We start from the raw sequence: 125,252 nt of genomic DNA, 5'->3' as shown, positions 1-125,252 counted from the left end.
TTCTGAAAAATATGTACCAACATGCCCAACTCACTGCATTAACCATGAGATGGTTATTTCAAAATTGCACACATCTCGGACAGTTTCTCCAGGATCGTGAAAAGTGGGAGCTTACTGATTTCTCCTACAAAGTCCAAAAAGAAACAAAAGTGCAGCTTTATGACCACCATACTTTATTTCGCTAGAAAAAACTCCGTGAGCTTTGCTTGCCTCTTCTTCTGCTTGTTGATGGTATCCAAATGAGAAAGTCTAGTGCATTCCATTGCTCCACAACAGCGACGAATGACGCTGAATGTCGATGCAAGTTCAGCCGCAGTGCATGGTGGCTGGGTCTGTTTGCCCGAATCTTTGCCACTGCTCGGGTCTGCTTCCTTGGTGTGTATGATGTCAGCCACAATATCAGCACAAGCACAATCTGCAATGGCTTGCACGTCGTCGTCAGCACTGACAAAATCTTGTGCTGTTATGCCGTCTTGGGCGGTGCCTGCAATCGCTGAGAACTCACGAAACTTGCTGACCAGCCATCCAGCGCCATCGTCTTTTGTGTCTAGGCATGTGTCGTCTCAAGCCACCACAAACTCTGCTTTGCGGAAGCAGTTCACAATTGTGCTCAGCTTCGTCATTTCAGGCACCAGCCAGCATCCGTATGGCTCCGAGGAGGTCCACCTTGAATTCGATTCTAACCCGAAGGTTGATTAGGAGCCTTTGCACCAGTCGGTGTCTATAACCAACCTTAAACGCTTTCACTATGCCCTGATTGAGAGGTTGAAGCTTCACCGTTCTATTTGGCGGCAGAAATTTGATGATCTCCTTCAACTGGCAGGCGACATGATGGGCAGAACAATGGTCGAGGAAAAGACAAGCCTTGCGGCCTGACTTCTCCAGTTCAGCATCCCACATTCGGAGCCACTCGGTAAAAAGATAGTGCGTCATCCAAGCCCTCTTATTAAATCCATATATACCCTGGAGGCGTTTCATGTTTTTGAAACAGCTTGGAGACCTGCTTTTGCTGATAACCAGTGGCAGCAGTTTGCATGGCCCATCCATATTTGCAGCGAGAAAAATCGAGATGCGCACTTTGCTGTTCTTTCCAGCATGGCATGCGCTGCCTTTCATGTGCAGAGTCTTAGTTGGCAGAATTTGCCAGAACAATGCTGTCTCGTCTGCGGTGAATATTTGAGACTGTGAAAAGCTATCGCAAATCTCTGGCCGCTCTTCCGACAGCCACTTCTTTGTATCAGTGCTGCTGGTTTTCACCTGTGAGGGTCTTTCCGACGATGCTGCCAACCAGTGCCATCAGTGAAGCTGTCTTCTCTGATGGCTACAGCAAACCATCTCAATTTCTCCATGAGCATTGGTCCACCGACAGCAATGTTTCTGGCAGGTGTCTTTAAAACCGAGGCGTACAAAGCTTGTTTGGCCTTGTCGTACTTCGGAGCACGCATACGACATGCTCCAGGGCGACTGGATGGCTCTGCCTTCAGCTTCACATCAGTTTTGTTCTTCAGGATTGTACTCAGTGTGTTGCGAGAGCTCCGAACGCATCGGCGACTTTTTCTCACTGGCCTCCACCAATCGAATGATGTCCGCCTTTGTTGCCAAGTCTAAATTCTTGCGTTTTTTTTGCATTCATGGCTCTCGAAATATAAAACGTATGGCACCGCACAAGTCTTAAACAAACTCACATTGGCCTCGCAAAAAGGAAATGAAAAGAACGACCACTGTACCGTATCAGTCCAGTCATAATCCCGAACAGCACCGACAGGAGTGATAGCCATATGGCTGAACTGTTGGTGACAGCTAGCTGACATCGCTTGTTTTGGCTACTCCAGCGGAGTCAGCCAACCAGCATGCAGAAACCTGGCGCCTACGGGCCTGCGGCCAGCATGGTTTCCCTCTTTCCAGCCCCTTGCATACCCCTATGGCCATTCCAGCCTCCGTTCACACCCCACAAATTTCTCATCATGCGACTCTTGTGCAGCTCCGCATGAAGGCGTCCAAGGCCAACGCCGCGCACAAGATGAGATTTCGGGAAGACCGCGAACTCTATTAGAAAAAGCCCATGTGCATGGGTGTGCAGTGATAGAAGTCCACTTCCAGGGTGGGGTATGTTATGAGAAGCGCACTTGCGGGGGCGTGGCGTGGCACGGAGTTCGGTACATCAAATTTGGAGCGCACGGCAGTTCGATAAACGCAAACATATTTGCAATACTTTTACATCGGATTCCCAATGAGATTTTACAGCTGTTCAATATAGGCAGTAATTCGATATATCTGGGTTAGATATGTCTCGAATCGACAGTATATGGGGATGCACCGGTTGAAGTTTCAAATTTCTGGTGAGCGGGAGGCCTTCATGCCATAGTTGCACGAGTACATAGCATTATTTTTTTCATTTCATTAATTTCAGAACACAACTCGCGTTATATTTGTATGCAAGGTATGAATGTAGCATGTTTTTTTCCAATGTGAGTTTGTTTAAGATTTGTGCGGTGCCATACGTTTTATTTTTCGAGAGCCATGAACGCAAAAAAAACACAAAGAGAGAGAGAAAAACTTAATTTGGTCCATTAAGGGTTTAGCGTTCGATCTTCGCCTTCATCGCTGCGACTCTTGACCTTCAAAGCAGGGGGTTGGGCCTCTAGTCCAGGCCTCAACTGAGTCGCGCTGCTATGAATGTACAAAGAAGCTGGTGCGGGCTGTTGAAAGATTGGGCGCTAAAAAAATTGAGTGGAGTAGGGAAAGGAAAGGAGGGCTAAAGGCCATAGATCTGCATGGGAGGCTGTGTCTGTTATGCGTTGGAGGCTTTGCTGCACTCAATGGTTGCTGAAGTGTTACCTCGGATAACATTGATGTATCTTCTGTTGCTTCTGCACTTTTGCGTGCCGTCCACTTGGCTGTGGTTGCCTTTAACAGGCCGAGATTGCATTGAAATCGTAGTGTGTGTTTTAATGTGAATACAGTGTTTCTATAACTGGTACTAAGTGTTTCTGTGGCAGGAATTCAATGATTTTTACACTGTCATATGATATTCATGGTTGTCACGATTCTTTCTGGACCAAAGCAAAAGCCTGCATTCTACTCTTCATTGCGGCACCTTTATTTACAGAAGTGGTAGCATTGTAAGGTTTTTGCATGAGATACCATTTGCTTCACATGTGGTTGAGGAAGGCTGTACCTTCTGCTGGAACTACAGATGTTTTCGTCAATAAGAACTCCTTGCTTCCTGCGTCATCTTTATTGGCACTGTGACAAAAGATGCCTGCTGGGTTGTTGGTGTTGTGAAAGCATTTTAAGCAAAGGATGTACGCTCTTTTCTGTACCCAGAAAAGATTCCAAATTGTCAGTCAAGGAAATTACTGGGAAGCTTAGCAGTCTAATGTGTAGAAGTTGCTTTGTATATATTAGATAGTGAAATGAATATCAGAGAAGTTATGAAAAGGAAACCCATTTAATGACATGTCTGTTTTCATCAGTATCCATCTTGTACAGGCTACAGCAGACAGGCGGGGTTGCACTCTTTTGCTGGGGCTTGCACAGGGAGATTGGTGCTTCATTTTGTCCTGCTGGGATGTGCATTTTTCTGGGAGACAGAGCTCAAGTTGGAAGTGGATTTTAAGAATGCTGTTCATTTCTGGTCTGGTGCCTTTGTGATTATGCAGCAGACGCAAGCTCAAAAGCCCCCCTACTACCCTGGAGACACAATCTACTATAACACACAAAGCCAACAGCACAAGCAGCGGCCCACACCTCTTCGGAGGCCTAAAGCAGCCATTCCCATTGTGCCTCCTCCAGAGTGTCATGGCACAGTGCAGGTTGGTGCAGCACCCAGCTGTAACCATACTTGCACATTGCACACTTTATTGTAGCACTCTGCTTTGCTGGTGGAAGTTTGTGTGCATGGCTGCTTTCTTGGGTGTAGTGGGCTATTCCCACCTTCGTGGTTACAAAGGGTGGTTTGTTTTAGCACTTATGCCATTTATGCTGCAGCTATGCATGTGTCCTGCTATGATCTCTGGCCACTTCCATTTTCTTTATTTTCGTTTGCACGATGGTGTGTCAGGGTCTGACTTGGAAGCATGAAGCTCATGATGGCTGGCGGGTTTTGCTTGGATGTGGCTTGCAAGTACTTTCTGATCTTCAGGTCTTCTGCTTTTTTATTGTTTGCTTTATATGCCACCTTTGCGTTGCTTGAGCCTGACTGGAAAATTGCATTGCTTGTAACAGCTTAAAAGTAATGCTTCATTTAAGTGGAAGGAGGACACCCAAGCGCTGGCGTTTAAGGGTACTGTAGAACCTGAGTGAAAAAGCTGTTCTGATATAAATAGTAGTCATTTGCTTGAGCATCAGAAAGGGCTAGAAGGAACATCAAATTTTGCAGCATGATTTTACTGAAATTTATCTGTTTAAATGTTCGAAGTGCATGAAGCAGATAACCATTCAAATGGCAAAACACAGATTGTGATTCATACTTTGTCAGTTATATTTCTGTACATTGCCTTTTAATCTTTTTGGCAGTGCTGTCATAGCTTGTACCCTTATATAGTGTGCTGCTGTGTTCCCGCCTTGTGAACTGGCACGGTGGCTGCATTCCTATGGAATTGAAATGCTAGAGGCCCGTGTACTGTGCGATGTCAGCGCACGGTGAAGAACCCCAGGCAGCCGTAATTTTCTGAAGCGCTTCAGTATGGCATCCCTCATAACTTGAGTCATACGGGAAATTAAATCCTAAAACCTAAACCTCACATGTGAAGCAATGCGAGGCCAGCAATACTGGCAAGTTATGCGTTCATCTGCCAGTCAAATGAGTTGATACACTCATCTTTGGTACTGTGCATCAGTGCACATTATTTGCCATAAATCACAAACAACAGTATAGTCTTGGCTGATATGTTGGTGGACATTTTGAGCGAAACTACCATTTGAGGCACAATAAGTGACCACACATATGCAGTAGAGCCTTGTCAATTCGAAGCCCATTGTACAGCCTAAAATATTCGAATTAGGCAGAGTTTTGAATTATCCAAAATCAAAACAAAACGGAAAAGTCAAGTGCAAAATGTTGTTCAATCAATTGCAGCACTTTACAGTCATCACCATTGTACTCTACAAAGTTTTGGTAGATGTTTAAATTTCCTCTCATGGCGGTAGCTCGTTTTGACTCATCATAGTCGCCGCGCCACTGCCAGTTGGCTGAAATTCTGTCACTCTGGTCTCAACGTCCACAAAATATAATTGCGCATCTCTCTTTGATGCAACTCGGTCATTGTCAAAGCTTTGCTGTTTGCTGGCGCGTTCATACTCATACGATGTTCTCAGTGCACAAGCGTGAGTGGCAGCCAGTGTTGGATACGTAAAGGTTAGTGGCATAGCTCAGCTCTAAGGTGCATGTGCCGAAGAGCGGCTGCTTTGAGTTGAAAAGGAGCTACGAAAAGAGAGCACGTGCAGTCCTTCCGGCTAATCAGGGTCTGGACATGGCACGGCGTTGTTTGTATCGACATATTTGGCGCTCGTGCTCGCGAAACAAAAACTACGCTCTTTGTTGGAGCTGGCACTGCCAAGCATGTCGACGCCACCATATGGTGGTCCGGTGTCAGTGAACTGCAGACGGTCGCTTTGGCCGGCATGACGTTGCAGTGCTGCGTGCAAAGTCATCAGTGCCGCCACTTTCTGCGCTATAATACGTGAAGCATCGAAGGGTCTGATTAAGAGTCGCTCTGCTTAATGCACGTTGCACTTATCATGAGCAGCGTTCCGCTGCATTACCAGTGGAACTCTAATGCTACCGATTTTGTGGTGAAATTGGCCATTTCCGCTTTAGCACCTTAGGTCTTTGTGTTAACACATGTGCAAGCTGCCAATTCAAATAAATTGCTAAAATTTATATTACAATTTAAAGCACCATATAAATTCTACCAATTAGGATTTTGAATTACCAGAGTTCAAAGTATCAAGGTTTTACTGTAGTATATGTGCTGCAAAAGTCTCAAAGTCTTCTGCCCACATTAGTGAGTGCTAGAAGAAAAGCTTGGGTGAGCTGGTATGCCGTTGATACAAACAGTGTGAACTGGCACAGGGACGAAAGGAACACACACACAGATGAGCGCTGACTTCAAACTAAGATTTTATTGCTTGCACTGTGGAAATAAACAAGTCTGCACCTAAATGACAGAAAGCATGACGAATAATGACTGGCTCAAAGTTCAACAGTCTGCTACAACTAATTACAATATGATTAGTCCAAGAATAAATTGGATGATGGAAAGGTGACAGTTGAAGGATGCATGGATTTTGTTATTTGAGGAACCCAAAAGGCATTCCACAAAACATTTTTTTCCCCTGCTGTCAGTTATCAGGTCTGGGCAAACATTGACGTTGTATAAGCCAAATGTTTTAGACAGACTGCTTGAGTAGAGTTCAGAATTACTTAGAGCCTGGTAAATATTGGATGTAACATTAAATTTGGCTTTAGTAAAGCAGCCAAAGAATGAATTTTTTGGCCTGAGAGCTGTTGCTGCTCAAGCTTTCATATACCTGTCAAGGCTCCAAAATTTTCTGGGAGGTACCTGAATTTCGACCAAACGTCATGATCGTACTGAAATGACCTTATTTTCACCAAAAATTACCCCCTGCTGTTTGGGATATATTTTCTTCAAAAATACGTGAATATATATGCAAACCATACTTATTTATTGCACTATTACAATGCACTGCCAGCATCACTATGGGGCTATTTCATGTTTTTGACAAATTTTTCTAAAGCAGTGAAGTCTAAAAGTTGAGTTTAGTGCGGGAGCTGCTTTGTAAAATTTTTCGTAGGTTAAGCGCATTTCTGTTGAGCTATTATGGCAAGTTTTTAGCTTGTTCACCATTTGTCCCGAGATAGTTGGCAGATATTGTAATGAAGTGAATGGCAGGCAAAAAGGGTTGGGATTCGAGAGCATGGTGTCCACCTGAAAGCATCGGTGCCTGTGTCAAATGTGCACAGAGCTCATAGATAAGAAGAACACTGCAGTGTACTGCCTGCAATACCATCTGCACTGCTAAATATATGCATCATTGCAAGGAATGAGTTTACATGCATGCACTCTCCAAACCAGGCTCCTGTTTCAAGCCCTGTTTGTTTTGGGAATACAACGCCTGGTTCTGTTGTGCAAGTTAGAATGCAGACCAAGGATGGCAGTGCTCGCAAGCTAAAATAAATGTGCAGTAGGTAGGAGTGCTTTAGAATATCCTTAATGGAATTCTCTGATAAATCTTTTATTGCAGTTATTTGTTCCCCCCACTTTAATGCCGTACTAGCATGCGGGTACACTGATAAATAAATGTGTGCTGCTTGAAGGATATGAAGTACATTTCATTCAGTTTAGAGTAAGTTTTATGTTAAGAAATAACTCAAGAAAAATATTCAGCTTTTTTTTTAGCTGCAAAGAAAGTCTTGGACTGTGCATACTTGTATGTAGATTGCATGCAGCACCTTTTGCATTTTGTTGTGTGCGAGTGTGAGTCTCAGAAACTTGTGTGCATGGTCATGCTTTTGTCCGATTTTGTGACTTTCTTTACATCCTCTTTCTTAATTATAGGAGGGTACCTGTGAAGCGGATGGTTCTGCAACCCACGTGAGCAAGTCAGATGACGACCCTGATGACAGTGGAGCCGTTGTCACGGAATCGGCTTTGCAGGAAGGGCTGGCAGGACAGCAAGCTGTTGAACGATTGTAGCAATGCCCATGTCATTATTGCCCCAAAGTGCCACATTGCTCCTGCAGTGTATTCTTTGCACACCACTTCCTGAGAAGTTGTCAACGGCTCTTCCTCATCCCTATGTGACGTAACCTCAGGCGTACCACAGGGAAGCGTACTTGGACCCTTACTTTTTCTAATCTACATTAACGACCTTCCCACTAACATTTCATCCCGTTTACGCCTTTTCGCAGATGACTGTGTTGTTTACCGTAAGATCGCTTCTGAGACTGACCACCTGACCCTTCAAAATGACCTTGACACTATTGTTGATTGGTGTCAAAACTGGCAAAGGATTCTTAACCCTAATAAATGTAAATCAATGACTTTTAGCCGCAAGCATGTTGTTTCTAACTTCATATACTCTATAAATAATACCTCTCTATCAAGGGTTACGTCGTACAAATACCTTGGAATTCAGTTCACACCAAATCTTTCATGGTCTTCTCATATTTCTGCAGTCTGCAACAAAGCATCGAGGACATTAGGTTTCATACGCCGGAACCTTCGAAACTCACCTAGCTCCGTTCGAAAACTTGCATGTTTTACATTTGTTCGCCCACAGCTGGAATTTATCTCACCTATATGGTCTCCCCATCAAAAATATCTCATAGATATGCTTGAGTCCATTCAAAGCAGAGCTGCCCGGTACATTTTTAGCAATTATAGTCCCCTCGCAAGTGTATCCCAGCTTAAATACCTTAATGACATACAGATACTTGAAATTCGTCACTCCATTTCACTTCTGTGTTTATTCCATAAATATGTTCACACCCGTCCTTCGTTGTTACCTCTGGCATCACCTTTCCGCTCTTCACAACGCTTACACAATCAACTCAGCTTCAACCGGATATATGGGAAGACCCTGTCGTTTAATTCCTCTGCATTACCTAGAGCAATAAAACTCTGGAATGATCTTCCTGACAACATAATCTCTTTCATTGATCCTGGTGAGTTTAAAAAACATCTATGTATACATTTATTGCCATAGTGATGTTCGAAATGTACAACAGTTTCATTTGTTCTTAACGTTGTTTCGTGTCTGATGTTATTTTAACTCGGTTTTGTATAAATTTCGTGTTCCTTTCTTGTATTTGACTTGTACCACGTTTTTGCACCGATATTATGAGGGTTTTTTTTTCTTTTTTTTTCCATCTGTATGTACATCTGTATTTGCCCCCCTCACCCAATGCTCTTCGGGGCCTGTGAGGTACTAATAAATAATAAATAATAAGTGCTTTCCTTCTGTGTCATTAGACACTGTATCACGTCCCTGCCTCAGTTATTTGAGGTCCTTTCAAGCAAAAGAGGTGTGTCAATGATGGCATTAAAGAAACGAGATCTATTTTCAATATAAGAGGTATACTATACAAAGCAAAGGGGTCAAGGTTGTCTGTTTCTCGTTCAAAAATTATCTATTTGTCGCTTGTTTGTGATGGCAGCTTCATGAGTATGGTAATGATTTTTTACCTATTAGAATGCTGACATAATCTATGAAGGCATTATTTAGATATTGCACTGTAAATGACTCCTGAAAAGGTGGCACTTGACTGCACTCTTGGTTGAGTTCAAAGTGTCAAATATTGAATGCAATGGAAGCATAATGAAGATGACATTGTGGTATACTTAACTGCTCATGGACTTTTTGAAAGCTTAAGTTATTATGCAATCTTCCTTTCGCTTTCCTTTTTTTCCTTTTGTGTGCTTGGTGCCTCTTAATTTCTTAACTTTTTGTGGAATCAGCTAGCACAGAAAAATCTTGTTAATTTGACCTTTAATTCATTAATTCTGAAATCCAAATAATTCAAATAGCTCTCATGGCTCTAGCCAATGCCAGTGCTAGTATATGGCATCGAACACTCGTTAATAAGTATGCTGCTGGGACTGCACAGATTAATTCAGATGGGCACCTGAAGGTGGGCAGTGTTGAGGTATGACTGGCACAGCAAACGATTGTCCAGATATTCCTACTCAAGGCAGGCGTACATGAGTATGTGCCTCTCAGTGTAGTTACCAACATGTATTCCCTAAGGCAAGTCTTAGTTTTAAGATTAATAGTAACTAACATTAAAGTAGCCAAAATTACATAAGAAAAATATGATAGAGAAGACAAAATTATATGAATGTTGCTCTTCACTACAAAGAGGGTCATGAAAAGACCTGAATGAAAATTGAGAACACCACAGTGAGCCATCAAGAGAAAAACTACAGCTATATTGTTAAGAGATTGAAGTTTCTAAGGAACAGAAGTTTATGATACCCTAGCTAAAATGAAAAAACAAACATGGGCAAGATGTGCAATTCAAAGAGAAGCTAAATACTGGTCCCTTACAGAAGCAAGGTGGATTCCAAAATATGGCAAACATGGCAAAGGGTCAGGTGGGCAGATGAGATTGAAAATTTGCTGTGGCAATGTGGCTGACACAGTATAGGAATTAATTGAGATATCATAGAGACCCATTTACAGTAGTGGATATCGTCAAGCTGATGATTGTGAACAAATGCTGTGCAACGTTCACCAAAGAATACATGCATATTTCCTTGAGGTGCTACATTCACACTAGTACATGCATACTAAATGCTGTCAAGTTTCTGTACAAAACATGCATGCAATGGGCCGATGTATTGCAAGTGCTGAAGTCTGAAAAATCCTGCACATAATTTCAAGTAAAGCTTGCGAAATAATCACAATACATTGTTTTAAAGATAAATGCCTCTGTATTTTTAAGCCTGGTGTTTCATGCCTCTGGTCAATGCAACATTTGTTTCACTTATTTTTCAACAATTAATGCTTTAACTACTTCAAGTGCACAGCTTTCTCTTCATATCAGGCCCTGATGACAGGACAGAACTAAAAGTAGCTTAAGTGAGACTGTCAAATCAGTGTTGAGACAAAATGTGGAGATTTTAGGCACCAACAAGAAATGCATTATAAGCCAATAAAACAATTTTTTTTTCTGGGTAATCCTGGCAACCTTCAAAATGAAACCTCAGTGCTTCACCATTTGCATTCCTTGAGAAAATAATCGCCTGAGGGGGACCTACATGTGCCACTCCAATGCCACTAGCAAGTTACTGAAAAAAACTTTTCGCACTACTTTTGCAAAGTACAATTTGTCACCTAGGTCCATAAGGATACATGGAGCAACGTCTGGTGTAATTTCAACCAGTATTTTTTGAAGGTGAAGCTGTCCTTTTACAATGTTATCGCTCATGAGCGCTAGCGAGGTAGAAAATTTTTTTTGGCAACTGCAAAAACCATCTTATTTGCTGTGTCCATATAAGACACTATGTTCTCAATTTTGATGGCCAATCCTGTTGATGACATCAGAGCTGTTGAGTCTGTTTTGTTAGGCCTGCAGTGCTCTTCACTATGAAATATATGACCAAACACTGAAGCTCTGGAATGTTTTAAAACTGGCCCATTCACAACGCTGCCAATGTTAGATTTGACAAACGTCAGTACTGGTTCACATAGTTCTTGTGGCTTATCCTGGAGCAGCACTGCATTCCTGCTAGACAACTTTGGAGGTTTTGACAAAAAGCTCAGTCTGCGCAGAGGCCAATCCCATCAGGCTTTTACTGTTGCTGACCATCAGTAAGCGATCCACAATTTGCTGTGGAACACCTTTGGCTGACGTTACACACTCTTTAAATGGCCTATGTTTGCCTCAAAAGCAAAGCAATGCACCCATAATGGCCTCTGAAGCATTGCGCTCTTTGGCAAGTGCATAATCTGATGTACGTTAAGTGTCATCTGCCTCTTGCTATAAAGAAACTGTGTGTCCGCAACAAATTTCATGAGGAAATGAGTGCTCTCAGTCACATCTGTCACAGCCACGGTGCCTTTCAGCAAGAGATAGATGCCTTGAACAAGAAGAGCGAAATGCTTTAAGTACCGTGAGGGCAAAATGCCTTCAAGACATGGCAATGCAACGTACAGCAGCCATTGCTGCCACTCTGTGGCCTTCCAAAATTTTTTCTCTGACAACGAATGCTGAAGTCGTCTGATACACTGTGGTGGCTTCAGCATTAAGAGGAGAGCATCTGAAAGCTGAAAAATTTGGGGTGAGCCAATATAGTATGGTTCATGCACATCAGTTAGCCAGAGCTGTGCGCGCGTGTAAATGGCCCCAAAAAGTCAAATGAAAGTGAACCCATCTGCACAAAAAAGCATGAGGTAAAATTTGTGAAGTGCGCAGAGAATCTGGTTTATTCGATCCCTTTGAGTTGTGGTGGTGCATATGTTGGACAAACTGGTCGTTTGAACGATAGGCTGAGGGAGCACAAAAATGATGTCAAAAACGCTGCCCGCCACATTGGTGTTCACTGTCGTGATTGTTCGTGCCAGCCTCTGTATGACAAAAGCAGGATTGTTGATAGACACAAAGATCAGCTGACTAGAGAACTTATCGAAGCGTCTGAGATCTTGAAGATGGGTCAGAAGTGCGTAAGCACCCCTTCTGTCGCTATCTTGCAGAAAGAACATGAATATTTGCACACGTGTTAGCCTTGTGTTATCATATACGTGCCTGGTTGGAGGGATATCCGTCACGGTTCTGTGTGTTTTTTTCTGTTTTTTCAGTGTCCCTAGCGCCTTTATAAGCATGGCTCACTGAATAAAACATTCTGTTGTTAGTCAGCGCTGTGTATCGTCCTTTCTTGTCCTCTGGCCTTGTGCCGTTGCGCTGTTTCACTGGAAATCATGTCAGACCAACGTGCCCATCAGTTATTGTTGTCAGTAAGCTGCAGTGTCAATCCAAGCAATACACAATGCATGTAATCTGGGGTAGGTCCCCAGATCACATCAAACTGCTTTAAGTTCATGAGAGGAGATGGCCCCTTCACTCCAGCAATGACTGTTTCCAATACTGCGGCATCAGTCATTTGCACTCTGGTCACAGAATTGCTCCTTTCTTGCACAGTGGTGCCAACCAGGTACTTTATGGTTCCTGCCCGTGCAAGAAGTGAAAGGAATAAAGTTCAAGGAATCGGATTATGACAGGTGTAAAACTACAATTGACATTTTTTGAGCAAACCAAGCATCTATATAACACAAAAATGAAATAAACATCAACGCAGATATAAAAACAATTTTCCTACTGTCAATGGTTTATCCTGGGTGAAGGCACCAACCACAGCCGTAGCGGCCATTGAACTGAACCACGTTTTGCAAGAGTGCCCATGCCAGAGAATCGGCGCAACAGGTGAGGCAGTACACCTGCAGTAATAAAATGAACTCGAATACAAAAGTAGCGCTAAATCTTTTCTTCATATCGCTTGCATGCCTAATGCACTTGCAGGCAAAGAGCAAAATGTTAAACATTAATCGTCTAGTAAATTACCTTGGAGTGCAAGGTTTGCAGCCCAGCTTTCCAGGCAATTCCAGTTTGCTCAAGCTGATGCATCTGCTCGACGAATGCTTGCATGAAGAGGGTCATATCTGCATGTGAATGGCCATACGACAAAGCTGGTACAAGAATATTTCTGGAGTGCAGGTGTGCAGGCAGTTCTTTATTCATGACTTCAATTGGCCATATTGAATATTTAGATGAACATTGGTACACCATCCATGTTGAGCGACAGAGTGAGATCGTGTTGAGAAAGATTGGTCCGAACTTCTTTATACAAGCAACCATCTGTCAGGTCGCTCATTCCTTCATCAATGTTTTCAAGCCGGCCTAGAAATACATTTGACACGGCTTGGTCAGTGAGTAATGAGTAACTGCAATTCAAAAGGCAAAGTAAAAAAAAGTGACCGTCTTGCAACATTTTTTTTGCCACTGTAGGAATTACCATACTGGACAGCATCCTTTAATACTGTTCCTTTCATTCAGTTTTCCAGATGTTTCCTGTACAGTAGTCATACAGCTTGCACAATAAAAATGATCAGCCTCAACCCCTGCACCATGTTTCTTGAACAAGTAGTTTGCTCTTGGCACAGCCTGTCTCTCAAGGATGTGTGCTATGAGATTTTGGAGTGCCTCAACACCTTTCCAAGGTAGCCCAAACTCAATCGCAAAGTTCAGCGTCAGGGCCAGTAAATCGTGGCGAAAGTGCTTTTGCGCAAGTATCAGTTTCTTCATTGGGAGGTGGTTGTGAAGTGTCACCAGGCTGAACAGACTCTGTCACAGAAGTGCCACTGCACACTGTTACAGAGCCTTGTGCAGCAGGAGACGCAAGGAGCGGCGCGGCGGCACCTGGTGATTCTTGAAGCCGGCTGTCAACTGGGCTTACTGCTGTTTCCGGTGCTTTGTCAGTGTTGGACGTGCTACGTCAATGCACGGTGGCGCCTGGCGACTCTTGGCTGTGATAGCTGATCGGGTTCCTGCTGTTTCCAGTGCTGCATTGTTCGGCGCACCAATTACCCGAGGCACAGGGGCACCTGTTGACTGTTGAAGCTGAATGTCAAATGGTCTTTCTGCTGTTTGCGATGCTATGTTAGTGTTCGGCGTATCTCTCACCTGAGGCATGGAGGCACCAGATGGTTCTTGAAATCCACTGTACACTTTGCATGCTGAGTCAGTGTTCGGTGCACCTGTAGGTTGAGGTCCACATGGTGAGTCGGTGTTTGGTGCTCCTGTAACTTAAGGTCCACATCGCGGACCATTCATAATTCGATGTTTAGTGGTCTTTGGAATGTCTTCTATGTCACCGCCGCATTCCAAGTAACACTTCCACTGCTTCATCGTTCTCACAATGAGCTGAGAGCACGCTAACAAAAAATCTAAATCAATGAGCTTCGAACGCTCTAGTACGGTGAACTAAAACTAGTTAGTAGTAAGCCACACTAGTGCAAACAGAGCCGCAGAGTCTCCATGCTGTTTACCCTGCAAAAGATTGGATTGAACTGAAGATAGAACACTGGGTATGTCCAAGTGTTCTAAACTTGATGTTGAGCTTAATACTCATATCAAAGAATAAAATCATGACAGAGATAAGTTTTATACTCAATTTATTAGTACCCTTGCAATGTCATTAATTTTACCTTCCTCCATGAGTTTACAGATTTCTCCAGTGACCCTATGGATTTTGAAAGCGCAGCACCATGAACATCACCAATGTGAGTTTCTAGCGTTTGGTGTTGCTGCTGGCACATGAATCGAAATTCCTCCCTGTGTGTGTGTCTTTTACCTTTCCTTCAAGCAATTTATTTTTGGGTTCACTTTCTGCGGTTTACGGCAGTTGACATTCTTATTAAGTGAAAATAGAGCAAAAGATGAGGACAACAAGGAAAGAAAACAGGACCAGCGCTAACTCACAACTGAAGGTTTATTCACAGGAAGCAAGGAATATAAAGAGCGCAAACAAATGAGATAGCAAAGCAAACAGACGTGTAGCTACGTGAAATCGAGGAAACGAACCTCACTGTCATGCAGGCAAACCGACGGGCTGCTAATGCACAATCTAGTTTTTTTCTTTATGTGAAAAGCCTCCGTAATCTCCTTAGTTAACTGCGTTGGGTGACTGCCCGATACATCACTGTGATGAAAAGTAGGGAATCAAGATTTGCAGTCTCTACAATAATTGACTAGATTAGTAGGTTTATTAGCCTTCAATGTACTACCATTCCGATGCAAGAATTTTGCACATACGGCGGGGTATTCAAGCAAACTTGGCTGGGATAACGTCGCGGATTCGCTGTTACGTTGACGACTTCTTAATTTTTGTCGATAAAACTAACTTTACTGATGTTCTGAAAGTGTTTAAAGAAAATGCTCAAGGTCTGAAATTCACCACACAGGTCACAGCTGATAACAAGCTGCAGTTTTTAGATCTGAGCCTGCAAGTTCAACGGGACATATTTGTTGGGAATACTTGCCAAGGGCTGGCAAGCCGTTGTTGAACTACAAGTCACATCATTCTAAAACAGTTAAAACCGAAATTGTTGTTTCATCATTGTTTTCTGCTTTGTACAAATCTTGTGACCATTTGATTAATGAGAGTTTCAACGAACAGGCTAAAAGATTAAGAGAAGCAGGTTACCCGAATGATGCCATCTTGTTGGGCTGCAACAAGATAGCCAGAAAACTTAAGGCTTCAGCTGCTGTGCCTGGGTCAGACAGAGTGAAGGAAAGGAATAAGGTTGCAGTTCTCCTGTATGTACAGCGCCTTTCGCATAACCTGAAAAAAGTGGCAAACAGGTGTAAAATAGAGGTTGTCGTTTCAGCTCCTAAAATACTTAAAAGGATGTGTACTATGGTGGAAAGACAGGCTGAAAAACAAATGAATCCCAAAGTACCTGCGGAATTAAACATAAAACTAAGTATGTTCCATGCTGTGAAGGAGTTGTTTATAAAATTCCTTTTTCCTGCGAACAAGTATACATTGGCCAGACGAGTCGTATTAACATGCGCCTAACTCAGCATACTAGTACATTGGAGGCTAATAGACCTACTTATCTAGTCCATCATGGCAGAGGCTCCAAATCTTGCCTACTTTCATCACAGTGATGTATTATAGAGTCACCCAATGCAGTTAACTAGAAAGATTATGGAGGCTTTTCACATAAAGAAAAAAGTAGATTGTGCGTTAGCAGCCCGTCGGTTTGCCTGCATGACAGTGAGGTTCGTTTCCTTGATTCCACGTAGCTACACGTCTGTTTGCTTTGCTATCTTGTTTGTTTGCACTCTTTATATTCCCTGCTTCCTGTGAATAAACCTTCAGTTGTGAGTTAGCGCTGGTCCTGTCGTTTTCTTTCCTTTAGCGCTATTTTCGCTTAAGTATGCATCACCAACTCGCCCGTCTTGCCATCGTGTTGAACGGCATTCTTTTTGTTTTTGAAGTTCTAGATGACGACGAAGAGAATTATGTTTGCGCTTTGTGCACGAAGAGGGTAACCGCCTCCACGTGGTGCCAGTTGATGATATTGATGAATTTAGGCCCCAAAGCACCATGGACTTCGACAATAGGATATTGTATTCAGTGATGTGGCGGAACTCCACGAATGAAGAGAACACGGGCACGTACAGTGCTCAAGTTCTTATGCTGGAAGCGCTAAAAGCATGAAATGCTTTTAGCGCTTCCCTTGACAGCAACCTTGGGATGAGTTTGTGCCAAAGTTACCCCCTTAGTCAATTCTTCACGGTTTCTTAGTGCTCATGGTATCTGAATTAAGCTATGCAAAAACTCCTGTTTCCTCCGTGACAAGTTTCTGCAATAGTTCTGCTCTACGATGTTTCTGAAGACTGTAATAACAAACATTAAGGAATTGGACTTGCAATCTAATATGGTTCAAATTGAAGGCACAGCGCACAAAGGACAGGACTAACAAGAGGCAAACACGTTGCTGTGTTTGCAATGCAGATCTAATATGTCTTATAGGAGCAGGTGCAAATTAATCGATAATGCTTTCATTCATACAAGCATGCTAGCAAGAGATGGCATTTGTGGCAGTTGACATTTGAAAAGACTGCACTTACATCAGATCTTTCTACTACACCTGGCTTGTGCAGTTGTGGTGAGGTTTGAAATTAGTGTCCAACAGTCAGTTACTGTGTGCTTTACCTTTTTTTCTCAGTTCCACTTGACTGGTGGCATCATCATTTACGAAGGCCAAGTCGAGAAAATATTGACCAAGAAGAAGCCGACATTGGTTTGCAAAGATACTGCTCAAGCTGTGTGGAGTAATGAAGTGCTTGCCACCAAAAGCTTCAGTGGCGCAGTTGCTCCTAAGCAGTGGGCATTGGGGGAAAAACAAAAGCAACCTTTGACGCCACAGAAGGTTGAATTCATGATAGGTAAGCAGTGCGTTCCTGCATGTTGATTGTGCTCATAAAGAGACTACATGTGACTTTGTTATTTGTAGCAACAATGAAACACAGGGGCACTATAAAAGGAGTAGACATTTCTGAGGCTGTGCGGAATGTGCCTCAGATGTTGACAGAAAAAATACAGGACGTTAAGAAGGCACTGCGGAAATTTGATGTGTTGAATGCTTTCAAGAAATAAAGAAAAAGTAAAGTGTTCTGACTGAATGATGCTCTCTACACCTGCTTTTCGTACCAGTACAAGCCGAAACCAGCTACTGTGGGGATCAATGAGGACTATCTGCAGCGGGGACCAACTGAAACCAGTTGCAATGGGGAACAACTGGGAATTGTTCCATAAATCATTTTAACTGGAACCAGTTAGAGTTGGATTCCCGGTTAGATTCCCAGCTGGAAATTTTTACCAGGGTGTGTTCGAAGATCAATAAAATATAATCCGGATGGTCCATGAAACGAGAAGGCACCCCTGCAAAAAATAAAAACGTAAGGGAAATGCACGCTAACCTGACCTTTTTCAGAACTGTGCACTCTCGTCAAGCTATAGTCACTGCAGTTTCAGCAATAACAAACAGGAAGCAAATGAATTGAAAGCCCAGTCGGGATACCTAATCGAGCGTGCTCGTTGTTTGATAACAAGCCTGTGCCAGGGTTGTTAATGCGCAAACGATCTCGCAGCGTGACACAGCACTGTGGAGGCACTGAGGCGCTTACTGACTTGCTTATTCAGCTGGCTGGCAAGCGCACGAGAGTTCCGCTGAAGAAGCCATCAACTGGCATTCGCATAGTCCACTCCACTGTAGTTGTCTAAAATGGGCACAGTCCACTGCAGCAAAATATGTCGAGGCGACTGCTTTCGCAGGTGAATTGCTGTTGTCCACATAGTATGGCACATGCCCACATAGGCGGATTGGCCAAGAATTAGGGGGCACAGGGGGTTTTTGAGGTAAATAATTCCTGGAAGAAATAAAATGAATGGTAAGGATGGAAGAAGTAAACAAAAAGGAACAACGAAATGAAACGGGAAATTCATAACGCACGCAGGAGATCGAGACTGATGTTTATAGCCGAGTGAAATTATAATTGTAAGAATAAAAATAATATTGGAAAAAATTTTTAAAATTTACTGATGTTTATAGCCGAGTGAAATTATAATTGTAAGAATAAAAATAATATTAGAAAAAATTTTTAAAATTTAACAACGTGAGTTGCTCCTCAGCGGAAGGTATCCGGCATTCTCGAGCCATCGTCGTCGTTTCGGCGAACACTGTGGTCCCGCGCTACCCCAGAGAGCGGCCGTGCCACGGTGCGCACGCGTTCCCGCAGGCATACTACATTGCTTTTTACCTTTCACCCTATCTTTTAGGCTCCCTTCAACTCGCACGTGGCACTGATCTTATAGTTGCAATGAAAGAACTGCGCGATCGAGTCACGGACGGCGTAGAGCCAAAGACGCAGTCAAACGCTGACTTTGCCTCGTTCGCGCAGATCTTTGCATCTATATAAACCAACCAGCCCGACAAGTTCTACTGAAGTAATTATAATGTCCGGGGTGCTAGCAATCAGACCCGCGCAATTTCCGCTCATTTATTCATGCAGCCACTTCTGCTACGCAAGCAAATGGACAACACAGGCGTCGCACCTTGAGCTTGGCGCTACAGTTCTTTAATATATAGAGTGCAAGAACGTAGAAAATTAAAGGAGTTTTTACCTGACACAAAGTGGTCGCTGCAGACGCACGAGTTGGCTGTCACGGAGACCAATCAACATTCACATAGCACATTGCCTGCGCCCACTCTGCTATTTTGGCTTCATGCGTGAATGCCGCAGGGAATCTAAAAAAATCTTACTTTTCGTGGCTTTTTTGCTAGAATTAAAGCATCCCACTGAGGCGCATTGTTGCGGAAACCCGCCAGCGATTCCAGAAGCACGCAAAACGCAGAGTTGGCGAAAGCTTCACCGCAGCAAGCGATGCACCGATCGCGCGATGCAACCAGCCGCACCGCTCAACTGACCGACGAACCACCAAAAAAACATGGCGGTCGCGCGTTTCCCGCCAAGACCTACTGAACTAGAGACCTGCACATTTGGCACTGCTTCAGCGCGCACGTTCTAGTTCATGCTTTTTGCCGCTAGGGAAGGGCAGCTGCGGGCGGTGTGGCGCTACAACTGACATGCGAAGCAAGACAGAGTTGATTATTTTACTTTAAGGATGTAAAAGTTTTTTTCATTTGGTTACGTGTTAAGTATTTATCATTCATCCACTGTCTTAGCAAAGACTCCAGAAAGTCTCACGCATGCGTGCGCGCAAACAAATTATTCACCGCTAGGGTTTTAAGAATTAAAATGTCATATTTGCATTTTTCATTACTAGGCTTCAAAATAATAAGATAGGACAAATGAACAGAGAAGTAATAAGAGGAGAGTAATCATTTGTCGAAAGCAGAGAGTGATTATTATGATGATTACCCATATGAACAGGTCAATCGAGCGCCCTCACCGGCCAAAAAGTTAACGAAAGTTGGTGCACACAGTCTCATAGCACCCCGCCAAATGTGCAGGGCTCTAGTTGGTTAGGTCTTGCCTCCCGCAATGCACTGCGCGCGCATGCGCAGAGTGCCACAGTGAGATAGTCCTACGTGATCGACGAGACATGGTATGAGTGTTTTCCGTTTTTTCTTACTATCCTCCTGATTTATAGACTTAAGCAGGTAGGCGCGAGTCATCTATTGACACACTTTGGGTAAGCGTCCCCCGCCGCACTTGATATGTTTAAGCGGTGACTAAATTTAGGATGCTGGAGAACTGACCGCGTCATCTCGCTTCAGGCTGATGCGTCGTGGAACACGTGTTCATCCCTTTTTGTGTGTAAAAACGGGGCAGCAACCCTTAAAGGAGACGCTTCAACTAATGTTGTCACCTGACTGTCATGACGCGCCATGGGTGTGCAAACTAGTGAAACTCTCTCATTTTCTCTGGTTTCCGGGAAAGGCTCAGTATGCGCCTTGATTTGCCATGTTTTGTTCTTTTTGCATCGCTATATATTTATAGCATCCCTTCCAAGAGCTTTTCTGATTGGCATATGCCACTTTTGGCAGCGTGGTGCAAGAAGTGCGACGCATACCGACGCGGCTCTAACGGGAGGAGCATGTGAAACCGGTTCAGAAGCGAAGCTGGGTGATTTTGCCCGTCAGGTCGAGCCCCTTTCGCATCACGTTGTTTACACCACGGAGAGGTCTTTTCTGGAGTGTGAGAGCTCAGAAACCCGGGAGCTGCTAAGCAACGCTTCCTTGCAACATATAATTTGCGAAAATTTGCATTTCTGCATTCGTAGTCATGTTTTAGGGCCAAGCCAAGTATTTCATGCTCTCTTTCCGACGTTCCCACGGTGGATTTAGTGCCCTTTAAAAAACTCGCATAGACAGTGGCGCCAGCTTTCTCTCTAGTTACCTAATATTTAGAAACTCTATGGCTGGATTCGTTGATTGCGTCAAGTACGGGGTCATGTACCGGACTTTTTTGTGTGTCCTAAATCGAGGGTTGTAGGCGTGCGCATTCCAGCAGTGTGCTTGATCGTTTTCTCGGGCCCTCTGCAAAGTTTTCATGTCATGCTCGTAGCCTCCATGTACGTACTTGTCCCGAATAAGACTGGTACGCAGCACACCACTCCTAGACTCGCACAGCTGTCCGCTGCCCCTGGAGTTGTCATATAGGGGCTCATTTTCTACCGTTTTTTTCTCTTGTTGGTAAACTACTAGGGCTGGCTTCTTGCGGGCCATTCGCTGCCAACTCCACTGCTCCATACGCTGTATATGTTCGTGAATGTTCTGCCACTTTTTTGTTTGTTTGCAGTGTCCATTTGGTACTAATACAACTCAAATAGACGTGCTTAAAGACTTCACGTGCCCAGAACCCCTCCTGCATTTCGCTGAGGCAGCGTTCATAGGACAGCTTGGCCACAGCCTCCCGTGCTTCAGAGGAGGAGCAGCCCAATTCACCCTGTACTGCCTTATTCAGGACACTGCTCTGGGTGCCTAGGGCCGATTGTCTTGCCTCCCTTTGCTGTGTCTCTAGGGCCATGCGTGCCATTGCTGACAAACAGATGACGGCATTTCCAAAAGTCAAGTCCGGTACCGCCACTGCCTTCTACAGGGTTCAGGCCACTTCAAAATGGTTATATGACCACAATGCCCGTGAGCTCAAAAACGCCGGCACCTGTTCGTCTTTGTCCGAAGCCTTTTCTCGAAAACTTGTCTGTAATTTTGGTCTGTTGACAATTCTATGCCCAGGTATTTGTAGGATGACCTCCACAGGGTGTTGTCGTGTAACTGCAGGGGAGGTTTCTCTTCTGTGCTCTGGATTGAAGCGAGGGCATCTACATCCATGTAGCAAACATCTAGTAGCATTTGGACGTCAGTTACGTTGTCCACGAATAGCACAATGTCACCCATGTATGACAAAGCGGAGTTTTCATTCTGACAAAAAAATGAGTGTCGTCTGGGTTCGAGCCTTTTGGTCGGAAAACAGGCCTTGCAGAGAAGCTGACTTACAGATTTCCGCAAGTGGTCAATTGGCTTCGACCTGTTCTCATGACGTCGCAGTTGCAGTGCGCAGCAAGGGCTAGGCAGGGAAAGGAAGGAGGCAGTCCCCTTGCCTTGGGGAATGGCACTGCTATAGGTACTTTTTCCCGATCACAGGTTAGAAAAGAACGCCAGCAAAAAAAAAACACGACTTTTCAGAACCTACTCTGTTCCTTCTTCAGGTGTGGTTGCACGTGAGTTGCAGCTTGCCTTTTAAGCCCTCGTTTGGCTTCTTGCATCCCATTTCTTTTTGCTGGCACGCTTGGCAAGCATATGAAATCCCACACAAGGTCGAGCAAAAAAGAAGAGAAAAAAGCCCAAGGAAAGAGAAATGTGACCAGGCTCTATGAAAAACCTGTGCGCACGAAAACAGACAAGCAAAAGATTGGTAGCAGCATACCTGCCAACTCTTCCGAATGTTCCGTAAAATTACAAATTTGGACCTGTGTTATGAATCTTGCGTCATAGTTTATGGAAAATAAATTTTTTGCGTGAAAAACATCTCAACTTTTATACAAAAAAGAAAACCACACCGTTGCTGGGGTACTTTGTTCCTCCACAAGAGATTATCTACCATCTGTGAAATTAGCAGCAATAGCAGCTGCAGCATTGTTCAGTGAAACATCATTAATTTGACCGAGTTAAATGTTTATTCCTAGTCCTCAACCTTCCGACATTCGGATAATCCAGACTACTGCCAGAGTCCTGCCAAACGTGCAAGTAAGAGACTATGGCCTTGGGAGCTCGTTTATTCGGATGCCCAGGGGCTGGCATCAGTCAATCTGCCTCTGTCACAAGATGTGGTATCCTCTAGGGAGTGGTGAAAATTAATTTGCTACCGATTGAACACAAATGCACGTGGGAGACGCAGGCGTGATCTGGTTCTTAGAGGAGCAAGCTGTGCCTGCAAAGTAGCAAGGTGTGTGCTTGTGTGTTGCATGCGCCTGTCACTAACATGAACTGCGGCAGTAGGAGGAGGCGGTTTCATTTTCAATGAGGGTAGCTGGAGAAGAGGCTTGCATGTGCAGAGCATCCTTGTGAAAAAGGCTGATTCAGACGGGCTCCCGAAGTGGTGCCGTGTCGTGGTATCACCTGCCGGACAAAACCGATTGCCCACATATTTGTCCCCAGGCCTGAACTGCATATTACATTGCTTCCGGCGCCCCACTGACATGCGCGCAACTGCAGGTGTTTTGACGATCGGCAGGCCCCCGGCAATAAGCCCATAGTCTGAACCCATAGTTTAGTTTTCAGAGCTTCGTCGCTAGCCCGGAGTGGTGTCAGCTATTAGCTGCGCTTATCAATAAGTCAGCCAGCCGAAACTATTGGCTCTGAAACCAATGTGTGCTTCCGTTGATTCCGTCCGCGCGATATTTTCAATTGTCCAGTGCGCCAAAATTCCGCGCTCGTTAAGTGCTGTTCACTGTTTGTGCGTTTCATAGAGGGTATGCTTGCTTACATGCGATGCCATGTGTGAAGCTCCAGTGCAAACATGTCGTACACTGAAAGATGAGGCACAATGTGGCATTTTTTTTTTTAATATGCTGGCTCCCCCAGCACACTTTGTGGCAGATATGTGGTAGTGTATTGTATAGTCAAAATAGTCTGATGCCAGATGGAGCCACCTCACACTGGTTAAGTTTGGTGCGAATATCAAGTCCTTGCAGAAAATACACAACTTTCACAGCCTGTAAAATGCAAACAATAGTTTTGATGTGGATAAGAATTGAGGCTTAATGATCAGGAAAGAGAAAGGGAGGAAATGTTTTTTAGTTTTTTCAGGATTTGACAAGAAAGACTGGCATATCTAAAAGCACAATTTTTCTGGATATTTAGCTCTGGTTTGTAAGAAAATAAGAAGTATAAAATCTGGCCACAACATTTTCTCTATTTCCTGAAGAAGAAAACTCTGCCACAAACCTTATGTAAATTGAACCACGTTTAGATGTGCTATACCTTCTGAAAGTTCCTATAGACACTGGCACTGGTGAACCCTCCTGAGGATGTGACACGCTGACAGTCAGTAGGTTAGATATTTTGCACCGTAGGCATCAAACGTGACCTGTTTGCAAGAGACTTACTAGAGCTTGCTTCTTCCTCCAAAATCTAATGATTGAGGCAATTTGCATAGTGTGCTGTGCTTCTTATCACCAGCTGCTGCGGTGGCTGAGTGGTTATGGCACTCGGCTGCTGGCCCGAAAGACATGGGTTCGAGCCCGGCCGTGGCTGTAGAATTTCGATGGAGGCGAAATTCTAGAGGCCCGTATACCATGTGATGTCAGTGCAGGTTAAAGAACCCCAGGTGGCCGAAATTTCTAGAGCCCTTCACTATGGCGTCTCTCATAGCCTCAGTGTTTTTGGGACGTTAAACCCCCTAAACCCAACCTTCTAGTCACTGACAAAGGTGCTATCTTCGCATTACTTTCGGGAAGCATCATTTAAAGGTATATCTTTTAATTAGTGTGTAATATTTGGTCGGTACATATTTACTGAGAATGCGTTTGTACTAGTCTTACTTTGACAGTTACAGTTTACTGTTATTATTTTTTTTCATATCTTATTCATTGTGGTATGGTAGATATCACTGGGTGGAGAAAAGCGAGTTGGTTGCCATTTTCAAACTGTTAACTTTCTTACGATAGTTAGCAGGCTTCTACTTTTCTCAAAAACATGCATGGTTATCTAAGAATGCCTTTTGTTTCTCATGCACTGAAGTTTTCATGCAGCATAGACATGGAGGTGTGCTGCTTTGCCCAAATTATGAAATGATGATGGATAAGGTTGATTTTATAATGCAGTTTAAATGTGAGCTATATGACGAGTTCATATTACTTGGTACAAAGTTGAAGAGGGTGCGTGAGGAATTTTTGTTGTGCTGTAATATAAATAGTTGGCAAGTCTGCATTAGGATGGCAGCATTTGCAACAGATAAAACAGGGCAGAAGTGTGTCTTTCTTTTTTAATCATTTTAGCTTGTGCATCATGTTGTCAGCTTTTTTTTTTTTGCATTGTGACCAAGCAGTAGATCTTAGTTTTTACCTTTTGGGAAGTGTGCTAGAGCCACTGCTCTTCACTTCTTTACACTCAGCAATAATGCTGCAAGGCCCTTACAGAATGGTCCTCGCCAAGAGCGTGGGGAAAAATGCACCAGGTTTAACTTTCTGGTGTGAGGTGTAGAATTTATTTTTACTGTAACAATCATTCCTGTATTTTATCAGCCCTACCTGAATTTTCTGTGTAATGGCCTGGGAAAATGGAGGTGATTAAGTGACTATAGCAAGGTGGCAAATGTTTGATGAAGGCAAGGTGGAAGTGGTGTGTTATCTGTTGTTTGTGTCTTACTGCTATGTCCCTGTTGAAGGCAAAAAGAAAAGCCCAGTAGAAATTGAAACTGCAGGGGGAGGGGAGGTTGCTTTAACTGGGAATGCAGCTGAGCTTTAGGTAGAAAATGTTATTGAAGAGAGTATTTGATGTTCGCCTACATTTCAGGTAGGTTTTTGAGAAGGAAGTTTTCAGGTAGATTTTCTTAACACCTGCTTCTGTTTCTGCAATTTTCTGCGTTTTCCAGTGATCAGATTTTCTAAGCTTACCTGACTTGCGCTTTCCATTTCACCATAGGAAAAGGAAGGGGAGGCTTCTGTTAGCCACGGTGCTGCTGGGGCCGTTCAGGAGGGTAGCCATGAGGCTGCCTCTGACTCCTTGAAAAGTCCTGGCAACCTCGATTCTGATCAGGAGGAGCCACAAGAAGAACTTGAATTGCACCCTGATGCGAGTAAAGGTGACCGCAATGAAAATAGTGCAATAAATGATGACATACGATGTCTTGATAAGCTGGAGGATGATTTGGATGAAAAAGAAGAGTATTGTCTCAAAGGGGAACGGCAACAGGGCGATGGAGAGGTGAGCATTAAGACGGCATGCTTGCATGTGCTGTGTTGCACATTCTGGGCTAGAGCTGTGTGCGGGAATGTGCACTTGTCATCAGCCTAGCATATATGCAGAAGTACTAGGGCACAGAGGCAGGTGTGCCTTGTAACAGTGTCGGGTGCCCATCAAGACCTTTGGATGCAGATGAGAAGCACATTGTGAGGCTTTTAGCCGCCTATCTCTGGTTACCTATGTCAATGTGCATCAAAAGAGCAACTGTAATAGCTTTATAATATCAGTTGCATCAGTTTTTTTCATATTTTGCCTCATTTGGGTGAAACTGGAGTTCAGTTTAAAACGTCATAGAGAGAAAATTGAATGTGTGCTACAGTGGAACAGTAGTCCTTTCATGCTTGAAAAAAAAAGTTGGTACTTCCTGCTTAACATGAAGGTAGTGCCACTTTAACCTTAGAGTGTGTTGGATGAATACTCAATCATAATATGATCCATAGCACTGTATTCAACATTACAGCTTTCAGCTTAGAATGTGCTAAGGTGAAAAGACAGCCACTTGCCTGTTTGGAAGGAACTTGAGAGACTTTCATTCTCTTTGTGTTGGTGCTTTAAGACACTGTAATATGAAATTGGCACCAGTGGAAAAGGTGCCAGGCGCAAATTTTGTTTTGCCATATGTAGTTCTACTGTCCAGCAAGAAATTGCGTACTGAACATATCCTTAAAAATAATTGTAGATGGGTCAGCCGCACAAAACTGTTTGCGCCCGTCCACTGTTGTTGTTCTTGTGGAAGTCTACATATGAATATTATGTCATGTGTCATACTCCCACATTTGTGCTTAAACACTTCGTTTGAAGGAAGAAAACCAATTTCACCGAAGGCAAAGTTTGTTACCTTCAGAGTTTTGTTTGGCACATCCAATGATGCATGGCAAGGTGTGGTTGATGGCAATAGGAATTTGATATTGTACCGTCTGTGATGTCACTCTGAGCTTCTCCATGCTCTTTCGATGATGTTAGGAGAAGAAATTTAATCGTTCATTACATCTGTTTTCAGTAGGGGTGTGCGAATATTGAAATTTTCTTATAAGAATCGAACTCGAATATAAAGAAAAAATGGCTTCGATTATCAAATATCTGTTCAGTAAAAAAAAAAAATTTCAGAAAATGATGAGCAAGCAAACGTGGTTGCCCTTATTTTTTCCAAAATAGTGTATGATCTTTGCAACTAAAATAAACAAAAATAGACTGCCTCAGTACCATATAAAAACATGATGTGCACAGAAATGTATACTACTTGATTAGATGGCATAACAGTACCCAAACTATAATGATGTCATGCAAAACAAAATTCATAAAACGACAAGACTGGCAACAAAAAATAACGACTATTAAACTTCATTCTATTGGAGTTCAAAGGACTGGAAGAAGTGTCTGGTTCATCCGAAGGCCTCTGTTAATAAAATTGCCCGCCCCCCCCCCCCCCCCCCCAGAAAAAGAAATGCTGCCGAAAATTCTGAAGATGCAATGAGGCCTAATGAGGTGGCTCCATCGCGCTAACACCTGTAAGCCCGTGACGAGCCACCCATTTTGGAGTGCTGGAAGAACAACACAAATGCAAGCAAGGGACCGGGGAACACACAATGGCGTCGGAGTTGCGAGGCGGTTTCTAAAAAATAAAAAAAAAATAAGCCGCGCGGAGCTGGGATTAGACTATCGGCGAATGCGCGGGCCGATATTTGAAGTTGCCGCGGGGCAGCGGGGAAGCTCAGAAACCGAAACTACGCAGCCAGGCTATTTTTTTGCCCTAGCTACAGAGGCCTTCCATTTGTTGCCACGAATGCCATTACGCCCGCTAAAGAGGTGTGCGGGTTACAATGCACCATGCAATAGGCGAGATTTTGACAGGATCGCTTGCCCTATTGTGATTACTCGACGCGCCCCTTCAGGAGGCTCCCGCGGCATTCCGCAAGTAGGCTTTCTCGCATAGCGTAGTTTACAAAATGGGATGGCGGAAGTCACGCTCGGAGAGTTATGAAGGTGACAGGACGCATTTTTCGGATCTGGGAATTAAATATGTAACTTATTACCGAAGGATTAAAAAGATCGAAAGCGATTTCGCGTTGCGATTATTCGAAGCGGGCCGTCTGCCATCTTGTTCGCAGCACGGGCGAAATGTGGGAAAGCCCACTTGGGGAAATTATCACGAGGTGAAGCCTTGCGGCGTCGGGATGCGGTCGGTCCGCATGATAAACGGCGGAGAAGGAGCGGATAGGACCTCTGTATTGTTTTCCTGGAATTTTTAACTCGATTATCGGCTAATTTGCCGAGATATTGTGGTTTTGCCACGGTCGAATTTATGAAAGTGTGCGCAGTATACGATCGCTGGCGAGCATTCGGGAATTTTCGAATATTCGGAAATTCATGAATATCAGTTTTCGAATACGAATCGAATATCAAACATTCGATTTGTATTCGAAATTTCGAATATTCGCACAATCCTAGTTTTCAGATGCTAACTCTAAAAAACTTGGCATGCTTTACCTGCAGCCTGTATATATTTGAATTCTTAAATATCGCTGTATTCTCAAAAAGTGGGGAAGTTGCCCTTTGATGCCATTTTCACTTATCTGATTCTTAAAGTTTTTTTGATTACTGTTGTGCATTGTATACACTTGATTCTTTTCAGGAAACTTCCGATCCTTCTGGCCTCCAGGTCAAAGTGTTGGACTGCGATGAAGACAAGCGTAACCCTCAATACATCCCCAAAAAAGGGGAATTTTACCAGCATGATGACAGGCTAGCAAGTGATGGGGATAAGCCTGAAATCCCAGAAGAAAAAAATGAAGATGCCAGGTGAGTATTGTATTCCAGTTAGCTTTGGCACAGCTATCTCATCTTGTATAATTGTGTTATTGGCATGTGGTACATTAGAATTTTTTCAAGGCTGAATTGAAGTGTTGGAAGTACTTTTGTCATCCTTAACTAGTTTAGGTGGTTCAGTGCCTTTTGAGTGTTAATTTTGCATATTTCCGCTCGAGCATAAAGTAGGACATTCATGTGCTCTTGTATGTCACAAAGCTGCAATCCCTTATTGTGATATCTTTGCAAGGACTATACCATCTGCTCCAAGCTAGTGTAAGCCGGTGCAGCTGCAGCTACAGCTGGCCTGATTGCACATGGAGGCTTATCGCTTGCTGCTGATGCAGTCGCATCAGATTTACAATAAAACCTCTATAATTAGAGCTTAGTTGGTTTGAAATCTAGGATAATTTGAGAAATTTGTACAATCCCATAAATTCTGATAATTCAAACCGGTGGCCTCCATTAGGCCACTTAATTTGAATATCTTGTGTGTTCTCTGGGAATGCCCGATCCCGTATTGGTCGCAAACTTGGTGAAGCGATGGTTCTTAAGAGCCGCAAGGGGGTGCCACATAGTGATGCAGATGTGCAATAGGTGAAGTGCCCCAGATCAAGTATTCCGAGCACAAAAACCGGCCCATGATCTGGTTTGCAGACTGCTGAGGTGCACATCCTTGCAAAAGAAAAGACGTGCTTCACTGCAGTCATGCAGGGGATACCACTTTCAGTGTCATATGCTCTCTGCTTTGTCAAGGCATGACCGGACTGGAGGAGCGATGCACTCGCTCATCGCTTCTCTCCAGCCTGGCTGTGGTCAAGGCAGTGTCTAGTAAGAGTGCTGGCATCAAAGCAGTGTCAGTGTATGTCCCATGACGCGACCATTCTTGCTGTATGCCCACGATGGATTCACTGCGTGAATACTGACCTGTGCCGTTTCTTTGTGTGATGTGCCTTGGTTAGAGGTCTGATTGAAGGTATCTCGCTCCTGCAACAAAATTTTTTGCCTGAGTTCTATTTTATATTTGTGCTATTCTAATTCAAATATTTTTCATGGCTCCAATGACTTGGAATTATGAGGTTTTATTGTACTTTCTTTTAGTAGAAGGTACCCCGTTTTTTTAGCCTCTATAATGCAAGAAAAGTACAAAACTGGTAGTTGGGTGCACATGTTGACAGGCTTAAAATACTTGGAATTTGGCATTTATCCTCAATGAGCGATTGGGTGCTTCATGTTTCAAAATGTTGCGTGAAAGTAGTAATATTGAAGGGGAGTGCAGCTTAAGTGTGTGGTAAACCAACTCGGGATGTGAGAGTTTTGCTGTAGGGAATGCTCTGTTGTACATTTCTCACAGAACTACTGGTGGGCATTGTGTAGAAGATTAAGTGCCTTTCTTTTCTCTGGTAGGGGCTCACGATGGCAGAAGAAACTATGGCGTGATGACAGTGTTTGGGTACACGACAAGTACCATGAAGAAGAACAAGGACCTAAAACAAGTGAGGAACTAGTGAGCACCTATGGTTATGATATTCGAACCGAACCTATGCCTCCTCGAGGTCGGAGACGCGAACGTTATGGCCGTGGCCCCAACAAGTATCAACGAAACTGGGAGGATGAAGAGGCTTATACCCCACGGTCAGGCTCAGGACGTGGTAGAGGCATGCGTGGTGGCCGCAGACCAAGAGGTGGTGGCCAGGATGGGAACCCTCCTTTCCATGTCAAAGATTTTCCTGAATTAAACGTCAAGCGTTCAGTGTCTGAGAGTTCAACCACTCTACATCAAGACCAGGCAGTGGTCAAGGTGCCGACCAAACCTGCGTGTTTCAACCGCCCTGACCGTGGAACACGAGACAACCACAGTCCTCAGCACAGAGAATGGGAACACGTAGCCAAGAGCTCGGGAACGGCCCGCCGTGGTTGGGGAAAGTGCCCTCCTCAGCCACCCGGGAGGCTGACAGATACTTCATCGAAACAGCATGAAGATGAAGTAAAGGAAAACAAGTCTTCAGATCGTCATGCCAGCAAGCCTGCGCCACAGTCGCCATTGAAGACTGCTGAATCTTCCCACCGTCCACCTTCTGTTGGCAGATCTCGGGCTGCACGACATATGCTTATGGAACAAGAACGAAGCAGGAGCAATGCAAACTTGCACGAGAAAACTGCTCCGAAAGTTGAGCTTCCGGATGGGGGTGAGGAGCATGCCTGTTTGTCTTTGTTGTGTGAAGTTACCCAGAAGGTGTAGTCAACAAGTTCTTGAATCTAAACTGACGACATTTTTTGCTGAATGCATGTATATTTGAAGGGTGACCCATAGCAAAAAGGTTGAACAAGTTTCTTACTTGAGATAAACGTTACCAAACACTATGCAATTTAAAGACAGACAGCTGTGTGCATTTTTGGTTTGTAGTGAAAATCTGGTGTTTTGCTCTTTTTGGCTATGTTGATATATGTTTGGTAGCTAAAGACTTAGGATTTGAGCAGATTAAAACTAGACTTAGAAGGACGCTATAATCACCGGCCGTTTGAAAGTGAATGAAGGTGTAGCCTTGCCTTAGAGATGACCGTATGAAAACTGGGCTTTTCTTCACTGCTGTTTGGTTGTGAAAACAGGTAGTGGTGGTGGTGCCTCTGTTATTCTTTTTTTTCTTTTCTAGCTTATAAAAGCTCCGTTTTCGGAGCAAGTAGCCCCTTTTTCATTAGATTGCGGTACTCTGTCGACACTGGCCAACTTCAATTTGTCCTGTGTCCCCTGTGGGAAGCTAGAAATGCATGTACTAGTTACCATACATTGTACAGTAGAACCCCTGTATAGCAAAGTAGCTCGGTTCAGCAAAAATCTTTACTATGTCGGGGTCTTTATTATATCAATTTTTGGTCAAGCCGTGGCTCTGACTATGCTCTCTGGCTACTTACTAAGCACGAAGTTTATAAAAGAAACACTTAGGAATACCTTACGTCTTGCTCTTATTGTCCCTTTATGCGGTAATTATTTATTTTCAGTTATCGTATGTTATCCCATTTTCTACTTTGTTTGCTTGTTGTGAAAGTACTGCATTTGCACGAATACAGGGTGGCTACAGATATAATTCCAGTTTGATTCCAAAGCTTTGCATGATCAAGGCATCGTCCTCCGTGGCCTCAGTGTCATTTAAGAGATAGTAAAGAAACCCGCGCGACACATTGAAGCGCGGCAAAACCGCCTACACAGTGCCACCGCTTCCCTGTGCTTGGCGCTACCGTGCTACGAATGCACGCCCTTTTCTAGACTTCCCTGAACTTTTACTGGCTTACCTTTCTTAGCGACTCGCGTCGCCTTCTTTCTACGTTCTTAGCCAGCTTTACTTTTTCCATGTGCGCCGCGCGCTTTGCCTCACGTCCCCAAGGTTTTAGAAAAGTTGGCTTCTTCTCACGAGTTTTCAGCTCAATGGTGAAGCCACCTCAAAGAGCGCAGTTATATTGTATTTTGGTTACCTATAGCCCTCCTTCACATCGAGACGTCACGAAGATGCGGTGGCGCTGATGTCAGCCGCGACTTTCGCATGGTAGGCAAAACAGGTTCCGCCTGCCCGTGCCTACCGCAGCTGATGCAGCTACCGGCGGCTGCATCATGCCTGAGCACTGCAGAAGCAGCATGCATTGATAGCTACATCACTGTTCGATCCACATAGTAGCATAAAAGGAAATTTCAAATTAGCTCCGATAGACTTCTCGCGATAAAAACCGCATTAGTAAACTGGCTAACGGGTAATGGGCCGAGGTACTAAAGCCCGAAGTCTGGGATTCGATCGGCACTGCCACTCAATGTACTTAATAGCAAGTAAGTTACAGCGTTCATTCACCTGAACATCAGCATAGTACGCTTATAACTGCGCAAGGAAAAAAAGCACGTATGTAGCTGCACACGCATTTATCACCTTGAGCCGGTGTTCATGGGGCCCCCGCCGGCAGGTTTACTCGCCCCCAAGGAATGCGTTCTTTTGTTAATAGCACAGCATGTTTTAATGGCACGTTTTATGGCATTTGATATTTAATAGTAAGTGTTTCTTAATATGACAGACGTAATTATTTGACTCGAGCAGAAAGAAGTCTGGTAAGTTCATGCGCGGTCACGGTGGCTTGCTTAGAATAGCGTACCTTAAGTGTGCTAAAAGCCACATGCTTTTTCATTGCATCATGCATGTGTCATGTTTCATGATGCAGTTCATGACCGCGAAGCTTGTTTGGAAAGAAGCAGATGCAGGCGTGCTACTAACAGACGTGTCGAGATTGAGAGGGGGCGCGGCATGAAAAGTATTTTCGTTATTTATGCACGCGATATGAGACTAAATTTGGTGCAAATATGAAATTGCTACACTAGTTTCGGTAATGCCTTTTATTTTTAGCTATACCTGGTGCAGTCCTTGGGTAATTATAATTAACACCCTCGTCAAGTCACCCCAAGATCTTAAATAATTGAGTAGAAAGTGTGCAAATTTTTTTATGCCAGCATGTTCACAAAGCCCTGTTCTATATGATGATGCTGTTAGTTCTTTCTTTAGATGATCATGTACTTATGCATGTCATGTTACATGAAAACATTTCTTAAAAAAATAGCTAACATAATACCGCACGTATAGGAAAAAAATTAGAGAGATTTATTACAATCCTCAATGTCTTAGCAATCGTTTGCAATACGATCACTCTATTTTCATACGTTACAAAATTACGAAGGTGTGAGGGATGCCAATCGCAGCAAATATGAAAGGTCAGAACATGAACCTTAAAGTTTATTTCCTCGTTTTTGGCCTCTTCGCTTGCACTTTGGTCAAAGAAATGCGACACTGAACTCAAAGAAAGCCTCAAAGAAATCAATGAAATTAACCTGACATTTTTCGATGACCACACATCTAAAAAGCGTAGTTTATAACATTCTACTGAATATTTTGCTATAATTTTTCGCCATGAAACAGAAAACTTCAGAGCTAGCAAAGAAAACACTTCCAGAAATAAAAAATTTTCACCAAATCGACCAGTTTAACAAGGGGAGAAGTCGACCTGGCTGGCCGCGTGATCTTGCGGCTAAAAACAGCGCTTACGCAAGACAGGAGATCGGGGAAACAACGTCGTCCCCACTTTATGCATGGCGCGACAGGTGTGTCAGCAGACGGTGAGCGCATGTTGGCTGCACTGAAAGAATGCCAACGCTTCCCCTCACTACTGTCCGGAGGTAAAATCATTCTGGCAAGTGCAGAGTGTCAACAACATATTTTATTCAATCCCTAGCCTAGAAATCAATGGCTGAAACGCTTTCTGTTTACTACTAACCATATGTACAATACACGGTGACGAACTATTTCTCTAAATACGCCACACGTGACAAACGCGAGCTGTGTACTTCGAAAAATTACTATGTTAAAAGCATCAACCATTGCTGTGATTCACAGAAACTGAAAACGTGCCTACAAGCCTTGAAAACCTGCACTCAACACCTCTCCGCAATGCCACTCCCTAACTTTTGCCTACCACGAGCCCGTTAGTGACTGCAGCGCCACCTCGTTTGTTTGCAAACATGAAGGAGCTCTATAGACCTCACGATCCTAGACTTCGCTCGTGCCACGACGTCATCATTCCGCGTGAAATACATCGCCACGGCCAGAAGCTCTTTACTATAGTTGTTTCTTTGAAAAAAAATCTTTACTATGACCGAAAAAAATGTGCAGTCATATATGGAACGCGAAATGGGACCACCGCTTCACTGTACTGTAAGTTTTTTCTGTAACTGAGTTTACTATAGCGGGGTTCTGCTGTATATGTATTATTCATATTCGTCTATTCTGTTGAGCAGGGTTTGTCTAACTGAAGAATTTGAAATTGAATTGCTAATTTTGACAACTAGGATCATTTTTTACCTATAAAAGCAGAAAGCACAGCAGTTTTTTTTTTGTGCTCAGCTTTATTGGTAGTTCAAGCGATATTAAGGGGCAACATCCGAAGTTTTTGAATATATTGAGTGGATAGTCCCCTCCCTCTGCCACAACAAATCGTTTTTTAATATACAGAGAGGAACGATTTTAAAACGGGAAACCGAAACGTGGTCTGTGGCCAGAGACAATGCTCGGCGTGACACAGTGATTTCGTCAGAGACATTATTAGAAAAATACTCTTATGCACATTGAATTGCTGAAGTAGACACTGAAAATGATGCTTCCCTTCATAAATAGCCCGAGACGATCTTACAGAAGCCTTGAAATATTGTTAGTGAAACAGGGAGCGGGCATTAACGTGCAGGGAATGTTTGTGATGTAAAAATGCAGTGTTGCCCATAAATATCTCTTAACTGAGGCCATGGAAATGGCAGACTTCAAAATATATCTGTGCTGGCAAGAAATGTTGCATGGTTGCCAAACGTGGTAGAAGTAATCAGGAACAGGAGGGGAAAACCTGCAGTATAAGTTTCATAAGAATATGTTAACCTCGGAAAACTCCTGGAGCTGCTGATGGTGTCATTACGTACATATGTTTTCTTGATTGTTATAAACCTTGTCAGTGCAGCACTCTTTTGCACAACTTGCAAAGTTGTGTTCTTATCAGGTTTTAATGCCACGTTTAAGGTGGTGCAGCAGGCTTGACCAGGAACTCTGCAGCTACGGTAGCCCCAAGAGGAGGTCTGATTGGAGGTACTGAAGTGGCAGGAAAGCCAAGGCGCTACTCTTCACTGCGTCATCAGCCACTTTCAGAGGTATGGTCTTAGTAGGTAGAAAATGGGCAGAATTTTTTTGTTGTTGCTTCTTACTCTGCTGCAACTAAGTTCACAGAAAGGAACAGTTTTTAACAGGCAGCCAAAATATTGTGGGCACATTATTATTGCTGCCACCTGTTCTTTTTTATGTTCACTTTCTGCATTCCTTGGGTTTTTACTGAATCGTTTGTCTTGTTTGCTTATGCCAATGATTTGTGAACCGAAATTGTATTCTGTAGCTCATTGCTCCTGACGTAGAGGTTTGCGTGCCTTTTTCAAGTTCTTGAAGCTGTTTTTTCAATTTTTTTTACTTTTCATGTCTGAATTCAATATGCCAAGAAACATGTGCTTTGAGTCAAGCTCAGTTGACTCCCTTCAAGATGAACCTGATGCAAAGCCTGCTGAGCTTATGAAATCTGTTTAATGACCAAAATGTAAGGTCATATAAGAGTAAATAAGCACTGTTTGTAAACTAGGAATTAGACAAAACTTTTGATCAGATGGCTTTAACATGCAATCTATTTATTGAGCAGCCTGAAAGAAAAATATTTTAAACCCGACGTAGCAATTGCAGTCAACCTTTTAGCTGTCAGAGCTTTAGCTGTTTGGTGGCATTTTCTGTTTTGGCACTCAGAACATTTCTACATGTGCACACCGAAATCAAGAAAAACATATCATTGCAGCCTGTGTGCTGTCAGCCATGGGGGAAACATTGTACAGGTTGCGCTGGAGAGAGCAAAGCACACTGTTCAGTTCATGGCTGCATGCTTAGAATGCCGAGCAATTAAGATTTGTTGGCATTTTTGCGTTCTGAAAATGTTTTGTGGACAACTATACATTCTTTGTTCAGGATTTCAAGAGAACAATGTGGCTAATTACATGTCACGTGGTATCAGATGGAAGGGCATTCGTAATTATGCTGTCAGTCTTTTTTTTAATGTCGTGGCTGTCTGTTGCATTGCCGTTCCTTACACTCACTTCGGCACAATGACTCCACCTAATCAACCACTTGGAGTTGTGGAGCACTGGCAGAGGAATGCAAGGTTGCATTAGACTTCGCTGAATTTAAGTTGCAAGGAAGGCTTTTTTTTACATTGGGTCTTTGGGAAATCCAGCTATGGTCCCAAACTGCTTAGCTTAACTCTTTCGGGACGTGAACAGGCCATTCTCAGCGGCCTTGAAAAAATTCATTTATTAAAAACTGTTGTCAAAACCCTAGTATGACATATACCAAAATATAGGTCTATAAATTCTCTTTCATACAAAAAAAACTATTTTACTTTTAGATGTTCGAGTGTGAACTTCTAGAGCAAAAAAATGAAGCAAGTTGAAAAAGAAGGAATATAAAAATAAGAAACGATAATAAAAACATTAAACCGTACAAAATTGTGGCACAATGCCTATTTTCAAGCGAAAGTGAAGGCATTTCCAGGCGTATTCCATCAACTATCGGCACTCCCATTAGCACTGAGTGCACAGTTAAATCTAAAAAGAAAAATCCTTCTAATCAAGCGTGGAGAATTGCAAACATGCTGTAGCATCCCTGATATCTATTTGGTCTTGCCTATGCCCAAGCAACCACAGATATCCACTGGACAGCCAACAGAGGTCCGTTTCGGATGTTCCGGACTTCTGCTGAACATCCGCAAACAGCCGGTGGACGTCCGTCGGCCGTCCGATGGGAGTCCAAAGGTATACGTTTGTCTCACCGTCAGGCGTCCGCTGCCGGATCTTTCTCGGATATTTGCTTATATGGTGCATTCATGCTTTCTTCACTCCAGTGAGGAAATAAAATGGAAAACAGTTTAAAGTACATCAGGTATATTTTATTGCCGTTGATGTACATAAGCAGAGGAATGGCTTATATTCGCAAAATATCTGACTTCAGGTATGATGAGCTTGGAAAGCACATCCATAATCTCCCCACCCACAGATTTTCTGAAAAGACAAAGCAAAAAACATCAGTCTTGTCAAACCCGTGCAAAAATGCAGTAGCCTAATGAAACATCAACCAATTAACAGAATTGTTTACAGAGCACTCCTATTACCAATCAAGTCTCAAGCAAGCATTCTACATAAAAATTTATAGCCTTTAAATGAATGTAGAAAGAATAAGTATACTGGCAATAAAATTTAGATGTGTAGTATACCTTTTATATCATGCATGTTTTCTTACTGATACTGCTATCACTAGACAATGACACCGTTTTACCAGACACTCTTTTACCAAAGGAAGCTGAATGGCACTTCATGTACTGAATGTCAATTGTTTCAAATCCAATGTGACAGGAGTACAAATGTATTTATGTATTCAACAAGTCTCTGGGCACAGCCAGTGCCAACAATGTGATCTTCACGTCGCCGTGGAAAAGCAGGTCACACAGGAAATAGTGAAATAGCACTCATTTTTCAACACATAAAGCATGACATGAAAAGTAGTAGATGAATGAGGTATAAAAAACTGTGAAACTGACTATGATGAAAAGATTTTGAGCAAAAAGTGCACCTAAATCAGATTATCTATGGCGATGGTAGAAAGTGAACTGGCACAGTATATCACACATTTTGTGCGGAAAGAATAGGTGGTGTTTGCGGCTAACAAAGAAGCCATCGCCTCGTGCTTTCAACCCGTCTCTTACGAACGAATGCTGTATGCTATATGATCCTGCTGCATTGCCAAAAAATAATTTTCAAGCAGTGTTCTACTCACCTTCATTGGCAACCACCTATGGCATTCACACTAAGCCTTTTTTCATCCAAAGTCGGTGCAATACGGCATTCCAGCGTTCCAAAAGAGCTTCAGGCACTTCCTGCGTCTTTCGAATTGCTCAAGTGCCACACCACTTTTGTCCGCAGACCAAACAAAACCACACTTTGGTAATAACAAAGATCTAAAGCAGCACCACACTTCCAAACAAAATGACAACGGCGCCGCAATGTTGACTGTTGGATTGGATTGAGCTGACTGCAAACTGACATACATGATGATGACAGGAGTATTCGGCGGGAGTTTTGAAGTTCCAAATGCTCTCAATTGCAAGTTTAATGAACAAAGTGGACATGATGTTGTACAATTTCGATAATTTGTAGAGGTATTATAAACCTATAATTAGTAACTGAGATCCTTCAAAATTGAGCAACACCTGCTTCCACCCTTAAATTATTTTGGGTCATTGGCGGCTCTTGCACTACAGGAAGGATTGTGGAATTGGTCCAATTTACAAACGTATTCGCATCAAACCCTGTAGCTGATGAAAAAATTTTTATGGAAACAGATATGCAGTTTGAATTAATGCGATTTCGAGCCTACTTGCCCATAAAAATCACAAAATTTATTCCCGGGATAAGTCTTTCTCGATAAAAAGAATACAAAATATACATACACAAAAGGTGCGAAAAATAAAAAAACGTCCATACCTCATGTCCTGGGAAAATACTCAGCCCTACATACCTTGGACGTACGCTTTGTCTTTCATGCAGATATGCAAAACCAGACACTGTTCGTACGTCCGATGAACGTGCGGATAAGTATATCCGAAACTGGATTCTGTTTGTACGTCCAACGGACGTCCAATCTCATCACAGGACGTTCGGACCTCCGACGGATATCTGTGGTTGCTTGGGTGTTGCCATGCTTAGGTTATGATAGTAAGTCGACCCCCCTCAATCCACTTTGGATTTTTAGATTAAAAAATAGGTAGACTTGCATTCGTGCAGAGACGTGCTCAACTTTGCCATTGTTCCGCCCACTTATCATGCCCACTTATCACTGTACCCAACATTGGGTACATAAATACGAGCGCATTCACTGATGTGAAAATTCATTTTGAAAATGTTTTGTGTGGTTTATAACTCAACTGCTGTGAGATATAATACTTGGATGCCAAGCTTTCTATTTCATATAAGTCTGTGGAAGGGTTCAGTTTTGCTGAACGTATAGTGTTAAATAGTCTTATGACATTGCAAACCATGCAAACAACACTGAAGACCTTATAAATCATAACTAGAGGTTGGACTTTTCTGTTTTTATTTTTCAAAAATTCAGTGAACTTTTTTGGTGTTTACTTCAAAAGGCCTTTTTCATTGTTTTCTTGTCGAATATTTCTTTCCATGTACGAATTTTTGGTTTTTATTCGTGAAATAATATTCAGGTGCGGTAAAAAGTGACATGCATTATTCTCGGCCTTTTGTCTTAAAAACCAAGAGCTCATACAGCAGTTTTTACCATATAAACAGTCGTATTAAGAGCTATCTTTACAGAAGGAAGTTGCACAGTTTAATAAAAATAAAAATGCCGAAGTTAAATGATCGGGCACTGAGACAAAACCTTGGTGCATGTTCAATTCTAAAAACTTGGTTTCCATAGTCTGGGTGCACTCTCTGTTAAATGAGATGACTGTGTACCATTTGGTTCACATGGTGAGGCAGCAATGCAACTGCTCCTTAACAGTCGCGTGGGCGAGAACTTGGCACTTTTGCGCTGTTTATATTTGGTTTTCCCTGTTACAGTTCCAGAGGTTGTCAGTGTCTTTACATGAAGTGCAAAAACCTACTTAGCGAAGTGATAGCCCTAAGTCGGTGGTAAGCATGAGCAGGCGACGCTAAGCTACCAGATAGCATTAAGGTGGTGAAGCCTCCAGTATCTGCAAAGGTGCCTGAGTTAACTCACAACTATGGTACTAAATTCCACAAGTAAAATTTTCTGTGTTCCCAATTCCAGCACTTAAGTTTCTGCGTGATCCACTGTAACTGGTACTGAATAGCCAGTTCGTTTTGGCATGCATGCCAAAAATACTGACCTCTTCCGGTTAAAACTATGTGTCAAAAAATGAATTTTACGTACCGGTGTATTTTGGTCCAAACTGATAAGTCCAACCCCTATCCATGTCTTACTATAGTATGTTGGAGACTTGAACCAGAAAGGAGATGTCATTTCCCTGAGTTCTACACGAATCAAATACCTGCACACTCATGCATCTCCCTCGTTGACAGCCCAATGTTTCCCTTGAAAAGACTACTTCAATTTTTTTCAGAAGTAGGCTTTTTACATGAAATCTCATACCGATGGTGGCCTCAGCCCATTTGTCTTGAGATGACGGCTGAGCTTTCTTTTTAATGCGACACATCTGGAGCTTTGCCCAGGAAACATTCTAGCCTTTTAAAGCATATAGGTACATGTCTCCCTTTAAATTCTGCACATGTCATTATACACTGTGAATAATTTTTTAGGCCTTACGCACTACTGTTTTATTACTTCATGAAACTTCACACCCATCACATCTTTTTAACGTGAGTTGACTGTTCACCTTTGTGTTTGGCCCTTTTTGGCCTTAGATGCCCTTGCGCTATTAAAACCTACCATCATCAAAAGTCCAACCCCTAATTGTAATACTTAGCTGCCGTGATGGCTTAGCGGTTATGGTGCTCGGCTGCTGACCCGAATGATGCGGGTTCATTCCCAGCTGCGGCGGTCGAATTTCGATGGAGGCAAAATTTTAGAGGCCCCTGTACTGTGTGATGTCAGTGCACGTTAAGGAATCCCAGGTGGTCGAAATTATCCAGAGCCCTCCACTGTGGCATCCCTCATAGCCTCATTCGCTTTGGGACGTTAAACCCCGTAAACCAAACCTAATCATAATGAAAACATGCATGGAATGCCTGATTTTATGGGAAGCATTACCGCAGGTTCGGGATTCTAAAATTGAGTTCTGGGAACTCTTGGGTTTTTTGATGTGCACAATGGGTTCCCCAAGCACCTAAAGCCATGCATGCCTCAACCCCCCCACCCCCCCAGACACACTTTCTTTTACCCACTTTATTGTGGAATTAATCATGCTGTACTTGCTCATAGCGTGCTGTTTCACAATGTAGCCAGCCACTCATTTTTTGAGGGATGAATGCAAAGAATTACAGGGTTTTTCAGCATCTCTTGCTGAGAACCCCTGCTGTAGGTGTCTTTTTTGCCTTTCCTGCTTTAACTGATTTAGTTCACTTAAAGAGGCCTTTTCTCACCAGGTTTCTTCCTACACCAAAGCTGCTGTCGCTGCTCCTCAATTGCCGAATGCACAGGCTCCACCCCAACGACCTAGTCAGCCGCAACAAGCCATTTTGACTGCGGCACATTTTCAAGGACCCTATCCACCCTATCCTGATGATTACAGTGAGTGCTTTGTATCGTTTTTTTTAGACGATTCCAGCTGTATGCTACGTTGCATTAAGCTGTAACTGTTATGAGGTTCTTCATTAATCTATCTAGAGCAGAGTTCAGTACACATCATTGTCTATTGTGTAATCTCTTATGTGTAATCTTTCACTCTTATGATGCATTCACACTCAGGTATTCGGCGTCAGGAGCAAGTGAAATGCTCTGACTCTCACACTTGCATACCTGCCAACCCTCCCGATTCGCCTGGGAGACTCCCGATATTTGACTGAACTTTCAGATTGTATGGCCACATCCTTATATTTCCCGAAAAGTTGTCTCTGCTCGCACAAGAATGGTTTTTCGGAAACCGGCGCCACAGTATCAGCAACCACGCTGTAATTGCCAGCATCACCATCATTGCCCACACTAGCGTCATCGGCTAAGCAGCCAATCAAAGCCAAATCAAGCAAAGTCAGAGTAGCTGTGGCTGGTTGAACTTCATGCATGATATCGTGCTTGCTGTTGCTCGCTGTACTGTTGCTGCTGCTTGTGTGTATGGTCAGGGTTAGCTAGGCCATCTGTGTGCGGTGAGCAGCAAATTCTCATGTGCTTGATGTCATGGAGCTATCAAAGCTCAGGAAAAGATACCGTATTTACTCGCATAATTTTTGAAGCCCCAACTTTCTAGCCGTATTTTTTTTAAATTTTACTTGCATGTTTTGCAAACTCTGTTGCGCCAGACCACCAACACGTACATGGCTGCGCGCAAGGCAGGGTTGGGAAGATTGGCGTGGCTGTATCGCCTAGTGCGGTTGCGAAAGGTGCAACTGACCAGGGCACGACTTGTGTGCCGCGTGCCGTTTAGCCAACTCTCTCGCTTTGACGGTCGCTTTCCCAGACGGTCAGTTGCGCGCACGCCCGAATCCGATACTGCAGAGGAGTTTTCTGCTCAGTCTGCCGTTAGTGAGCCGGGTCGCTCGCGATGGCGCCATTTTATTGCGCCCGTTATCTCCTTTGCCTCCCACTGCTTTCTTCGCGATTGTATTTTTGCTGGCTTATTGCTCTGAGCTGCCCAGATGCCATCATGCCATCCCGTCGGAAACTACGTAACGTGGGGGAGGGGAAGCTATGCGCTATGTTTGGAGTCAGCTTTTTTTTTTGGCAAGCGAGAGATGCTAGATAGGGGCCAGGTCTACATATACAGTTTATGCTGTGCATTATAATCACTGTAGCGTATTAGCTATGCTGTATTAATGTGTTCCTTTTATGTTCATCGAAACTTTGTTCAACGATGTGACTGTACCTGCTGTTGAGTGATGTGTTTGGGAAGGGGGGAAGGGGGCCGACACTGAGTCAGGCATTAATTTGCCTTTATGTCTGCCTCCTAGGCACCTATTACTGCTGCCTGAATAAAATGACTTTGACTTTGACTTTGAGGTCGTGTTCAGATGTGCAGCCTTGAAGAAAATAAGCACACAAATTATGTGAGCGTGGTATTTGAACAAGTTTTTGCGATCCTATACTTATAAATTTGATTAAAAAAAAGGTGAACATTCCCTCTCCGCTTGCTTTTTTTGGCGCGAATATAAAATCTTTTGGTTTTTGATCTAGCCAGGTTGGCAGGTATGCACTTGATGCGTGTGCACTGCTGGCTTGACCATGAGGTTCCATGAGATGCTCACTGGCTAGAAACACGAGAACCTGCATGTTTCTGTAACTCAATTGTCGTCACCGGCTCCGGCCTGCCATCATAGTGATGGTGTCGTCCCATGCAAGCCATTGGATATGTTGGTGAAAAGGTGTCCGCAAAATGTAAGAGACATCTGAGAGCTACTGCATCCTTTCCTTTTGTCGAAAACATTTCCTTTCCTCAAAACATGCTTTCGTGAAGTTGAAGTGTCCATGAAATGTCAAGATCTGAGAGTTGCTGCATTGGTTCCTTTCTTCAAATCATTTTATTTCCTGAGAACGCATGCTTCATCAGGGGTTGAGGTGTCCACCAAGTTGTCCAGATCTGAGAGCTACTGCACCCTTTCCTTTAGTCAGAAACATTTCCTTTCCTCAAAACACATTCCTCCCTGTAAGCAGACTTAAGTGCCTTCAGAATTTTGGCTATTGGCCAGACACTAGTGCAGAAACTTGTTCTGAACTTGTGCTTGTGACCTGGTTTTCTGCCAGAATGTGAGCCACCAAGCTGCGGATTTCGCTCCCTCTTTTTTCTTTGTCTTTGTTTGTATGACAATTCATAAGGAGGGGGGATGCAGGCAAAAGCTATGTAAGCACCTGACAAGGGCCTGCCACTCAGTGCCCAAGTGTAAACACCATTAATGGCTAGCTGCTATGAAATTTTAAAGCGCAGCTCTTAGGCGCCCATTCGTGAATGCCGTGTTGTAGTCATCAGTGCTGTCGACATAACACGCTGCGTGCCACACCGAGAGTGGAGGAATGGACAACCGGAACGTGGCTGCCATGTTAACATACCGGAGGGTGGCTAGCAGTGTAATGCGTTACCTACCAGCGGTGACATGTGGCATGTGAAGAGCTGCGCATTTTGCATTACCGATTATCATAATTGGTTGTCAATTTTTTCGTCTCGTAAAAAGGTGTTTTTTTTTTAATATAGTATGTTGAGAGAGTCCTAATTGCTAGAGATGGCACTTGTGATAGAAGTGAGTGCTTTTAGAGCTCCTTTTAGAGCTCAGCTCTTAGGCTCCTGTTAGTGACTTTCGCATTGTAGTTGTAGACAGCTGCGGCACAACATACCACCCGACAGCCCTGCAAGGTAGTAGCAGAGAGAAGCGCCACATCGAGCACGGTGGAGGGAACAACCGGAAGGTGGCTGCTACAGGAAGATCCTGGAAGCAGCGTAACGGTGTGTGAAGAGCTGTGCTCAAATTCCGCATTACAGACTACTGTAATTGTCTGCCAGTTTTTTTCATGAAAATCGCCTCTTTCATAAATTAAGGAATGGAATGATTTTGGCACTTGGTAATGTACCTAAACTGGTACACATTGTTGACTAAGCAGTGCACATTGAATTGTTCAAGTGGCAGCTTAATTTTAGGGGGAGTTCATTTCTTAAATATTTTGTTGTTTTTTGCTCTTTATAATTTCATTTCAAATGTAGCGTAACTTGTCCACTGCAGGAGAAGACTGATTTTTCGGACTCCTATAATTGGGACTTTTGCGATATTTCGGGCCTCGCTGAGGAACTAGGCGGAGGAAAGCGTGAGCAACTTCCGTCCCGGCCAATCGAAGAAACCTCCGCTGAAGCCGTAGTGTGTCCACCTACTGCTATGCACGTAACTGATGGAGGAATTGGTGCTAATGTTCGTAATAAAGAACAAAATATAACCGCAAGAAGGTTCTGAAAGGACAGAAGATATTTCTCTCTCTATTCCTTTTGAATTTGACCTGCGCGGCCGTTGCAACTGCCACACATCCTGTGAGTGTTTTGCGAACTTAATACCCCTTGTCACAGGCACATTTCGAAGGCCCTCGAACTGATAGCCTGTTGACTCAAAGGCGATCGAGCGCTGCTACACGGACAGTTTCTATGGCCATCGAGTCAATAATCTATCGAGTCAATGGAGCAGCACAGAAGTCCATCGAGATTTCTAGGGCCTTTGAGCACTGCCCAAGGTTGCTAGTGTTGCTTGCAGCGGCGCCAAGTGCACTTTCGTACACGATACATTCACGGTACAAAAGCATGAACAAACATTATTCTCCTAAATTAAATGCAAGCAGTCTGTACAATAATTGTAAAATTGTATCAGGCTAGCTTTAACCGCATTAATTTTTACATGAGGTCTTTGCGTTGCTTGCGTATGTAGCGTTGACAACATGGCGTCATCTTGCCCGCCTGCTTCACAGCGATAACAGCTTTGTCGCTTATCCCTGAAAGCAATATCTTGTTCTAAACTGTTGTTATTCATCTTTGATTTGCCTATTCTTACCCTCGCATGAAGTTTCAGGAGAAAAAATAGCTTTTGTTTTTCAGATACAAAGGCGATTTCCCAGGTGTTAACCCTGACAAAGCAGTGCTCCGACGCAGTTTGACTGGCTTGGTTTTGGCTTGTCTTGCATTAGGGTGGCTGCAGCAGTGTTTGCATCTTTCAGTAGATGGCTCTAGGAACAACGCGTGTCATCCGTCGCGTACATGACACTAAAAGGGTTTGAAACGACATGCGCATAGGCGTGTATTTCAGCATTTAGTATATACTTAAAAAATATTTTTGTTACTTGCGCAAAACCCAAAGTAGCGATTGTGGCGCCACACAAGCTTGGTGTAAGACACGAAAACCATTTCAATGGTCATTGAGATCTGCCGTGTAGCAGCGACACAACTCCTTCCAGTTAGATGGTGATTGAGAATATCGAAGGCCCTCAACTCGATGGTTATTGAAACTGGTCATGTGACAAGGCTATATGTCAGTCACGTTATCTCGGCCGCTGTCGCCAGCTCTACGGTGCCGGTCACAGATACTTCGGCTTCGTGTTCCTTCATGTGTTAGTGATGTCAGTGTTTCGACAAATATGGTGGTATTTTGTTTGTGCTTGTGACCGTAGAAATTGTGAAGAGTTCAGCAGGACCCACACGGATACGACAGAAACTGCTACCTGCACTCGTTTGTAGCCTCGTAGCCTGCACTCGTTTGTAGCCTAAGTCAATGGGTGCTGACAGTCGCATTTTTCGTCAAGGCTGCAAGTGCTGCTTCTCGGCGATTGGTGAAAGTAGGCGTGCGGCAATGAATCAGACTCTTCGCGTTGAGGCGCTCACATTGGTAAATATCTAAAACCTCTTTCATCGCATGGTTCACCGCAGCGTGGCTAGTTTTGCCTCTGGCCGTGATGAGGCGCTCGCATCGCAGACCAGCCGCTCGCAGCAGAGATATTGAAAGTGCATGCAAACCAGCAGCATGCGCCCATTGTCGCATAGTGAAGCTCTTGCCTGTCCTCCTCACACTTCTCCCGCAAGGAGCGCTGAAAGCCTTTATTTTGCTTCAACGGCCACTTTTCAGCGGCTGCCCAGGCATAGAATATATAGGAGGCTATGACTCATTTCTCAGGAGCCACTCATTTCGGCGCAGTGGATCATGAACTGTGATTTAGTCGCTGCTTTTGATAAAGCAGTCATCGGGTTTGGTTTGCAGAAGAGTTGGCATATCATGGGAGGGGATTATGTAACTGTATATTAACTGATTTCTGTTGGTGTCGCATAATATAGCATGGAAAGTGATGGCCATTGCATGATAGTGGTTTCCTCTCTCGTGTTTACATGAATACTAAATTTTTTGCACTTATCTACAATTGTAAGGTACGTCGTGCATGCATTAAATTGTGTGCAGTCACTGTGCACAGAATTATTTTTGTATTGCGTGCATAGTATTCATGGAATGGTCGCACATGTATTACGTGAATGATGTATGAAGTAATGTACTGAAAATGTCAGCTGAAGTGTTTGAGATAAGATTAACACCTCTGGTGTGTGTGCACACATTATTTGTATGGTACAGAATGCTGTAACATAGACATACAGTGTATTTTGAGAAACCTCTTTTCTATGTTCTCAGTACATTTGCCCAGCGCTGCAGTTACCATTGTTGATCAGCAGCGCAACCAATTTTACCATGCCACAACAGCAAAAAAGGGTGTACGAAAATGCAAGTAAAGTGCGGCGCGCACGCACTGCAGGCGGACCATGATAAATCCACCTACCAGGAGGTTTCCGCGAAATTCCGCAAGTAGGCTTTCCCTCATAGCGTAGTTTACAAAACGGGTTGGCAGAGGTCGTGCTCAGAGAGTTATGAAGACGACAGGACGCATTCTTCGGATGTGGGCATTAAATATGTAACGCATTATGGAAGGATTAAAAAAGTTTGATTTTGCGTTGCGATTGTTAGAAGCGGGCCGTCGGCCATCTTGTTCGCAGCACGTGTGGTATGTGAGAAAGCCAACTTTCAGAATTTCGCACGAGGTGAATCTTAGCGGCGTCGGAATGCGATCGGTCCGCGTGATAAACGACAAAGAAGGAAGGGAATAAGACCTCTGTATTGTTTTCCTTGAATCAAATTTTAACTCGATCATCGGCTAATTTGTCCAGATGTCGTGGTTTTGCCAGGGTCGAATTTATGAAAGTTTGCGCTTTATACGACCGGTGGCGAGTATTTGGCAATTCTCGAATATTCGGAAGTTCTGGAATATCAATTTCTCGAATAGAAATGCGAATCGAATATCAAACATATTCGATTCGTATTTTAATATTCACACACCCCTATTTAAAAGCAGTTCTCTGATTTCAGAGTGCCCCTATGATGGTGTGTCTTCATAAAGAACAACAAAATTCATCGTAGAAAATGTTCTGAAAAGTATGAAGCGTCATTTCGAAAGTGATGTATTTTTTAAAACACTGTGTTAAGTGTACGTGGGAGTGATTCCCTGCTGGGAGTACGGACTGGGAACGCGGCCCATTAAAAACTCTTTTCAGAAATAGATTTCTCGTTTCACAGAGTACCCTTGCAGGTGGCTGTTAGCTTACAGCTGGCGAGGGTTTTGAAGAAGAATGTGACGAAGTACACAATGTCATTTCGAAGCGATCTAAAACGCTGCGATAAATGTGTTCTTATGCCGGACATACCTCCAAAAGGCACTCTGTCCGCTGGGCATTTCCCTGAATCGTGCAAGCTTCTCGTGTAGTCTGACAGGCTTCCACGTGCACTACTTCGTTCGCAAGGTGCCTTTATAGTGTCTACCCAGACCCCCAGAAAAAGCATTCAAAAGTCCATGTCAACCAGTCAGAAAAGTACTGCCGTGGTGAACTATGTAGCATGCAGAAAACAAAAGTTAACACTTCAAGCATCAAATGGCAATCCCAAAATGATATGGAGCATGCTTTGATATTCTAACTCGTCTTACGCGATATGTGGAAGCGGTAAGTTTTTTCCCATTTATATGCTAGTGCAGCAACACCCTTTGTCAGCACATCATCTTTGCCACCTGTAATTTTCTTTAGATGTGAGATTTGAGAAGAGTTTGATCACCAAAGCATCCTCGGTTACTGTGTCCAAGACTGTATGTAGCATGCTTGCTTCCACGTTGTTACTATAACAAGTGGAACACATATAATTGACGTTTGAATAGGTTTTGATTATATAAGGGAATAACAACCTTGCACATCTACATTTACATACTGAGATGGCTCTTGATTTCTGCAGTGCCTCCACCAGCCCAAGCACCTGCTGTGAGGCCACCACCAAGCCAGCCAGCGCCAGTTATGGCACCTCCTGCTCAGATGTCAAGCCCATTCTTTCCCTCACCAGATGTCATCCTTAGCTTTCCACCACAGCACCCACTGCCGTACACATTTCCTGCCCAGTGTGCTGCACCAGCCCCGGCTGCTCCACCTCCAACGGTGAGTCAGTAGTAGTTTTTTTTTTCCTTGAGATTCCTTTTGCCAGTCACTTGCTCATTTTGCTGCGTAATGCTAGCTGAAAGTGCGTGGTAGTGATTGCTCTTGGAAAAGCAGGTTAGTGTTGACCCATTTTTGAAGTTTTCACCCTCTGTATTTCCTGGAGGCGTGCTGACCAGGTGGTTTACAAATATGTGAGCTTAGGTTCTGAAAGGAACAAGTGATAAAAGATTTCAGCAAGCATCTTGGCACTTGACGCTCTACATATATTGTGGCTGTGTTTCTGGAGAGTGGTTATTCTCTTTATAACATCTCAGAAGTCATTATGTTAATACAGTAGAACCCCGTTATAGTAAACTCTGATGTAGTAAAGTGAAACTGCGGTCCCCTTTCACTTTCCATAGCTGACATTTCTTTATATAGCAAAAATTTTTGAAAAGAAACTGCTGTAGTCCACCTGGTCATGGCGATGTGCTTACTGCGAAATGATGGCATCATGGCACGCGCGAAGTGTAGTATCGAGAGGCCAACACTTGAAGGCAAATTGACACTGAAGACAATTAAACGGCACTTCTTTAAGTGGCTTCACCACTGAACTTAAAAGTTGCAAGAAGAAGCCAACTATTCAAAGGCTTCTGAGTCATGAGGCAAAATATGTGGTTGATGCATGAAAAAAAAAGGTGAACACAGAAAGAAGGTGGCACTGGTCTCCGAGAGAAAAAAAACCAGTAAAGGTGGTGCATTGAGTACAGTTAAGCTGGTTATGACGGAATTGAGAAGATTCTGCTGTTCTTTTTTTGTTATGTGCACATTTTCGTTACAGCCAGTTTTCTCGAGAAAGCTCGAAAGGACTGTGCTGAAAGGAAGCCAGAATGAAAAATAAATGCAGTTGAAACGGTGTGGCAAATGTTGACAGTAAATCTGGCTACTTGAGGTTGTAGACACTCATTTCATGCTCACGTTGGCGACGTGAATGTGGCAGGACCCACCACCATCTAAATTGCAGATAGACAAAAACACGATGCCTCTACATGTGGGGCAGGGAGAGTATGGGGTAGTCAGAAGCACCTACACCTTTCTGCATGCCTGTTGCTCATAAAAAAAAAAAAACTCTTGGTCTGCTCATCCACTGTTGCCCTCAAAAACTGACTCTTCACCTCGCGTTGCTGGTGTACCCTCTGCCATCTCTGCTCCCGTTGCATGACTGCGGTAACTTGCGGTCACAACCGAGCAGCAGCAATGGGCGTGCACTGCTCATCTTGTGCATTCTTTGCTACATCATGTTGTTTCGTGCTGCTTTTCGACATGGACTGTTGTAGTGCCACTTGATGTGACGCAACAAAAACAAAGGCTGCGGAGACAGCTGTAATTGCACAGAGGCGCGGATCACACTGAAGCACGGCATCTTGTGTCAACAGCGTTCGCTCATTGCAATTGCAGACAATCCTCTCATGATAGTTCGTGTCTTATCTCATGAAACTTTTGCGTAATTCAGCCAAATTTCTAATAACACAGCAGTAGCCAATGAATAGTTTGCATGGCGAGTTTGTTATTTCAAAGTCAACCGCTGCAACACCTTCTTTACATGGAGTAACCAAGGTGTTGGGGAATTGGGGAGGCTTGTAATATCAAAGAAGTCACTACATGGAGGTTTGTTACCGTAGTTACTCGAATGTAACGCGACTGCGAATGTAACACGAGGGGTGACTTTACATGCTGCCAGCAGGAAAAAATAAAACCATGAATTTAATATGAGGTTTAAAGACGCAAAACAAAGTACCTTCAATAGACATCGTGACCAACATGTTTATTCATCTTCCTCGCTTTCGGAGGCCGAGTTCTCGGAAACAGTGTCCTCCTTTTCACTATCGAAGTCTCCCAGTAACGTCTGCTATATCTATGTTGTGCATCGCAGAGAAAATTCATTCCTCTTCTAAACCTTTGCACCCACCCACAAATCCTCTGCGCTTCCTATCCCCCGAGCAACATCTCTAAATTTGCAACGAATCAGCTCGACACTGACCTCCATGAGATGGTTGCGCTGTTCAATTATAAAGCCCGCCACGTTTTCTCCAGCTTGACATGGTGGTTGTGGCAAGACCCACGAAATCCTTTGCGGTCGGGCTCACATTTAAAAAGCCCCTCCCGCTGCAGCCGCCATCCGCAGATGGTTGACTTGTTGAGGTCATCTTTGAGCTGCCACAAAAAATTCCATACGTCTTCAGCTAACAGGATCACTTTTCTCTTAAAACGGGCGTCGTACTGAGTATGATGCGTTGCCATCGTGTGCACTGAATCAGTACACCGCGAGCAATGCCACAAGAACATGACGTAACAAAGCGTTGAGCCCGCGGTCGCAACGAACACAAAAAAATAATAGAGAACAGTGCTTTGACTTTGGATAGATTCGGATTTGGCCTTTGTGGTACCCATGTTGCCTGCATAAGATCGCAAAACTGCGGAAACCGAAACCAAGTTCACTGCTTTGAAATGGCTGCACTGCAGCACTCCTTTAGGCCAATCGAAGTGCAGTATTTGATTTTAACGCGAGGGTAGACTTTAAGGAGAAAAAATTTGAGAAAAACTCGCGTTACATTCGAGTAAATATGGTACATCCAGGTTTAACTTGGTATTTTTTGCACTTGCCAGATTTTTACAACTCATGTGCAAGAGGCAGTCTGGTGGGCAGGTTGCCACCTGCCATGGTGGACAAGTTGTGATGACGTCACAAGGTCACATCACTTATCTTGACCAATCGGAGGATTTCGTGAGGCATTTCAAATTTGGTCGTGCCCCTTGATTGGTCAGTGGCACTGGTCTCTGATAAAGAAAAACCAGTAAAGGTGCGTTGAGTACAGTTAAGCTGGTTGTGATGGTATTAAGAAGATTCCGCTGATATCATCACGGGATTTCATTATGGAGAAGCCGGAAATTTTTTTGTGTGACGACAGCCTAAATGCTGTCGCATTAAAATGGACAGAGTGTCTGGCATGATGCCGCTGATATCACGTAGCCTTGCAAGCTTGATTTTTCTTACCCCATGTTGCCCAATGGCAGTTCTGCTGGTTCCCTATCTTTCCTAAAGCACGATCTGCTGGTTCCCCTTCTTTCCTAAAGCATGACATGCTCGTAGCTGCTCCCACATTGTTGATCACGTGGGGAGTACCTGCGCAGCAGTGCAAGTTTGGGCAAAATTGTGGAGTTCGAAAAGGGCTGCTTTTGCTCAAAACTCTCCCTCATCTGGTCCTGTGGAGCGGTGCAAGTAGGCATCACTGCCAGGAGCTCGCGCAGCCAGCATGCGGGCTGGTTTCAGTGCTGACTGCGTGCATGCAGAGTTTGATACTATATCCCAGGGGTGGCCAAACTGTTTTCTCCTTGTGGGTCCAAGTGCAGCTTGTGACTCTCTAGCATCTGTATCCCCACCCTCCCATTCCTGGCTCTAAAGACAGCCAAACTTCAAGGTGCTTGCTTCACGATCGCTGCCTGAGTGAGTGGGATTCATTGTTGCTGTCAGCCTTGTTGCAAGAAATTTTTTAAAAATTGCCATGCCTCGCCCTTTAAAATTGAGGCTCTTAAAAAGATTATGCTCTTTACATATGCCTGTCTGGCCACCCTACTATCTGCAATTTGCAGTTTGTTGTAGAAAGTATATTTTGCATGAATAATGATAAAACAGCTTCGGGTGTTTGCTATGAGGTGTAATTTACTCTACCTGGGCTCGTTATAAGTTTGACTGTATTACTAGAAAAACTTAGCTTATAGTACAACTAATGACCATGATTTGAGCTTATTACTTAGGTTTGGACGGAGCGACAGTCTCTAGAAATCGTACACCAGTTTGACTTGCTAGTTCAATCGTGCACTTGGCTACTACATTGTTACTTTGGGCATTTTTAAACATGGCCTTCAAAATTGCAAATCCTGAGAGATGCGCAGTCATATTCTCAGTGAAGTCTTATTAAACACAGTTACCAAATTGGGTCTTGTCATCCAGCCAGAGTTTAGGCGGCATCATGGTGGCCTTGCAAAGTGACCGTAGGAAGCCAGCAGTCATTAACACTGTGAAAAATATATGTGGATAATAGTATTATTGGCTTGGAAGGTATATATCGGGGTCTATCCAAATCCATGACCTCTGAATGTCACTTTTGGAACTGTGCCATTTAAGCTATGGTACTGACCATCTGCTTCCCTACATTAACGAATAATAGTTCATTGATTGAATCTGCAGCCATGTTACCAAAACAAATATGTGACAGGACATTGAAAGTTGTTATTAGCTATAGGCTAGGTTGAATGTGCATGACAAACAAGTACATACTTGTGTAGATATACAGTCGTTCCCAGATATATCTAACTCGAAGGGGATCGCGAAAAAGTTAGACATATCGATAATTCGAAATATAATATATGCCCTTGAGATGCTTTTTCTGAAAAATATGTACCAACATGCCCAACTCACTGCATTAACCATGAGATGGTTATTTCAAAATTGCACACATCTCGGACAGTTTCTCCAGGATCGTGAAAAGTGGGAGCTTACTGATTTCTCCTACAAAGTCCAAAAAGAAACGAAAGTGCAGCTTTATGACCACCATATTTTATTTCGCTAGAAAAAAGTCCATGAGCTTAGCTTGCCTCTTCTCCTTGTTGATGGTATCCAAATCAGAAGGTCCAGTCCGTTCCATTGCTCCACAACAGTGACGACTGACACTGAATGTCGATGCAAGTTCAGCCGCAGTGCATGGTGGCTGGGTCTGTTTGCCCGAATCTTCGCCACTGCTCGGGTCTGCTTCCTCAGTGTCTATGATGTCAGCCACAATCTCAGCACAAGCACGATCTGCAATGGCTTGCACGTCGTCGTCAGCACTGACAAAATCTTGTGCTGTTATGCTGTCTTGGGCGGTGCCTGCAATCGCTGAGAACTCACGAAACTTGCTGACCAGCCATCCAGCGCCATCGTCTTTTGTGTCTAGGCATGTGTCGTCTCAAGCCACCACAAACTCTGCTTTGCGGAAGCAGTTCACAATTGTGCTCAGCTTCGTCATTTCAGGCACCAGCCAGCATCCGTATGGCTCCGAGGAGGTCCACCTTGAATTCGATTCTAACCCGAAGGTTGATTAGGAGCCTTTGCACCAGTCGGTGTCTATAACCAACCTTAAACGCTTTCACTATGCCCTGATTGAGAGGTTGAAGCTTCACCGTTCTATTTGGCGGCAGAAATTTGATGATCTCCTGCAACTGGCAGGCGACATGATGGGCAGAACAATGGTCGAGGAAAAGACAAGCCTTGCGGCCTGACTTCTCCAGTTCAGCATCCCACATTCGGAGCCACTCGGTAAAAAGATAGTGCGTCATCCAAGCCCTCTTATTAAATCCATATATACCCTGGAGGCGTTTCATGTTTTTGAAACAGCTTGGAGACCTGCTTTTGCTGATAACCAGTGGCAGCAGTTTGCATGGCCCATCCATATTTGCAGCGAGAAAAATCGAGATGCGCACTTTGCTGTTCTTTCCAGCATGGCATGCGCTGCCTTTCATGTGCAGAGTCTTAGTTGGCAGAATTTGCCAGAACAATGCTGTCTCGTCTGCGGTGAATATTTGAGACTGTGAAAAGCTATCGCAAATCTCTGGCCGCTCTTCCGACAGCCACTTCTTTGTATCAGTGCTGCTGGTTTTCACCTGTGAGGGTCTTTCCGACGATGCTGCCAACCAGTGCCATCAGTGAAGCTGTCTTCTCTGATGGCTACAGCAAACCATCTCAATTTCTCCATGAGCATTGGTCCACCGACAGCGATGTTTCTTGCAGGGGTCTTTAAAACCGAGGCGTACAAAGCTTGTTTGGCCTTGTCGTACGTCGGAGCACGCATACGACATGCTCCAGGGCGACTGGATGGCTCTGCCTTCAGCTTCACATCAGTTTTGTTCTTCAGGATTGTACTCAGTGTGTTGCGAGAGCTCCGAACGCATCGGCGACAGACTTTTTCTCACTGGCCTCCACCAATCGAATGATGTCCGCCTTTGTTGCCAAGTCTAAATTCTTGCGTTTTTTTTGCATTCATGGCTCTCGAAAATGTAAAACGTATGGCACCGCACAAGTCTTAAACAAACTCATATTGGCCTCGCAAAAAGGAAATGAAAAGAACGACCACTGTACCGTATCAGTCCAGTCATAAGCCCGAACAGCACCGACAGGGGTGATGGCCATATGGCTGAACCGTTGGTGACAGCTAGCTGACATCGCTTGTTTTGGCTACTCCGGTGGAGTCAGCCAACCAGCATGCAGAAACCTGGCGCCTACAGGCCTGCGGCCAGCACGGTTTCCCTCTTCTCAGCACCTTGCATGCCCCTAGGGCCATTCCAGTCTCTGTTCACACCCCACAAAGTTCTCATCACGTGACTCTTGTGCAGCTCCGCACGAAGGCGTCCAAGGCCAACGCCGCGCACAAGATGAGATTTCGGGAAGACCGCGAACTCTATTAGAAAAAGCCCATGTCCATGTGCATGGGTGTGCAGTGATAGAAGTCCACTTCCAGGGTGGGGTGTGTTAGGAGAAGCGCACTTGTGGGGGCGTGGCGTGGCATGGAGTTCGGTACATCAAATTTGGAGCGCACGGCAGTTCGATAAACGCAAACATATTTGCAATACTTTTACATGAGATTCCCAATGAGATTTAACAGCTGTTCAATATAGGCAGTATTTCGATATATCCGGGTCAGAGATGTCTCGAATCGACAGTATATGAGGATGCACCGGTTGAAGTTTCAAATTTCTGGTGAGCGGGAGGCCTTCATGCCATAGTTGCACGAATACATAGCATTATTTTTTTCATTTCATTGGTTTCAGAACACAACTCGCATTATATTTGTATGCAAGGTATGAATGTAGCATGTTTTTTTTCCACCACAAGGACAAAGAGAGAGAGAAAAACTTTTATTTGATCCATTAAGGGTTTAGCGTTCGATCTTCGTCTTCATCGCTGCAGACTCTTGACCTTCAAAGCAGGGTTGGGCCCCTAGTCCAGGCCTCCACTGAGTCGCGCTGCTATAAATGTACAAAGAAGCTGGTGCGGGCTGTTGAATGAGAGGGCGCTGAAAAAATTGAGTGGAGTAGGGAAAGGAAAGGAGGGCTAAAGGACATAGATCTGCACATTATGAAACACGAAGCAGCAGTGGCACAACGGTGACGGTAGTCGCTGATGCATGGGAGGCTGTGTCTGTTATGCGTTGGAGGCTTTGCTGCGCTCAATGGTTTCTGAAGTGTTGTCTTGGATAACATTGATGTATTTTCTGTTGCTTCTGCACTTTTGCGTGCCGTCCACTTGGCTGTGGTTGCCTTTAATACCCCTGTCACACGGGACTTCTTCTCGGCCTTTGCCGTAAAGTTGTCTTATTGCACTAAAGGAGGAAAACCGAAAAGGAGCAGCGACGCTGCTACACGGCAAATCCAAAGGAGCTAGAACGCGGCCTCCGTGAATGCCAAAAGTCATTGCTGTGTGTGAAGCGGCACTAGTAACATTATGAAATAAAGCAGACGGTAGCACTTCAGCTAAGAGTGCATTCGTTTATGTTGGAAAAAGTAGCTATCACGATAATAAACGAGCGTTCTGACGGTGAGAAACGGATATTTTGAAACAAAGTTTCTTTTTTTTTTCATCGTTCTCGGTCCGACCACGGTAGGCGCACTTTTCCGTTCGGCTCCTCGTTGTGTTCGAGAAGCGTGCTTTGTTGCTTGTGTCTTTTTGCACACAAGAAAACTCGAAACACGCACTCAACAAAGAGCAAACGAAGAAAAAACAGCAAAGCGAGATGCGCAAGCACGTGTGTGTCGATGCGGCTGCTGAAAAGCGTTCAAGTCCTTTCTTAGCAGTGTGGATGTCTTTAGTCATAGCCTCCTCTACGGTTAAGTGCACTGTAACGCAAAATTAACCATTGAATAAGATAAATTAGATATTTTTTACGGTTTCAAAACTCAAAATTGCGTCAATTTTTTATTCTTTGAGCTCGCTAGCTGGCGCTGCCGTCTGGGTTGCTCCTTTAAGCAACTTTAAGGCCGCTGACGGCCGCCTTTATTGCTACGGAACTTTATCGCAAAGGTCTCGACGCTTTGCCGTGTAGATGCGCGTCACGCGCCTTTGGGGCAAAGGACCTTAATTTCTAAGACCTTACAAGTGCCCGTGTGACGGGTATAACAGGCCGAGATTGCATTGCAATCGTAGTGTGTGTGTTATTGTGAATACAGTGTTTCTATAACTGGGTCTAAGTGTTTCTATGGCAGGAATTCAATGATTTTTACAATGTCATATGATATTCATGGTTGTCACGATTCTTTCTGGACCAAAGCAAAAGCCTGCATTCTACTCTTCATTGCGGCACTTTTATTTGCAGAAGTGGTGGCATTGTAAGGTTTTTGCATGAGATACCATTTGCTTCACATGTGGTTGAGGAAGGCTGTACCTTCTGCTGGAACTGCAGATGTTTTCGTCAATAAGATCTCCTTGCTTCCTGCGTCATCTTTATTGGCACTGTGACAAAAGATGCCTGCTGGGTTGTTGGTGTTGTGAAAGCATTTTAAGCAAAGGATGTGCCCTCTTCTCTGTACCCAGAAAAGATTCCAAATCGTCAGTCAAGGAAATTACTGGGAGGCTTAGCAGTCTAATGTGTAGAAGTTGCTTTGTATATATCAGATAGTGAAATGAATGTCAGAGAAGTTATGAAAAGGAAACCCATTTAATGACATGTCTGTTTTCATCAGTATCCATCTTGTACAGGCTACAGCAGACAGGCGGGGTTGCACTCTTTTGCTGGGGCTTGCACGGGGAGATTGGTGCTTCGTTTTGTCCTGCTGGGATGTGCATTTTTCTGGGAGACAGAGCTCAAGTTGGAAGTGGATTTTAAGAATGCTGTTCATTTCTGGTCTGGTGCCTTTGTGATTATGCAGCAGACGCAAGCTCAAAAGCCCCCCTACTACCCTGGAGACACAATCTACTATAACACACAAAGCCAACAGCACAAGCAGCGGCCCACACCTCTTCGGAGGCCTAAAGCAGCCATTCCCATTGTGCCTCCTCCAGAGTGTCATGGCACAGTGCAGGTTGGTGCAGCACCCAGCTGTAACCATACTTGCACATTGCACACTTTATTGTAGCACTCTGCTTTGCTGGTGGAAGTTTGTGTGCATGGCTGCTTTCTTGGGTGTAGTGGGCTATTCCCACCTTCGTGGTTACAAAGGGTGGTTTGTTTTAGCACTTATGCCATTTATGCTGCAGCTATGCATGTGTCCTGCTATGATCTCTGGCCACTTCCATTTTCTTTATTTTCGTTTGCACGATGGTGTGTCAGGGTCTGACTTGGAAGCATGAAGCTCATGATGGCTGGCGGGTTTTGCTTGGATGTGGCTTGCAAGTACTTTCTGATCTTCAGGTCTTCTGCTTTTTTATTGTTTGCTTTATATGCCACCTTTGCGTTGCTTGAGCCTGACTGGAAAATTGCATTGCTTGTAACAGCTTAAAAGTAATGCTTCATTTAAGTGGAAGGAGGACACCCAAGCGCTGGCGTTTAAGGGTACTGTAGAACCTGAGTGAAAAAGCTGTTCTGATATAAATAGTAGTCATTTGCTTGAGCATCAGAAAGGGCTAGAAGGAACATCAAATTTTGCAGCATGATTTTACTGAAATTTATCTGTTTAAATGTTCGAAGTGCATGAAGCAGATAACCATTCAAATGGCAAAACACAGATTGTGATTCATACTTTGTCAGTTATATTTCTGTACATTGCCTTTTAATCTTTTTGGCAGTGCTGTCATAGCTTGTACCCTTATATAGTGTGCTGCTGTGTTCCCGCCTTGTGAACTGGCACGGTGGCTGCATTCCTATGGAATTGAAATGCTAGAGGCCCGTGTACTGTGCGATGTCAGCGCACGGTGAAGAACCCCAGGCAGCCGTAATTTTCTGAAGCGCTTCAGTATGGCATCCCTCATAACTTGAGTCATACGGGAAATTAAATCCTAAAACCTAAACCTCACATGTGAAGCAATGCGAGGCCAGCAATACTGGCAAGTTATGCGTTCATCTGCCAGTCAAACGAGTTGATACACTCATCTTTGGTACTGTGCATCAGTGCACATTATTTGCCATAAATCACAAACAACAGTATAGTCTTGGCTGATATGTTGGTGGACATTTTGAGGGAAACTACCATTTGAGGCACAATAATTGACCACACATATGCAGTAGAGCCTTGTCAATTCGAAGCCCATTGTACAGCCTAAAATATTCGAATTAGGCAGAGTTTTGAATTATCCAAAATCAAAACAAAACGGAAAAGTCAAGTGCAAAATGTTGTTCAATCAATTGCAGCACTTTACAGTCATCACCATTGTACTCTACAAAGTTTTGGTAGATGTTTAAATTTCCTCTCATGGCGGTAGCTCGTTTTGACTCATCATAGTCGCCGCGCCACTGCCAGTTGGCTGAAATTCTGTCACTCTGGTCTCAACGTCCACAAAATATAATTGCGCATCTCTCTTTGATGCAACTCGGTCATTGTCAAAGCTTTGCTGTTTGCTGGCGCGTTCATACTCATACGATGTTCTCAGTGCACAAGCGTGAGTGGCAGCCAGTGTTGGATACGTAAAGGTTAGTGGCATAGCTCAGCTCTAAGGTGCATGTGCCGAAGAGCGGCTGCTTTGAGTTGAAAAGGAGCTACGAAAAGAGAGCACGTGCAGTCCTTCCGGCTAATCAGGGTCTGGACATGGCACGGCGTTGTTTGTATCGACATATTTGGCGCTCGTGCTCGCGAAACAAAAACTACGCTCTTTGTTGGAGCTGGCACTGCCAAGCATGTCGACGCCACCATATGGTGGTCCGGTGTCAGTGAACTGCAGACGGTCGCTTTGGCCGGCATGACGTTGCAGTGCTGCGTGCAAAGTCATCAGTGCCGCCACTTTCTGCGCTATAATACGTGAAGCATCGAAGGGTCTGATTAAGAGTCGCTCTGCTTAATGCACGTTGCACTTATCATGAGCAGCGTTCCGCTGCATTACCAGTGGAACTCTAATGCTACCGATTTTGTGGTGAAATTGGCCATTTCCGCTTTAGCACCTTAGGTCTTTGTGTTAACACATGTGCAAGCTGCCAATTCAAATAAATTGCTAAAATTTATATTACAATTTAAAGCACCATATAAATTCTACCAATTAGGATTTTAAATTACCAGAGTTCAAAGTATCAAGGTTTTACTGTAGTATATGTGCTGCAAAAGTCTCAAAGTCTTCTGCCCACATTAGTGAGTGCTAGAAGAAAAGCTTGGGTGAGCTGGTATGCCGTTGATACAAACAGTGTGAACTGGCACAGGGACGAAAGGAACACACACACAGATGAGCGCTGACTTCAAACTAAGATTTTATTGCTTGCACTGTGGAAATAAACAAGTCTGCACCTAAATGACAGAAAGCATGACGAATAATGACTGGCTCAAAGTTCAACAGTCTGCTACAACTAATTACAATATGATTAGTCCAAGAATAAATTGGATGATGGAAAGGTGACAGTTGAAGGATGCATGGATTTTGTTATTTGAGGAACCCAAAAGGCATTCCACAAAACATTTTTTTCCCCTGCTGTCAGTTATCAGGTCTGGGCAAACATTGACGTTGTATAAGCCAAATGTTTTAGACAGACTGCTTGAGTAGAGTTCAGAATTACTTAGAGCCTGGTAAATATTGGATGTAACATTAAATTTGGCTTTAGTAAAGCAGCCAAAGAATGAATTTTTTGGCCTGAGAGTTGTTGCTGCTCAAGCTTTCATATACCTGTCAAGGCTACAAAATTTTCTGGGAGGCACCTGAATTTCGACCAAACGTCATGATCGTACTGAAATGACCTTATTTTCACCAAAAATTACCCCCTGCTATTTGGGATATATTTTCTTCAAAAATACGTGAATATATATGCAAACCATACTTATTTATTGTACTATTACAATGCACTGCCAGCATCACTATGGGGCTATTTCATGTTTTTGACAAATTTTTCTAAAGCAGTGAAGTCTAAAAGTTGAGTTTAGTGCGGGAGCTGCTTTTTAAAATTTTTCGTAGGTTAAGCGCATTTCTGTTGAGCTATTATGGCAAGTTTTTAGCTTGTTCACCATTTGTCCCGAGATAGTTGGCAGATATTGTAATGAAGTGAATGGCAGGCAAAAAGGGTTGGGATTCGAGAGCATGGTGTCCACCTGAAAGCATCGATGCCTGTGTCAAATGTGCACAGAGCTCATAGATAAGAAGAACACTGCAGTGTACTGCCTGCAATACCATCTGCACTGCTAAATATATGCATCATTGCAAGGAATGAGTTTACATGCATGCACTCTCCAAACCAGGCTCCTGTTTCAAGCCCTGCTTGTTTTGGGAATACAACGCCTGGTTCTGTTGTGCAAGTTAGAATGCAGACCAAGGATGGCAGTGCTCGCAAGCTAAAATAAATGTGCAGTAGGTAGGAGTGCTTTAGAATATCCTTAATGGAATTCTCTGATAAATTTTTTGTTGCAGTTATTTGTTCCCCCCACTTTAATGCCGTACTAGCATGCGGGTACACTGATAAATAAATGTGTGCTGCTTGAAGGATATGAAGTACATTTCATTCAGTTTAGAGTAAGTTTTATGTTAAGAAATAACTCAAGAAAAATATTCAGCTTTTTTTTAGCTGCAAAGAAAGTCTTGGACTGTGCATACTTGTATGTAGATTGCATGCAGCACATTTTGCATTTTGTTGTGTGCGAGTGTGAGTCTCAGAAACTTGTGTGCATGGTCATGCTTTTGTCCGATTTTGTGACTTTCTTTACATCCTCTTTCTTAATTATAGGAGGGTACCTGTGAAGCGGATGGTTCTGCAACCCACGTGAGCAAGTCAGATGACGACCCTGATGACAGTGGAGCCGTTGTCACGGAATCGGCTTTGCAGGAAGGGCTGGCAGGACAGCAAGCTGTTGAACGATTGTAGCAATGCCCATGTCATTATTGCCCCAAAGTGCCACATTGCTCCTGCAGTGTATTCTTTGCACACCACTTCCTGAGAAGTTGTCAACGGCTCTTCCTCATCCCTATGTGACGTAACCTCAGGCGTACCACAGGGAAGCGTACTTGGACCCTTACTTTTTCTAATCTACATTAACGACCTTCCCACTAACATTTCATCCCGTTTACGCCTTTTCGCAGACGACTGTGTTGTTTACCGTAAGATCGCTTCTGAGACTGACCACCTGACCCTTCAAAATGACCTTGACACTATTGTTGATTGGTGTCAAAACTGGCAAATGATTCTTAACCCTAATAAATGTAAATCAATGACTTTTAGCCGCAAGCATGTTGTTTTAAACTTCATATACTCTATAAATAATACCTCTCTATCAAGGGTTACGTCGTACAAATACCTTGGAATTCAGTTCACACCAAATCTTTCTTGGTCTTCTCATATTTCTGCAGTCTGCAACAAAGCGTCGAGGACATTAGGTTTCATACGCCGGAACCTTCGAAACTCACCTAGCTCCGTTCGAAAACTTGCATATTTTACATTTGTTCGCCCACAGCTGGAATTTATCTCACCTATATGGTCTCCCCATCAAAAATATCTCATAGATATGCTCGAGTCCATTCAAAGCAGAGCTGCCCGGTACATTTTTAGCAATTATAGTGCCCTCGCAAGTGTATCCCAGCTTAAATACCTTAATGACATACAAATACTTGAAATTCGTCGCTCCATTTCACTTCTGTGTTTATTCCATAAATATGTTCACACCCGTCCTTCGTTGTTACCTCTGGCATCACCTTTCCGCTCTTCACAACGCTTACACAATCAACTCAGCTTCAACCGGATATATGGGAAGACTCTGTCGTTTAATTCCTCTGCATTACCTAGAGCAATAAAACTCTGGAATGATCTTCCTGACAACATAATCTCTTTCATTGATCCTGGTGAGTTTAAAAAACATCTATGTATACATTTATTGCCATAGTGATGTTCGAAATGTACAACAGTTTCATTTGTTCTTAAAGTTGTTTCGTGTCTGATGTTATTTTAACTCGGTTTTGTATAAATTTCGTGTTCCTTTCTTGTATTTGACTTGTACCGCGTTCTTGCACCGATATTATGGTTTTTTTTTTCGTTTTTTTTTCCATCTGTATGTACATCTGTATTTGCCCCCCTCACCCAATGCTCTTCGGGGCCTGTGAGGTACTAATAAATAATAATAAATAATAAGTGCTTTCCTTCTGTGTCATTGGACACTGTATCACGTCCCTGCCTCAGTTATTTGAGGTCCTTTCAAGCAAAAGAGGTGTGTCAATGATGGCATTAAAGAAACGAGATCTATTTTCAATATAAGAGGTATACTATACAAAGCAAAGGGGTCAAGGTTGTCTGTTTCTCGTTCAAAAATTATCTATTTGTCGCTTGTTTGTGATGGCAGCTTCATGAGTATGGTAATGATTTTTTACCTATTAGAATGCTGACATAATCTATGAAGGCATTATTTAGATATTGCACTGTAAATGACTCCTGAAAAGGTGGCACTTGACTGCACTCTTGGTTGAGTTCAAAGTGTCAAATATTGAATGCAATGGAAGCATAATGAAGATGACATTGTGGTATACTTAACTGCTCATGGACTTTTTGAAAGCTTAAGTTATTATGCAATCTTCCTTTCGCTTTCCTTTTTTTCCTTTTGTGTGCTTGGTGCCTCTTAATTTCTTAACATTTTGTGGAATCAGCTAGCACAGAAAAATCTTGTTAATTTGACCTTTAATTCATTAATTCTGAAATCCAAATAATTCAAATAGCTCTCATGGCTCTAGCCAATGCCAGTGCTAGTATATGGCATCGAACACTCGTTAATAAGTATGCTGCTGGGACTGCACAGATTAATTCAGATGGGCACCTGAAGGTGGGCAGTGTTGAGGTATGACTGGCACAGCAAACGATTGTCCAGATATTCCTACTCAAGGCAGGCGTACATGAGTATGTGCCTCTCAGTGTAGTTACCAACATGTATTCCCTAAGGCAAGTCTTAGTTTTAAGATTAATAGTAACTAACATTAAAGTAGCCAAAATTACATAAGAAAAATATGATAGAGAAGACAAAATTATATGAATGTTGCTCTTCACTACAAAGAGGGTCATGAAAAGACCTGAATGAAAATTGAGAACACCACAGTGAGCCATCAAGAGAAAAACTACAGCTATATTGTTAAGAGATTGAAGTTTCTAAGGAACAGAAGTTTATGATACCCTAGCTAAAATGAAAAAACAAACATGGGCAAGATGTGCAATTCAAAGAGAAGCTAAATAATGGTCCCTTACAGAAGCAAGGTGGATTCCAAAATATGGCAAACATGGCAAAGGGTCAGGTGGGCAGATGAGATTGAAAATTTGCTGTGGCAATGTGGCTGACACAGTATAGGAATTAATTGAGATATCATAGAGACCCATTTACAGTAGTGGATATCGTCAAGCTGATGATTGTGAACAAATGCTGTGCAACGTTCACCAAAGAATACATGCATATTTCCTTGAGGTGCTACATTCACACTAGTACATGCATACTAAATGCTGTCAAGTTTCTGTACAAAACATGCATGCAATGGGCCGATGTATTGCAAGTGCTGAAGTCTGAAAAATCCTGCACATAATTTCAAGTAAAGCTTGCGAAATAATCACAATACATTGTTTTAAAGATAAATGCCTCTGTATTTTTAAGCCTGGTGTTTCATGCCTCTGGTCAATGCAACATTTGTTTCACTTATTTTTCAACAATTAATGCTTTAACTACTTCAAGTGCACAGCTTTCTCTTCATATCAGGCCCTGATGACAGGACAGAACTAAAAGTAGCTTAAGTGAGACTGTCAAATCAGTGTTGAGACAAAATGTGGAGATTTTAGGCACCAACAAGAAATGCATTATAAGCCAATAAAACAATTTTTTTTTCTGGGTAATCCTGGCAACCTTCAAAATGAAACCTCAGTGCTTCACCATTTGCATTCCTTGAGAAAATAATCGCCTGAGGGGGACCTACATGTGCCACTCCAATGCCACTAGCAAGTTACTGAAAAAAACTTTTCGCACTACTTTTGCAAAGTACAATTTGTCACCTAGGTCCATAAGGATACATGGAGCAACGTCTGGTGTAATTTCAACCAGTATTTTTTGAAGGTGAAGCTGTCCTTTTACAATGTTATCGCTCATGAGCGCTAGCGAGGTAGAAAATTTTTTTTGGCAACTGCAAAAACCATCTTATTTGCTGTGTCCATATAAGACACTATGTTCTCAATTTTGATGGCCAATCCTGTTGATGACATCAGAGCTGTTGAGTCTGTTTTGTTAGGCCTGCAGTGCTCTTCACTATGAAATATATGACCAAACACTGAAGCTCTGGAATGTTTTAAAACTGGCCCATTCACAACGCTGCCAATGTTAGATTTGACAAACGTCAGTACTGGTTCACATAGTTCTTGTGGCTTATCCTGGAGCAGCACTGCATTCCTGCTAGACAACTTTGGAGGTTTTGACAAAAAGCTCAGTCTGCGCAGAGGCCAATCCCATCAGGCTTTTACTGTTGCTGACCATCAGTAAGCGATCCACAATTTGCTGTGGAACACCTTTGGCTGACGTTACACACTCTTTAAATGGCCTATGTTTGCCTCAAAAGCAAAGCAATGCACCCATAATGGCCTCTGAAGCATTGCGCTCTTTGGCAAGTGCATAATCTGATGTACGTTAAGTGTCATCTGCCTCTTGCTATAAAGAAACTGTGTGTCCGCAACAAATTTCATGAGGAAATGAGTGCTCTCAGTCACATCTGTCACAGCCACGGTGCCTTTCAGCAAGAGATAGATGCCTTGAACAAGAAGAGCGAAATGCTTTAAGTACCGTGAGGGCAAAATGCCTTCAAGACATGGCAATGCAACGTACAGCAGCCATTGCTGCCACTCTGTGGCCTTCCAAAATTTTTTCTCTGACAACGAATGCTGAAGTCGTCTGATACACTGTGGTGGCTTCAGCATTAAGAGGAGAGCATCTGAAAGCTGAAAAATTTGGGGTGAGCCAATATAGTATGGTTCATGCACATCAGTTAGCCAGAGCTGTGCGCGCGTGTAAATGGCCCCAAAAAGTCAAATGAAAGTGAACCCATCTGCACAAAAAAGCATGAGGTAAAATTTGTGAAGTGCGCAGAGAATCTGGTTTATTCGATCCCTTTGAGTATGTTGGACAAACTGGTCGTTTGAACGATAGGCTGAGGGAGCACAAAAATGATGTCAAAAACGCTGCCCGCCACATTGGTGTTCACTGTCGTGATTGTTCGTGCCAGCCTCTGTATGACAAAAGCAGGATTGTTGATAGACACAAAGATCAGCTGACTAGAGAACTTATCGAAGCGTCTGAGATCTTGAAGATGGGTCAGAAGTGCGTAAGCACCCCTTTTGTCGCTATCTTGCAGAAAGAACATGAATATTTGCACACGTGTTAGCCTTGTGTTATCATATACGTGCCTGGTTGGAGGGATATCCGTCACGGTTCTGTGTGTTTTTTTCTGTTTTTTCAGTGTCCCTAGCGCCTTTATAAGCATGGCTCACTGAATAAAACATTCTGTTGTTAGTCAGCGCTGTGTATCGTCCTTTCTTGTCCTCTGGCCTTGTGCCGTTGCGCTGTTTCACTGGAAATCATGTCAGACCAACGTGCCCATCAGTTATTGTTGTCAGTAAGCTGCAGTGTCAATCCAAGCAATACACAATGCATGTAATCTGGGGTAGGTCCCCAGATCACATCAAACTGCTTTAAGTTCATGAGAGGAGATGGCCCCTTCACTCCAGCAATGACTGTTTCCAATACTGCGGCATCAGTCATTTGCACTCTGGTCACAGAATTGCTCCTTTCTTGCACAGTGGTGCCAACCAGGTACTTTATGGTTCCTGCCCGTGCAAGAAGTGAAAGGAATAAAGTTCAAGGAATCGGATTATGACAGGTGTAAAACTACAATTGACATTTTTTGAGCAAACCAAGCATCTATATAACACAAAAATGAAATAAACATCAACGCAGATATAAAAACAATTTTCCTACTGTCAATGGTTTATCCTGGGTGAAGGCACCAACCACAGCCGTAGCGGCCATTGAACTGAACCACGTTTTGCAAGAGTGCCCATGCCAGAGAATCGGCGCAACAGGTGAGGCAGTACACCTGCAGTAATAAAATGAACTCGAATACAAAAGTAGCGCTAAATCTTTTCTTCATATCGCTTGCATGCCTAATGCACTTGCAGGCAAAGAGCAAAATGTTAAACATTAATCGTCTAGTAAATTACCTTGGAGTGCAAGGTTTGCAGCCCAGCTTTCCAGGCAATTCCAGTTTGCTCAAGCTGATGCATCTGCTCGACGAATGCTTGCATGAAGAGGGTCATATCTGCATGTGAATGGCCATACGACAAAGCTGGTACAAGAATATTTCTGGAGTGCAGGTGTGCAGGCAGTTCTTTATTCATGACTTCAATTGGCCATATTGAATATTTAGATGAACATTGGTACACCATCCATGTTGAGCGACAGAGTGAGATCGTGTTGAGAAAGATTGGTCCGAACTTCTTTATACAAGCAACCATCTGTCAGGTCGCTCATTCCTTCATCAATGTTTTCAAGCCGGCCTAGAAATACATTTGACACGGCTTGGTCAGTGAGTAATGAGTAACTGCAATTCAAAAGGCAAAGTAAAAAAAAGTGACCGTCTTGCAACATTTTTTTTGCCACTGTAGGAATTACCATACTGGACAGCATCCTTTAATACTGTTCCTTTCATTCAGTTTTCCAGATGTTTCCTGTACAGTAGTCATACAGCTTGCACAATAAAAATGATCAGCCTCAACCCCTGCACCATGTTTCTTGAACAAGTAGTTTGCTCTTGGCACAGCCTGTCTCTCAAGGATGTGTGCTATGAGATTTTGGAGTGCCTCAACACCTTTCCAAGGTAGCCCAAACTCAATCGCAAAGTTCAGCGTCAGGGCCAGTAAATCGTGGCGAAAGTGCTTTTGCGCAAGTATCAGTTTCTTCATTGGGAGGTGGTTGTGAAGTGTCACCAGGCTGAACAGACTCTGTCACAGAAGTGCCACTGCACACTGTTACAGAGCCTTGTGCAGCAGGAGACGCAAGGAGCGGCGCGGCGGCACCTGGTGATTCTTGAAGCCGGCTGTCAACTGGGCTTACTGCTGTTTCCGGTGCTTTGTCAGTGTTCGACGTGCTACGTCAATGCACGGTGGCGCCTGGCGACTCTTGGCTGTGATAGCTGATCGGGTTCCTGCTGTTTCCAGTGCTGCATTGTTCGGCGCACCAATTACCCGAGGCACAGGGGCACCTGTTGACTGTTGAAGCTGAATGTCAAATGGTCTTTCTGCTGTTTGCGATGCTATGTTAGTGTTCGGCGTATCTCTCACCTGAGGCATGGAGGCACCAGATGGTTCTTGAAATCCACTGTACACTTTGCATGCTGAGTCAGTGTTCGGTGCACCTGTAGGTTGAGGTCCACATGGTGAGTCGGTGTTTGGTGCTCCTGTAACTTAAGGTCCACATCGCGGACCATTCATAATTCGATGTTTAGTGGTCTTTGGAATGTCTTCTATGTCACCGCCGCATTCCAAGTAACACTTCCACTGCTTCATCGTTCTCACAATGAGCTGAGAGCACGCTAACAAAAAATCTAAATCAATGAGCTTCGAACGCTCTAGTACGGTGAACTAAAACTAGTTAGTAGTAAGCCACACTAGTGCAAACAGAGCCGCAGAGTCTCCATGCTGTTTACCCTGCAAAAGATTGGATTGAACTGAAGATAGAACACTGGGTATGTCCAAGTGTTCTAAACTTGATGTTGAGCTTAATACTCATATCAAAGAATAAAATCATGACAGAGATAAGTTTTATACTCAATTTATTAGTACCCTTGCAATGTCATTAATTTTACCTTCCTCCATGAGTTTACAGATTTCTCCAGTGACCCTATGGATTTTGAAAGCGCAGCACCATGAACATCACCAATGTGAGTTTCTAGCGTTTGGTGTTGCTGCTGGCACATGAATCGAAATTCCTCCCTGTGTGTGTGTCTTTTACCTTTCCTTCAAGCAATTTATTTTTGGGTTCACTTTCTGCGGTTTACGGCAGTTGACATTCTTATTAAGTGAAAATAGAGCAAAAGATGAGGACAACAAGGAAAGAAAACAGGACCAGCGCTAACTCACAACTGAAGGTTTATTCACAGGAAGCAAGGAATATAAAGAGCGCAAACAAATGAGATAGCAAAGCAAACAGACGTGTAGCTACGTGAAATCGAGGAAACGAACCTCACTGTCATGCAGGCAAACCGACGGGCTGCTAATGCACAATCTAGTTTTTTTCTTTATGTGAAAAGCCTCCGTAATCTCCTTAGTTAACTGCGTTGGGTGACTGCCCGATACATCACTGTGATGAAAAGTAGGGAATCAAGATTTGCAGTCTCTACAATAATTGACTAGATTAGTAGGTTTATTAGCCTTCAATGTACTACCATTCCGATGCAAGAATTTTGCACATACGGCGGGGTATTCAAGCAAACTTGGCTGGGATAACGTCGCGGATTCGCTGTTACGTTGACGACTTCTTAATTTTTGTCGATAAAACTAACTTTACTGATGTTCTGAAAGTGTTTAAAGAAAATGCTCAAGGTCTGAAATTCACCACACAGGTCACAGCTGATAACAAGCTGCAGTTTTTAGATCTGAGCCTGCAAGTTCAACGGGACATATTTGTTGGGAATACTTGCCAAGGGCTGGCAAGCCGTTGTTGAACTACAAGTCACATCATTCTAAAACAGTTAAAACCGAAATTGTTGTTTCATCATTGTTTTCTGCTTTGTACAAATCTTGTGACCATTTGATTAATGAGAGTTTCAACGAACAGGCTAAAAGATTAAGAGAAGCAGGTTACCCGAATGATGCCATCTTGTTGGGCTGCAACAAGATAGCCAGAAAACTTAAGGCTTCAGCTGCTGTGCCTGGGTCAGACAGAGTGAAGGAAAGGAATAAGGTTGCAGTTCTCCTGTATGTACAGCGCCTTTCGCATAACCTGAAAAAAGTGGCAAACAGGTGTAAAATAGAGGTTGTCGTTTCAGCTCCTAAAATACTTAAAAGGATGTGTACTATGGTGGAAAGACAGGCTGAAAAACAAATGAATCCCAAAGTACCTGCGGAATTAAACATAAAACTAAGTATGTTCCATGCTGTGAAGGAGTTGTTTATAAAATTCCTTTTTCCTGCGAACAAGTATACATTGGCCAGACGAGTCGTATTAACATGCGCCTAACTCAGCATACTAGTACATTGGAGGCTAATAGACCTACTTATCTAGTCCATCATGGCAGAGGCTCCAAATCTTGCCTACTTTCATCACAGTGATGTATTATACAGTCACCCAATGCAGTTAACTAGAAAGATTATGGAGGCTTTTCACATAAAGAAAAAAGTAGATTGTGCGTTAGCAGCCCGTCGGTTTGCCTGCATGACAGTGAGGTTCGTTTCCTTGATTCCACGTAGCTACACGTCTGTTTGCTTTGCTATCTTGTTTGTTTGCACTCTTTATATTCCCTGCTTCCTGTGAATAAACCTTCAGTTGTGAGTTAGCGCTGGTCCTGTCGTTTTCTTTCCTTTAGCGCTATTTTCGCTTAAGTATGCATCACCAACTCGCCCGTCTTGCCATCGTGTTGAACGGCATTCTTTTTGTTTTTGAAGTTCTAGATGACGACGAAGAGAATTATGTTTGCGCTTTGTGCACGAAGAGGGTAACCGCCTCCACGTGGTGCCAGTTGATGATATTGATGAATTTAGGCCCCAAAGCACCATGGACTTCGACAATAGGATATTGTATTCAGTGATGTGGCGGAACTCCACGAATGAAGAGAACACGGGCACGTACAGTGCTCAAGTTCTTATGCTGGAAGCGCTAAAAGCATGAAATGCTTTTAGCGCTTCCCTTGACAGCAACCTTGGGATGAGTTTGTGCCAAAGTTACCCCCTTAGTCAATTCTTCACGGTTTCTTAGTGCTCATGGTATCTGAATTAAGCTATGCAAAAACTCCTGTTTCCTCCGTGACAAGTTTCTGCAATAGTTCTGCTCTACGATGTTTCTGAAGACTGTAATAACAAACATTAAGGAATTGGACTTGCAATCTAATATGGTTCAAATTGAAGGCACAGCGCACAAAGGACAGGACTAACAAGAGGCAAACACGTTGCTGTGTTTGCAATGCAGATCTAATATGTCTTATAGGAGCAGGTGCAAATTAATCGATAATGCTTTCATTCATACAAGCATGCTAGCAAGAGATGGCATTTGTGGCAGTTGACATTTGAAAAGACTGCACTTACATCAGATCTTTCTACTACACCTGGCTTGTGCAGTTGTGGTGAGGTTTGAAATTAGTGTCCAACAGTCAGTTACTGTGTGCTTTACCTTTTTTTCTCAGTTCCACTTGACTGGTGGCATCATCATTTACGAAGGCCAAGTCGAGAAAATATTGACCAAGAAGAAGCCGACATTGGTTTGCAAAGATACTGCTCAAGCTGTGTGGAGTAATGAAGTGCTTGCCACCAAAAGCTTCAGTGGCGCAGTTGCTCCTAAGCAGTGGGCATTGGGGGAAAAACAAAAGCAACCTTTGACGCCACAGAAGGTTGAATTCATGATAGGTAAGCAGTGCGTTCCTGCATGTTGATTGTGCTCATAAAGAGACTACATGTGACTTTGTTATTTGTAGCAACAATGAAACACAGGGGCACTATAAAAGGAGTAGACATTTCTGAGGCTGTGCGGAATGTGCCTCAGATGTTGACAGAAAAAATACAGGACGTTAAGAAGGCACTGCGGAAATTTGATGTGTTGAATGCTTTCAAAAAATAAAGAAAAAGTAAAGTGTTCTGACTGAATGATGCTCTCTACACCTGCTTTTCGTACCAGTACAAGCCGAAACCAGCTACTGTGGGGATCAATGAGGACTATCTGCAGCGGGGACCAACTGAAACCAGTTGCAATGGGGAACAACTGGGAATTGTTCCATAAATCATTTTAACTGGAACCAGTTAGAGTTGGATTCCCGGTTAGATTCCCAGCTGGAAATTTTTACCAGGGTGTGTTCGAAGATCAATAAAATATAATCCGGATGGTCCATGAAACGAGAAGGCACCCCTGCAAAAAATAAAAACGTAAGGGAAATGCACGCTAACCTGACCTTTTTCAGAACTGTGCACTCTCGTCAAGCTATAGTCACTGCAGTTTCAGCAATAACAAACAGGAAGCAAATGAATTGAAAGCCCAGTCGGGATACCTAATCGAGCGTGCTCGTTGTTTGATAACAAGCCTGTGCCAGGGTTGTTAATGCGCAAACGATCTCGCAGCGTGACACAGCACTGTGGAGGCACTGAGGCGCTTACTGACTTGCTTATTCAGCTGGCTGGCAAGCGCACGAGAGTTCCGCTGAAGAAGCCATCAACTGGCATTCGCATAGTCCACTCCACTGTAGTTGTCTAAAATGGGCACAGTCCACTGCAGCAAAATATGTCGAGGCGACTGCTTTCGCAGGTGAATTGCTGTTGTCCACATAGTATGGCACATGCCCACATAGGCGGATTGGCCAAGAATTAGGGGGCACAGGGGGTTTTTGAGGTAAATAATTCCTGGAAGAAATAAAATGAATGGTAAGGATGGAAGAAGTAAACAAAAAGGAACAACGAAATGAAACGGGAAATTCATAACGCACGCAGGAGATCGAGACTGATGTTTATAGCCGAGTGAAATTATAATTGTAAGAATAAAAATAATATTGGAAAAAATTTTTAAAATTTACTGATGTTTATAGCCGAGTGAAATTATAATTGTAAGAATAAAAATAATATTAGAAAAAATTTTTAAAATTTAACAACGTGAGTTGCTCCTCAGCGGAAGGTATCCGGCATTCTCGAGCCATCGTCGTCGTTTCGGCGAACACTGTGGTCCCGCGCTACCCCAGAGAGCGGCCGTGCCACGGTGCGCACGCGTTCCCGCAGGCATACTACATTGCTTTTTACCTTTCACCCTATCTTTTAGGCTCCCTTCAACTCGCACGTGGCACTGATCTTATAGTTGCAATGAAAGAACTGCGCGATCGAGTCACGGACGGCGTAGAGCCAAAGACGCAGTCAAACGCTGACTTTGCCTCGTTCGCGCAGATCTTTGCATCTATATAAACCAACCAGCCCGACAAGTTCTACTGAAGTAATTATAATGTCCGGGGTGCTAGCAATCAGACCCGCGCAATTTCCGCTCATTTATTCATGCAGCCACTTCTGCTACGCAAGCAAATGGACAACACAGGCGTCGCACCTTGAGCTTGGCGCTACAGTTCTTTAATATATAGAGTGCAAGAACGTAGAAAATTAAAGGAGTTTTTACCTGACACAAAGTGGTCGCTGCAGACGCACGAGTTGGCTGTCACGGAGACCAATCAACATTCACATAGCACATTGCCTGCGCCCACTCTGCTATTTTGGCTTCATGCGTGAATGCCGCAGGGAATCTAAAAAAATCTTACTTTTCGTGGCTTTTTTGCTAGAATTAAAGCATCCCACTGAGGCGCATTGTTGCGGAAACCCGCCAGCGATTCCAGAAGCACGCAAAACGCAGAGTTGGCGAAAGCTTCACCGCAGCAAGCGATGCACCGATCGCGCGATGCAACCAGCCGCACCGCTCAACTGACCGACGAACCACCAAAAAAACATGGCGGTCGCGCGTTTCCCGCCAAGACCTACTGAACTAGAGACCTGCACATTTGGCACTGCTTCAGCGCGCACGTTCTAGTTCATGCTTTTTGCCGCTAGGGAAGGGCAGCTGCGGGCGGTGTGGCGCTACAACTGACATGCGAAGCAAGACAGAGTTGATTATTTTACTTTAAGGATGTAAAAGTTTTTTTCATTTGGTTACGTGTTAAGTATTTATCATTCATCCACTGTCTTAGCAAAGACTCCAGAAAGTCTCACGCATGCGTGCGCGCAAACAAATTATTCACCGCTAGGGTTTTAAGAATTAAAATGTCATATTTGCATTTTTCATTACTAGGCTTCAAAATAATAAGATAGGACAAATGAACAGAGAAGTAATAAGAGGAGAGTAATCATTTGTCGAAAGCAGAGAGTGATTATTATGATGATTACCCATATGAACAGGTCAATCGAGCGCCCTCACCGGCCAAAAAGTTAACGAAAGTTGGTGCACACAGTCTCATAGCACCCCGCCAAATGTGCAGGGCTCTAGTTGGTTAGGTCTTGCCTCCCGCAATGCACTGCGCGCGCATGCGCAGAGTGCCACAGTGAGATAGTCCTACGTGATCGACGAGACATGGTATGAGTGTTTTCCGTTTTTTCTTACTATCCTCCTGATTTATAGACTTAAGCAGGTAGGCGCGAGTCATCTATTGACACACTTTGGGTAAGCGTCCCCCGCCGCACTTGATATGTTTAAGCGGTGACTAAATTTAGGATGCTGGAGAACTGACCGCGTCATCTCGCTTCAGGCTGATGCGTCGTGGAACACGTGTTCATCCCTTTTTGTGTGTAAAAACGGGGCAGCAACCCTTAAAGGAGACGCTTCAACTAATGTTGTCACCTGACTGTCATGACGCGCCATGGGTGTGCAAACTAGTGAAACTCTCTCATTTTCTCTGGTTTCCGGGAAAGGCTCAGTATGCGCCTTGATTTGCCATGTTTTGTTCTTTTTGCATCGCTATATATTTATAGCATCCCTTCCAAGAGCTTTTCTGATTGGCATATGCCACTTTTGGCAGCGTGGTGCAAGAAGTGCGACGCATACCGACGCGGCTCTAACGGGAGGAGCATGTGAAACCGGTTCAGAAGCGAAGCTGGGTGATTTTGCCCGTCAGGTCGAGCCCCTTTCGCATCACGTTGTTTACACCACGGAGAGGTCTTTTCTGGAGTGTGAGAGCTCAGAAACCCGGGAGCTGCTAAGCAACGCTTCCTTGCAACATATAATTTGCGAAAATTTGCATTTCTGCATTCGTAGTCATGTTTTAGGGCCAAGCCAAGTATTTCATGCTCTCTTTCCGACGTTCCCACGGTGGATTTAGTGCCCTTTAAAAAACTCGCATAGACAGTGGCGCCAGCTTTCTCTCTAGTTACCTAATATTTAGAAACTCTATGGCTGGATTCGTTGATTGCGTCAAGTACGGGGTCATGTACCGGACTTTTTTGTGTGTCCTAAATCGAGGGTTGTAGGCGTGCGCATTCCAGCAGTGTGCTTGATCGTTTTCTCGGGCCCTCTGCAAAGTTTTCATGTCATGCTCGTAGCCTCCATGTACGTACTTGTCCCGAATAAGACTGGTACGCAGCACACCACTCCTAGACTCGCACAGCTGTCCGCTGCCCCTGGAGTTGTCATATAGGGGCTCATTTTCTACCGTTTTTTTCTCTTGTTGGTAAACTACTAGGGCTGGCTTCTTGCGGGCCATTCGCTGCCAACTCCACTGCTCCATACGCTGTATATGTTCGTGAATGTTCTGCCACTTTTTTGTTTGTTTGCAGTGTCCATTTGGTACTAATACAACTCAAATAGACGTGCTTAAAGACTTCACGTGCCCAGAACCCCTCCTGCATTTCGCTGAGGCAGCGTTCATAGGACAGCTTGGCCACAGCCTCCCGTGCTTCAGAGGAGGAGCAGCCCAATTCACCCTGTACTGCCTTATTCAGGACACTGCTCTGGGTGCCTAGGGCCGATTGTCTTGCCTCCCTTTGCTGTGTCTCTAGGGCCATGCGTGCCATTGCTGACAAACAGATGACGGCATTTCCAAAAGTCAAGTCCGGTACCGCCACTGCCTTCTACAGGGTTCAGGCCACTTCAAAATGGTTATATGACCACAATGCCCGTGAGCTCAAAAACGCCGGCACCTGTTCGTCTTTGTCCGAAGCCTTTTCTCGAAAACTTGTCTGTAATTTCGGTCTGTTGACAATTCTATGCCCAGGTATTTGTAGGATGACCTCCACAGGGTGTTGTCGTGTAACTGCAGGGGAGGTTTCTCTTCTGTGCTCTGGATTGAAGCGAGGGCATCTACATCCATGTAGCAAACATCTAGTAGCATTTGGACGTCAGTTACGTTGTCCACGAATAGCACAATGTCACCCATGTATGACAAAGCGGAGTTTTCATTCTGACAAAAAAATGAGTGTCGTCTGGGTTCGAGCCTTTTGGTCGGAAAACAGGCCTTGCAGAGAAGCTGACTTACAGATTTCCGCAAGTGGTCAATTGGCTTCGACCTGTTCTCATGACGTCGCAGTTGCAGTGCGCAGCAAGGGCTAGGCAGGGAAAGGAAGGAGGCAGTCCCCTTGCCTTGGGGAATGGCACTGCTATAGGTACTTTTTCCCGATCACAGGTTAGAAAAGAACGCCAGCAAAAAAAAAACACGACTTTTCAGAACCTACTCTGTTCCTTCTTCAGGTGTGGTTGCACGTGAGTTGCAGCTTGCCTTTTAAGCCCTCGTTTGGCTTCTTGCATCCTATTTCTTTTTGCTGGCACGCTTGGCAAGCATATGAAATCCCACACAAGGTCGAGCAAAAAAGAAGAGAAAAAAGCCCAAGGAAAGAGAAATGTGACCAGGCTCTATGAAAAACCTGTGCGCACGAAAACAGACAAGCAAAAGATTGGTAGCAGCATACCTGCCAACTCTTCCGAATGTTCCGTAAAATTACAAATTTGGACCTGTGTTATGAATCTTGCGTCATAGTTTATGGAAAATAAATTTTTTGCGTGAAAAACATCTCAACTTTTATACAAAAAAGAAAACCACACCGTTGCTGGTGGTACTTTGTTCCTCCACAAGAGATTATCTACCATCTGTGAAATTAGCAGCAATAGCAGCTGCAGCATTGTTCAGTGAAACATCATTAATTTGACCGAGTTAAATGTTTATTCCTAGTCCTCAACCTTCCGACATTCGGATAATCCAGACTACTGCCAGAGTCCTGCCAAACGTGCAAGTAAGAGACTATGGCCTTGGGAGCTCGTTTATTCGGATGCCCAGGGGCTGGCATCAGTCAATCTGCCTCTGTCACAAGATGTGGTATCCTCTAGGGAGTGGTGAAAATTAATTTGCTACCGATTGAACACAAATGCACGTGGGAGACGCAGGCGTGATCTGGTTCTTAGAGGAGCAAGCTGTGCCTGCAAAGTAGCAAGGTGTGTGCTTGTGTGTTGCATGCGCCTGTCACTAACATGAACTGCGGCAGTAGGAGGAGGCGGTTTCATTTTCAATGAGGGTAGCTGGAGAAGAGGCTTGCATGTGCAGAGCATCCTTGTGAAAAAGGCTGATTCAGACGGGCTCCCGAAGTGGTGCCGTGTCGTGGTATCACCTGCCGGACAAAACCGATTGCCCACATATTTGTCCCCAGGCCTGAACTGCATATTACATTGCTTCCGGCGCCCCACTGACATGCGCGCAACTGCAGGTGTTTTGACGATCGGCAGGCCCCCGGCAATAAGCCCATAGTCTGAACCCATAGTTTAGTTTTCAGAGCTTCGTCGCTAGCCCGGAGTGGTGTCAGCTATTAGCTGCGCTTATCAATAAGTCAGCCAGCCGAAACTATTGGCTCTGAAACCAATGTGTGCTTCCGTTGATTCCGTCCGCGCGATATTTTCAATTGTCCAGTGCGCCAAAATTCCGCGCTCGTTAAGTGCTGTTCACTGTTTGTGCGTTTCATAGAGGGTATGCTTGCTTACATGCGATGCCATGTGTGAAGCTCCAGTGCAAACATGTCGTACACTGAAAGATGAGGCACAATGTGGCATTTTTTTTTTTAATATGCTGGCTCCCCCAGCACACTTTGTGGCAGATATGTGGTAGTGTATTGTATAGTCAAAATAGTCTGATGCCAGATGGAGCCACCTCACACTGGTTAAGTTTGGTGCGAATATCAAGTCCTTGCAGAAAATACACAACTTTCACAGCCTGTAAAATGCAAACAATAGTTTTGATGTGGATAAGAATTGAGGCTTAATGATCAGGAAAGAGAAAGGGAGGAAATGTTTTTTAGTTTTTTCAGGATTTGACAAGAAAGACTGGCATATCTAAAAGCACAATTTTTCTGGATATTTAGCTCTGGTTTGTAAGAAAATAAGAAGTATAAAATCTGGCCACAACATTTTCTCTATTTCCTGAAGAAGAAAACTCTGCCACAAACCTTATGTAAATTGAACCACGTTTAGATGTGCTATACCTTCTGAAAGTTCCTATAGACACTGGCACTGGTGAACCCTCCTGAGGATGTGACACGCTGACAGTCAGTAGGTTAGATATTTTGCACCGTAGGCATCAAACGTGACCTGTTTGCAAGAGACTTACTAGAGCTTGCTTCTTCCTCCAAAATCTAATGATTGAGGCAATTTGCATAGTGTGCTGTGCTTCTTATCACCAGCTGCTGCGGTGGCTGAGTGGTTATGGCACTCGGCTGCTGGCCCGAAAGACATGGGTTCGAGCCCGGCCGTGGCTGTAGAATTTCGATGGAGGCGAAATTCTAGAGGCCCGTATACCATGTGATGTCAGTGCAGGTTAAAGAACCCCAGGTGGCCGAAATTTCTAGAGCCCTTCACTATGGCGTCTCTCATAGCCTCAGTGTTTTTGGGACGTTAAACCCCCTAAACCCAACCTTCTAGTCACTGACAAAGGTTCTATCTTCGCATTACTTTCGGGAAGCATCATTTAAAGGTATATCTTTTAATTAGTGTGTAATATTTGGTCGGTACATATTTACTGAGAATGCGTTTGTACTAGTCTTACTTTGACAGTTACAGTTTACTGTTATTATTTTTTTTCATATCTTATTCATTGTGGTATGGTAGATATCACTGGGTGGAGAAAAGCGAGTTGGTTGCCATTTTCAAACTGTTAACTTTCTTACGATAGTTAGCAGGCTTCTACTTTTCTCAAAAACATGCATGGTTATCTAAGAATGCCTTTTGTTTCTCATGCACTGAAGTTTTCATGCAGCATAGACATGGAGGTGTGCTGCTTTGCCCAAATTATGAAATGATGATGGATAAGGTTGATTTTATAATGCAGTTTAAATGTGAGCTATATGACGAGTTCATATTACTTGGTACAAAGTTGAAGAGGGTGCGTGAGGAATTTTTGTTGTGCTGTAATATAAATAGTTGGCAAGTCTGCATTAGGATGGCAGCATTTGCAACAGATAAAACAGGGCAGAAGTGTGTCTTTCTTTTTTAATCATTTTAGCTTGTGCATCATGTTGTCAGCTTTTTTTTTTTTGCATTGTGACCAAGCAGTAGATCTTAGTTTTTACCTTTTGGGAAGTGTGCTAGAGCCACTGCTCTTCACTTCTTTACACTCAGCAATAATGCTGCAAGGCCCTTACAGAATGGTCCTCGCCAAGAGCGTGGGGAAAAATGCACCAGGTTTAACTTTCTGGTGTGAGGTGTAGAATTTATTTTTACTGTAACAATCATTCCTGTATTTTATCAGCCCTACCTGAATTTTCTGTGTAATGGCCTGGGAAAATGGAGGTGATTAAGTGACTATAGCAAGGTGGCAAATGTTTGATGAAGGCAAGGTGGAAGTGGTGTGTTATCTGTTGTTTGTGTCTTACTGCTATGTCCCTGTTGAAGGCAAAAAGAAAAGCCCAGTAGAAATTGAAACTGCAGGGGGAGGGGAGGTTGCTTTAACTGGGAATGCAGCTGAGCTTTAGGTAGAAAATGTTATTGAAGAGAGTATTTGATGTTCGCCTACATTTCAGGTAGGTTTTTGAGAAGGAAGTTTTCAGGTAGATTTTCTTAACACCTGCTTCTGTTTCTGCAATTTTCTGCGTTTTCCAGTGATCAGATTTTCTAAGCTTACCTGACTTGCGCTTTCCATTTCACCATAGGAAAAGGAAGGGGAGGCTTCTGTTAGCCACGGTGCTGCTGGGGCCGTTCAGGAGGGTAGCCATGAGGCTGCCTCTGACTCCTTGAAAAGTCCTGGCAACCTCGATTCTGATCAGGAGGAACCACAAGAAGAACTTGAATTGCACCCTGATGCGAGTAAAGGTGACCGCAACGAAAATAGTGCAATAAATGATGACATACGATGTCTTGATAAGCTGGAGGATGATTTGGATGAAAAAGAAGAGTATTGTCTCAAAGGGGAACGGCAACAGGGCGATGGAGAGGTGAGCATTAAGACGGCATGCTTGCATGTGCTGTGTTGCACATTCTGGGCTAGAGCTGTGTGCGGGAATGTGCACTTGTCATCAGCCTAGCATATATGCAGAAGTACTAGGGCACAGAGGCAGGTGTGCCTTGTAACAGTGTCGGGTGCCCATCAAGACCTTTGGATGCAGATGAGAAGCACATTGTGAGGCTTTTAGCCGCCTATCTCTGGTTACCTATGTCAATGTGCATCAAAAGAGCAACTGTAATAGCTTTATAATATCAGTTGCATCAGTTTTTTTCATATTTTGCCTCATTTGGGTGAAACTGGAGTTCAGTTTAAAACGTCATAGAGAGAAAATTGAATGTGTGCTACAGTGGAACAGTAGTCCTTTCATGCTTGAAAAAAAAAGTTGGTACTTCCTGCTTAACATGAAGGTAGTGCCACTTTAACCTTAGAGTGTGTTGGATGAATACTCAATCATAATATGATCCATAGCACTGTATTCAACATTACAGCTTTCAGCTTAGAATGTGCTAAGGTGAAAAGACAGCCACTTGCCTGTTTGGAAGGAACTTGAGAGACTTTCATTCTCTTTGTGTTGGTGCTTTAAGACACTGTAATATGAAATTGGCACCAGTGGAAAAGGTGCCAGGCGCAAATTTTGTTTTGCCATATGTAGTTCTACTGTCCAGCAAGAAATTGCGTACTGAACATATCCTTAAAAATAATTGTAGATGGGTCAGCCGCACAAAACTGTTTGCGCCCGTCCACTGTTGTTGTTCTTGTGGAAGTCTACATATGAATATTATGTCATGTGTCATACTCCCACATTTGTGCTTAAACACTTCGTTTGAAGGAAGAAAACCAATTTCACCGAAGGCAAAGTTTGTTACCTTCAGAGTTTTGTTTGGCACATCCAATGATGCATGGCAAGGTGTGGTTGATGGCAATAGGAATTTGATATTGTACCGTCTGTGATGTTACTCTGAGCTTCTCCATGCTCTTTCGATGATGTTAGGAGAAGAAATTTAATCGTTCATTACATCTGTTTTCAGTAGGGGTGTGCGAATATTGAAATTTTCTTATAAGAATCGAACTCGAATATAAAGAAAAAATGGCTTCGATTATCAAATATCTGTTCAGTACAAAAAAAAATTTCAGAAAATGATGAGCAAGCAAACGTGGTTGCCCTTATTTTTTCCAAAATAGTGTATGATCTTTGCAACTAAAATAAACAAAAATAGACTGCCTCAGTACCATATAAAAACATGATGTGCACAGAAATGTATACTACTTGATTAGATGGCATAACAGTACCCAAACTATAATGATGTCATGCAAAACAAAATTCATAAAACGACAAGACTGGCAACAAAAAATAACGACTATTAAACTTCATTCTATTGGAGTTCAAAGGACTGGAAGAAGTGTCTGGTTCATCCGAAGGCCTCTGTTAATAAAATTGCCCGCCCCCCCCCCCCCCCCCCAGAAAAAGAAATGCTGCCGAAAATTCTGAAGATGCAATGAGGCCTAATGAGGTGGCTCCATCGCGCTAACACCTGTAAGCCCGTGACGAGCCACCCATTTTGGAGTGCTGGAAGAACAACACAAATGCAAGCAAGGGACCGGGGAACACACAATGGCGTCGGAGTTGCGAGGCGGTTTCTAAAAAATAAAAAAAAAATAAGCCGCGCGGAGCTGGGATTAGACTATCGGCGAATGCGCGGGCCGATATTTGAAGTTGCCGCGGGGCAGCGGGGAAGCTCAGAAACCGAAACTACGCAGCCAGGCTATTTTTTTGCCCTAGCTACAGAGGCCTTCCATTTGTTGCCACGAATGCCATTACGCCCGCTAAAGAGGTGTGCGGGTTACAATGCACCATGCAATAGGCGAGATTTTGACAGGATCGCTTGCCCTATTGTGATTACTCGACGCGCCCCTTCAGGAGGCTCCCGCGGCATTCCGCAAGTAGGCTTTCTCGCATAGCGTAGTTTACAAAATGGGATGGCGGAAGTCACGCTCGGAGAGTTATGAAGGTGACAGGACGCATTTTTCGGATCTGGGAATTAAATATGTAACTTATTACCGAAGGATTAAAAAGATCGAAAGCGATTTCGCGTTGCGATTATTCGAAGCGGGCCGTCTGCCATCTTGTTCGCAGCACGGGCGAAATGTGGGAAAGCCCACTTGGGGAAATTATCACGAGGTGAAGCCTTGCGGCGTCGGGATGCGGTCGGTCCGCATGATAAACGGCGGAGAAGGAGCGGATAGGACCTCTGTATTGTTTTCCTGGAATTTTTAACTCGATTATCGGCTAATTTGCCGAGATATTGTGGTTTTGCCACGGTCGAATTTATGAAAGTGTGCGCAGTATACGATCGCTGGCGAGCATTCGGGAATTTTCGAATATTCGGAAATTCATGAATATCAGTTTTCGAATACGAATCGAATATCAAACATTCGATTTGTATTCGAAATTTCGAATATTCGCACAATCCTAGTTTTCAGATGCTAACTCTAAAAAACTTGGCATGCTTTACCTGCAGCCTGTATATATTTGAATTCTTAAATATCGCTGTATTCTCAAAAAGTGGGGAAGTTGCCCTTTGATGCCATTTTCACTTATCTGATTCTTAAAGTTTTTTTGATTACTGTTGTGCATTGTATACACTTGATTCTTTTCAGGAAACTTCCGATCCTTCTGGCCTCCAGGTCAAAGTGTTGGACTGCGATGAAGACAAGCGTAACCCTCAATACATCCCCAAAAAAGGGGAATTTTACCAGCATGATGACAGGCTAGCAAGTGATGGGGATAAGCCTGAAATCCCAGAAGAAAAAAATGAAGATGCCAGGTGAGTATTGTATTCCAGTTAGCTTTGGCACAGCTATCTCATCTTGTATAATTGTGTTATTGGCATGTGGTACATTAGAATTTTTTCAAGGCTGAATTGAAGTGTTGGAAGTACTTTTGTCATCCTTAACTAGTTTAGGTGGTTCAGTGCCTTTTGAGTGTTAATTTTGCATATTTCCGCTCGAGCATAAAGTAGGACATTCATGTGCTCTTGTATGTCACAAAGCTGCAATCCCTTATTGTGATATCTTTGCAAGGACTATACCATCTGCTCCAAGCTAGTGTAAGCCGGTGCAGCTGCAGCTACAGCTGGCCTGATTGCACATGGAGGCTTATCGCTTGCTGCTGATGCAGTCGCATCAGATTTACAATAAAACCTCTATAATTAGAGCTTAGTTGGTTTGAAATCTAGGATAATTTGAGAAATTTGTACAATCCCATAAATTCTGATAATTCAAACCGGTGGCCTCCATTAGGCCACTTAATTTGAATATCTTGTGTGTTCTCTGGGAATGCCCGATCCCGTATTGGTCGCAAACTTGGTGAAGCGATGGTTCTTAAGAGCCGCAAGGGGGTGCCACATAGTGATGCAGATGTGCAATAGGTGAAGTGCCCCAGATCAAGTATTCCGAGCACAAAAACCGGCCCATGATCTGGTTTGCAGACTGCTGAGGTGCACATCCTTGCAAAAGAAAAGACGTGCTTCACTGCAGTCATGCAGGGGATACCACTTTCAGTGTCATATGCTCTCTGCTTCGTCAAGGCATGACCGGACTGGAGGAGCGATGCACTCGCTCATCGCTTCTCTCCAGCCTGGCTGTGGTCAAGGCAGTGTCTAGTAAGAGTGCTGGCATCAAAGCAGTGTCAGTGTATGTCCCATGACGCGACCATTCTTGCTGTATGCCCACGATGGATTCACTGCGTGAATACTGACCTGTGCCGTTTCTTTGTGTGATGTGCCTTGGTTAGAGGTCTGATTGAAGGTATCTCGCTCCTGCAACAAAATTTTTTGCCTGAGTTCTATTTTATATTTGTGCTATTCTAATTCAAATATTTTTCATGGCTCCAATGACTTGGAATTATGAGGTTTTATTGTACTTTCTTTTAGTAGAAGGTACCCCGTTTTTTTAGCCTCTATAATGCAAGAAAAGTACAAAACTGGTAGTTGGGTGCACATGTTGACAGGCTTAAAATACTTGGAATTTGGCATTTATCCTCAATGAGCGATTGGGTGCTTCATGTTTCAAAATGTTGCGTGAAAGTAGTAATATTGAAGGGGAGTGCAGCTTAAGTGTGTGGTAAACCAACTCGGGATGTGAGAGTTTTGCTGTAGGGAATGCTCTGTTGTACATTTCTCACAGAACTACTGGTGGGCATTGTGTAGAAGATTAAGTGCCTTTCTTTTCTCTGGTAGGGGCTCACGATGGCAGAAGAAACTATGGCGTGATGACAGTGTTTGGGTACACGACAAGTACCATGAAGAAGAACAAGGACCTAAAACAAGTGAGGAACTAGTGAGCACCTATGGTTATGATATTCGAACCGAACCTATGCCTCCTCGAGGTCGGAGACGCGAACGTTATGGCCGTGGCCCCAACAAGTATCAACGAAACTGGGAGGATGAAGAGGCTTATACCCCACGGTCAGGCTCAGGACGTGGTAGAGGCATGCGTGGTGGCCGCAGACCAAGAGGTGGTGGCCAGGATGGGAACCCTCCTTTCCATGTCAAAGATTTTCCTGAATTAAACGTCAAGCGTTCAGTGTCTGAGAGTTCAACCACTCTACATCAAGACCAGGCAGTGGTCAAGGTGCCGACCAAACCTGCGTCTTTCAACCGCCCTGACCGTGGAACACGAGACAACCACAGTCCTCAGCACAGAGAATGGGAACACGTAGCCAAGAGCTCGGGAACGGCCCGCCGTGGTTGGGGAAAGCGCCCTCCTCAGCCACCCGGGAGGCTGACAGATACTTCATCGAAACAGCATGAAGATGAAGTAAAGGAAAACAAGTCTTCAGATCGTCATGCCAGCAAGCCTGCGCCACAGTCGCCATTGAAGACTGCTGAATCTTCCCACCGTCCACCTTCTGTTGGCAGATCTCGGGCTGCACGACATATGCTTATGGAACAAGAACGAAGCAGGAGCAATGCAAAATTGCACGAGAAAACTGCTCCGAAAGTTGAGCTTCCGGATGGGGGTGAGGAGCATGCCTGTTTGTCTTTGTTGTGTGAAGTTACCCAGAAGGTGTAGTCAACAAGTTCTTGAATCTAAACTGATGACATTTTTTGCTGAATGCATGTATATTTGAAGGGTGACCCATAGCAAAAAGGTTGAACAAGTTTCTTACTTGAGATAAACGTTACCAAACACTATGCAATTTAAAGACAGACAGCTGTGTGCATTTTTGGTTTGTAGTGAAAATCTGGTGTTTTGCTCTTTTTGGCTATGTTGATATATGTTTGGTAGCTAAAGACTTAGGATTTGAGCAGATTAAAACTAGACTTAGAAGGACGCTATAATCACCGGCCGTTTGAAAGTGAATGAAGGTGTAGCCTTGCCTTGGAGATGACCGTAGGAAAACTGGGCTTTTCTTCACTGCTGTTTGGTTGTGAAAACAGGTAGTGGTGGTGGTGCCTCTGTTATTCTTTTTTTTCTTTTCTAGCTTATAAAAGCTCCGTTTTCGGAGCAAGTAGCCCCTTTTTCATTAGATTGCGGTACTCTGTCGACACTGGCCAACTTCAATTTGTCCTGTGTCCCCTGTGGGAAGCTAGAACTGCATGTACTAGTTACCATACATTGTACAGTAGAACCCCTGTATAGCAAAGTAGCTCGGGTCAGCAAAAATCTTTACTATGTCGGGGTCTTTATTATATCAATTTTTGGTCAAGCCGTGGCTCTGACTATGCTCTCTGGCTACTTACTAAGCACGAAGTTTATAAAAGAAACACTTAGGAATACCTTACGTCTTGCTCTTATTGTCCCTTTATGCGGTAATTATTTATTTTCAGTTATCGTATGTTATCCCATTTTCTACTTTGTTTGCTTGTTGTGAAAGTACTGCATTTGCACGAATACAGGGTGGCTACAGATATAATTCCAGTTTGATTCCAAAGCTTTGCATGATCAAGGCATCGTCCTCCGTGGCCTCAGTGTCATTTAAGAGATAATAAAGAAACCCGCGCGACACATTGAAGCGCGGCAAAACCGCCTACACAGTGCCACCGCTTCCCTGTGCTTGGCGCTACCGTGCTACGAATGCACGCCCTTTTCTAGACTTCCCTGAACCTTTACTGGCTTACCTTTCTTAGCGACTCGCGTCGCCTTCTTTCTACGTTCTTAGCCAGCTTTACTTTTTCCATGTGCGCCGCGCGCTTTGCCTCACGTCCCCAAGGTTTTAGAAAAGTTGGCTTCTTCTCACGAGTTTTCAGCTCAATGGTGAAGCCACCTCAAAGAGCGCAGTTATATTGTATTTTGGTTACCTATAGACCTCCTTCACATCGAGACGTCACGAAGATGCGGTGGCGCTGATGTCAGCCGCGACTTTCGCATGGTAGGCAAAACAGGTTCCGCCTGCCCGTGCCTACCGCAGCTGACGCAGCTACCGGCGGCTGCATCATGCCTGAGCACTGCAGAAGCAGCATGCATTGATAGCTACATCACTGTTCGATCCACGTAGTAGCATAAAAGGAAATTTCAAATTAGCTCCGATAGACTTCTCGCGATAAAAACCGCATTAGTAAACTGGCTAATGGGTAATGGGCCGAGGTACTAAAGCCCGAAATCTGGGATTCGATCGGCACTGCCACTCAATGTACTTAATAGCATGTAAGTTACAGCATTCATTCACCTGAACATCAGCATAGTACGCTTATAACTGCGCAAGGAAAAAAAGCACGTATGTAGCTGCGCACGCATTTATCACCTTGAGCCAGTGTTCATGGGGCCCCCGCTGGCAGGTTTACTCGCCCCCAAGGAATGCGTTCTTTTGTTAATAGCACAGCATGTTTTAATGGCACGTTTTATGGCATTTGATATTTAATAGTAAGTGTTTCTTAATATGACAGACGTAATTATTTGACTCGAGCAGAAAGAAGTCTGGTAAGTTCATGCGCGGTCACGGTGGCTTGCTTAGAATAGCGTACCTTAAGTGTGCTAAAAGCCACATGCTTTTTCATTGCATCATGCATGTGTCATGTTTCATGATGCAGTTCATGACCGCGAAGCTTGTTTGGAAAGAAGCAGATGCAGGCGTGCTACTAACAGACGTGTCGAGATTGAGAGGGGGCACGGCATGAAAAGTATTTTCGTTATTTATGCACGCGATATGAGACTAAATTTGGTGCAAATATGAAATTGCTACGCTAGTTTCGGTAATGCTTTTTATTTTTAGCTATACCTGGTGCAGTCCTTGGGTAATTATAATTAACACCCTCGTCAAGTCACCCCAAGATCTTAAATAATTGAGTAGAAAGTGTGCAAATTTTTTTTATGCCAGCATGTTCACAAAGCCCTGTTCTATATGATGATGCTGTTAGTTCTTTCTTTAGATGATCATGTACTTATGCATGTCATGTTACATGAAAACATTTCTTAAAAAAATAGCTAACATAGTACCGCACGTATAGGAAAAAAATTAGAGAGATTTATTACAATCCTCAATGTCTTAGCAATCGTTTGCAATACGATCACTCTATTTTCATACGTTACAAAATTACGAAGGTGTAAGTGATGCCAATCGCAGCAAATATGAAAGGTCAGAACATGAACCTTAAAGTTTATTTCCTCGTTTTTGGCCTCTTCGCTTGCACTTTGGTCAAAGAAATGCGACACTGAACTCAAAGAAAGCCTCAAAGAAATCAATGAAATTAACCTGACATTTTTCGATGACCACACATCTAAAAAGCGTAGTTTATAACATTCTACTGAATATTTTGCTATAATTTTTCGCCATGAAACAGAAAACTTCAGAGCTAGCAAAGAAAACACTTCCAGAAATAAAAAATTTTCACCAAATCGACCAGTTTAACAAGGGGAGAAGTCGACCTGGCTGGCCGCTTGATCTTGCGGCTAAAAACAGCGCTTACGCAAGACAGGAGATCGGGGACACAACGTCATCCCCACTTTTCGCATGGCGCGACAGGTGTGTCAGCAGACGGTGAGCGCATGTTGGCTGCACCGAAAGAATGCCAACGCTTCCCCTCACTACTGTCCGGAGGTAAAATCATTCTGGCAAGTGCAGAGTGTCAACAACATATTTTATTCAATCCCTAGCCTAGAAATCAATGGCTGAAACGCTTTCTGTTTACTACTAACCATATGTACAATACACGGTGACGAACTATTTCTCTGAATACGCCACACGTGACAAACGCGAGCTGTGTACTTCGAAAAATTACTATGTTAAAAGCATCAACCATTGCTGTGATTCACAGAAACTGAAAACGTGCCTACAAGCCTTGAAAACCTGCACTCAACACCTCTCCGCAATGCCACTCCCTAACTTTTGCCTACCACGAGCCCGTTAGTGACTGCAGCGCCACCTCGTTTGTTTGCAAACATGAAGGAGCTCTATAGACCTCACGATCCTAGACTTCGCTCGTGCCACGACGTCATCATTCCGCGTGAAATACATCGCCACGGCCAGAAGCTCTTTACTATAGTTGTTTCTTTGAAAAAAAATCTTTACTATGACCGAAAAAAATGTGCAGTCATATATGGAACACGAAATGGGACCACCGCTTCACTGTACTGTAAGTTTTTTCTGTAACTGAGTTTACTATAGCGGGGTTCTGCTGTATATGTATTATTCATATTCGTCTATTCTGTTGAGCAGGGTTTGTCTAACTGAAGAATTTGAAATTGAATTGCTAATTTTGACAACTAGGATCATTTTTTACCTATAAAAGCAGAAAGCACAGCAGTTTTTTTTTTGTGCTCAGCTTTATTGGTAGTTCAAGCGATATTAAGGGGCAACATCCGAAGTTTTTGAATATATTGAGTGGATAGTCCCCTCCCTCTGCCACAACAATTCGTTTTTTAATATACAGAGAGGAACGATTTTAAAACGGGAAACCGAAACGTGGTCTGTGGCCAGAGACAATGCTCGGCGTGACACAGTGATGACGTCAGAGACATTATTAGAAAAATACTCTTATGCACATTGAATTGCTGAAGTAGACACTGAAAATGATGCTTCCCTTCATAAATAGCCCGAGACGATCTTACAGAAGCCTTGAAATATTGTTAGTGAAACAGGGAGCGGGCATTAACGTGCAGGGAATGTTTGTGATGTAAAAATGCAGTGTTGCCCATAAATATCTCTTAACTGAGGCCATGGAAATGGCAGACTTCAAAATATATCTGTGCTGGCAAGAAATGTTGCATGGTTGCCAAACGTGGTAGAAGTAATCAGGAACAGGAGGGGAAAACCTGCAGTATAAGTTTCATAAGAATATGTTAACCTCGGAAAACTCCTGGAGCTGCTGATGGTGTCATTACGTACATATGTTTTCTTGATTGTTATAAACCTTGTCAGTGCAGCACTCTTTTGCACAACTTGCAAAGTTGTGTTCTTATCTGGTTTTAATGCCACGTTTAAGGTGGTGCAGCAGGCTTGACCAGGAACTCTGCAGCTACGGTAGCCCCAAGAGGAGGTCTGATTGGAGGTACTGAAGTGGCAGGAAAGCCAAGGCGCTACTCTTCACTGCGTCATCAGCCACTTTCAGAGGTATGGTCTTAGTAGGTAGAAAATGGGCAGAATTTTTTTGTTGTTGCTTCTTACTCTGCTGCAACTAAGTTCACAGAAAGGAACAGTTTTTAACAGGCAGCCAAAATATTGTGGGCACATTATTATTGCTGCCACCTGTTCTTTTTTATGTTCACTTTCTGCATTCCTTGGGTTTTTACTGAATCGTTTGTCTTGTTTGCTTATGCCAATGATTTGTGAACCGAAATTGTATTCTGTAGCTCATTGCTCCTGACGTAGAGGTTTGCGTGCCTTTTTCAAGTTCTTGAAGCTGTTTTTTCAATTTTTTTTACTTTTCATGTCTGAATTCAATATGCCAAGAAACATGTGCTTTGAGTCAAGCTCAGTTGACTCCCTTCAAGATGAACCTGATGCAAAGCCTGCTGAGCTTATGAAATCTGTTTAATGACCAAAATGTAAGGTCATATAAGAGTAAATAAGCACTGTTTGTAAACTAGGAATTAGACAAAACTTTTGATCAGATGGCTTTAACATGCAATCTATTTATTGAGCAGCCTGAAAGAAAAATATTTTAAACCCGACGTAGCAATTGCAGTCAACCTTTTAGTTGTCAGAGCTTTAGCTGTTTTGTGGCATTTTCTGTTTTGGCACTCAGAACATTTCTACATGTGCACACCGAAATCAAGAAAAACATATCATTGCAGCCTGTGTGCTGTCAGCCATGGGGGAAACATTGTACAGGTTGCGCTGGAGAGAGCAAAGCACACTGTTCAGTTCATGGCTGCATGCTTAGAATGCCGAGCAATTAAGATTTGTTGGCATTTTTGCGTTCTGAAAATGTTTTGTGGACAACTATACATTCTTTGTTCAGGATTTCAAGAGAACAATGTGGCTAATTACATGTCACGTGGTATCAGATGGAAGGGCATTCGTAATTATGCTGTCAGTCTTTTTTTTAATGTCGTGGCTGTCTGTTGCATTGCCGTTCCTTACACTCACTTCGGCACAATGACTCCACCTAATCAACCACTTGGAGTTGTGGAGCACTGGCAGAGGAATGCAAGGTTGCATTAGACTTCGCTGAATTTAAGTTGCAAGGAAGGCTTTTTTTTACATTGGGTCTTTGGGAAATCCAGCTATGGTCCCAAACTGCTTAGCTTAACTCTTTCGGGACGTGAACAGGCCATTCTCAGGGGCCTTGAAAAAATACATTTATTAAAAACTGTTGTCAAAACCCTAGTATGACATATACCAAAATATAGGTCTATAAATTCTCTTTCATACAAAAAAAACTATTTTACTTTTAGATGTTCGAGTGTGAACTTCTAGAGCAAAAAATGGAGCAAGTTGAAAAACAAGGAATATAAAAATAAGAAACGATAATAAAAACTTTAAACCGTACAAAATTGTGGCACAATGCCTATTTTCAAGCGAAAGTGAAGGCATTTCCAGGCGTATTCCATCAACTATCGGCACTCCCATTAGCACTGAGTGCACAGTTAAATCTAAAAAGAAAAATCCTTCTAATCAAGCGTGGAGAATTGCAAACACGCTGTAGCATCCCTGATATCTATTTGGTCTTGCCTATGCCCAAGCAACCACAGATATCCACTGGACAGCCAACAGAGGTCCGTTTCGGATGTTCCGGACGTCTGCTGAACATCCGCAAACAGCCGGTGGACGTCCGTCGGCCGTCCGATGGGAGTCCAAAGGTATACGTTTGTCTCACCGTCAGGCGTCCGCTGCCGGATCTTTCTCGGATATTTGCTTATATGGTGCATTCATGCTTTCTTTACTCCAGTGAGAAAATAAAATGGAAAACAGTTTAAAGTACATCAGGTATATTTTATTGCCGTTGATGTACATAAGCAGAAGAATGGCTTATATTCGCAAAATATCTGACTTCAGGTATGATGAGCTTGGAAAGCACATCCATAATCTCCCCACCCACAGATTTTCTGAAAAGACAAAGCAAAAAACATCAGTCTTGTCAAACCCGTGCAAAAATGCAGTAGCCTAATGAAACATCAACCAATTAACAGAATTGTTTACAGAGCACTCCTATTACCAATCAAGTCTCAAGCAAGCATTCTACATAAAAATTTATAGCCTTTAAATGAATGTAGAAAGAATAAGTATACTGGCAATAAAATTTAGATGTGTAGTATACCTTTTATATCATGCATGTTTTCTTACTGATACTGCTATCACTAGACAATGACACCGTTTTACCAGACACTCTTTTACCAAAGGAAGCTGAATGGCACTTCATGTACTGAATGTCAATTGTTTCAAATCCAATGTGACAGGAGTACAAATGTATTTATGTATTCAACAAGTCTCTGGGCACAGCCAGTGCCAACAATGTTATCTTCACGTCGCCGTGGAAAAGCAGGTCACACAGGAAATAGTGAAATAGCACTCATTTTTCAACACATAAAGCATGACATGAAAAGTAGTAGATGAATGAGGTATAAAAAACTGTGAAACTGACTATGATGAAAAGATTTTGAGCAATCACACATTTTGTGCGGGAAGAATAGGTGGTGTTCGCGGCTAACAAAGAAGCCATCGCCTCGTGCTTTCAACCCGTCTCTTACGAACGAATGCTGTATGCTATATGATCCTGCTGCATTGCCAAAAAATAATTTTCAAGCAGTTAACTACTCACCTTCATAGGCAACCACCTATGGCATTCACACTAAGCCTTTTTTCATCCAAAGTCGGTGCAATACGGCATTCCAGCGTTCCAAAAGAGCTTCAGGCACTTCCTGCGTCTTTCGAATTGCTCAAGTGCCACACCACTTTTGTCCGCAGACCAAACAAAACCACACTTTGGTAATAACAAAGATCTAAAGCAGCACCACACTTCCAAACAAAATGACAATGGCGCCGCAATGTTGTCTGTTGGATTGGATTGAGCTGACTGCAAACTGACATACATGATGATGACAGGAGTATTCGGCGGGAGTTTTGAAGTTCCAAATGCTCTCAATTGCAAGTTTAATGAACAAAGTGGACATGATGTTGTACAATTTCGATAATTTGTAGAGGTATTATAAACCTATAATTAGTAACTGAGATCCTTCAAAATTGAGCAACACCTGCTTCCACCCTTAAATTATTTTGGGTCATTGGCGGCTCTTGCACTACAGGAAGGATTGTGGAATTGGTCCAATTTACAAACGTATTCGCAGCAAACCCTGTAGCTGATGAAAAAAATTTTATGGAAACAGATATGCAGTTTGAATTAATGCGGTTTCGAGCCTACTTGCCCATAAAAATCACAAAATTTATTCCCGGGATAAGTCTTTCTCGATAAAAAGAATACAAAATATACATACACGAAAGGTGCGAAAAATAAAAAAACGTCCATACCTCATGTCCTGGGAAAATACTCATCCCTACATACCTTGGACGTACGCTTTGTCTTTCATGCAGATACGCAAAACCAGACACTGTTCGTACGTCCGATGAACGTACGGATAAGTATATCCGAAACTGGATTCTGTTTGTACGTCCAACGGACGTCCAATCTCATCACAGGACGTTCGGACCTCCGACGGATATCTGTGGTTGCTTGGGTGTTGTCATGCTTAGGTTATGATAGTAAGTCGACCCCCCCTCAATCCACTTTGGATTTTTAGATTAAAAAATAGGTAGACTTGCATTCGTGCAGAGACGTGCTCAACTTTGCCATTGTTCCGCCCACTTATCATGCCCACTTATCACTGTACCCAACATTGGGTACATAAATACGAGCGCATTCACTGATGTGAAAATTCATTTTGAAAATATTTTGTGTGGTTTATAACTCAACTGCTGTGAGATATAATACTTGGATGCCAAGCTTTCTATTTCATATAAGTCTGTGGAAGGGTTCAGTTTTGCTGAACGTATAGTGTTAAACAGTCTTATGACATTGCAAACCATGCAAACAACACTGAAGACCTTATAAATCATAACTAGAGGTTGGACTTTTCTGTTTTTATTTTTCAAAAATTCAGTGAACTTTTTTGGTGTTTACTTCAAAAGGCCACTTTCATTGTTTTCTTGTCGAATATTTCTTTCCATGTACGAATTTTTGGTTTTTATTCGTGAAATAATATTCAGGTGCGGTAAAAAGTGACATGCATTATTCTCGGCCTTTTGTCTTAAAAACCAAGAGCTCATACAGCAGTTTTTACCACATAAACAGTCGTATTAAGAGCTATCTTTGCAGAAGGAAGTTGCACAGTTTAATAAAAATAAAAATGCCGAAGTTAAATGATCGGGCACTGAGACAAAACCTTGGTGCATGTTCAATTCTAAAAACTTGGTTTCCATAGTCTGGGTGCACTCTCTGTTAAATGAGATGACTGTGTACCATTTGGTTCACATAGTGAGGCAGCAATGCAACTGCTCCTTAACAGTCGCGTGGGCCAGAACTTGGCACTTTTGCGCTGTTTATATTTGGTTTTCCCTGTTACAGTTCCAGAGGTTGTCGTTGTCTTTACATGAAGTGCAAAAACCTACTTAGCGAAGTGATAGCCCTAAGCCGGTGGTAAGCATGAGCAGGCGATGCTAAGCTACCAGATAGCATTAAGGTGGTGAAGCCTCCAGTATCTGCAAAGGTGCCTGAGTTAACTCACAACTATGGTACTAAATTCCACAAGTAAAATTTTCTGTGTTCCCAATTCCAGCACTTAAGTTTCTGCGTGATCCACTGTAACTGGTACTGAATAGCCAGTTCGTTTTGGCATGCATGCCAGAAATACTGACCTCTTCCGGTTAAAACTATGTGTCAAAAAATGAATTTTACGTACCGGTGTATTTTGGTCCAAACTGATAAGTCCAACCCCTATCCATGTCTTACTATAGTATGTTGGAGACTTGAACCAGAAAGGAGATGTCATTTCCCTGAGTTCTACACGAATCAAATACCTGCACACTCATGCATCTCCCTCGTTGACAGCCCAATGTTTCCCTTGAAAAGACTACTTCAATTTTTATCAGAAGTAGGCTTTTTACATGAAATCTCATACCGATGGTGGCCTCAGCCCATTTCTCTTGAGATGACGGCTGACCTTTCTTTTTAATGCGACACATCTGGAGCTTTGCCCAGGAAACATTCTAGCCTTTTAAAGCATATAGGTACATGTCTCCCTTTAAATTCTGCACAGGTCATTATACACTGTGAATAATTTTTTAGGCCTTACGCACTACTGTTTTATTACTTCATGAAACTTCACACCCATCACATCTTTTTAATGTGAGTTGACTGTTCACCTTTGTGTTTGGCCCTTTTTGGCCTGAGATGCCCTTGCACTATTAAAACCTACCATCATCAAAAGTCCAACCCCTAATTGTAATACTTAGCTGCCGTGGTGGCTTAGCGGTTATGGTGCTCGGCTGCTGACCCGAATGATGCGGGTTCATTCCCAGCTGCGGCGGTCGAATTTCGATGGAGGCAAAATTTTAGAGGCCCCTGTACTGTGTGATGTCAGTGCACGTTAAGGAATCCCAGGTGGTCGAAATTATCCAGAGCCCTCCACTGTGGCATCCCTCATAGCCTCATTCGCTTTGGGATGTTAAACCCCATAAACCAAACCTAATCATAATGAAAACATGCATGGAATGCCTGATTTTATGGGAAGCATTACCACAGGTTCGGGATTCTAAAATTGAGTTCTGGGAACTCTTGGGTTTTTTGATGTGCACAATGGGTTCCCCAAGCACCTAAAGCCATGCATGCCTCAACCCCCCCACCCCCCCAGACACACTTTCTTTTACCCACTTTATTGTGGAATTAATCATGCTGTACTTGCTCATAGCGTGCTGTTTCACAATGTAGCCAGCCACTCATTTTTTGAGGGATGAATGCAAAGAATTACAGGGTTTTTCAGCATCTCTTGCTGAGAACCCCTGCTGTAGGTGTCTTTTTTGCCTTTCCTGCTTTAACTGATTTAGCTCACTTAAAGAGGCCTTTTCTCACCAGGTTTCTTCCTACACCAAAGCTGCTGTCGCTGCTCCTCAATTGCCGAATGCACAGGCTCCACCCCAACGACCTAGTCAGCCGCAACAAGCCATTTTGACTGCGGCACATTTTCAAGGACCCTATCCACCCTATCCTGATGATTACAGTGAGTGCTTTGTATCGTTTTTTTTAGACGATTCCAGCTGTATGCTACGTTGCATTAAGCTGTAACTGTTATGAGGTTCTTCATTAATCTATCTAGAGCAGAGTTCAGTGCACATCATTGTCTATTGTGTAATCTCTTATGTGTAATCTTTCACTCTTATGATGCATTCACACTCAGGTATTCGGCATCAGGAGCAAGTGAAATGCTCTGACTCTCACACTTGCATACCTGCCAACCCTCCCGATTCGCCTGGGAGACTCCCGATATTTGACTGAACTTTCAGATTGTATGACCACATCCTTATATTTCCTGAAAAGTTGTCTCTGCTCGCACAAGAATGGTTTTTCGGAAACCGGCGCCACAGTATCAGCAACCACGCTGTAATTGCCAGCATCACCATCATTGCCCACACTAGCGTCATCGGCTAAGCAGCCAATCAAAGCCAAATCAAGCAAAGTCAGAGTAGCTGTGGCTGGTTGAACTTCATGCATGATATCGTGCTTGCTGTTGCTCGCTGTACTGTTGCTGCTGCTTGTGTGTATGGTCAGGGTTAGCTAGGCCATCTGTGTGCGGTGAGCAGCAAATTCTCATGTGCTTGATGTCATGGAGCTATCAAAGCTCAGGAAAAGATACCGTATTTACTCGCATAATTTTTGAAGCCCCAACTTTCTAGCCGTATTTTTTAAAAATTTTACTTGCATGTTTTGCAAACTCTGTTGCGCCAGACCACCAACACGTACATGGCTGCGCGCAAGGCAGGGTTGGGAAGATTGGCGTGGCTGTATCGCCTAGTGCGGTTGCGAAAGGTGCAACTGACCAGGGCACGACTTGTGTGCCGCGTGCCGTTTAGCCAACTCTCTCGCTTTGACGGTCGCTTTCCCAGACGGTCAGTTGCGCGCACGCCCGAATCCGATACTGCAGAGGAGTTTTCTGCTAAGTCTGCCGTTAGTGAGCCGGTTCGCTCGCGATGGCGCCATTTTATTGCGACCGTTATCTCCTTTGCCTCCCACTGCTTTCTTCGCGATTGTATTTTTGCTGGCTTATTGCTCTGAGCTGCCCAGATGCCATCATGCCATCCCGTCGGAAACTACGTAACGTGGGGGAGGGGAAGCTATGCGCTATGTTTGGAGTCAGCTTTTTTTTTTGGCAAGCGAGAGATGCTAGATAGGGGCCAGGTCTACATATACAGTTTATGCTGTGCATTATAATCACTGTAGCGTATTAGCTATGCTGTATTAATGTGTTCCTTTTATGTTGATCGAAACTTTGTTCAACGATGTGACTGTACCTGCTGTTGAGTGATGTGTTTGGGAAGGGGGGAAGGGGGCCGACACTGAGTCAGGCATTTTTTTGCCTTTATGTCTGCCTCCTAGGCACCTATTACTGCTGCCTGAATAAAATGACTTTGACTTTGAGGTCGTGTTCAGATGTGCAGCCTTGAAGAAAATAAGCACACAAATTATGTGAGCGTGGTATTTGAACAAGTTTTTGCGATCCTATACTTCTAAATTTGATTAAAAAAAAGGTGAACATTCCCTCTCCGCTCGCTTTTTTTGGCGCGAATATAAAATCTTTTGGTTTTTGATCTAGCCAGGTTGGCAGGTATGCACTTGATGCGTGTGCACTGCCAGCTTGTTCATGAGGTTCCATGAGATGCTCACTGGCTAGAAACACGAGAACCTGCATGTTTCTGTAACTCAATTGTCGTCACCGGCTCCGGCCTGCCATCATAGTGACGGTGTCGTCCCATGCAAGCCATTGGATATGTTGGTGAAAAGGTGTCCGCAAAATGTAAGAGACATCTGAGAGCTACTGCATCCTTTCCTTTTGTCGAAAACATTTCCTTTCCTCAAAACATGCTTTCGTGAAGTTGAAGTGTCCATGAAATGTCAAGATCTGAGAGTTGCTGCATTGGTTCCTTTCTTCAAATCATTTTATTTCCTGAGAACGCATGCTTCATCAGGGGTTGAGGTGTCCACCAAGTTGTCCAGATCTGAGAGCTACTGCACCCTTTCCTTTAGTCAGAAACATTTCCTTTCCTCAAAACACATTCCTCCCTGTAAGCAGACTTAAGTGCCTTCAGAATTTTGGCTATTGGCCAGACACTAGTGCAGAAACTTGTTCTGAACTTGTGCTTGTGACCTGGTTTTCTGCCAGAATGTGAGCCACCAAGCTGCGGATTTCGCTCCCTCTTTTTTCTTTGTCTTTGTTTGTATGACAATTCATAAGGAGGGGGGATGCAGGCAAAAGCTATGTAAGCACCTGCCAAGGGCCTGCCACTCAGTGCCCAAGTGTAAACACCATTAATGGCTAGCTGCTATGAAATTTTAAAGCGCAGCTCTTAGGCGCCCATTCGTGAATGCCGTGTTGTAGTCATCAGTGCTGTCGACATAACACGCTGCGTGCCACACCGAGAGTGGAGGAATGGACAACCGGAACATGGCTGCCATGTTAACATACCGGAGGGTGGCTAGCAGTGTAATGCGTTACCTACCAGCGGTGACATGTGGCATGTGAAGAGCTGCGCATTTTGCATTACCGATTATCATAATTGGTTGTCAATTTTTTCGTCTCGTAAAAAGGTGTTTTTTTTTAATATAGTATGTTGAGAGAGTCCTAATTGCTAGAGATGGCACTTGTGATAGAAGTGAGTGCTTTTAGAGCTCCTTTTAGAGCTCAGCTCTTAGGCTCCTGTTAGTGACTTTCGCATTGTAGTTGTAGACAGCTGCGGCACAACATACCACCCGACAGCCCTGCAAGGTAGTAGCAGAGAGAAGCGCCACATCGAGCGCGGTGGAGGGAACAACCGGAAGGTGGCTGCTACAGGAAGATCCTGGAAGCAGCGTAACGGTGTGTGAAGAGCTGCGCTCAAATTCCGCATTACAGACTACTGTAATTGTCTGCCAGTTTTTTTCATGAAAATCGCCTCTTTCATAAATTAAGGAATGGAATGATTTTGGCACTTGGTAATGTACCTAAACTGGTACACATTGTTGACTAAGCAGTGCGCATTGAATTGTTCAAGTGGCAGCTTAATTTTAGGGGGAGTTCATTTCTTAAATATTTTGTTGTTTTTTGCTCTTTATAATTTCATTTCAAATGTAGCGTAACTTGTCCACTGCAGGAGAAGACTGATTTTTCGGACTCCTATAATTGGGACTTTTGCGATATTTCGGGCCTCGCTGAGGAACTAGGCGGAGGAAAGCGTGAGCAACTTCCGTCCCGGCCAATCGAAGAAACCTCCGCTGAAGCCGTAGTGTGTCCACCTACTGCTATGCACGTAACTGATGGAGGAATTGGTGCTAATGTTCGTAATAAAGAACAAAATATAACCGCAAGAAGGTTCTGAAAGGACAGAAGATATTTCTCTCTCTATTCCTTTTGAATTTGACCTGCGCGGCCGTTGCAACTGCCACACATCCTGTGAGTGTTTTGCGAACTTAATACCCCTTGTCACAGGCACATTTCGAAGGCCCTCGAACTGATAGCCTGTTGACTCAAAGGCGATCGAGCGCTGCTACACGGACAGTTTCTATGGCCATCGAGTCAATAATCTATCGAGTCAATGGAGCAGCACAGAAGTCCATCGAGATTTCTAGGGCCTTTGAGCACTGCCCAAGGTTGCTAGTGTTGCTTGCAGCGGCGCCAAGTGCACTTTCGTACACGATACATTCACGGTACAAAAGCATGAACAAACATTATTCTCCTAAATTAAATGCAAGCAGTCTGTACAATAATTGTAAAATTGTATCAGGCTAGCTTTAACCGCATTAATTTTTACATGAGGTCTTTGCGTTGCTTGCGTATGTAGCGTTGACAACATGGCGTCATCTTGCCCGCCTGCTTCACAGCGATAACAGCTTTGTCGCTTATCCCTGAAAGCAATATCTTGTTCTAAACTGTTGTTATTCATCTTTGATTTGCCTATTCTTACCCTCGCATGAAGTTTCAGGAGAAAAAATAGCTTTTGTTTTTCAGATACAAAGGCAATTTCCCAGGTGTTAACCCTGACAAAGCAGTGCTCCGACGCAGTTTGACTGGCTTGGTTTTGGCTTGTCTTGCATTAGGGTGGCTGCAGCAGTGTTTGCATCTTTCAGTAGATGGCTCTAGGAACAACGCGTGTCGTCCGTCGCGTACATGACACTAAAAGGGTTTGAAACGACATGCGCATAGGCGTGTATTTCAGCATTTAGTATATACTTAAAAAATATTTTTGTTACTTGCGCAAAACCCAAAGTAGCGATTGTGGCGCCACACAAGCTTGGTGTAAGACACGAAAACCATTTCAATGGTCATTGAGATCTGCCGTGTAGCAGCGACACAACTCCTTCCAGTTAGATGGTGATTGAGAATATCGAAGGCCCTCAACTCGATGGTTATTGAAACTGGTCATGTGACAAGGCTATATGTCAGTCACGTTATCTCGGCCGCTGTCGCCAGCTCTACGGTGCCGGTCACAGATACTTCGGCTTCGTGTTCCTTCATGTGTTAGTGATGTCAGTGTTTCGACAAATATGGTGGTATTTTGTTTGTGCTTGTGACCGTAGAAATTGTGAAGAGTTCAGCAGGACCCACACGCATACGACAGAAACTGCTACCTGCACTCGTTTGTAGCCTCTTATATTTTAAATGCCTAGTCATCGACGCCTAAGTCAATGGGTGCTGACAGTCGCATTTTTCGTCAAGGCTGCAAGTGCTGCTTCTCGGCGATTGGTGAAAATAGGCGTGCGGCAATGAATCAGACTCTTCGCGTTGAGGCACTCACATTGGTAAATATCTAAAACCTCTTTCATCGCATGGTTCACCGCAGCGTGGCTAGTTTTGCCTCTGGCCGTGATGAGGCGCTCGCATCGCAGACCAGCCGCTCGCAGCAGAGATATTGAAAGTGCATGCAAACCAGCAGCATGCGCCCATTGTCGCATAGTGAAGCTCTTGCCTGTCCTCCTCACACTTCTCCCGCAAGGAGCGCTGAAAGCCTTGATTTTGCTTCAACGGCCACTTTTCAGCGGCTGCCCAGGCATAGAATATATAGGAGGCTATGACTCATTTCTCAGGAGCCACTCATTTCGGCGCCGTGGATCATGAACTGTGATTTAGTCGCTGCTTTTGATAAAGCAGTCATCGGGTTTGGTTTGCAGAAGAGTTGGCATATCATGGGAGGGGATTATGTAACTGTATATTAACTGATTTCTGTTGGTGTCGCATAATATAGCATGGAAAGTGATGGCCATTGCATGATAGTGGTTTCCTCTCTCGTGTTTACATGAATACTAAATTTTTTGCACTTATCTACAATTGTAAGGTACGTCGTGCATGCATTAAATTGTGTGCAGTCACTGTGCACAGAATTATTTTTGTATTGCGTGCATAGTATTCATGGAATGGTCGCACATGTATTACGTGAATGATGTATGAAGTAATGTACTGAAAATGTCAGCTGAACCGTTTGAGATAAGATTAACACCTCTGGTGTGTGTGCACACATTATTTGTATGGTACAGAATGCTGTAACATAGACATACAGTGTATTTTGAGAAACCTCTTTTCTATGTTCTCAGTACATTGGCCCAGCGCTGCAGTTACCATTGTTGATCAGCAGCGCAACCAATTTTACCATGCCACAACAGCAAAAAAGGGTGTACGAAAATGCAAGTAAAGTGCGGCGCGCACGCACTGCAGGCGGACCAATATAAATCCACCTACCAGGAGGTTTCCGCGAAATTCCGCAAGTAGGCTTTCCCTCATAGCGTAGTTTACAAAACGGGTTGACAGAGGTCGTGCTCAGAGAGTTATGAAGACGACAGGACGCATTCTTCGGATGTGGGCATTAAATATGTAACGCATTATGGAAGGATTAAAAAAGTTTGATTTTGCGTTGCGATTGTTAGAAGCGGGCCGTCGGCCATCTTGTTCGCAGCACGTGTGGTATGTGAGAAAGCCAACTTTCAGAATTTCGCACGAGGTGAATCTTAGCGGCGTCGGAATGCGATCGGTCCGCGTGATAAACGACAAAGAAGGAAGGGAATAAGACCTCTGTATTGTTTTCCTTGAGTCAAATTTTAACTCGATCATCGGCTAATTTGTCCAGATGTCGTGGTTTTGCCAGGGTCGAATTTATGAAAGTTTGCGCTTTATACGACCGCTGGCGAGTATTTGGGAATTCTCGAATATTCGGAAGTTCTGGAATATCAATTTCTCGAATAGAAATGCGAATCGAATATCAAACATATTCGATTCGTATTTTAATATTCACACACCCCTATTTAAAAGCAGTTCTCTGATTTCAGAGTGCCCCTATGATGGTGTGTCTTCATAAAGAACAACAAAATTCATCGTAGAAAATATTCTGAAAAGTATGAAGCGTCATTTCGAAAGTGATGTATTTTTTAAAACACTGTGTTAAGTGTACGTGGGAGTGATTCCCTGCTGGGAGTACGGACTGGGAACGCGGCCCATTAAAACAACTTTTCAGAAATAGATTTCTCGTTTCACAGAGTACCCTTGCAGGTGGCTGTTAGCTTACAGCTGGCGAGGGTTTTGAAGAAGAATGTGACGAAGTACACAATGTCATTTCGAAGCGATCTAAAACGCTGCGATAAATGTGTTCTTATGCCGGACATACCTCCAAAAGGCACTCTGTCCGCTGGGCATTTCCCTGAATCGTGCAAGCTTCTCGTGTAGTCTGACAGGCTTCCACGTGCACTACTTCGTTCGCAAGGTGCCTTTATAGTGTCTACCCAGACCCCCAGAAAAAGCATTCAAAAGTCCATGTCAACCAGTCAGAAAAGTACTGCCGTGGTGAACTATGTAGCATGCAGAAAACAAAAGTTAACACTTCAAGCATCAAATGGCAATCCCAAAATGATATGGAGCATGCTTTGATATTCTAACTCGTCTTACGCGATATGTGGAAGCGGTAAGTTTTTTCCCATTTATATGCTAGTGCAGCAACACCCTTTGTCAGCACATCATCTTTGCCACCTGTAATTTTCTTTAGATGTGAGATTTGAGAAGAGTTTGATCACCAAAGCATCCTCGGTTACTGTGTCCAAGACTGTATGTAGCATGCTTGCTTCCACGTTGTTACTATAACAAGTGGAACACATATAATTGACGTTTGAATAGGTTTTGATTATATAAGGGAATAACAACCTTGCACATCTACATTTACATACTGAGATGGCTCTTGATTTCTGCAGTGCCTCCACCAGCCCAAGCACCTGCTGTGAGGCCACCACCAAGCCAGCCAGCGCCAGTTATGGCACCTCCTGCTCAGATGTCAAGCCCATTCTTTCCCTCACCAGATGTCATCCTTAGCTTTCCACCACAGCACCCACTGCCGTACACATTTCCTGCCCAGTGTGCTGCACCAGCCCCGGCTGCTCCACCTCCAACGGTGAGTCAGTAGTAGTTTTTTTTTTCCTTGAGATTCCTTTTGCCAGTCACTTGCTCATTTTGCTGCGTAATGCTAGCTGAAAGTGCGTGGTAGTGATTGCTCTTGGAAAAGCAGGTTAGTGTTGACCCATTTTTGAAGTTTTCACCCTCTGTATTTCCTGGAGGCGTGCTGACCAGGTGGTTTACAAATATGTGAGCTTAGGTTCTGAAAGGAACAAGTGATAAAAGATTTCAGCAAGCATCTTGGCACTTGACGCTCTACATATATTGTGGCTGTGTTTCTGGAGAGTGGTTATTCTCTTTATAACATCTCAGAAGTCATTATGTTAATACAGTAGAACCCCGTTATAGTAAACTCTGATGTAGTAAAGTGAAACTGCGGTCCCCTTTCACTTTCCATAGCTGACATTTCTTTATATAGCAAAAATTTTTGAAAAGAAACTGCTGTAGTCCACCTGGTCATGGCGATGTGCTTACTGCGAAATGATGGCATCATGGCACGCGCGAAGTGTAGTATCGAGAGGCCAACACTTGAAGGCAAGTGGACACTGAAGACAATTAAACGGCACTTCATTAAGTGGCTTCACCACTGAACTTAAAAGTTGCAAGAAGAAGCCAACTATTCAAAGGCTTCTGAGTCATGAGGCAAAATATGTGGTTGATGCATGAAAAAAAAAGGTGAACACAGAAAGAAGGTGGCACTGGTCTCCGAGAGAAAAAAAACCAGTAAAGGTGGTGCATTGAGTACAGTTAAGCTGGTTATGACGGAATTGAGAAGATTCTGCTGTTCTTTTTTTGTTATGTGCACATTTTCGTTACAGCCAGTTTTCTCGAGAAAGCTCGAAAGGACTGTGCTGAAAGGAAGCCAGAATGAAAAATAAATGCAGTTGAAACGGTGTGGCAAATGTTGACAGTAAATCTGGCTACTTGAGGTTGTAGACACTCATTTCATGCTCACGTTGGCGACGTGAATGTGGCAGGACCCACCACCATCTAAATTGCAGATAGACAAAAACACGATGCCTCTGCATGTGGGGCAGGGAGAGTATGGGGTAGTCAGAAGCACCTACACCTTTCTGCATGCCTGTTGCTCATAAAAAAAAAAAAAAACTCTTGGTCTGCTCATCCACTGTTGCCCTCAAAAACTGACTCTTCACCTCGCGTTGCTGGTGTGCCCCCTGCCATCTCCGCTCCCGTTGCACGTCTGCTGTGAATTGCGGTCACAATCGAGCAGCAGCAATGGGCGTGCACTGCTTATCCTGTGCATTCTTTGCTACATCATGTTGTTTCGTGCTGCTTTTCGACATGGACTGTTGTAGTGCCACTTGATGTGACGCAACAAAAACAAAGGCTGCGGAGACAGCTGTAATTGCACAGAGGCGCGGATCACACTGAAGCACGGCATCTTGTGTCAACAGCGTTCGCTCATTGCAATTGCAGACAATCCTCTCATGATAGTTCGTGTCTTATCTCATGAAACTTTTGCGTAATTCGGCCAAATTTTTAATAACACAGCAGTAGCCAATGAATAGTTTGCATGGCGAGTTTGTTATTCCAAAGTCAACCGCTGCAACACCTTCTTTACATGGAGTAACCAAGGTGTTGGGGAATTGGGGAGGCTTGTAATATCAAAGAAGTCACTACATGGAGGTTTGTTACCGTAGTTACTCGAATGTAACGCGACTGCGAATGTAACACGAGGGGTGACTTTACATGCTGCCAGCAGGAAAATATAAAACCATGAATTTAATGTGAGGTTTAAAGACGCAAAACAAAGTACCTTCAATAGACATCGTGGCCAACATGTTTATTCAGCTTCCACGCTTTTGGAGGCTGAGTTCTCGAAAACAGTGTCCTCCTTTTCACTATCGAAGTCTCCCAGTAACTTCTGCCATATCTATGTTGTGCATCGCAGAGAAAATTCATTCCTCTTCTAAACCTTTGCACCCACCCCCAAAGCTCTGCGCTTCCTATCCCCCGAGCAACATCTCTAAATTTGCAACGAATCAGCTCGACACTGACCCCCATGAGACGTTTGCGCTGTTCAATTATAAAGCCCGCCACGTTTTCTCCAGCTTGACATGGTGGTTGTGGCAAGACCCACGAAATCCTTTGCGGTCGGGCTCACATTTAAAAAGCCCCTCCCGCTGCAGCCGCCATCCGCAGATGGTTGACTTGTTGAGGTCATCTTTGAGCTGCCACAAAAAATTCCATACCTCTTCAGCTAACAGGATCACTTTTCTCTTAAAACGGGCGTCGTACTGAGCATGATGCGTTGCCATCGTGTGCACTGAATCAGTACACCGCGAGCAATGCCACAAGAACATGACGTAACAAAGCATTGAGCCCGTGGTCGCAACGAACACAAAAAAATAATAGAGAACAGTGCTTTGACTTTGGATAGATTCGGATTTGGCCTTTGTGGTACCCATGTTGCCTGCATAAGATCGCAAAACTGCGGAAACCGAAACCAAGTTGACTGCTTTGAAATGGCTGCACTGCAGCACTCCTTTAGGCCAATCGAAGTGCAGTATTTGATTTTAACGCGAGGGTAGACTTTAAGGAGAAAAAATTTGAGAAAAACTCGCGTTATATTCGAGTAAATATGGTACATCCAGGTTTAACTTGGTATTTTTTGCACTTGCCAGATTTTTACAACTCATGTGCAAGAGGCAGTCTGGTGGGCAGGTTGCCACCTGTCTTGGTGGACAAGTTGTGGTGACATCACAAGGTCACATCACTTATCTTGACCAATCGGAGAATTTCGTGTAGAATTACAAATTTGGTCGTGCCCCATGATTGGTCAGTGGGGTCACGTGACCCTGATGTCATCAGGGGATTTCATTAAGGAGAAGCCGGAAATTTTTTTGTGTGACGACGGCCTAAATACTGTCGCATTAAAAAGGAGAGAGTGTCTGGCATGATGCTGTTGATATCACGTAGCCTTGCAATCTTGCTTTTTCTTACCCCATGTTGCCCAATGGCAGTTCTGCTGGTTCCCTATCTTTCCTAAAGCATGATCTGCTGGTTCCCTTTCTTTCCTAAAGCATGACATGCTCGTAGCTGCTCCCACATTGTTGATCACGTGGGGAGTACCTGCGCAGCAGTGCAAGTTTGGGCAAAATTGTGGAGTTCGAAAAGGGCTGCTTTTGCTCAAAACTCTCCCTCATCTGGTCCTGTGGAGCGGTGCAAGTAGGCATCACTGCCAGGAGCTCGCGCAGCCAGCATGCGGGCTGGTTTCAGTGCTGACTGCGTGCATGCAGAGTTTGATACTATATCCCAGGGGTGGCCAAACTGTTTTCTCCTTGTGGGTCCAAGTGCAGCTTGTGACTCTCTAGCATCTGTATCCCCACCCTCCCATTCCTGGCTCTAAAGACAGCCAAACTTCAAGGTGCTTGCTTCACGATCGCTGCCTGAGTGAGTGGGATTCATTGTTGCTGTCAGCCTTGTTGCAAGAAATTTTTTAAAAATTGCCATGCCTCGCCCTTTAAAATTGAGGCTCTTAAAAAGATTATGCTCTTTACATATGCCTGTCTGGCCACCCTACTATCTGCAATTTGCAGTTTGTTGTAGAAAGTATATTTTGCATGAATAATGATAAAACAGCTTCGGGTGTTTGCTATGAGGTGTAATTTACTCTACCTGGGCTCGTTATAAGTTTGACTGTATTACTAGAAAAACTTAGCTTATAGTACAACTAATGACCATGATTTGAGCTTATTACTTAGGTTTGGACGGAGCGACAGTCTCTAGAAATCGTACACCAGTTTGACTTGCTAGTTCAATCGTGCACTTGGCTACTACATTGTTACTTTGGGCATTTTTAAACATGGCCTTCAAAATTGCAAATCCTGAGAGATGCGCAGTCATATTCTCAGTGAAGTCTTATTAAACACAGTTACCAAATTGGGTCTTGTCATCCAGCCAGAGTTTAGGCGGCATCATGGTGGCCTTGCAAAGTGACCGTAGGAAGCCAGCAGTCATTAACACTGTGAAAAATATATGTGGATAATAGTATTATTGGCTTGGAAGGTATATATCGGGGTCTATCCAAATCCATGACCTCTGAATGTCACTTTTGGAACTGTGCCATTTAAGCTATGGTACTGACCATCTGCTTCCCTACATTAACGAATAATAGTTCATTGATTGAATCTGCAGCCATGTTACCAAAACAAATATGTGACAGGACATTGAAAGTTGTTATTAGCTATAGGCTAGGTTGAATGTGCATGACAAACAAGTACATACTTGTGTAGATATACAGTCGTTCCCAGATATATCTAACTCGAAGGGGATCGCGAAAAAGTTAGACATATCGATAATTCGAAATATAATATATGCCCTTGAGATGCTTTTTCTGAAAAATATGTACCAACATGCCCAACTCACTGCATTAACCATGAGATGGTTATTTCAAAATTGCACACATCTCGGACAGTTTCTCCAGGATCGTGAAAAGTGGGAGCTTACTGATTTCTCCTACAAAGTCCAAAAAGAAACGAAAGTGCAGCTTTATGACCACCATATTTTATTTCGCTAGAAAAAAGTCCATGAGCTTAGCTTGCCTCTTCTCCTTGTTGATGGTATCCAAATCAGAAGGTCCAGTCCGTTCCATTGCTCCACAACAGTGACGACTGACACTGAATGTCGATGCAAGTTCAGCCGCAGTGCATGGTGGCTGGGTCTGTTTGCCCGAATCTTCGCCACTGCTCGGGTCTGCTTCCTCAGTGTCTATGATGTCAGCCACAATCTCAGCACAAGCACGATCTGCAATGGCTTGCACGTCGTCGTCAGCACTGACAAAATCTTGTGCTGTTATGCTGTCTTGGGCGGTGCCTGCAATCGCTGAGAACTCACGAAACTTGCTGACCAGCCATCCAGCGCCATCGTCTTTTGTGTCTAGGCATGTGTCGTCTCAAGCCACCACAAACTCTGCTTTGCGGAAGCAGTTCACAATTGTGCTCAGCTTCGTCATTTCAGGCACCAGCCAGCATCCGTATGGCTCCGAGGAGGTCCACCTTGAATTCGATTCTAACCCGAAGGTTGATTAGGAGCCTTTGCACCAGTCGGTGTCTATAACCAACCTTAAACGCTTTCACTATGCCCTGATTGAGAGGTTGAAGCTTCACCGTTCTATTTGGCGGCAGAAATTTGATGATCTCCTGCAACTGGCAGGCGACATGATGGGCAGAACAATGGTCGAGGAAAAGACAAGCCTTGCGGCCTGACTTCTCCAGTTCAGCATCCCACATTCGGAGCCACTCGGTAAAAAGATAGTGCGTCATCCAAGCCCTCTTATTAAATCCATATATACCCTGGAGGCGTTTCATGTTTTTGAAACAGCTTGGAGACCTGCTTTTGCTGATAACCAGTGGCAGCAGTTTGCATGGCCCATCCATATTTGCAGCGAGAAAAATCGAGATGCGCACTTTGCTGTTCTTTCCAGCATGGCATGCGCTGCCTTTCATGTGCAGAGTCTTAGTTGGCAGAATTTGCCAGAACAATGCTGTCTCGTCTGCGGTGAATATTTGAGACTGTGAAAAGCTATCGCAAATCTCTGGCCGCTCTTCCGACAGCCACTTCTTTGTATCAGTGCTGCTGGTTTTCACCTGTGAGGGTCTTTCCGACGATGCTGCCAACCAGTGCCATCAGTGAAGCTGTCTTCTCTGATGGCTACAGCAAACCATCTCAATTTCTCCATGAGCATTGGTCCACCGACAGCGATGTTTCTTGCAGGGGTCTTTAAAACCGAGGCGTACAAAGCTTGTTTGGCCTTGTCGTACGTCGGAGCACGCATACGACATGCTCCAGGGCGACTGGATGGCTCTGCCTTCAGCTTCACATCAGTTTTGTTCTTCAGGATTGTACTCAGTGTGTTGCGAGAGCTCCGAACGCATCGGCGACAGACTTTTTCTCACTGGCCTCCACCAATCGAATGATGTCCGCCTTTGTTGCCAAGTCTAAATTCTTGCGTTTTTTTTGCATTCATGGCTCTCGAAAATGTAAAACGTATGGCACCGCACAAGTCTTAAACAAACTCATATTGGCCTCGCAAAAAGGAAATGAAAAGAACGACCACTGTACCGTATCAGTCCAGTCATAAGCCCGAACAGCACCGACAGGGGTGATGGCCATATGGCTGAACCGTTGGTGACAGCTAGCTGACATCGCTTGTTTTGGCTACTCCGGTGGAGTCAGCCAACCAGCATGCAGAAACCTGGCGCCTACAGGCCTGCGGCCAGCACGGTTTCCCTCTTCTCAGCACCTTGCATGCCCCTAGGGCCATTCCAGTCTCTGTTCACACCCCACAAAGTTCTCATCACGTGACTCTTGTGCAGCTCCGCACGAAGGCGTCCAAGGCCAACGCCGCGCACAAGATGAGATTTCGGGAAGACCGCGAACTCTATTAGAAAAAGCCCATGTCCATGTGCATGGGTGTGCAGTGATAGAAGTCCACTTCCAGGGTGGGGTGTGTTAGGAGAAGCGCACTTGTGGGGGCGTGGCGTGGCATGGAGTTCGGTACATCAAATTTGGAGCGCACGGCAGTTCGATAAACGCAAACATATTTGCAATACTTTTACATGAGATTCCCAATGAGATTTAACAGCTGTTCAATATAGGCAGTATTTCGATATATCCGGGTCAGAGATGTCTCGAATCGACAGTATATGAGGATGCACCGGTTGAAGTTTCAAATTTCTGGTGAGCGGGAGGCCTTCATGCCATAGTTGCACGAATACATAGCATTATTTTTTTCATTTCATTGGTTTCAGAACACAACTCGCATTATATTTGTATGCAAGGTATGAATGTAGCATGTTTTTTTTCCACCACAAGGACAAAGAGAGAGAGAAAAACTTTTATTTGATCCATTAAGGGTTTAGCGTTCGATCTTCGTCTTCATCGCTGCAGACTCTTGACCTTCAAAGCAGGGTTGGGCCCCTAGTCCAGGCCTCCACTGAGTCGCGCTGCTATAAATGTACAAAGAAGCTGGTGCGGGCTGTTGAATGAGAGGGCGCTGAAAAAATTGAGTGGAGTAGGGAAAGGAAAGGAGGGCTAAAGGACATAGATCTGCACATTATGAAACACGAAGCAGCAGTGGCACAACGGTGACGGTAGTCGCTGATGCATGGGAGGCTGTGTCTGTTATGCGTTGGAGGCTTTGCTGCGCTCAATGGTTTCTGAAGTGTTGTCTTGGATAACATTGATGTATTTTCTGTTGCTTCTGCACTTTTGCGTGCCGTCCACTTGGCTGTGGTTGCCTTTAATACCCCTGTCACACGGGACTTCTTCTCGGCCTTTGCCGTAAAGTTGTCTTATTGCACTAAAGGAGGAAAACCGAAAAGGAGCAGCGACGCTGCTACACGGCAAATCCAAAGGAGCTAGAACGCGGCCTCCGTGAATGCCAAAAGTCATTGCTGTGTGTGAAGCGGCACTAGTAACATTATGAAATAAAGCAGACGGTAGCACTTCAGCTAAGAGTGCATTCGTTTATGTTGGAAAAAGTAGCTATCACGATAATAAACGAGCGTTCTGACGGTGAGAAACGGATATTTTGAAACAAAGTTTCTTTTTTTTTTCATCGTTCTCGGTCCGACCACGGTAGGCGCACTTTTCCGTTCGGCTCCTCGTTGTGTTCGAGAAGCGTGCTTTGTTGCTTGTGTCTTTTTGCACACAAGAAAACTCGAAACACGCACTCAACAAAGAGCAAACGAAGAAAAAACAGCAAAGCGAGATGCGCAAGCACGTGTGTGTCGATGCGGCTGCTGAAAAGCGTTCAAGTCCTTTCTTAGCAGTGTGGATGTCTTTAGTCATAGCCTCCTCTACGGTTAAGTGCACTGTAACGCAAAATTAACCATTGAATAAGATAAATTAGATATTTTTTACGGTTTCAAAACTCAAAATTGCGTCAATTTTTTATTCTTTGAGCTCGCTAGCTGGCGCTGCCGTCTGGGTTGCTCCTTTAAGCAACTTTAAGGCCGCTGACGGCCGCCTTTATTGCTACGGAACTTTATCGCAAAGGTCTCGACGCTTTGCCGTGTAGATGCGCGTCACGCGCCTTTGGGGCAAAGGACCTTAATTTCTAAGACCTTACAAGTGCCCGTGTGACGGGTATAACAGGCCGAGATTGCATTGCAATCGTAGTGTGTGTGTTATTGTGAATACAGTGTTTCTATAACTGGGTCTAAGTGTTTCTATGGCAGGAATTCAATGATTTTTACAATGTCATATGATATTCATGGTTGTCACGATTCTTTCTGGACCAAAGCAAAAGCCTGCATTCTACTCTTCATTGCGGCACTTTTATTTGCAGAAGTGGTGGCATTGTAAGGTTTTTGCATGAGATACCATTTGCTTCACATGTGGTTGAGGAAGGCTGTACCTTCTGCTGGAACTGCAGATGTTTTCGTCAATAAGATCTCCTTGCTTCCTGCGTCATCTTTATTGGCACTGTGACAAAAGATGCCTGCTGGGTTGTTGGTGTTGTGAAAGCATTTTAAGCAAAGGATGTGCCCTCTTCTCTGTACCCAGAAAAGATTCCAAATCGTCAGTCAAGGAAATTACTGGGAGGCTTAGCAGTCTAATGTGTAGAAGTTGCTTTGTATATATCAGATAGTGAAATGAATGTCAGAGAAGTTATGAAAAGGAAACCCATTTAATGACATGTCTGTTTTCATCAGTATCCATCTTGTACAGGCTACAGCAGACAGGCGGGGTTGCACTCTTTTGCTGGGGCTTGCACGGGGAGATTGGTGCTTCGTTTTGTCCTGCTGGGATGTGCATTTTTCTGGGAGACAGAGCTCAAGTTGGAAGTGGATTTTAAGAATGCTGTTCATTTCTGGTCTGGTGCCTTTGTGATTATGCAGCAGACGCAAGCTCAAAAGCCCCCCTACTACCCTGGAGACACAATCTACTATAACACACAAAGCCAACAGCACAAGCAGCGGCCCACACCTCTTCGGAGGCCTAAAGCAGCCATTCCCATTGTGCCTCCTCCAGAGTGTCATGGCACAGTGCAGGTTGGTGCAGCACCCAGCTGTAACCATACTTGCACATTGCACACTTTATTGTAGCACTCTGCTTTGCTGGTGGAAGTTTGTGTGCATGGCTGCTTTCTTGGGTGTAGTGGGCTATTCCCACCTTCGTGGTTACAAAGGGTGGTTTGTTTTAGCACTTATGCCATTTATGCTGCAGCTATGCATGTGTCCTGCTATGATCTCTGGCCACTTCCATTTTCTTTATTTTCGTTTGCACGATGGTGTGTCAGGGTCTGACTTGGAAGCATGAAGCTCATGATGGCTGGCGGGTTTTGCTTGGATGTGGCTTGCAAGTACTTTCTGATCTTCAGGTCTTCTGCTTTTTTATTGTTTGCTTTATATGCCACCTTTGCGTTGCTTGAGCCTGACTGGAAAATTGCATTGCTTGTAACAGCTTAAAAGTAATGCTTCATTTAAGTGGAAGGAGGACACCCAAGCGCTGGCGTTTAAGGGTACTGTAGAACCTGAGTGAAAAAGCTGTTCTGATATAAATAGTAGTCATTTGCTTGAGCATCAGAAAGGGCTAGAAGGAACATCAAATTTTGCAGCATGATTTTACTGAAATTTATCTGTTTAAATGTTCGAAGTGCATGAAGCAGATAACCATTCAAATGGCAAAACACAGATTGTGATTCATACTTTGTCAGTTATATTTCTGTACATTGCCTTTTAATCTTTTTGGCAGTGCTGTCATAGCTTGTACCCTTATATAGTGTGCTGCTGTGTTCCCGCCTTGTGAACTGGCACGGTGGCTGCATTCCTATGGAATTGAAATGCTAGAGGCCCGTGTACTGTGCGATGTCAGCGCACGGTGAAGAACCCCAGGCAGCCGTAATTTTCTGAAGCGCTTCAGTATGGCATCCCTCATAACTTGAGTCATACGGGAAATTAAATCCTAAAACCTAAACCTCACATGTGAAGCAATGCGAGGCCAGCAATACTGGCAAGTTATGCGTTCATCTGCCAGTCAAACGAGTTGATACACTCATCTTTGGTACTGTGCATCAGTGCACATTATTTGCCATAAATCACAAACAACAGTATAGTCTTGGCTGATATGTTGGTGGACATTTTGAGGGAAACTACCATTTGAGGCACAATAATTGACCACACATATGCAGTAGAGCCTTGTCAATTCGAAGCCCATTGTACAGCCTAAAATATTCGAATTAGGCAGAGTTTTGAATTATCCAAAATCAAAACAAAACGGAAAAGTCAAGTGCAAAATGTTGTTCAATCAATTGCAGCACTTTACAGTCATCACCATTGTACTCTACAAAGTTTTGGTAGATGTTTAAATTTCCTCTCATGGCGGTAGCTCGTTTTGACTCATCATAGTCGCCGCGCCACTGCCAGTTGGCTGAAATTCTGTCACTCTGGTCTCAACGTCCACAAAATATAATTGCGCATCTCTCTTTGATGCAACTCGGTCATTGTCAAAGCTTTGCTGTTTGCTGGCGCGTTCATACTCATACGATGTTCTCAGTGCACAAGCGTGAGTGGCAGCCAGTGTTGGATACGTAAAGGTTAGTGGCATAGCTCAGCTCTAAGGTGCATGTGCCGAAGAGCGGCTGCTTTGAGTTGAAAAGGAGCTACGAAAAGAGAGCACGTGCAGTCCTTCCGGCTAATCAGGGTCTGGACATGGCACGGCGTTGTTTGTATCGACATATTTGGCGCTCGTGCTCGCGAAACAAAAACTACGCTCTTTGTTGGAGCTGGCACTGCCAAGCATGTCGACGCCACCATATGGTGGTCCGGTGTCAGTGAACTGCAGACGGTCGCTTTGGCCGGCATGACGTTGCAGTGCTGCGTGCAAAGTCATCAGTGCCGCCACTTTCTGCGCTATAATACGTGAAGCATCGAAGGGTCTGATTAAGAGTCGCTCTGCTTAATGCACGTTGCACTTATCATGAGCAGCGTTCCGCTGCATTACCAGTGGAACTCTAATGCTACCGATTTTGTGGTGAAATTGGCCATTTCCGCTTTAGCACCTTAGGTCTTTGTGTTAACACATGTGCAAGCTGCCAATTCAAATAAATTGCTAAAATTTATATTACAATTTAAAGCACCATATAAATTCTACCAATTAGGATTTTAAATTACCAGAGTTCAAAGTATCAAGGTTTTACTGTAGTATATGTGCTGCAAAAGTCTCAAAGTCTTCTGCCCACATTAGTGAGTGCTAGAAGAAAAGCTTGGGTGAGCTGGTATGCCGTTGATACAAACAGTGTGAACTGGCACAGGGACGAAAGGAACACACACACAGATGAGCGCTGACTTCAAACTAAGATTTTATTGCTTGCACTGTGGAAATAAACAAGTCTGCACCTAAATGACAGAAAGCATGACGAATAATGACTGGCTCAAAGTTCAACAGTCTGCTACAACTAATTACAATATGATTAGTCCAAGAATAAATTGGATGATGGAAAGGTGACAGTTGAAGGATGCATGGATTTTGTTATTTGAGGAACCCAAAAGGCATTCCACAAAACATTTTTTTCCCCTGCTGTCAGTTATCAGGTCTGGGCAAACATTGACGTTGTATAAGCCAAATGTTTTAGACAGACTGCTTGAGTAGAGTTCAGAATTACTTAGAGCCTGGTAAATATTGGATGTAACATTAAATTTGGCTTTAGTAAAGCAGCCAAAGAATGAATTTTTTGGCCTGAGAGTTGTTGCTGCTCAAGCTTTCATATACCTGTCAAGGCTACAAAATTTTCTGGGAGGCACCTGAATTTCGACCAAACGTCATGATCGTACTGAAATGACCTTATTTTCACCAAAAATTACCCCCTGCTATTTGGGATATATTTTCTTCAAAAATACGTGAATATATATGCAAACCATACTTATTTATTGTACTATTACAATGCACTGCCAGCATCACTATGGGGCTATTTCATGTTTTTGACAAATTTTTCTAAAGCAGTGAAGTCTAAAAGTTGAGTTTAGTGCGGGAGCTGCTTTTTAAAATTTTTCGTAGGTTAAGCGCATTTCTGTTGAGCTATTATGGCAAGTTTTTAGCTTGTTCACCATTTGTCCCGAGATAGTTGGCAGATATTGTAATGAAGTGAATGGCAGGCAAAAAGGGTTGGGATTCGAGAGCATGGTGTCCACCTGAAAGCATCGATGCCTGTGTCAAATGTGCACAGAGCTCATAGATAAGAAGAACACTGCAGTGTACTGCCTGCAATACCATCTGCACTGCTAAATATATGCATCATTGCAAGGAATGAGTTTACATGCATGCACTCTCCAAACCAGGCTCCTGTTTCAAGCCCTGCTTGTTTTGGGAATACAACGCCTGGTTCTGTTGTGCAAGTTAGAATGCAGACCAAGGATGGCAGTGCTCGCAAGCTAAAATAAATGTGCAGTAGGTAGGAGTGCTTTAGAATATCCTTAATGGAATTCTCTGATAAATTTTTTGTTGCAGTTATTTGTTCCCCCCACTTTAATGCCGTACTAGCATGCGGGTACACTGATAAATAAATGTGTGCTGCTTGAAGGATATGAAGTACATTTCATTCAGTTTAGAGTAAGTTTTATGTTAAGAAATAACTCAAGAAAAATATTCAGCTTTTTTTTAGCTGCAAAGAAAGTCTTGGACTGTGCATACTTGTATGTAGATTGCATGCAGCACATTTTGCATTTTGTTGTGTGCGAGTGTGAGTCTCAGAAACTTGTGTGCATGGTCATGCTTTTGTCCGATTTTGTGACTTTCTTTACATCCTCTTTCTTAATTATAGGAGGGTACCTGTGAAGCGGATGGTTCTGCAACCCACGTGAGCAAGTCAGATGACGACCCTGATGACAGTGGAGCCGTTGTCACGGAATCGGCTTTGCAGGAAGGGCTGGCAGGACAGCAAGCTGTTGAACGATTGTAGCAATGCCCATGTCATTATTGCCCCAAAGTGCCACATTGCTCCTGCAGTGTATTCTTTGCACACCACTTCCTGAGAAGTTGTCAACGGCTCTTCCTCATCCCTATGTGACGTAACCTCAGGCGTACCACAGGGAAGCGTACTTGGACCCTTACTTTTTCTAATCTACATTAACGACCTTCCCACTAACATTTCATCCCGTTTACGCCTTTTCGCAGACGACTGTGTTGTTTACCGTAAGATCGCTTCTGAGACTGACCACCTGACCCTTCAAAATGACCTTGACACTATTGTTGATTGGTGTCAAAACTGGCAAATGATTCTTAACCCTAATAAATGTAAATCAATGACTTTTAGCCGCAAGCATGTTGTTTTAAACTTCATATACTCTATAAATAATACCTCTCTATCAAGGGTTACGTCGTACAAATACCTTGGAATTCAGTTCACACCAAATCTTTCTTGGTCTTCTCATATTTCTGCAGTCTGCAACAAAGCGTCGAGGACATTAGGTTTCATACGCCGGAACCTTCGAAACTCACCTAGCTCCGTTCGAAAACTTGCATATTTTACATTTGTTCGCCCACAGCTGGAATTTATCTCACCTATATGGTCTCCCCATCAAAAATATCTCATAGATATGCTCGAGTCCATTCAAAGCAGAGCTGCCCGGTACATTTTTAGCAATTATAGTGCCCTCGCAAGTGTATCCCAGCTTAAATACCTTAATGACATACAAATACTTGAAATTCGTCGCTCCATTTCACTTCTGTGTTTATTCCATAAATATGTTCACACCCGTCCTTCGTTGTTACCTCTGGCATCACCTTTCCGCTCTTCACAACGCTTACACAATCAACTCAGCTTCAACCGGATATATGGGAAGACTCTGTCGTTTAATTCCTCTGCATTACCTAGAGCAATAAAACTCTGGAATGATCTTCCTGACAACATAATCTCTTTCATTGATCCTGGTGAGTTTAAAAAACATCTATGTATACATTTATTGCCATAGTGATGTTCGAAATGTACAACAGTTTCATTTGTTCTTAAAGTTGTTTCGTGTCTGATGTTATTTTAACTCGGTTTTGTATAAATTTCGTGTTCCTTTCTTGTATTTGACTTGTACCGCGTTCTTGCACCGATATTATGGTTTTTTTTTCGTTTTTTTTTCCATCTGTATGTACATCTGTATTTGCCCCCCTCACCCAATGCTCTTCGGGGCCTGTGAGGTACTAATAAATAATAAATAATAAGTGCTTTCCTTCTGTGTCATTGGACACTGTATCACGTCCCTGCCTCAGTTATTTGAGGTCCTTTCAAGCAAAAGAGGTGTGTCAATGATGGCATTAAAGAAACGAGATCTATTTTCAATATAAGAGGTATACTATACAAAGCAAAGGGGTCAAGGTTGTCTGTTTCTCGTTCAAAAATTATCTATTTGTCGCTTGTTTGTGATGGCAGCTTCATGAGTATGGTAATGATTTTTTACCTATTAGAATGCTGACATAATCTATGAAGGCATTATTTAGATATTGCACTGTAAATGACTCCTGAAAAGGTGGCACTTCAGTGCACTCTTGGTTGAGTTCAAAGTGTCAAATATTGAATGCAATGGAAGCATAATGAAGATGACATTGTGGTATACTTAACTGCTCATGGACTTTTTGAAAGCTTAAGTTATTATGCAATCTTCCTTTCGCTTTCCTTTTTTTCCTTTTGTGTGCTTGGTGCCTCTTCATTTCTTAACTTTTTGTGGAATCAGCTAGCACAGAAAAATCTTGTTAATTTGACCTTCTTTAATTCATGAATTCTGAAATCCAAATAATTCAAATAGCTCTCATGGCTCTAGCCAATGCCAGTGCTAGTATATGGCATCGAACACTCGTTAATAAGTATGCTGCTGGGACTGCACAGATTAATTCAGATGGGCACCTGAAGGTGGGCAGTGTTGAGGTATGACTGGCACGGCAAACGATTGTCCAGATATTCCTACTCAAGGCAGGCGTACATGAGTATGTGCCTCTCAGTGTAGTTACCAACATGTATTCCCTAAGGCAAGTCTTAGTTTTAAGATTAATAGTAACTAACATTAAAGTAGCCAAAATTACATATAGAAAATATGATAGAGAAGACAAAATTATATGAATGTTGCTCTTCACTGCAAAGAGGGTCATGAAAAGACCTGAATGAAAATTGAGAACACCACAGTGAGCCATCAAGAGAAAAACTACAGCTATATTGTTAAAGAGATTGAAGTTTCTAAGGAACAGAAGTTGATGATACCCTAGCTAAAATGAAAAAACAAACATGGGCAAGATGTGCAATTCAAAGAGAAGCTAAATAATGGTCCCTTACAGAAGCAAGGTGGATTCCAAAGTATGGCAAACACGGCAAAGGGTCAGGTGGGCAGATGAGATTGAAAATTTGCTGTGGCAATGTGGCTGACACAGTATAGGAATTAATTGAGATATTATAGAGACTCATTTACAGTAGTGGATATCGTCAAGCTGATGATTGTGAACAAATGCTGTGCAACGTTCACCAAAGAATACATGCATATTTCCTTGAGGTGCTACATTCACATTAGTACATGCATACTAAATGCTGTCAAGTTTCTGTACAAAACATGCATGCAATGGGCCGATGTATTGCAAGTGCTGAAGTCTGAAAAATCCTGCACATAATTTCAAGTAAAGCATGCGAAATAATCACAATACATTGTTTTAAAGATAAATGCCTCTGTATTTTTAAGCCTGGTGTTTCATGCCTCTGGTCAATGCAACATTTGTTTCACTTATTTTTCAACAATTAATGCTTTAACTACTTCAAGTGCACCGCTTTCTCTTCATATCAGGCCCTGATGACAGGACAGAACCAAAAGTAGCTTAAGTGAGACTGTCAAATTAGTGTTGAGACAAAATGTGGAGATTTTAGGCACCAACAAGAAATGCATTATAAGCCAATAAAACAATTTTTTTTCTGGGTAATCTTGGCAAGCTTCAAAATGAAACCTCAGTGCTTCACCATTTTCATTCCTTGAGAAAATAATCGCCTGAGGGGGCCTACATGTGCCACTCCAATGCCACTAGCAAGTTACTGAAAAAACTTTTCGACTACTTTTGCAAAGTACAATTTGTCACCTAGGGCCATAAGGATACAAGGAGCAACATCTGGTGTAATTTCAGCCAGTATTTTTTGAAGGTGAAGCTGTCCTTTTACAATGTGATCGGTCATGAGCGCTAGCGAGGTAGAAAATTTTTTTGGCAACTGCAAAAACCATCTTATTTGCTGTGTCCATAAAAGACACTATGTTCTCAATTTTTATGGCCAATCCTGTTGATGACATCAGAGCTGTTAAGTCTGTTTTGTTTGGCCTGCAGTGCTCTTCACTATGAAATATATGACCAAACACTGAAGCTCTGGAATGTTTTAAAACTGGCCCATTCACAACGCTGCCAATGTTAGATTTGACAAACATGATTTGACAAAGAGGTGTAAAATAGAGGTTGTCGTTTTCAGCTCCTAAAATACTTAAAAGGATGTGTACTATGGTGGAAAGACAGGCTGAAAAACAAATGAATCCCAAAGTACCTGCAGAATTAAACATAAAACTAAGTACGTTCCATGCTGTGAAGGAGTTGTTTATAAAATTCCTTTTTCCTGCGGACAAGTATACATTGGCCAGAAGAGTCGTATTAACATGCATACTAGTACATTGGAGGCTAATAGACCTACTAATCTAGTCCATCATGGCAGAGGCTGCAAATCTTACTTCCCTACTTTCATCACAGTTAACTAGGGAGATTATGGAGGCTTTTCACATAAAGAAAAAAAGTAGATTGTGCGTTAGCAGCCCGTCGGTTTGCCTGCATGACAGTGAGGTTCGTTTCCTTGATTCCACGTAGCTACACGTCTGTTTGCTTTGCTATCTTGTTTGTTTGCACTCTTTATATTCCCTGCTTCCTGTGAATAAACCTTCAGTTGTGAGTTAGCGCTGGTCCTGTTGTTTTCTTTCCTTTAGCGCTATTTTCGCTTAAGTATGCATCACCAACTCGCCTGTCTTGCCATCGTGTTGAACGGCATTCTTTTTGTTTTTGAAGTTCTAGATGACGACGAAGAGAATTATGTTTGCGCTTTGTGCACGAAGAGGGTAACCGCCTCCACGTGGTGCCAGTTGATGATATTGATGAATTTAGGCCCCAAAGCACCATGGACTTCGACAATAGGATATTGTATTCAGTGATGTGGCGGAACTCCACGAATGAAGAGAACACGGGCACATACAGTGCTCAAGTTCTTATGCTGGAAGCGCTAAAAGCATGAAATGCTTTTAGCGCTTCCCTTGACAGCAACCTTGGGATGAGTTTGTGCCAAAGTTACGAGAGAACCTAGAGGGGAACAAAAGAGAACATCTGGGCAACCAAGAGGCGAATCTAAACGACCTTGGGAAACCACGTCTGCTTAAGCGACTCCTGATAAAACTGATATCCCCACCCACCTGAACAGAACAGATATGGCTCCATTGCAGCTATTTCCCCAATGGTCACTGCAAGAGCAGATACACACTGTCTACTCTATCCATGGCACTGAATTCAACGAAAAGGTGGTCTTTATCATATCCAGATTCACTAGTGTAATAAGTGTCACAAAAAAAGGAATGCTGCCAAAAGCTGGTTGTGTCTGTTCCTATCAAAGCACATGATTATAAAAAGGCACCGTATGCTTACTGTGCCAGTAAGGTCCTCTCATTATTAATGTTGAGTAGTCTTCGATTCATTCGTACTGCACTGCAAACAATTGATTTTAAGAAAGGTGCACAACTACCTCCCCTCTCGGTAGACTCCTCAACCCCACAGTGAGAGAAGAACGTGCCCTAGCAGAACTGAGATGCCTTTGAGCATGGTGCTACTTTCCTTCAATACATTTCATGCATTCACCTACTCTCAGGGATGGGTTTTATTGTGATTTTTTTTGTACAGTGTCTTTTGCTGCAGCTAATAAAAATGGTATGTTTTCTCGTCCACCGCACCGAAGCTGGATTTTTGTTATATTAATTTGTTGCTATGCGACATTTTTATTTCTCCTTAGCCCCTTATTCAATTCTTCACGGTTTCTTAGTGCTCATGGTATCTGAATCAAGCTATGCAAAAACACCTGTTTCCTCCGTGTCAAGTTTCTGCAATAGTTCTGCTCTACTATGTTTCTGAAGATTGTAATAGCATGCATCAAGGAATAGGACTAGCGATCTAATATGGTTCAAATTGAAGGCACAGCGCACAAAGGACAGGACTAAGAAAGAGACAAACACGCTGCTGTGTTTGCAATGCAGATCTAATATGTCTTATAGGAGCAGGTGCAAATTAATCGATAATGCTTTCATTCATACAAGCATGCTAGCAAGAGATGGCATTTGTGGCAGTTGACATTTGAAAAGACTGCACTTACATCAGATCTTTCTACTACACCTGGCTTGTGCAGTTGTGGTGAGGTTTGAAATTAGTGTCCAACAGTCAGTTACTGTGTGCTTTACCTTTTTTTCTCAGTTCCACTTGACTGGTGGCATCATCATTTACGAAGGCCAAGTCGAGAAAATATTGACCAAGAAGAAGCCGACATTGGTTTGCAAAGATACTGCTCAAGCTGTGTGGAGTAATGAAGTGCTTGCCACCAAAAGCTTCAGTGGCGCAGTTGCTCCTAAGCAGTGGGCATTGGGGGAAAAACAAAAGCAACCTTTGACGCCACAGAAGATGTAATTCATGATAGGTAAGCAGAGCGTTCCTGCATGTTGATTGTGCTCATAAAAAGACTACATGTGACTTTGTTATTTGTAGCAACAATGAAACACAGGGGCACTATAAAAGGAGTAGACATTTCTGAGGCTGTGCGGAATGTGCCTCAGATGTTGACAGAAAAAATACAGGACGTTAAGAAGGCACTGCGGAAATTTGATGTGTTGAATGCTTTCAAGAAATAAAGAAAAAGTAAAGTGTTCTGACTGAGTGATGCTCTCTACACCTGCTTTTCGTACCAGTACAAGCCGAAACCAGCTACTGTGGGGATCAATGAGGACTATCTGCAGCGGGGACCAACTGAAACCAGTTGCAATGGGGAACAACTGGGAATTGTTCCATAAATCATTTTAACTGGAACCAGTTAGAGTTGGATTCCCGGTTAGATTCCCAGCTGGAAATTTTTACCAGGGTGTGTTCGAAGATCAATAAATGTAATCCGGATGGCCCATGAAACGAGAAGGCACCCCCTGCAAAAAATAAAAACGTAAGGGAAATGCACGCTAACCTGACCTTTTTCAGAACTGTGCACTCTTGTCAAGCTATAGTCACTGCAGTTTCAGCAATAACAAACAGGAAGCAAATGAATTGAAAGCCCAGTCGGGATACCTAATCGAGCGTGCTCGTTGTTTGATAACAAGCCTGTGCCAGGGTTGTTAATGCGCAAACGATCTCGCAGCGTGACACAGCACTGTGGAGGCACTGAGGCGCTTACTGACTTGCTTATTCGGCTGGCTGGCAAGCGCACGAGAGTTCCGCTGAAGAAGCCATCAACTGGCATTCGCATAGTCCACTCCACTGTAGTTGTCTAAAATGGGCACAGTCCACTGCAGCAAAATATGTCGAGGCGACTGCTTTCGCAGGTGAATTGCTGTTGTCCACATAGTATGGCACATGCCCACATAGGCGGATTGGCCAAGAATTAGGGGGCACAGGGGGTTTTTGAGGTAAATAATTCCTGGAAGAAATAAAATGAATGGTAAGGACGGAAGAAGTAAACAAAAAGGAACAACGAAATGAAACGGGAAATTCATAACGCACGCAGGAGATCGAGACTGATGTTTAGAGCCGAGTGAAATTATAATTGTAAGAATAAAAATAATATTAGAAAAAATTTTTAAAATTTAACAACGTGAGTTGCTCCTCAGCGGAAGGTATCCGGCATTCTCGAGCCATCGTCGTCGTTTCGGCGAACACTGTGGTCCCGCGCTACCCCAGAGAGCGGCCGTGCCACGGTGCGCACGCGTTCCCGCAGGCATACTACATTGCTTTTTACCTTTCACCCTATCTTTTAGGCTCCCTTCAACTCGCACGTGGCACTGATTTTATAGTTGCAATGAAAGAACTGCGCGATCGAGTCACGGACGGCGTAGAGCCAAAAACGCAGTCAAACGCTGACTTTGCCTCGTTCGCGCAGATCTTTGCATCTATATAAACCAACCAGCCCGACAAGTTCTACTGAAGTAATTATAATGTCCGGGGTGCTAGCAATCAGACCCGCGCAATTTCCGCTCATTTATTCATGCAGCCACTTCTGCTACGCAAGCAAATGGACAACACAGGCGTCGCACCTTGAGCTTGGCGCTACAGTTCTTTAATATATAGAGTGCAAGAACGTAGAAAATTAAAGGAGTTTTTACCTGACACAAAGTGGTCGCTGCAGACGCACGAGTTGGCTGTCACGGAGACCAATCAACATTCACATAGCACATTGCCTGCGCCCACTCTGCTATTTTGGCTTCATGCGTGAATGCCGCAGGGAATCTAAAAAAATCTTACTTTTCGTGGCTTTTTTGCTAGAATTAAAGCATCCCACTGAGGCGCATTGTTGCGGAAACCCGCCAGCGATTCCAGAAGCACGCAAAACGCAGAGTTGGCGAAAGCTTCACCGCAGCAAGCGATGCACCGATCGCGCGATGCAACCAGCCGCACCGCTCAACTGACCGACGAACCACCAAAAAAACATGGCGGTCGCGCGTTTCCCGCCAAGACCTACTGAACTAGAGACCTGCACATTTGGCACTGCTTCAGCGCGCACGTTCTAGTTCATGCTTTTTGCCGCTAGGGAAGGGCAGCTGCGGGCGGTGTGGCGCTACAACTGACATGCGAAGCAAGACAGAGTTGATTATTTTACTTTAAGGATGTAAAAGTTTTTTTCATTTGGTTACGTGTTAAGTATTTATCATTCATCCACTGTCTTAGCAAAGACTCCAGAAAGTCTCACGCATGCGTGCGCGCAAACAAATTATTCACCGCTAGGGTTTTAAGAATTAAAATGTCATATTTGCATTTTTCATTACTAGGCTTCAAAATAATAAGATAGGACAAATGAACAGAGAAGTAATAAGAGGAGAGTAATCATTTGTCGAAAGCAGAGAGTGATTATTATGATGATTACCCATATGAACAGGTCAATCGAGCGCCCTCACCGGCCAAAAAGTTAACGAAAGTTGGTGCACACAGTCTCATAGCACCCCGCCAAATGTGCAGGGCTCTAGTTGGTTAGGTCTTGCCTCCCGCAATGCACTGCGCGCGCATGCGCAGAGTGCCACAGTGAGATAGTCCTACGTGATCGACGAGACATGGTATGAGTGTTTTCCGTTTTTTCTTACTATCCTCCTGATTTATAGACTTAAGCAGGTAGGCGCGAGTCATCTATTGACACACTTTGGGCAAGCGTCCCCCGCCGCACTTGATATGTTTAAGCGGTGACTAAATTTAGGATGCTGGAGAACTGACCGCGTCATCTCGCTTCAGGCCGCTGCGTCGTGGAACACGTGTTTATCTCTTTTTGTGTCTAAAAACGGGGCAGCAACCCGTAAAGGAGACGCTTCAACTAATGTTGTCACCCGACTGTCATGACGCGTCATGGGTGTGCAAACTGTTGTAACTCTCTCATTTTCTCTGGTTTCCGGGAAAGGCTCAGTATGCGCCTTGCTTTGCCATGTTTTGTTCTTTTTGCATCGCTATATATTTATAGCATCCCTTCCAAGAGCATTTCTGATTGGCATATGCCACTTTTGGCAGCGTGGTGCAAAAAGTGCGACGCATACCGACGCGGATCTAACGGGAGGAGCATGTGAAACCGGTTCAAAAGCGAAGCTGGGTGATTTTGCCC

The 125,252-nt window shown here is 43.6% G+C and overlaps 3 protein-coding genes and 5 long non-coding RNA genes across 14 annotated transcripts; 4 read left to right on the top strand and 4 right to left on the bottom strand.

Annotated features, from left to right (window-relative positions):
• The first annotated feature begins 3,653 nt into the window (after positions 1-3,653).
• LOC144112618 (uncharacterized) lies at positions 3,654-8,965 on the top strand. Its single transcript, XR_013310341.1, has 2 exons — positions 3,654-3,815; positions 7,584-8,965. It is a non-coding gene; the product is annotated as an uncharacterized LOC144112618 (long non-coding RNA).
• Positions 8,966-12,331: 3,366 nt separating this feature from the next.
• Positions 12,332-13,182, bottom strand: LOC144112629 (uncharacterized). Its single transcript, XR_013310350.1, has 3 exons — positions 13,088-13,182; positions 12,846-12,963; positions 12,332-12,694 (listed from the first exon to the last, which is right to left on the bottom strand). It is a non-coding gene; the product is annotated as an uncharacterized LOC144112629 (long non-coding RNA).
• A 3,891-nt stretch (positions 13,183-17,073) lies between these two features.
• LOC144112624 (uncharacterized) lies at positions 17,074-19,668 on the bottom strand. Of its 3 annotated transcripts, XR_013310345.1 has the most exons (4): positions 19,221-19,668; positions 18,118-18,466; positions 17,917-17,978; positions 17,074-17,413 (listed from the first exon to the last, which is right to left on the bottom strand). It is a non-coding gene; the product is annotated as an uncharacterized LOC144112624 (long non-coding RNA). The 3 variants fall into 3 exon arrangements; XR_013310343.1 differs by having other exon boundaries at positions 17,074-17,978; positions 19,221-19,665; XR_013310344.1 differs by having other exon boundaries at positions 17,074-17,978; positions 18,224-18,466; positions 19,221-19,657.
• Positions 19,669-20,092: 424 nt separating this feature from the next.
• Positions 20,093-62,455, top strand: LOC144112623 (uncharacterized). The gene is made up of 11 exons (XM_077645421.1): positions 20,093-20,165; positions 25,708-25,989; positions 28,661-28,827; positions 30,241-31,022; positions 31,488-31,539; positions 34,414-34,574; positions 35,424-35,551; positions 41,567-41,711; positions 48,911-49,107; positions 58,045-58,197; positions 61,965-62,455. The coding sequence occupies exons 1-11, from the start codon at positions 20,163-20,165 to the stop codon at positions 62,100-62,102; spliced, it is 2,208 nt and encodes a 735-aa protein (XP_077501547.1). The 5' UTR covers positions 20,093-20,162; the 3' UTR covers positions 62,103-62,455.
• A 4,246-nt stretch (positions 62,456-66,701) lies between these two features.
• On the bottom strand, positions 66,702-67,552 carry LOC144112628 (uncharacterized). The gene is made up of 3 exons (XR_013310348.1): positions 67,458-67,552; positions 67,216-67,333; positions 66,702-67,064 (listed from the first exon to the last, which is right to left on the bottom strand). It is a non-coding gene; the product is annotated as an uncharacterized LOC144112628 (long non-coding RNA).
• Positions 67,553-69,160: 1,608 nt separating this feature from the next.
• On the top strand, positions 69,161-72,063 carry LOC144112625 (uncharacterized). The gene is made up of 4 exons (XM_077645423.1): positions 69,161-69,175; positions 70,072-70,211; positions 71,524-71,852; positions 71,921-72,063. The coding sequence occupies exons 1-4, from the start codon at positions 69,161-69,163 to the stop codon at positions 72,061-72,063; spliced, it is 627 nt and encodes a 208-aa protein (XP_077501549.1).
• A 13-nt stretch (positions 72,064-72,076) lies between these two features.
• On the bottom strand, positions 72,077-74,035 carry LOC144112627 (uncharacterized). Of its 2 annotated transcripts, none has more exons than XR_013310346.1 (3): positions 73,591-74,035; positions 72,488-72,836; positions 72,077-72,348 (listed from the first exon to the last, which is right to left on the bottom strand). It is a non-coding gene; the product is annotated as an uncharacterized LOC144112627 (long non-coding RNA). The 2 variants fall into 2 exon arrangements; XR_013310347.1 differs by having other exon boundaries at positions 72,594-72,836; positions 73,591-74,027.
• A 427-nt stretch (positions 74,036-74,462) lies between these two features.
• Positions 74,463-116,698, top strand: LOC144112626 (uncharacterized). 4 transcript variants are annotated; one of them, XM_077645425.1, is made up of 10 exons: positions 74,463-74,535; positions 80,079-80,360; positions 83,030-83,196; positions 84,610-85,391; positions 89,794-89,921; positions 91,505-91,612; positions 95,878-96,022; positions 103,222-103,418; positions 112,288-112,440; positions 116,208-116,698. In XM_077645425.1, exons 1-10 carry the CDS (start codon positions 74,533-74,535, stop codon positions 116,343-116,345), a joined length of 2,103 nt encoding a protein of 700 aa, XP_077501551.1. In that variant the 5' UTR covers positions 74,463-74,532; the 3' UTR covers positions 116,346-116,698. The 4 variants fall into 4 exon arrangements, with proteins under 4 accessions (XP_077501551.1, XP_077501550.1, XP_077501552.1 ...); XM_077645424.1 differs by having other exon boundaries at positions 91,496-91,612; XM_077645426.1 differs by lacking the exon at positions 91,505-91,612.
• The last annotated feature ends 8,554 nt before the right edge of the window (positions 116,699-125,252 follow it).

This window comes from Amblyomma americanum, unplaced genomic scaffold (genome assembly GCF_052857255.1).
Source record: "Amblyomma americanum isolate KBUSLIRL-KWMA unplaced genomic scaffold, ASM5285725v1 scaffold_430, whole genome shotgun sequence".
NCBI lineage: Eukaryota > Metazoa > Arthropoda > Arachnida > Ixodida > Ixodidae > Amblyomma > Amblyomma americanum.
The sequence above is the reverse complement of the archived record's forward strand: the minus strand, read 5'-3'. Positions and strand labels throughout refer to the sequence as shown.

Coding starts and splice junctions, on each gene's coding strand:
- LOC144112623 (XM_077645421.1), top strand. Junction 25,990..28,660: donor GGCAACAGGGCGATGGAGAG/GTGAGCATTAAG, acceptor GATTCTTTTCAG/GAAACTTCCGATCCTTCTGG. Junction 35,552..41,566: donor GTCATCAGCCACTTTCAGAG/GTATGGTCTTAG, acceptor TTTTCTCACCAG/GTTTCTTCCTACACCAAAGC.
- LOC144112625 (XM_077645423.1), top strand. Junction 70,212..71,523: donor AATAAGGTTGCAGTTCTCCT/GTATGTACAGCG, acceptor ACATTTGAAAAG/ACTGCACTTACATCAGATCT. Junction 71,853..71,920: donor GAAGGTTGAATTCATGATAG/GTAAGCAGTGCG, acceptor TGTTATTTGTAG/CAACAATGAAACACAGGGGC.
- LOC144112626 (XM_077645424.1), top strand. Junction 89,922..91,495: donor GTCATCAGCCACTTTCAGAG/GTATGGTCTTAG, acceptor CCTATGCCCAAG/CAACCACAGATATCCACTGG. Junction 112,441..116,207: donor AGTGTCATGGCACAGTGCAG/GTTGGTGCAGCA, acceptor TCTTAATTATAG/GAGGGTACCTGTGAAGCGGA.